The 121,725-nt window shown below is 43.3% G+C and overlaps 4 protein-coding genes and 1 pseudogene across 4 annotated transcripts in view; 4 read left to right on the top strand and 1 right to left on the bottom strand.

Annotated features, from left to right (window-relative positions):
- Window positions 1–9,039: 9,039 nt before the first annotated feature.
- pttg1ipb (PTTG1 interacting protein b) lies at window positions 9,040–11,414 on the top strand. Its single transcript, XM_060928905.1, has 7 exons — window positions 9,040–9,187; window positions 9,836–9,888; window positions 10,105–10,213; window positions 10,316–10,418; window positions 10,491–10,556; window positions 10,672–10,718; window positions 11,009–11,414. Exons 1-7 carry the CDS (start codon window positions 9,109–9,111, stop codon window positions 11,050–11,052), a joined length of 501 nt encoding a protein of 166 aa, XP_060784888.1. The 5' UTR covers window positions 9,040–9,108; the 3' UTR covers window positions 11,053–11,414.
- A 486-nt stretch (window positions 11,415–11,900) lies between these two features.
- On the top strand, window positions 11,901–13,496 carry sumo3b (small ubiquitin like modifier 3b). The gene is made up of 4 exons (XM_060928904.1): window positions 11,901–11,991; window positions 12,622–12,735; window positions 12,817–12,888; window positions 13,148–13,496. The coding sequence occupies exons 1-4, from the start codon at window positions 11,971–11,973 to the stop codon at window positions 13,208–13,210; spliced, it is 270 nt and encodes an 89-aa protein (XP_060784887.1). The 5' UTR covers window positions 11,901–11,970; the 3' UTR covers window positions 13,211–13,496.
- A 12,050-nt stretch (window positions 13,497–25,546) lies between these two features.
- On the bottom strand, window positions 25,547–43,307 carry LOC132892217 (uncharacterized; annotated as a pseudogene).
- Window positions 43,308–50,633: 7,326 nt separating this feature from the next.
- On the top strand, window positions 50,634–90,868 carry tspearb (thrombospondin-type laminin G domain and EAR repeats b). The gene is made up of 12 exons (XM_060928903.1): window positions 50,634–51,061; window positions 56,901–57,121; window positions 67,484–67,710; window positions 67,834–67,924; window positions 68,060–68,216; window positions 68,763–68,894; window positions 68,976–69,208; window positions 70,560–70,749; window positions 70,913–71,145; window positions 72,908–73,086; window positions 73,173–73,274; window positions 89,524–90,868. The coding sequence occupies exons 1-12, from the start codon at window positions 50,950–50,952 to the stop codon at window positions 89,684–89,686; spliced, it is 2,040 nt and encodes a 679-aa protein (XP_060784886.1). The 5' UTR covers window positions 50,634–50,949; the 3' UTR covers window positions 89,687–90,868.
- Window positions 90,869–121,460: 30,592 nt separating this feature from the next.
- Window positions 121,461–121,725, top strand: part of tra2b (transformer 2 beta homolog) — a 2,270-nt gene continuing 2,005 nt past the window's right edge. Inside the window, exons 1-2 of the mRNA XM_060930610.1 lie at window positions 121,461–121,541; window positions 121,690–121,725. The exon at window positions 121,690–121,725 is cut by the window's right edge and continues 153 nt beyond it. Of these exons, the coding sequence (XP_060786593.1) occupies window positions 121,509–121,541; window positions 121,690–121,725 (69 nt within the window). The 5' untranslated portion in view covers window positions 121,461–121,508. The remainder of the gene's footprint in view (window positions 121,542–121,689) is intronic.

Here is a 121,725-nt window from a genome sequence, read left to right as displayed (position 1 = left end):
ACTGGACTGGATCTGGCGCCCCCTTTTTAGTGAGGTCAGTCAGCGGGCTGGTGACGTCCGAATAGTTAGGTATAAACCTACGATAGTAGCCAGCCAGCCCCAGGAACTGTCTCACCCCCTTTTTGGTCTTGGGCCTCGGGCAGGCCGCAATCGCTGCTGTCTTATTAATTTGGGGACGCACCTGCCCGTTGCCCAAGTGGAAGCCCAGATACCGTACTTCCACCCGCCCAATCGCACACTTCTTCGGGTTGGCAGTGAGTCCCGCCCGCCTCAGCGACCTAAGGACGGCCCTCAGGTGTTGCAGGTGCCGCTGCCAGTCATTACTATAAATGATAATGTCATCTAAATACGCGGCCGCATAGGTGGTGTGGGGCCGGAGGATCCTGTCCATCAGCCACTGAAACGTAGCGGGCGCCCCAAACAGCCCAAACGGAAGTGTGACGAACTGGTGTAAGCCGAACGGTGTGGAAAAGGCCGTTTTCTCCCGGGATAATGGAGTCAAGGGGATCTGCCAATATCCCTTCGTCAAATCCAGTGTCGAGTAAAAGTGAGCCGTGCCTAGTCGATTGAGCAGCTCATCAATACGAGGCATTGGGTACACGTCGAATTTAGACACCGCGTTGACTTTTCTATCGTCCACACAGAACCGGACCGAGCCGTCGGCCTTGGGAACCAAGACCACCGGGCTGCTCCAGTCACTGTGGGACTCCTCGACGATGCCCATTTCGAGCATGGCCTGAAGTTCTTCCCGGACCACCTTTTTTTTGTGTTTGGGTAGCCTGTAAGGGCGGCTACGCACTACCACCCCCGGGGGCGTCTCTATGTGGTGTTCTATGAGGTTAGTGCGACCGGGCAGGGGCGAGAACACATCCGAAAACTTGGCCTGCAACTGGGCGACCTCCGTGAGTTGGGTCGGGGAGAGGTGGTCTCCACAGGGGACCGGAGAGGTACGTGCTGCCAATGTCCCTTTTTGAAGCTCCGGCCCCAGCTCTGCCTTCTCCGGAACTACTGACACCAACGCCACGGGGACCTCCTCGTTCCAGAGTTTCAGCAGATTGAGGTGGTAGATCTGTAGTGCTGTAGTGCCCCCTCCCTGTCCGTTCGCCTAACCTCATAGTCGACGTCCCCGACTCGCCGTGTGACCTCAAAGGGTCCTTGCCACTTGGCGATTAATTTGGAGCTCAACGTGGGCAACAGGACGAGTACCTTATCTCCCGGAGTGAACTCTCTAAGGTGCGTGCCCTTGTTGTACAGGCGGACCTGCTGTTCCAGGGCCTGCCACAAATTCTCCTGAGTTAGGTGGGTGAGCGTGTGGAGTTTTGCGTGCAGGTCCATAACGTACTGAATTTAATTTTTGCTCTGTGAAGGTCCCTCCTCCCAATTTTCCCGCAGTACATCTAAGATGCCGCGCGGCTTATGCCCGTATAATAATTCAAACGGGGAGAACCTTGTGGAGGCTTGGGGGACCTCTCGCACTGCAAATAACAAGGGTTCGAGCCACTTATCCCAGTTACGTGCATCCTCACTTACGAATTTTTTGATAATATTTTTGAGGGTGCGATTGAACCGTTCAACTAAACCGTCCGTCTGTGGGTGATAAACGCTGGTGTGGATCGGCTTAATACCCAGTAGCCCATACAGTTCGCTCAGTGTTCGTGACATAAACGAGGTGCCTTGGTCAGTTAGAATCTCTTTCGGGATTCCAACCCGGGAGATGACGTGGAAGAGGGCCTCTGCAATACTGCGTGCTGAGATATTGCGAAGAGGCACTGCTTCCGGGTATCGCGTTGCATAGTCCACCAGAACCAATATAAAGCGGTACCCTCGTGTTGACCGATCTAATGGCCCGACGAGATCCATCCCAATTCTTTCGAACGGGGTCTCGATTAATGGTAGGGGGCGCAAGAGCGCTTTTGGAATGGCCGCTGGGTTTACTAACTGGCATTCGCGGCACACCGTACACCACTTACGGACATCGCCACGAATCCCCGGCCAATAGAATCGGGCCATTATCCGGGCTAGTGTCTTATCCTGCCCGAGGTGTCCAACCATGGGATTAAAGTGAGCCGCCTGGAATACCAATTCCCGGCGGCTCTTTGGAATTAATAACTGGGTGACCCGCTCTTTCGTCTGAGTGTCCTGCGTCACTCGGTATAATCTATCCTTCAAAATGGAAAAATAGGGGAAGGACGGGGAGGCGTTTGGCTGGAGCGTTTGACCATCGATTACTCTCACTTGGTCAAACGCGTGTCGCAGAGTCTCGTCTCACGATTGTTCCAGTGGGAAATCCGCGAGGGATTCCCCAATAGAAAGAGGAGGAGCCGGCAGCTCCTCACTCTGTCGCGGATATGACGTAGACGGCTCTGCGACCACAGCTCCAGCCAAAGCGACACCGGGACCCTCCCCTGTCAACCGGCAGGACCCACTCTTTACTAGGCGTGCCATTAAACCCTGAAATCCCGGCCAATCAGTCCCCAAAATTAAAGAGTGGGTAAGGCCGCCTTCACTATGGATTTTGCCCCTCTGAAATATATGTGGACCGACACCAACGGGTATCTGTGAACATCCCCGTGCACACACAACACCTTCACCCCCTGTGCTCCCCCCAATGCCTCGTCTTGCACCAGGCTTTGGCAGATTGAGGTCTGATTGCAACCCGAATCCACCAACGCCTGATATGTAGCCCCTTGTACACTTACCGGTATGCGATACGCTCCGGCCCGATCGAGGGCAGCTTCTGGCGCGTCGGGGATCCGCACCACCGCCCCCACCTCCATAGCTGTGCACTGTTGCTGCAGGTGGCCCGGTTCCCCGCAGCGCCAGCAAACCGGCCTGGGCCTTCCCTCTGCAGCTGTGTTCTGGGGCTCACTCACCTGAGGGGGGGGAGAGACAGACACAGAAGGGAGAAATGGGAGGGCACCCCGGGTGCGGCGGGCCGGCTGGGGTGGAGCCGGCCCCCGCCTCCGTGGTGGGGGAATGGGGTGAGGACGGGACACAGAAGGGAGGGGAGAAAGAGAGAGAGAAGAGGGGAGAAGAGGCAGCGTCGTTGGCCGTCCTGCCGCCGGAACAGCCGCCAAATGATCCTCCGCCAGTCCTATGGCCTGATCCAGCGACTCCGGGCGGTGGCACTGGACCCACTTTGCGGTTCCGGCTGGTAAGCGGGCGATGAATTGCTCCAGCACCACCTGATCGATGATTCCCTCGGCGTCGCGATCGTCTGCCCTCAGCCACCGCCAGCAGGCGTCCCGGAGTTGCTGGCCGAATGCGAATGGCCGGCCGACTTCCTCCATCCGCAGCGCGCGGAAGCGCTGGCGCTGTTGTTCGGGCGTGCACCCCACGTGCTGGAGGACGGCCCGGCGAAGGTCGGCGTAGGCCAGCTGGCAGTCGGCGGGAAGCTGTAGTGCGGCCAGCTGCGCCTCTCCCGTGAGGAGGGGGAGGAGGCGCGCCGCGCGCTGCTCCATCGGCCACCCCGAGGCTTCGGCGACTTGCTCGAACAAGGTGATAAATGCCTCGGGGTCATCCTGCGGGCCCATCTTGGTCATGGTGAGGGGAGACGGGCCCGCGGCCGGGGCGCTGGTGGATCCCGCCGACGCGAGGAGATGCCGGAACGCCTCTCGATCTTCCTGCTGGGCCAGCACAAGGGCTTCAAAGCATCGCTCCTGCTCCTTTCGGAGCGTGACGAGTGCCTGGTGCTGGCTCTGCTGAGCCGTGGCAAGGGTGTGGACCAAATCCGTGAACGGGGAGGATTCCATGGGGCTGCAAAGCTGGTGCTCCACCTTGTCCCGGGTTTCGGCACCACTGTAGCGCGAATCAAGTGTGGGTGGAGCACAGAGGATGGCAGGACAACGTTTTAGATGCAGAGAAGGATATTTATTAATCCACTTTTCAGTCGGATTCAGCGTAAGCTCACATACACACACACACACACACACACACACACACACACACACACACACACACACACACACACTCTGCTTCCGGTCCCGGGTGGCGCTCCCTCTGCTCTCTCTCTGCCTCCTTAAACAGGGAGCGGTTACTGGGAAAACACACACAAACACAGGTTAACGACCGTCAGGTGTAGCGATTCTGCCACTCACCTTCCCTGGCTCCGCCCTCCTGTCACAGACCGGCGCTTGACCACGCCCCCGCTGCCACAGGAAGATACGACAAAAAAGACCTAAGACAGTTGAGCAACTCGAATCCTACATTAGACAAGAATGGGTTAACATTCCTATCCCTAAACTTGAGCAACTTGTCTCCTCAGTCCCCAGACGTTTACAGACTGTTGTAAAGAGAAAAGGGGATGTCTCACAGTGGGAAACATGGCCTTGTCCCAACTTTTTTGAGATGTGGTGTTGTCATGAAATTTAAAATCACCTAATTTTTCTCTTTAAATGATACATTTTCTCAGTTTAAACATTTGATATGTCAGCTATGTTCTATTCTGAATAAAATATGGAATTTTGAAACTTCCACATCATTGCATTCCGTTTTTATTTACAATTTGTACTTTGTCCCAACTTTTTTGGAATCGGGGTTGTACATTTATAAATTACATTAATGGCATTTAGCAGATGCTCTTATCCAGAGCGACGTACAGCATACCCAGAGCAGCCTGGGGAGCAGTTGGGGGTTCGGTGTCTCGCTCAAGGGCACTTTAGCCATTCCTGCTGGTCCAGGGAATTGAAACAATGACCTTCACAAATTCTATAGAGTTACACATAAAAAGGCATCACATCACCAAACTTATTCTAATGCAGCCTTTCTGGTATACACAAAGCAAAACGATGACCTTTTGGTCCCAAAGCTGCTTCTCTAACCATTAGGCCACGGCTTCCCCTAGTTCAGATATGTAACATTTAGATATTCATTAGATGTTACATTCAGATATGTAACATATCATTCTATATCCTGAATTTACATATTTTTTTCTGCAAAGCTGCTTTATTACAGTGTGAATTATACAAATTAAATTTAACTGAAGTGAATACATTTGTAAAACAATTCAGAATTGAATTTATTAAACAACAAAAACCTTGGGCATTGGGTGTAGTTTTGAAAACAAGCTGGGACCCAGTATGCCTATGCCATTCTCTATTCTTGTGTTGATAAGAAATAGAAAACATAGAGCATATTTAACCCAGGGGGTAAACCAGTCTAGTCTCCTTCCTGTTTCAAAACAACATCAGAGTGCCCAAGCGGATATTACTTCTCGACTTTCTGTAAAGCTAGCTCTTCTGAACGTTAGATCACTTTCAAACAAGTCATTTTTAATTAATGATCTTATTTGCAAACACAATCTTGATTTTTTGCTTCTAACTGAAACTTGGCTGAATCAAGCAAAGTTTCTACCACCCTTATTGAAGCAGCCCCCCCAAATTTTAATTTCATGAGTGCTACCCGACAGGGGAAAGGTGGAGGGATCGCAAATATATTCAAAGCCTCTTTTCAATGTAAACAATCCTCACTTGGTGATTTTACATCCTTTGAACACTTATGTGCACTTGTTACATGCTCTCCTAACATATTGTTATTAACTATTTACAGGCCTCTGAGACATTCAGCCAAAGTTTTTCTGGAAGAGTTTGGTGAACTGTTGTCAGTCATTTGCTTAGGGTTTGACTGTCTTATTATATCTGGGGATTTTAACTTGCATGTAGATAATCCTGAAAACACTTATGCCAGAGAACTACTTGCACTTATTGACAACTTCAACCTAGTACAACATGTACAGGGGCCGACCCACTCTCGGGGTCATACCCTTGACCTCGTTATAACAAAGGGTCTTACTGTTTCTACTACTGTTGTTGACCTGGCCTTATCCGATCATTTCTGTGTTTTCTCTGATGTTTCTATGTCTCCTCACATTCAGAACAGCTCAACGACTATGGGTAGGAGAGTCATAAAAGACAACACACGTGTTCTCTTTGAGCAAGCTCTCTCTCAGAACTCAACCAAAATGTCAGACTCTGTAGGCGACTTACTGGAAATTTTTTATTTAAATATGACCCAAATTATGGATGATATTGCTCCATTCAAAATCAAAAGAGTCAATGACAAGCAGAAAGCACCATGGAAGCAATACCCAGCTGTTAAACTGCTAAAGAGAGAATGTAGGAAGACTGAAAGAAAATGGCGCAAATCTAAACTTCACATCCATTATCAAATCCATAAAGAGATGCTTTGTAAATATAATTATGAAATTGGTAAAGCAAGACAGTCTTTCTTCTCCAACATCATCAGCAGGAATATGAACAATGCCCGTGTGCTATTTTCAACAGTAGAGAAGCTAACTAATCCCCCACCACAATTAGCACCTGAACTTCTCTCAGTTAATAAATGCAATGAGTTTGCATCCTTCTTCAAAGGTAAAATTGATAAAATACGGCAGAATATTGCTCATAATATATCTCAGTGGCAAATAACTGAAAAGCTGCAATCACCAATGACACAGACAGACAATTTCAACACAATGTCAGAATTTTGTTTGATTGATTACGAGACTCTTGAAAAAACTGTACAAAATCTCAGTTCCTCAACATCTGAATTGGACATTCTGCCCACCAACTTTTTAAGTCTGTTCTACATCTTATAATTAGCAGATGTGCTTCAGATCATAAATACATCCCTAGAGACTGGCGTTGTTCCTGTGTCCCTGAAAAAAGCCGTTGTAAAGCCCCTACTTAAAAAGAATAATCTGGATGCTTCAGTATTAAACAACTACAGGCCAATATCAAATCTACCATTCATCGGGAAAATCCTTGAAAAAATTGTCTTCAATCAATTAACTGCCTTCTTGATATCAAACAGCTGTTTTGATAACTTTCAGTCAGGATTTCGTGCCAATCACAGCATTGAAACAGCACTGATTAAAGTTATAAATAACATACGTCTTAATACTGATGCAGGTAAAACATCGGTCCTGGTGTTACTGGACCTCAGTGCAGCTTTTGATACTGTTGATCACAACATACTGCTATATCGACTTGAACACTGGGTTGGGTTGACTGGTAAAGTTATCAATTGGTTAAAATCATACTTAAAAGATAGAAGCTTCTTTGTTACCATGGGAAATTGTACCTCAACATCAATGTCCTTGACCTGTGGTGTCCCCCAGGGGTCGATCCTTGGACCATTACTATTCAACCTTTATATGCTCCCACTTGGACAAATTATCAAGAACAACTTAATTTTGTATCACTGCTATGCAGATGACACCCAAATTTATTTTGCTCTATCACCTAATGATTATGCCCCCCTTGAATGTCTCTACCAGTGTATCGACCAAATCAACAACTGGATGTCACAAAATTTTCTTCAGCTGAACACAGATAAAACAGAAGTAATTCTATTTGGGAAAAAAGATGAAAGACTCAGGATTACCACTATTCTTGACACAAAGGGGATTAAAACAAAAGATATGGTTAAAAATCTTGGTGTTTTCATTGACAGCGAGCTTAACTTTGACAGTCACATGAAAGCAATCACTAAATCGGCATTTTATCACCTAAAAAACATTTCCAAACTCAGAGGACTTATGCCAAAAAATGATCTGGAAAAACTTATACATGCCTTCATCTCTAGTAGGGTTGATTACTGCAATGGCCTTTTCACAGGCCTGCCAAAAAAGACCATCAAACGACTTCAGCTGGTTCAAAATGCAGCGGCGAGGGTTCTCACACGAACAAAAAGAACAGAGCACATTACTCCAATTCTAAGGTCCCTTCACTGGCTTCCAGTAAGCTAGAGAATTGACTTTAAAGCATTGCTGCTGGTGTACAAATCTCTAAATGGTACAGGGCCCAATTACCTCTCTGATATGTTGCGGCGGCCTAACCCAATCAGATCTACCAGATCGCAGCAGCAAAATTTACTGGTAAAACCTGTTGTTAAAACAAAGTGTGGTGAAGCAGCTTTTAGCTACTATGCAGTGCAGCTATGGAACCAACTGCCAGAGGACATCAAAAATGCTCCTGCTGTTGGCAGCTTCAAATCTAGACTAAAGACCAAGCTGTTCTCAGATGCTTTCTGCTAACTGATAAATATCATCATCTTTACATGTTTTAAACTTTACTTAACTTCTATTCTATTTTATTCTGCTGTTTTTTTTTACTGAACTTTTACTTCATTTTATTATTTTATTTCTACTATTGTTTAATTCTTATTTTTTTCTCTTCTTCCCCATTTATTTTATGTAATTTTATTTTCTATTGTTTACTGTTTTGCTTTTACCTCTGTAAAGCACATTGAACTGCCACTGTGTATGAAACGCGCTATAGAAATAAACTTGCCTTGCCTTGGGCGGCATGGTGGTGTAGTGATTAGCACTGTCGCCTCACAGCGACAGCGAGAAGGTTCTGGGATCGAGTGAGGTGGCCGGCGAGGGCCTTTCTGTGCGGAGTTTGCATGTTCTCCCCGTGTCCGCGTGGGTTTCCTCCGGGTGCTCCGGTTTCCCCCACAGTCCAAAGACATGCAGGTTAGGTTAACTGGTGACTCTAAATTGAGCGTAGGTGTGAATGTGAGTGTGAATGGTTGTCTGTGTCTATGTGTCAGCCCTGTGATGACCTGGCGACTTGTCCAGGGTGAACCCCGCCTTTCGCCCATAGTCAGCTGGGATAGGCTCCAGCTCGCCTGCGACCCTGTAGAACAGGATAAAGCGGCTACAGATAATGAGATCAGAAAAAAACCTTCAAATCATGGGTTTCACAAATTCTATAGAGTTACACATAAAAAGGCATAACATCACCAAACTTATTCTAATGCAGCCTTTCTGGTATACACAAAGCAAAGTAAATCATAACTGAAATCATATGATTTATATACCTTTGTTAATTTTTAATTTTATTTTATTTCTATATTTTATTTTACTTCTAATAATGTGCTGTTTCCATTGGCGTATGAAGTCCAAAATGGCGACAGCGCTCCAACAGCACCATCTAGCGGCGGTGTTCAGAAACGCACCAGTTTCGGCTCTTTGTGCTCCCGCTTCCTTGAATGATGTCATCGCATCAGAGCCAATCGCAGGCGGAGGGGGCGTGGTGTAAGCGCTGAAGCCGAGCTGTGAGGTTAGCACAGTTAGCATGGCGGCTCGCCTCACTTCGCCTCAGCATGGATCCGCTGCGGCTGCAGCTTCTGCTCCCTGCGCTGCTTTTAACTCTCACATGGGCGGATATTTCAGCACAGACCAGTAAGATTTTATTATCATTAATATTTAAAATAAAGTATTCGAAGCTCATCAACAGGTTGCGCTGTATTTATTTTCGGTAACTTTTAAACTCTCCCAGTCTGGCACTGCTTCTGATTCACTCCTCACTAAATACTTTTAAACCTTTCAGAACATCATCATCAGTGTGTAGTTTTAGGTGTGACCTTTAAAATAATTCCTTTTAATTTTTTTGTGTTTTAGTCGAAAAGCAGCTCCTGTTTTTTAAGCTTAGATGATACTGTTTAAATCCTGAAGCTGTTTTATATAAACACTCTTTTTTTATTTTTGTATAAAGTAAGCTTTAAAGATTCATATTTGGAGATTTGTGTTTTTTCTGTTTATTTGATTTATAAAAGTGAGATTTTCAGAACTGTGACAGTTTAGTCACGTGACCGGGTTCGGGGGGAGGAGCTGATTTTAAATAAACACTTGTGATTTTAATAACTTTTACATTCAGTTATTATTTATTTTCCTGTGTGTGTGAGAGAGAGTGTGTGTGTGTGTGTGTAGAACTGCACGGGTTTAATCATGCGACAGTCACGCATGTCACGTGACCGCTGTGTACGCGTATTAGCGGAGAAAATGATCCATGCTAATCAACGTTTGTTTGTTTTTGTTTGTTTGTTTCAGGTTGTGTTAAGAAGTCGAACACTAGCTGTGCGGAATGTGTGACCAATATCACAGTGAGACATACTTAACACACACACATTTAACACAATTACAGGAAAACAGGCGAGCTAGCCAGTGCCCTGTGTTAACATGTCCGCCATATTGGAAAGGTCCAGAGTTGTACCGCATGCCTATAGTGGTGACTCGTGTGTTTGGGCATCTTTCACAAAATGTGAATTAAAACCACAAGTGTTCTGAACATGAACAGTGTACTTATTGTGTGTGTGCAGTGTTTATGGTGCAGCAGGACTCATCAGTGTTTGGATTACCCGGTGAAGACTATCCTCCCTCCACACAGTCTGTGTCCCCTTAATGATGCACGCTGGGGCAACTGCTGGGGTAATACACACACACACACACACACACACACACACACACAATCTTATTCACCTTCAATATCAAGCAACTGATCTCTCACTCGTGTGTGTGTGTGTGTGTTAGTGAACTTCCAAGCTCTGATAATTACAATGAGTGTGATTGGGGGTGTGATCATCATCTCTGTGCTCATCTGCTGCTTCTGTTGCTGCAAGTGTGAGAATATCAGGTGAGTTTTTTTACACATACGTGGGGGGAGAGAGAGAGAGAATTAGCATTCATTGTGTGTGTGTGCGCACAGATCTAAGCGTACAGACGAGTGCATGGAGAGAGAAGCTGAGATAAGACGTGTCCGACATGAGGAGAGGTCAGACCCTTACACACCGTTTTCTTTTAGTCCGTGTGTGTATGATTAGTACAGACTATGTTAATACAGTAGAGCAGAGGTTATGTAGTGTGATTCTGTGCTTCTGTGACTGCAGGAAAGCGGAGATGAGATCAAGACACGATGAGATCAGGAGGAAATATGGTGAGATTCACAGCCCTTTACTTCTACTGTAAGACAGTAGGATGGAGAACAGCAGGTTGCTATGGTAATGATGTGGTTACACATGTGGTGGTTTGTGTGTTCACTGTTTGTACACTTCTGCTCTGTACATCAGTGTGATAGAGAACACACTTCACCCTGTGGAACTCCAGTCATGTGACCTATATCGTGTGTGCGCGTGCACGCCTCAATTGCAGTCTATATAACATTTTACACACATTCGCGCTCCTGTTTTCTCTTGTTGACATGGTGGTTTTTTTTTTTTTTAATAGGTCTGGTGAAGGAGAACCCGTATTCCAGGTTCGAGAACAACTAACACGCGCCTCTATACAACTTGTATGCTGATCTGCTGCCGAAGCGGTGTGAACACTCTCATGTGATTTTATTATTATTTATTATTGACACTACTGTGGTTTGTGTCTTGTCCTGTGAAGGTGCCACATTTCTGCCCTGTTTGCACTTCTATATGAGAAATTCTCACGTTTCAATATTTTAAAGATGTTCTATCACAAAGTGCCAACAAACCCATGAGCCATTTTGTAGACACTCTGATCACTCCGCTCACCTCTGAACGCTGTGTTTCACTTTAATATTTTAGTTTTGCTGAAACTCTTTTGATTTACTGTGTATATGAATGAATGTATGCATATTGATGATAAATAAACTAAATTGTGTTCAGTTTGTTACAATTTTAGCAATAAAATTTGTCATGGTATTCTACAGCAGCACAAATTTAAATTTTTTTTTTGGAAGTATTTCTATAATGGTTATATTAACCTAAAGACTGAATGTCATAAACTAGTAGTTTACTTTTCAGCATATTTATAGATCACTTTGAATAACGGGCATCTTTATTTGCTTTACTTTAGGTTTAGATGTGAATTAAAACTGTAAATTCTAATTGTTTTCCTCAAATACAAGATTTCATCAATAAAATGTACAATTTATTATAGAAACGGAAAACATTTTGTTTTAAACTCAAACGGCTTATAAAGTCTGTAAAAGTTAGTTAATAAAACACTATACTTTTAGACGTTTTATTAAAGTTAATATGATCAGCTAGAGATGAGATGATCAGCTGATCTTCAGTTCATGAACGCGCTCGGTTGCTTTTCTCCTGAAGACAGCGTTTACCACGTGATCTTACTGCGTCCAATCACGGAGCTGTGTGCGCGCATGCGCACGCCGTCCAGCGCGGAGAAAAGGACGGAAGTAGAGCGGCTTTATTTTAAAGATGTCTGAGGAAAAGTCCAAGGTAAAGTTTATTCTTAATAAATATGAGCGATAAATCCTGATGTTGCTGTGAGAGAGATTTAAATGAAAAGTTAAACAGCGTCTAAAACAGACTAACAGTGAGCTAACAGTATCGCATTAGGACCTGCGCGGAGCTGCTATTTTCACTAAACAAGAAAATGAAATTACCAATAACATATTCATGGTTCTTTAGTTATACTTAATATAAGTGTTCCAAACAGCGCAGTGTGCTTTTTATTATTAGACCGAGTTAGCTGTCTCTCTCACACACACACACACACACACACACAACGGATTTGCGACAGTCACGAACAGTTTGCGGTAAGATGACTCGAGTAACCATGGCAACATTCTAACGCATAATGGCCTGTGTGTATTCTCTACTAAAATCAGAGTGTGTTGTGGGTAATCTGTACCTTTCGCAGTGCATTGTGGGGTTTCATACTGTACACTACAGCCTGGTGCACTATGTAGGAAACTTTTCAGTGCCCAGATTGTCCTAAATCACACCTACTGTATACACTACTTAGTGCACTAGGTTGTAGTGTATATATATGCTACATACTACACCTTTATTGCTTTTATTTTCACCACAATTACCACACCTACCCCCACCCCCGTTGTGTTTCAGGAGAGCGAGCACATTAACCTGAAGGTTGCAGGTCAGGACGGTTCAGTAGTGCAGTTTAAAATAAAGAGACATACGCCGCTCGCAAAACTGATGAAGGCCTACTGCGAGAGACAGGTACACACCTCCAACGCACCCCGTCCCGCTGGCCTTGTCTCATTACCACTCTCACTAACCACTCTGTTTACTGTGTATCAGGGATTAGCCATGAAGGCCATACGCTTCCGCTTCGACGGTCAACCAATAAGCGATACAGACACACCTGCTCAGGTAAGTCTCCTCCCACTGTCTGGGCGTGTCCCAAACTACAATCACACTTTACTTGTGAGCAACATTCTAAATGACATGGACGCTAATTACACTGTTCACTATATAGGTCGCGTGATCAGTGTTACACACACCCTGGTGCATTATGGGTATTCTGTGTAATTAAACCCAGTGGTGCTGCAGTGTACTGGAGATTGGAAGAATGTTTTTCTGAGTGGTGGTGTGTGTAGTGAACAGAGGTGTGTTGTGTTTATATTTTCAGCTTGAAATGGAGGATGAAGACACGATTGATGTGTTCCAACAGCAGACAGGCGGAGTGTGTTAAACACAAACACACACACACACAGCGTTCAGGGATAAACTGATGTATTTAAGTGAATACAAATGTAGGACTTTTTCATGTTTATTTTTTAAAGTGTACACTTCATAGATTCATAAATTGTCTTCTTCTTAACTCAGTTGTATGTGATGGGTGTCGTTTATATTTTTGGTGTCTTGTAAATAATAAATGCTAGTCGTTCGTTCATTACAACCACACAGTGGAGTTTGGTGCTGCTTTGTGACGGTGTCTGTTTTTAAAAGCGCTATACAAATAAACTGACTTGATGTGAGTTTGCCATTTGTGTGTGTGTGTGTGTGTGAGTGAGATGTGTCTACTAGGTGGCACTGTTTTGAAGCAATAATCTAATTTCTCATGATTGTTAGTCAGCATCACAGTCCCAGTGTAATTTTTTAAATATTTCATGACATCTCATCTCATTATCTCTAGCCGCTTTATCCTGTTCTACAGGGTCGCAGGCGAGCTGGATCCTATCCCAGCTGACTACGGGCGAAAGGCGGGGTTCACCCTGGACAAGTCGCCAGGTCATCACAGGGCTGACACATAGACAACCATTCACACTCACATTCACACCTACGCTCAATTTAGAGTCACCAGTTAACCTAACCTGCATGTCTTTGGACTGTGGGGGAAACCGGAGCACCCGGAGGAAACCCACGCGGACACGGGGAGAACCTGCAAACTCCACACAGAAAGGCCCTCGCCGGCCCCGGGGCTCGAACCTGGACCTTCTCGCTGTGAGGCAACAGCGCTAACCACTACACCACCGTGCCGCCCCTTCATGATATGTATCAGGAAAAAATAAGACATTCTGATATATTTTCTTTTTTTGTTTTTTTAAATAATTATTTATTTGTTAATAATTTAAACACTGCACACTGTAACATGTCATCTGTTCCATACACCAATGACACAAGACAAGACGGTTTTAGTTTTTTAACTAAAATCTGCACTTGTGTTTCAGCGATACAAATCAGTTTTCATGGGAACTTATTCTCAGAAATGATCCTGGATAAAGTCGAGTATTAGTGGAGTTAAAGTTTAATCCGTCAGAAACGTAGTGCAGTTTTTCATTAAACATCTTACTGACTTAACTGCTGTAGAGATTTCTATCAAAATAGTTTTATATGGATCATCTAAACATAAGTCTGAAATGAAAAATGTCATATTTTACTCCTTTTTTAAACGTTGTAGTCCAGTTTTGTAGATTTCTATTTATAGAACTATTCAGCAGTTTAATAAAATATAATACTTTGATTTATAGCTGCAGGTGAAATTAGGGTAAAGTTAAGTCTATGGAAACATTTAACACCTGGACTGAAGTGTTTCAGTTAAACATAAGGGAAGGAATGCAGTTTGTATTGTTAGTGCAATACAATAGTTGTAGTAGTTGTATTATCAACTGCTTTCTGTTTTCTTTCCTCAAATCTCCACCAGCTGCACCTCAGTCCTGCATCACTGCACAGGACTTTGCAGTCGTTTTTGAGGAAAAGATCATAGCCATCCACAAAATCATAGCCTTCATCATTCCTGCCTCCCCATCCTCCCTCTCTTCCCCCTTGTGCTCTGCTTTTCTCCCTCTTTCCACCTCAGATGTCTCCCAGCTCCTGCTCTTTCACCTGTGACCACCTGTGCCCTTGACCCTATCCCCTCATCTCTCCTCCAGACCATCACTCCTGACATCCTTCCATTTATCATCTCCCTCATCAACTCCTCCTTGTCCTCCAGATACTTTCCCTCCAGCTACAAATGGGTCCACATCACTCCTCTGCTAAAAAAATCCCAACTCAAACCTCTCTGTCATCCAGAACTACCGCCCCGTTTCTCTTCTCCCTTTCCTGTCAAAGAGGCTTGAACATGCTGTTGCTAACCAACGCTCCTCTTTTCTCTCTCGGAACAACTTCCTTCTGACACACAGATCTTTGCTTGCATCTCTGCTTGCCTGCGTGACATCCCGAGCTGGATGGATGATCATCACCTGATGCTCAACCCAGGCAAGACAGAGGTGATCTACATTCCTGCTTCATTCTCTCCACCCCTGGACATTGTCATCTCCCTGGGGGACACCTTTAGGTCTCCTTCACCCAGTGCGAAGAACCTAGGGGTCGTGTTTGATGACAAACTCAGCTCCTCAGCAAACATCACTGCAATGACCTGGACGTGTAGATTCCTCCTCTACAACAGCCAAAAGATCTGCCCTTTTCTCACCACCTACTCTACCCAGCACCCGATCCAAGCACTGATCCTCTCCCGCTTGGACTACTGCAATTCTCTCCTTGCTGGCCTTCCAGCTTCTGCCATCAGACCCCTGCAGCTCATCCAGAATGTTGCAGCTCACCTGGTCTACAACCTCCCTCATTCTTCCCATGTCACCCCTCTGCTTGCTGACCTGCACTGGCTACCTATCACAGCTCGCATCCAATTTAAGACATTGGTGCTCACTTACCAGGCTCTCAAGGGGTTAGGTCCAGCATACCTCTGGAGCCTGATCTGCCCATACACACCAGCCAGACCCCTACACTCTGCTACCACTGGTCGCCTAGCTCCTCCTCTCCGTTCTTGCCCAGCCCACTCAAGACTGCTGTCTGTCCTGGTTCCCCGTTGGTGGAAAGACCTTCCCATTGATGTCAGAACTGCTGACTCCCTGACCACCTTCAAGCACAGACTGAAGACTCCCCTCTTCAGGCTGCACCTCGCCCCTTCTTCTCTGCCCACTGTGTAACTGCGTATCAGGCTAGACCAACCCAGACTGTGTGCTGTCTAGCCTGGGGTTAGCTGTTTTGATTTCTCTATTTAGTTGTACGTTATATGGTTGGTTTGTTTCCTTGGCTGTTTGAGTATTGGTACGTCAACAGAATATTACACTAGTAATTGCTGTCACTTGTTCAGTTGGCACTAGAACTTTCTTGTCTAGAAGTTCAGCACTTCATGTACCTGACTTTTGCACTTGTTGTGTGTCACTCTGGATAAGAGCATCTGCTAAATACCACGTAATGTAATATGACACATGACCAGGGTGGCACGGTGCTGCAGTGATTAACATTGTCGCCTCACAACAAGAAGGCTCTGGGTCCATGTCTGTGTGAGTTTCCTCCAGGGGCTCTGGTTTCCTCTCGCAGTCCAAAGACATGTGGATTCAGTCAACTGGTGATTCTAACTCACCCAGAGGTGTGAATGTGAGTGTGATGGTTGGTCATCTCTGTATTAGCTCTGTGACAGATTGGTGACCTGCCCAGGATAAACCCCACCACTAATCCAAAGTCAGTTGGAATTGGCTCCAGCTTCCCCTGTGACCCTGACAGGTAAGTGGGGTAGATAATGGAAGGATGGATACATGACCAATTATATGAAAATGTGATATGACCAAAATACAGAAACAAGACATGACAAGTCAAATACTGACATGTGACACATAACCAATCCAATATTCAATTCAATCTGATTTTATTTGTACAGCACTTTTAACAATGGACAGTGTCATAGTAGCTTTACCGAAATATACAGTACCAGTCAAAAATTTGTATACCCCTACTCTACTCATTCATCATTTTTTCTGTATTGTGACTATTCTCTACATTGTGGAACGATACTGAAGACATCAAAACTATGAAATAACATCTGGAACATATTTGGAATTATATGGTAAATAAAATAAGTGTTAAAAAACAAAATCTTTGATATTTTAGATTTTTCAAAGTATTGTGTTCACCTTGATGACGCTTTGTACACTATTGTCATTCTCTTAACCAGCTTCATGAGGGAGTCACCCTGAATGCTTTTCAATTAACAGGTGTGTCTCATCAGAAGGTAATTAGTGGACGAGTTTATTGCCTTCTTAATGCGTTTTGAGATCAAATAGTAAATAGAACAAATACAGTAAATAGCCCTATTCCACAACTGTAGTAATCCATATTATGTCAAGGACCAAACAACTAAGTGAAGAGAAATGACATCCATCATTACTATAAGACATGAAGTGACTTTTAATTAATAAAAATAAAGAAAAAAACATTGGATTATATGATGTGTCCAAAATTTTGATGGGTACTGTATAAATCCTGGATATAAATTTTTAATTTGCAAACTTAAATCTAATGAGCAAGCCAGAGGAAAAGTGATGAGGAAAAACTCCCTGAGACGATATGAAGGAGCGATCTTCAGAGGAACCAGAGTCAGAAGGGAACCCAACCTCATCTGGGTGACACCAAATTATAAATAATTATAATTAATTTACTTTCTATAACTGTATACTATAGAGTGAAAAAGTGCAGTTGTGCAACCAGGAAATTATGAGCAACTTATGAACATGAGCATCAGAGGTATTACTGAATTCAATATTATTTTAACATGAAGTCTATTTTGTTGAAGTTATCAACTGTTCAATGATGGAGACCTGAGTTTAAAGCTTTTCATATCAATTGCAGTCCTAAGCTACCTTTATGCTTTCTAAGGGATATCATCCACAACATAGTCCCCAACACTAATCGAAGGGCTGTTCCATAACTGTGGGGCTTTATAAGAGAAGCCCCCCCCCCCCCCCCCCCCCCCCCCCCCCCCGATGTAGCCTTCACTATTCAAGGTACCAACAAATAACCTGCACCGTTTGATTAAAGTAGGTGTGGCAGATGATATAAGACCATAAGTTCACTCAGGTACAGCATCATGAAACCATTCAGTACTTTAGGTCAGTACCTGAGATGAAGAAATCTATCCTAGTATAATATTATCTACATGAGCTTCAAATGAAAGACTGGAGTTAATGATCACCCTGAGGTCTTTTACTGCTGCACGTGAAGAAACAGAAAGGCCATCCAGAGTTACTGTGGAATCAGAAAACCTACTTCTAGCTCCAGGTGGTCCTAATACAAGTACTTCTGTCTTGTCAGAATTAAGTCGAAGGAAGTTAATAAGCATCCAGTGTCTAATGTCCTTCACACATTCCTCAATTTGAAGTTATATGTGACCAATAAAAATAGGAAACCAAAACACATTACCAAATACAGCCTGTGACCAATCTAATATGGAACTATGACACATGACCATTCAAATATGAATTATGACGTGACCAAATTATGGATGTACAGTGGGGCAAAAAAGTATTTAGTCAGTCACTAATTGTGCAAGTTCTCCCACTTAAAAAGATGAGAGAGGCCTGTAATTTTCATCATAGGTATACCTCAACTATGAGAGACAAAATGAGAAAAAAAATCCAGAAAATCACATTGTCTGATTTTTAAAGAATTTATTTGCAAATTATGGTGTAAAATAAGTATTTGGTCAATAACAAAAGTTCATCTCAATAGTTTGTTATATACCCTTTGTTGGCAATGACAGAGGTCAAATGTTTTCTGTAAGTCTTCACAAGGTTTTCACACACTGTTGCTGGTATTTTGGCCCATTCCTCCATGCAGATCTCCTCTAGAGCAGTGATGTTTTGGGGCTGTCGCTAGGCAACATGGACTTTCAACTCCCTCCAAAGGTTTTCTATGGGGTTGAGATCTGGAGACTGGCTAGGCCACTCCAGGACCTTGAAATGCTTCTTACAAAGTCACTCCTTCGTTGCCCGGGCGGTGTGTTTGGGATCATTGTCATGCTGAAAGACCCAGCCACGTTTCATCTTCAATGCCCTTGCTGATGGAAGGAGGTTTTCACTCAAAATCTCACGATACATGGCCCCATTCATTCTTTCCTTTACACGGATCAGTCGTCCTGGTCCCTTTGCAGAAAAACAGCCCCAAAGCATGATGTTTCCACCCCCATGCTTCACAGTAGGTATGGTGTTCTTTGGATGCAACTCAGCATTCTTTCTCCTCCAAACACGACAAGTTGAGTTTTTACCAAAAAGTTCTATTTTGGTTTCATCTGACCATATGACATTCTCCCAATCCTCTTCTGGATCATCCAAATGCTCTCTAGTAAACTTCAGACGGGCCTGGACATGTACTGGCTTAAGCAGGGGGACACGTCTGGCACTGCAGGATTTGAGTCCCTGGCGGCGTAGTGTGTTACTGATGGTAGCCTTTGTTACTTTGGTCCCAGCTCTCTGCAGGTCATTCACTAGGTCCCCCCGTGTGGTTCTGGGATTTTTGCTCACCGTTCTTGTGATCATTTTGACCCCACGGGGTGAGATCTTGCGTGGAGCCCCAGATCGAGGGAGATTATCAGCGGTCTTTTATGTCTTCCATTTTCTAATAATTGTTCCCACAGTTGATTTCTTCACACCAAGCTGCTTACCTATTGCAGATTCAGTCTTCCCAGCCTGGTGCAGGTCTACAATTTTGTTTCTGGTGTCCTTTGACAGCTCTTTGGTCTTGGCCATAGTGGAGTTTGGAGTGTGACTGTTTGTTTGAGGTTGTGGACAGGTGTCTTTTATACTGATAATGAGTTCAAACAGGTGCCATTAATACAGGTAACGAGTGGAGGACAGAGGAGTCTCTTAAAGAAGTTGTTACAGGTCTGTGAGAGCCAGAAATCTTTCTTGTTTGTAGGTGACCAAATACATATTTTACCGAGGAATTTACCAATTAATTCATTAAAAATCCTACAATGTGATTTCCTGGAGTCTTTCCCCCATTCTGTCTCTCATAGTTGAAGTGTACCTATGATGAAAATTACAGGCCTCTCTCATCTTTTTAAATGGGAGAACTTGCACAATTGGTGGCTGACTAAATACTTTTTTGCCCCACTGTATAACATTTTAATAAAATACATTGGAAAAAAGTGAAAAAAAAATTCCCTACAAAAGCACTGAGCACAAAACCATTTCTTTCATTTTCAGCATTTCTCTCAAGGGGTTAACCCCCCCCCCCCCCCCCCCCCCCCCACACACACACACACACACACACACAGAGTTCTAGTGCCCGATCAGTGGTGCCATCTTATTTCCTTAAAACATTTTCCTTGTTTTCCGTGTCTTATCAACATCTAAACACACTCCACAGTATTAAAGCTGTCATAAACTTGTTATGCACGATTATACAGATAACCCACTGGGACGATAATCAAATTTCTCATCCTGCATTTTATATATATATATATATATATATATATATATATATATATATATATCAGGTCTCCATCATTGAACATTGAACATTATTTATATATATATATATATATATATAATGTTCAGTGTTCAATGATGGAGACCTGAGTTTAAAGCTTTTCATATCAATTGCAGTCCTAAGCGCTCTCTCTCTCTCTCTCTCTCTCTCTATATATATATATATATATATATATATATATATAATCTCATCTCATTATCTCTAGCCGCTTTATCCTTCTACAGGGTCGCAGGCAAGCTGGAGCCTATACATAGCCTGTCACTATTTAGGGATGTTCTGTGCCCTACATAGCAAGGTCATGTCCTATTACCCAAAGCAGCCTCTTTATTAAAACACTATATTGAGATTTATTTTACTCTTCACTTCACCTCACTGCTAATCAGGATACAATAAAATTATGGCTTGAAGTCACTTGTGTGTGTTTGAACTTTCTCCTAAAGAGTACATTATTAATATTAAACTTCAGGTCAGTTCAGGTCCTCTTTCTGTTACTAACGGCTCGGGATTCATACCAAAGTGTGTAACAGAGATGTCCTTATCGGAATTTATTTATCAAAAATCTCTTGATAACTTGCATTACAATAAACATGCTAACCAATAAACTAATGCTAAACAGGTTAATCACAACAATATTGTAGTGTTGTTAACAGGTTAACTTATAACCAAAGTACAGCTTGTGTGATCCAGCCAACTACAGAGAAAAGCCAACACATGACCAATCAAAACAAGAAACAGTGTCACATGACCAATGAAATATGGTGAAGTGATGACGTGACAAATCAAATACAGAGAAGCAGTATCACATGACCAATCAAATATGGAAAATCAATGACACATGACCAATCTACTTCAAACAAGTGGTGTCACATGACCAATCAAATGTGGAGATACGATGCATTTATTCAGTGAAAATCAGCAAATCTCAAATTCCTGGTTTGTTTAGCTCAGGTCCTGACTCCGCCCATTTATTCTCATTTTGTGAATGTAATGTCACTATTATTTCATTTTGACCTGAATATACAATTCCTAAAACACACAAACTCTCTCTCTCTCTCTCTCTCTCTCTCTCTCTCTCACACACACACACAGATTCCTAAAACACAAATTGTAGACTTCAGCACTACAATTACAGTAACTGCAGTCAAAGACAGTCTATACAACACCATTACACACATGTATTAAAGAGCTTTCAACACAACAAAGTACACACTGAAGTCACCTTGAGATCCATGACGTCAGTGAGCACACCTGTAAGATGAACATTGTTTCGACACACATGGTTTCTTACTTGTACAGGTAAGTCTCCAACACCCACTTAAACTACTGAAGTGTTAACAGCTAGAGAATGTTTGAACAAAACAGCCAATTGGCCCAAAGTGGTGTGGTGATGTAGCTTACAGCAGGTTATGGTCACTGAACTGCTGGAGGTCTGGGTGGTGCTCGGAAAACAATGGCTTTATAGATAATTGGAGTAATTTTGAGGGCAAGGCTGGCCTGTTAAGACGGGATGGTATCCATCCCACTCAGGAAGGTGTTGCTCTCATTTCATGTAGCATAGCTCTTAGGCTACATCCACACGACAACGGCAACGAGATTTTTTTTAAGCGGGTAAAAAAAATATCGCGTCCACATGGGCAACGGATCAGTAAAATATCAGGTCCATATGGCAACGCAACGCTTGCTGAAAACGATGCAATACACATGCCACACCTCTAGGGGCGCTGTAAGACGGTCCCATCGGAGACACCAGAACAATAGAAAAAGAAGTAGGACGCATGCGCATGTAATGGGCTTATTTTTTTCCACTTGCCATTGTGTGTAGTGGTGGGGAAATTCTGCGCTGGCCCTTTAAGAGCGCAGGTAGCTATGGGAACGAGGCGCTGGCCTCTTTCAGTTCGTTTTGGAAATGTAAGCGCCAATGCCACTGGACGTTTGCAGCCCGTCCTCAGCAGTGTATTTGTGTCTCATTTCTTCAGAATAAAAAGACTGGTGAACAACACAACGCAACATCTGTTACACGCATAAACCCCTCCTTCTATCCGGCATGAAGCACTCACAGGAACAAACACACAACAACAACAAGAAGATGGCTGCGACTACGCGAGGAAATCGTGCCTTCTGTGTGCACAAATTAGTTTTATTAGTGTGCATAGTTTAATATAACTTAATTTTCGTATTGTGTGTGAACATTTTGAAAAGCATTTTTATATAATTTATATAACTTTTTATATTGTGTGTGAACATTTTGAAAAGCAGTCTTATCCAATAAAAAAAGAAATTCGAGAAATGGTTCAGTTACTTGTTCATTTAAAAGAAAAGCTGTATACAAAAGTGAATGCAATGCAGTGGTTCATACAAAACAGTCTGTTGAGGGTCTTCTGACCCTTTTCCCCTCTGCCTCCATTCTAGTCCGGTGACTGTTGCTTTGTGTGGAAGGCTGGACTTTCTGTTCATCAAAGCAGGTGTAAATTGTCTGTCTGGCAGGTCAGTCAGGTTAATGTGTAAACAATTTCAATTTCTGTTGTTACGAATGATGCGCGCGAGAGTGCTGCTTGTTCTAGTCATGTGGTTGTGACGTCATCGTAAACAAATCCGTTCTACTCATCCAGACGACTTCGCAACGGCTCCGTTGCCAGATTTTTTCACTCTGGAACCCGTTCTCAAAAGATTTCATTTTGGGGCACCCAAAACGCCGGTGCCATGTGGACGCCAGGCCGAAACGATAAAAAATTTTATCAGATTCACCTGAATCCGTTGCCGTGTGGACAGGGCCTTAGTCTCAGAACAGGCTTAGTTAATTTGTGACAATTTAGAAGGAAGGCAAGGGAGCAGACAAACAGGCTAAACTGGCCATCTGCTAGCTTCACAGATTCGTCACTCAGGTTCCACTATTTCTTGACTGTGTCTGTTCCCCGAGCTATACAAAAAAGTAGAATTACTCAGAGAGTTTGTTTTAGTAACCTGATTATCATAATCCTAATTAACACAGTGCGTTTACATGCACATCCAAATCGAGCTACTGTCGGGAATCGAGCTAAGGGTCCCAGCAGGGGTGCCAGAGAAATTCAATCCTACATGCACACAAGGAAATCGAGCTATTGTGTGAGGTACATTGTGCACCCGAGCCACAGGTGGCGCTACATGCCCCATAGTGTTGGTACACTTCCAGTTGTCGTCATGAAGAAGAGCTATTAAAGAGTATAAACAAAGTTATCAGCAGTGTTGCCAGATACTGCTGACGTTTTCCAGCCCAAAACATGTTCAAATCCGCCAAAATACACTTAAAACCGCCCAATCTGGCAACACTGGCAGTTCCGTGTTCACAAGTTCCGTGCTCAAGCTGTTAGGCTTGCTCTAACAGACTGTATGGCTACAAACTGTCCTGCACAGACCACTGTTTTGTAAGACAACTTATTTTGCACAATTGTATATTTTTCTAAAGTCCATTTTTTGCTTACAAAAAAATTTTTTTTGCTTACAATTTAACTTATCTCTTAATAAACACACAAAAAGTTCAATTGTTTTGTTTTTATTGACATTCTTCAGATGTTGGACATATATATATATATCTCATCTCATTATCTCTAGCCGCTTTATCCTTCTACAGGGTCGCAGGCAAGCTGGAGCCTATCCCAGTTGACTATGGGCGAAAGGCGGGGTACACCCTGGACAAGTCGCCAGGTCATCACAGGGCTGACACATAGACACAGACAACCATTCACACTCACACCTACGCTCAATTTAGAGTCACCAGTTAACCTAACCTGCATGTCTTTGGACTGTGGGGGAAACCGGAGCACCCGGAGGAAACCCACGCGGACACGGGGAGAACATGCAAACTCCGCACAGAAAGGCCCTCGCCGGCCACGGGGCTCAAACCCAGGACCTTCTTGCTGTGAGGCGACAGCGCTAACCACTACACCACCGTGCCACCCATACATACATACATATATATATATATATATATATATTTATACACACACACACAAATACAGTGACTTGTTTATGTACACAATTCACAGCTATGCAACAGCTGTACAGATGTATTTGGCGATACAGTAAGTGAGCTAAATTTTAACAGTGCAAACAATGCCACAAAAAGAAAAGATTCATGCTGTTGTCATGCCGACCGAGGCTGTTGTGTTTCCCGCTTGTGGTCTCGTCACTCGTCACTTCCGGAAGGGGCAGTGCTGAAGTAAGTAGCTCGACTCCGTAGCTCGATAGGGTTTACATGCACTAAGTAGTTCGGCTACAATCGCATAATCTAGGTCATGTAGCTCGATTATGAGAAATCAAGTTCGGTTCGATTTCAGCCGAGCTAAGGTGTTTCCATGGCATTTAGAACTTCGATTTCAGTCGAGCAATGGCGGAAATTCGATTTTCTCTATGTGCATGTAAACGCACTGACTGTTGAAAGCAAAGCTAAAATCCACAAACAAGATCATTACAAAGGTGTTAGGAGAGTCCAGGTCCTCTGCTTCCTTAACTGAGTGGTTTGCCCTATAGGCAAACTGTAGCAGGTTAAAGAGCAAGTATGTAATGGATGTCAGGTGGGACTTCATAAGGAATAATATTACAGCAACCGGTCTAAAATCTTTCAGTCCTGTTAGCTTGTCATTTTTGGAGATGGGCACAATATTGGATAATTTGAAGCAGACAGTGACTCTGCATAACTGTCAGGAGGTGTTGAAAATGTGGATGAATGCAGGTGCTAGTTCATTTTTAGAAACTAAAGATGGGATGTTTATGTTTGTTTATGTATTTACGTCAGAGCTGCTACACCTGATGACTTTAAAATGGGAGATAATCACAGAGTAAAAGCTGATTTCTGTTCTGGGAAAATAATAAAGGTGTGTCAAATCACTTAAATGGACAAACCATGAACATAGCATGTATAGATCATAAAAATACCCAATACTAGAAATGTGAGAGTAGAAACCTTACATTACATTACATGGCATTTAGCAGATGCTCTTATCCAGAGTGACATACAATGAGTGCAAAAGTCAGGTACACAAAGTGCTGAACTTCTATACAAGAAAGTTCTAGTGCCAACTGCACAAGTGACAGCAATACCTAGTGTAATGTGCTGTCAATGTACCAATACTCAAAGAGCCAAGAAAAGAAACCAATCATATAAAGTACAACTAAATTGAGAACTCAAACGGCTAACCCCAGGCTAGACAGTACACAACCTGGGTTGGTCTAGACCGAAATGCAGTTACACAGTGGGCAGGGAAGAAAGGGAGAGGTGCAGCCTGAAGAGGTGAGTCTTCAGTCTGTGCTTGAAGGTGGTCAGGGAGTCGGCAGTTCTGACCTCAATGGGAAGATCATTTCACCAACGGGGAACCAGGACAGACAGCAGTCTTGAGTGGGCTGTGGAGGAGTGAAGATGAGGAGGAGGGGCCAGGTGACCAGTAGGGGTGGAGCATAAGGATCTGGCTGGTATGTAGGGGCAGATCAGACTCCAGAGGTATGCTGGCCCTAACCCCTTGAGAGCCTGGTAAGCTAGCATCATCTCATCTCATCTCATCTCATCTCATCTCATCTCATCTCATCTCATCTCATCTCATCTCATCTCATCTCATCTCATCTCATCTCATCTCATCTCATCTCATTATCTCTAGCCACTTTATCTTGTTCTACAGGGTTGCAGGCAAGCTGGAGCCTATCCCAGCTGACTACGGGCAAAAGGCGGGGTACACCCTGGACAAGTCGCCAGGTCATCGCAGGGCTGATACACAGACAACCATTCACACTCACATTCACACCTATGGTCAATTTAGAGTCACCAGTTAACCTAACCTGCATGTCTTTGGACTGTGGGGGAACCGGAGCACCCGGAGGAAACCCACGTGGACACGGGGAGAACATGCAAACTCTGCACAGAAAGGCCCTTGTCGGCCACAGGGCTCAAACCCAGACCTTCTTGCTGTGAGGCGACAGCGACACCACCATGCCGCCCAAGCTAGCACCAATGTCTTAAATTTGATGCAAGCTGCAATAGGTAGCCAGTGCAGGTTGGCAAGCAGAGGGGTGACATGGGAAGAACGAGGGAGGTAGTAGACCAGGCATGCTGCAGTGTTCTGGATGAGCTGCAGGGGTCCGATGGCAGAAGCTGGAATGCCAGCAAGGAGAGAGTTGCGGTAGTCCAAGTGGGAGAGGATCAGTGCTTGGATCAGGAGCTGAGTAGAGTAGGTGGTGAGAAAAGGGCAGATCCTTCAGATGTTATAGAGGAGGAATTTACATGTCTGGGTCACTGCAGTGATATTTGCTGAGGAGGAGAGTTTGTCATCGAACACGACCCCTAGGTTCTTCACAGTGGTGGAAGGAGACCTAGAAATGTCCCCCAGGGAGATGACAATGTCCAGGGGTGGAGAGGATGGAGTCAATGTAGATCACCTCTGTCTTGCCTGGGTTGAGCTTCAGGTGATGGTTGTCCATCCAGCTCTGGATGTCACGCAGGCAAACAGAGATGCAAGCAAATATCTGTGTGTCAGAAGGAGGAAAAGAGAGAAACAGTTGAATGTCATCAGCATAGCAGTGGTAAGATAGATGATGAGCATAGATAATCGGGCCAAGAGCCTGGGTGTAGAGGGAGAAGAGAAGTGGACCAAGGATTGAACCTTGAGGGACACCAGTGGTTAGTGGGCATTGTGCTGATACAGTACCAGACCAGGCAACCTTGAAGGAGTGACCAGAGAGGTAGGACTTGAACCAGTCTAGGGCTATCCTGCAGATCCCCAGAGCTGATAAGGATGACAGGAAGATGGGGTGATCAACAGTGTCAAATGCAGCAGAAAGATCAAGGAGAATCAGGACCAAGGAGAGGGAGGCAGCATGTGCTGCATGAAGTGCCTCACTGACGGAGAGAAGCACAGTCTCAGTTGAGTGTCTGGCTCAGAAAAAGGACTGGTTAGGATCCACGAGGTTGTTCTGTGAGAGAAAAGAGAAGAGTTGGTTAGCAACAGCACATTTAAGCGTCTTTGACAGGAAAGGGAGAAGAGAAATGGAGTGGTAGTTCTGGATGACAGAGGGGTCTTGGATGGGCTTTTTTAGCAGAGGAGTGATGTGGGCCCATTTCAAGCTGGAGGGAAAGTATTTAGAGGACAACGAAGAGTTGCCAAGGTGATAATGGGAGGATGTCAGGAATGATGGTCAGGAGGAGAGATGAGGGGATAGGGTCAAGGGCACAGGTGGTCGAACAGTAAGAGAGCAGGAGCCGAGAGATATCTGAGGTTTAAAGAGGGGAAAAAGCAGAGAGCAAGGGGCACAGTAAAGGAGTTGTGGATGGCTATGATCTTTTCCTCAAAAAAGACTGCAAAGTCCTCTGCAGTGATGCAGGACTGAGGTGCAGTTGGTGGAGAGTTGAGGAGAGAAGAGAAAGCAGAAAACAGTTGACAAGGGTTAGAGATGGAGGTATGAATTTTGGAGTGATAAAACTTGATCTTGGCCAATTTGAGTGAGGCTGTGAACTCTGCAAGGAGGGACTGGTAGTGGGACAGGACAGCAGGGGCACTGGATTTTCTCCACTTTCTCTCAGCTGCACATAGGCTGATTCTGTAGGAGTGAAATGTTTCTTACATCCAGGGACTAGGAGGGGAATATCTTGCTGTATTTCTTTATTTGGTTGATGAAAATGTCAAATATTGCCCCTTCAGAATGGACAAAAGAAAAAAGAGAAGTAGTGGAAGAAAAGCAAAAACAAATTAAAGTTATGCAGGTGCATGCAGTGGTGTAGGAAAGAGTGTGACATTGGGGGGACAGAATTGAATCCATTCATTCATTATGGCTCTGGGAATTATTTAGCCTACCTATTATAGCCTAAATCATTCATGAATTAGATTGAAACTATGAGCTGCAATATGTGCCTTGGAACTAAACTTCAGAGGCTCATTTACCTCACCAAAGTCAAATCGTGACTGATGTCAAGTTCAAAGCTGGTGAAAGCTCACCTTGCTAGTGTTGCCAACTACTTTGAATGGAAAGTAGCTAATTGTCACTAGATGGTGTCATACGCTAATTAGCATATTTGGTGATGTCATCGTATCATATTTGCATTCTGCCTTGTGTCAGATGGTCTCAGCCCTTTGCACCTGTTTGCTTCTCTCCTACACTTTCTTCTCACATATACTGTATTTTAATACAGCTGAATTCCAAATACCTGTAAGGAGTTTGGCCTGACCATAAGTGTCAAGAAGACTAATATCTTGGCCCAGGATGCTGATCCTCCCTCTGCCATCACTATTGGTAACAGCCATATGGAAGTAGTTGACAACTTCACCTATCTGGAGTCAACTATTTCCAGCTCCCTTTCCCTAAATGATGAAGTAAGCATGAGAATCACCAAAGCCGCAGGGGTTATGGCAAGACTGAACAAGAGAGTTTGGTACAACACTCAGCTGACCGCAAATGCCAAACTGCATGTGTACCAAGCCTATGTACTCAATACTCTCCTATATGGTAGTGAGTCCTGGACAATGTATGCTAGGCAGGAAAAAAGGCTGAACAGTTTCCACCTCTGCTACCTTAGACGTATCCAGAACATTTTGTGGCAGGACAATCTCACTAACACAGAAGTCCTCCAATGTGCTGGCATTCCAAGCCTGTACACCCTACTTAGCCAGAGGCGCCTCAGGTGGCTAGGTCACGTGCACTGTATGGACTCAGGGCACATTCCAAAGGATGTTCTATATGGGGAATTGCGTGAAGGATCACATCTAGTTCGAAGACTGCACCTCTGCTTCAAAGATGTGTGAAAGAGAGACTTGAAGCTGGCAGGAATCGATACAAATAACTGGGAAAACACAGCAGACTTGCGTCAAGCCTGGAGGGCCGCAGTCAAAAACAGCATGCAAAAGGCTGAGCGTGACAAGAACATCCAACTCGCTGTGAAACGAGTGAAGAGGAAAGCTAGAGCGGCTGCTCCCAGAGAAGCATCAGGCTTCATATGCAGCCGCTGTGGGAAGGACTGTCACTCTAGAGTTGGCCTATTCAGCCGCTCTAGAATATGCTAGTGCTGCACCATTGTCTCTCGAGATGGACGGATGCTGACGACAAATTCCCAATAAAGCTGTTCTCATTGACATTTTTTCTGTTTCTGTTGTCAGATAATGGACGGATGATGAAATAGTGACTGAAACACAGCCCATTAAGACTACCGTACATTTTAACCAGCAGTTACTTCCAAGCCATTTTCAAACTAAAGTTTGCTAAAGTTCTGATTTTATAACCCTGACATTATAACAAAATCACCATGCACACAATTTAAAGGCAATGGCTGTACTGTGATTTCACCTGTATTTACAAGTAAAATAATTACTCAGAGAGAATATTCAAAGTGACAGGACATTTTCCTGTTCTTATACAGCGCACACCCTCTGCCTGTAACAAACCACAAGGAGAATGTTCTGTTTTCAGTCAGGGACGATTAGGCCTAATGTGTACCCAAGTGGATAAACCATGTCATCCTTCAGACCCCGTCCACACGTAGCCGGGTATCTGCTAAATCGAAGATATTTTTCTACGTTTTGGCCTGTCATCCACATGAAAACACATCAAAAACGAATATTTAAAAAAACTCCGGGCAAAGTGAAGATTTTTGAAAACTCCGTGTATGCCTTTTCGTGTAGACAGAGATAACCGGAGTTTTGCATTTTAGAACGTCACAATCTGCGCCAAAAAAATGACAACAAATCTGCCCTGACGTCAAACGTGCGACCTTTGTTTACTGCAGAAGCCAGATTAAGCATGGACTTAAGCTAGCCGCACACCACGGCGATCCACACGGTACCGAACCGACCCATTTCAGAGCCGACTCCCGAAAGGGCACGCACATATCCCCCGACTGTTGACAAGTGCAGTCGCGATTGAAGCGACACGTGACAACTTAATAGCTTTGTGATTGGCTATTGGATATAGTTACTGTTAAATCCAACACTTGAAGATGCTACAGGCTGAATTACAAATGACACAACATGGAATATGTAGCGCACTATCTAGGCTGCATGAGCTATTATTTCCAACCTTAAATAGTGCACTTATATAGGGGAGTTAAAGCGATTTGGAATTCAGCCACACAACTTGAGCAGAGTGGCTTTCCAGCCCACTGTGTCTATGGATAAAGCTTCAGTCTATGGAATTACAGTATATACCTGCATTAGGTGCTACCAACACGTATTTCTCGCACTAGAAATTGTGTTTAATGATGTCACGTGTTATATGCGAAAGATATGATTGGCTATTGCTAGCGACTCTTGCTGATCAGTCTGGCTCCCGATTAGTTTTTCAAATTGGCTGTGAGATGAGTCTGTACCATCGAAAACTAGTCTTTACGCCTGACTTGCGACTTCAGTTGGCTCGGTACGCTGAAAATCGGCGTAGTGTGCGGCTAGCTAAAGAGTAATGGATCGGAGTAGTGCCTTGAAAACGTTAATTATTGTGCAGGTGCTATTTACATGTTTAATTTTAGAAGCCCAACTACTGCTCCAAGAGCACAGGCGATGTGATTAGGGGGTAGGATTTGGGGAAATAACGCCATCTACAGGTTTGGAATGCTTATAAATGTGATTGAAAACGCAGATGTTTGGTTATGTGTGGAAGGGATTTTTTTCGAAGACGAGGTGGTGTGGATAAAACATTTTTATAAACGGGGGGTGGGGGGGGGGGGGGGGGGGGAATGTTCGGTTTTAAAAATACCCGGCTACGTGTGTACATGGCATCAGATACAAAAACAAACAAATGAATAAATACATATGGTGAGTACTGGTGACTCTCTTGTATGGAAAATAGCAAAGGTTTTTCCAAAAAAGTCACTAAATTTATTGTTAGTTGGGGTGGGGTGTGTGTGCAGAAAAGTCAGTAAGGTGGCAACAATGAATTTTGCACTACCAAGGTGAAGCCAAAGAAGCTGGTGATTGGTGAAACATAGCATGAAATCCACTTTATTCCTGATCAGTGATTTTTTTCCCATGATTCAGAGTGCATCAATTACTTTTACCAGTTTTTGGTTTCCAGTTGGTGTTTACATCACACTATCTTTGGTTAGACTAGAGTATTGAGGTATTTCACCTGACGTCACAGGGTCACGTGACGCCCCGGTGTCCGCCATTTTGGACGGCAAGCTAGCTAATGTCAACAACAGTAGCTAGTATGTTACTGTAGCAATGTTTACGTTCAGTCATTTGGATGACTGTTAAAACCTTTCAGTCTCAAGTTTTTCCTTTACTGGATTTACTAGTTTACTGAGCCAGCGAGCCCCGGAGCGCTAGCTAGCCGGCCAGCCAGCCCCGGAGCGCTAGCTAGCCGGCCAGCCAGCCCCGGAGCGCGCTCAGTAAACTAGTAAATACAGTAAAGGAAAAACTTATAACGGGCCATGTCTCAACAGACTAAGAAGTTATTTCAATGACATTTAATAACATTTTGTTTATCCTGAGGACCGAAAGTAAATGAAAATGTGAACAAATCTTAGCTGTCAGTGAACAATCCTGGTGGAAGCAGGTAAATGTCATTCTCTAAGCCTGCTAACCTCAATTTTTGCAAATGCCTCTCCCTCTGCTCGCCCTGTAAATGCCCTACGTCGCTGGATAGTGAAGGTGTTTTCTGCATCTCGCTCCTTTTTCTTTTATGTTTTTCGTTTGTCGCCTTCCTCGCATTCAAACTGATTCGAGCCGTGCCATCCAAAATGGCAGCATCACATGACTTGGTCACGTGAGTGAAATACCTCAATACACCCACCAGTCACTTTAATAGGAACGTGTTGTTGGTTCTAAGATCCCTGTTCTTGGCTGCAGGAGTGGAACCCAATGTGTTCTTCTGCTGTTGCATGCTGAGATGCTTTTCTGCTCACCACGGTTGTAAAGAGTGATTATATGAGTTACTATATCCTTCCTGGCAAACAAGCTCAAACCAATCTGTCCATTCCCCTCTGACCCTCTCTTATCAACAAGGCGTTTGTTTCCACCCACAGAACTGTCGCTCACTCACTCAGTGTTTTTTGTTTTCTGCACCATTCTGTGTAAACTCTAGAGACTGTTGTGTGTGAAAACCCCAGGAGATCAGCAGCTTCTGAAATACTCAAACCAGTCCATCTGGATCAAACCAACACCCAGACCACAGTGAGAGAAAGTCACACTGTGAGATCACAATGTTTCCCGTTCTGATGTTTGAACATTGTGAACATTAACTGAAGCTCCTGATTTGTATCTGCATGATTTTATGCATCGTGCTGCTGTCGAGGGATCGGCTGATTACAGAACTGCAGAGAACAGCAGGGGGATGTAGGGGTGTTCCTAATAAAGTGGCCAGTAAGTGTACAATGGTATAGAAAAAGATAGTGACACATGTTTTTGGTGAAAATAATTATTTCTTGATGAGGGATTTGTTTTTCGCTGGATAAATTTATGTCAATTAAAGGATGGATTTTTCTCATTTTTTTTCAGTGTGAAATGAAGCGACTTCACCAAATGGTGGATTTTTTTCTAAACTTTTTTACTAATGTTTATGGGGGGGGGGGGGGGGGGTTGTGGAGGGCACTGTACATACAGTGGTATGTTGATTTTATGGTCTGTTTTAATATAAATAGTTTAGTATAAGTAAGTTTGAATTCATTAACTAGCCAGTATGGCAAGTAGTTGGTGTATTGATTGATTGATTGATTGATTGATTGATTGATTGATTGATTGATTGATTGGTTGATTTTATTTCATAAATTCAGTGTAAATACATATAAACAATTGTTAATACATTAAAAATACATGGATGACACAAGAAAGTGAAAACACTTATTTCCATTGTGGTCCATAACATCAAGTGACAAAATGAAGGGAAAATATAGAATGTAAAATTAATATAAAGAAAAATATGGTATATATACTGTACATTGATAACAAATAACATGAGTAGTATAAATAAATATAAATAAATATGATAATATTATGAATATAAAAAGATAATACTGTACAAAAGTACTTAGTGCAAAATACGAGTAAACAAATACCTGTATCAAAATTAACAGGACAAAGACAATATAATAACAGGACTAGTTAGATTATGATATAATAAAAGGGTTGAGTTCTTCCTCTATATTATTACTGTATTATAAACTTTTTTATTAAATGTGTGCATTTAATGATTAATGTGTGTTGATTAGTGTAATTTCCTGTGTTTGTTTTATTCCTAGAATGCTTGTGTGTGTGTTCTCTTTGGCTCTTTACAATCCCCTCAGAGTTTCTGCTCAACATGTCTGTACGTGCACCCTGTGTGTGTTTGTGTATGTGCTCTCAAAAGCATGTTTGATGCTCAGATAGCAGAGACAAAACACACACACACACAAAAGCCACATGATCTGGTGCATTGAGGTCTCTGTAAAAGGCTTCAGGTTTTCACTGAAACTGATTCACTTATTAAAAACCCAGGGCTCAGACCAAGAGTAGACATTCAAAGTTATCAATTTTTTAATCAATAAATCTAACAGGGCACATCTGGGCAACAAGAAACACCTGTCAGTCGTGTGTTCCAATAATTTTGATCACTTGAAAAATAGATGTTTTAAAAAAAAAAAAGGTGCCATTCAACAGTTTGCTGATGTCAGTGGATTCCCAGCCTGATGCAGTTATTGCAAGAAAGGGATAAGCAGTAATATTAAAGTAATATTAAGTGTTAATTACTTCAATTTACTTTAAGACCATCTGAGCCTATTTTGTTCACGAAAAAATTGGGTGGTCGACCACCAAAGGTACCAAGTTGTTGAACACATCTAGATGTAAATATCAGGAAATGAAAGCTGAAATTCTGATCTATTTTGATTTTGATCTCAAACACAAAAGTCTTCAGTGTATAGCAAACAACAACAACAACAACAGAATTGGCCTTGCTTTTCCAATACTTTTGGAGGGGACTGTGTATCAGTCTACAGTGTCTTGCAAAAGTATCCCCCCCCCCCCCCCCCCCCCCGGTATTTGTCCTGTTTTGTTGCATTACAAGCTGGAATTAAAATTTTTTTTATTGTGTCACAAACAATAATTGAGATGAAAAAACAGAAATCTGGAGTGTGCATAAGTATTCACCACCTTTCATATGAAACCCCTAAATAAGAGCTGGTCCAACCAATTCACTTCATAAGTCACATAATTAGTTGAGTAAGATCCACCTGTGTGCAATCAAAGTGTCACATGATCTGTCACATGATGTCTGTATAAATCAATCTGTTCTGGAAGGACCCTGACTCTGCAACACGACTAAGCAAGCAACATGAAAACCAAGGAGCCTCCAAACAGGTCAGAGACAAAGTTGTGGAGAAGTATAGATCAGGGTTGGGTTATAAAAAATATCCCAAACTTTGAATATCCCACAGAGCTCCATTAAATCCATTATAGCAAAATGGAAAGAATATGGCACCACTACAAACCTGACAAGAGAAGGCCCCGCCCACCAAAACTCACAGACTGGGCAAGGAGGGCATTAATCAGAGATGCAACAAAGACACCAAAGAGAACACTGAAGGTGCTGCAAAGATCCACAGCGGAGATGAGAGTATCTGTCCACAGGACCTCTTTAAGCCATACACTCCACAGAGTGGGACTTTATGCAAGAGTGGCCAGAAAAAAAAAGCCATTGCTGAAGAAAACACATTTGGAATTTGCCCAACAGCATGTGGCAGACTCCCCAAACACATGGAAGAAGATTCTCTGGTCAAATGAGACTAAAATTAATCTTTTTGGCCATCATGGGAAACGCCATGTGTGGTGCAAACCCAACACTCTGAGAACACCATCCCTACAGTGAAGCATGGTGGTGGCAGCATCATGCTGTGGGGATGTTTTTCATCTGCAGGGACAGGAAAGCTGGTCAGGACTGAAGGAAAGATGGATGGCACTAAATACAGGGCAATTCTGGAGGAAAACCTGTTTGAGTTGGCCAGAGGTTTGAGACTGGGACGAAGGTTCACGTTCCAGCAGGACAATGACCCTAAACATACTGCTCATTTAAATGTCTTGGAATGGCCTAATCAAAGCCCAGACCTCAATCCAATTGAGAATCTGTGGCAGAACTTTAAGATTGCTGTACACCAACGCAACCCATCTAAGTTGAAGGAGTTGGAGCAGTTTTGCCTTGAGGAATGGGCAAAAATCCCAGTGGCTAGATTTCAAGAGACTTGCAGCTGTAATTGCAGCAAAAGGTGGCTCTACAAAGTATTGAGTTTGGGGGGGGGTTGAATACCTAGGCACACTCCAGATTTCTGTTTTTTTTTTTTATCTTAACCCCTTGGCTGCCACCCATAATTAATTGCAATGTGTCAGGCATATAGGACAAAAATAGGTCAAAATTGGGATATTTTGATAATCTTTCTCTAACTTGTTCAAACTTTATATTTTTAATATTTGTATATAAAAATCACAAAAAACACTGTTGTAGAGTAAAAATAACTTTAGTAATCAAAAACAACTCCAAAAACATTTAAAAAAAAACCCTCAAGACAACGGGTCTTGTCAATGAGAACCTGTTCATAAACATGAATTACCGTACTCACGGCACATAACTCGCAGTATGTGCCACTGTGAAGTAAAAGTAATGTGCCATGTAAGGTACATAAAAGGAGGTGTTTATGATCATAAGCACAGAGGTAAAAGATTTCATGATGTACATGATTCGTCCAAGGGCATTGAAGGGGCTAATTATTGTTTATATCAAAATAAAAAAAAAATCACCTTTAAAGTGGTAGGCATGTTGTGTAATTCAATAAACCCCCATCAATTTTAATTCCAGCTTGTAATGCAACAAAACAGGACAAACACCAAGGGGGATGAATACTTTTGCAAGATACTGTATATATTAGGTTTTAATTTTGTCATCTACATCACATTATTTGGGGTTAACAAACATTTTAAAGAGTATTTTGTTGTACTTTTTTGTTTTAAACCTGAGTGCAACAGCACCACTGGCCATCGTAATAAAAACACACAGAATGTTATGAAGTGAGGCTGTGGGCTAACTGTAATGAGCCCAGAACTGTCAATTCATGCAGCCAATCAATGACAGCTGTATCACATGATTTCTTGATGAAGAAAAAAAACCTCCACAACATTTAGCCAAGTCAAGAACACTCTTGAGGTGGTAGGCCTATCATTGTCAAAGTCTACCCCAACGGATATGTGGTATACATGATGTATGTATGCAGAAAGAGTCATAAACAGTCAGCAATTAAAGACATCTGCAATAAAAGCCTGGCAAAGCATCTCAAGGGAGGAAGCTCAGCATTTGGTGATGTCCATGGGTTCCAGACTTCAGGTGGTTATTGAGTACAAAATGGCTGTGTGTAAAAAATGGCTATAATTTATAAATGGTTAATACAATATTTTTGCTAAATGCCTCAAATTAAAGCTGAGAGTCTACACTTCTGTTGTGGGTGTACAGAGGCAAAATTATGAAAACTGTGTCACTGTGCAAATACTTCTGGCCCCAGTGACTGTGTGTGTATGTTCTTCATTTACTTTGCTTGGTGAAGTTGAATAATAAGAAATTAATAGCATAATTCACAGCTATTTTAATAGTGAAAGTAAGATCATTTCCGGGCGGCACGGTGGTGTAGTGGTTAGCGCTGTCGCCTCACAGCAAGAAGGTCCTGGGTTCGAGCCCCGGGGCCGGCGAGGGCCTTTCTGTGTGGAGTTTGCATGTTCTCCCCGTGTCCGCGTGGGTTTCCTCCGGGTGCTCCGGTTTCCCCCACAGTCCAAAGACATGCAGGTTAGGTTAACTGGTGACTCTAAATTGACCGTAGGTGTGAATGTGAGTGTGAATGGTTGTCTGTGTCTATGTGTCAGCCCTGTGATGACCTGGCGACTTGTCCAGGGTGTACCCCGCCTTTCGCCCATAGTCAGCTGGGATAGGCTCCAGCTTGCCTGCGACCCTGTAGAAGGATAAAGCGGCTACAGATAATGAGATGAGATGAGATGAGATCATTTCCACATGCACATAATAAGAACTCACAGAATTGGGACTAAACAGCTGTGTGGCCATAAGAAAACCACTTGTTAGTGAAACTAATTGGAAGAAAAAGTTTCAGTTTGGTAGGGAACAGATTGGACTCTGGTGCAACAGAAAAACATCATGTGGTTTGATAAGTCCAGATTGACCCCATTCCTGAGTGATGGGTGTGTCAGGGTGAGAAGGGAAGCTCATGAAACGATGCAACCATCATGCATAGTGTCCACTGTACGAGCCTCTGGAGGCAGTGTGATGATCTGGGGTTGATTCAGTTGGTCAGGCCAAGACTCAGCAAAGTTATGGGGTAATAAAATGATGTCAGCTGATGACCTGAATGTACTGAATGACCAGGTTATTACATCTTTTCACACATGAATTGGACACCACAGAGTCCTAACATTAACCCCACTGAAAGTATTTGGGATGCCGGAGAAGACTTTATAAAGTGGTTTGACTCTCCTGTCATCAAGACAAGATCTTGATGAAAAATTAATGTAAATCTGGATAGAAATAAATGTTTTGACTTTGTATAAGGTTGTTGAAACAATGCATTGGCAAATGTACTCTGTGATGGAAGCTAAAAGGGGTCCAAATAAATATTTTTTTGGCCAGGCAGTGTATATAACAAGTTGAATTTATATAGTACTTTTCACTAACCCAAGGATGCTTTACAGAGTAATGGAAAAAAAAAACCTCACTCACACAAAACCCCAAAACAAATCAGGATCACGACCATTCAACCAAATTAAGTAATTACAGATAGGAGACAGAGAGAAAATCAACACAACAAAATCACAAATAACATGGGCATAAAGACAGCAGATGAGCTCAAAGCGTGGAAAAAGAATGTACAATCAGTGATCAGCAAAGCAGGGATAAGATTTAAGCTGTGTCTTGAATTTGGGAAGAGATATACAATCCCAAATACACTGAGGGAAAGAATTCCACAGCTTGGGGGCTGCGACCTTAAATGCTCTGGAACCCATGGTGGATAATTTAAATTTGAGGACAAACAACAGACCAGAGGATGAATATCTGAGACTGTGAATGGGAGAGTAGGGTTGAAATAATTCCATTAGATATTGAGGAGCATAGCCATGAAGTGCTTTAAATATGAACAGAATAATTTTATACTGAATGCGATGTAGAACAGGGAGCCAGTGGAGGTTCTGGAGGATAGGGCTGATGTGTGCTGAGCATTTAGTGTGGGTGAGGACTCTGGCTGCAGAGACATGCAATGTTGTGGAGGTTTAAAAAAAAAAGGCAGTCTTAGACAGGGAGCTTATGTGATTTTCAAAAGTGAGGGCAAAGTCAAAGACCACACCGAGGTTATGCACAGTGGGTGAAGGTTTAATTACAGTGCCATCAAAGACCAGATTAAAACTACTGTTGGCGGAGGTTATTGATTTGGAACCAATTAGTAAAAGATCCTTTTTAATAACAATAAGCTTTAGAAAGTTTGCATTCATCTACAGCTTTAGCTCTTGGATGCATTGATAGAGGGACAAGACTCTATGTACACATGATATACAACCCCAAATCAGTAAAAGTTGGGATGATATGTTGAAATTGAAATTAAAGCTGAAAACAATGATTGATAAATAATCTTTGACCTGTACTGCACTCAAAACAATACAACAGCATATAATTTGATGTTTTATCTCATGATTTTTTCTGTTTTTTCAAAATAAATATTTACTTCAAATTTCATTCTTGCAACACATTAAAATGGCATTTATCAACAGGTACAAAATCAGTATCCAGGAAAGGCTGAGTCTTTGAGGAGTAAAGCTGGGCCAAAGATCTCCAATTTGTCAACAAATGGATGAGAAAATTATTGAAATGTTTAAAAACAATGTTCATGAAAGAAAGATAGGAAGGAATTTAGATATTTCACCCTCTATGGTGCATATTATCATTAAACAATTCAAGGAATCTGGAGGAGTTTCAGTGTGTAAAGGGCAAGGGCACAAGCCTAATCTGAACACCCGTGATCTCCAATCCTTCAGACGGCACTGCATCAAGAACCATCATTCATCTATAGCTGATAGAACCACATGGGCTCGGGATTACTTTGGCAAACCTTTATCAAGCTACAATATGGAGTTACATCCATAAACCCCAGTTAAAACTTTATTGTGCAAAAAGGAAGCCTTATGTTAACTGTGTCCAGAAGCACCATTGACTTCTCTGGGCTCGGAGGCATCTGAGATGGACCATCACACAGTGGGAATGGGTATTGTGGTCAGATGAATCAGTAGTCCAGGTCTTTTTTGGAAGAAATGGACGCCGTGTGCTCTGGAACAAAGAGGAAAAGGACCATCCAGACTATTACCAGGAACAAGTCCAAAAGCCAGAGTGTGTCATGGTATGGTGTTGGGTTAGTGCCCTTGGCAAATGTAACTTACACTTCTGTGATGGAGCATTAATGCAGAAAAGTACACTGAGATTTTGGAGCAACATCTGCTGCCTTCAAGACGACGTCTTTTCCAGGGAGATTTCAACAAGACAACACAAAACCACATTCTGCTCACATTACAGAGGCGTGGCTGTGGAAGAAGAGGGCGTGTCCCCTCTGTCCCCAATAGAGAATGTGTGGAGAATTTACAAATGATAAATATGACAGTGACGACCCCGAACTGTTCCACACCTTAAGACCTGTTTACAGGAAGAACGGGACAAAAATAACACCTGAAACACTTCATCACTTGGAGTCTTCAGTCCATAAACAGCTTTTAAGCGCTGGGAGAAGGAAAGGGAACATTATAAAGTGGCAAATTCTTTACTGTCACAACTTCTTTTTTTAAATGTGTTTCAAGAATCAAAATTGAAATATGTTTATTTTGAAAACAACAACAACAACAATGAAATTCCGGAGTAAAACATTGAATAATGTGCTGTTGTGTTGTTTTGAGTGCGATACAGGTCAAAGATTATTTACAAATCATTGTTTTCAGTTTTAATTTCAATTTCAACATACTGTCCCAACTTTTACTGGTTTGGGGTTGTAAATTCACCTCTTAATTTGAGAAATGTTAGTACAGTTTGAGTTCTTGAAGTGCCTCATTAAAGAGCTGGTGTTTGTGGTGAACCACTGAGGTTCTGTCAGGCTAGAGATCAGAGCATGTTGAGGTGCTTTAGAGTTCACACCCTGTCTCTATCAGGAGATTTAAAGAGCGGAAGTGTTGGTCTTTACTGTGGCAGGTGTAAATGCATGAGAACCCACATCAATCCCAACACACACTCACACTAGGGAGGAGCTAAAATTCCCCTGAGCCCTTATTTTTTACTAACTTAGTGGTAAACACAGCCAAGTTAGGTATAAAATGTTCCAACTTACCAACCTGAGCGCACACGAAAAAACAGAGTGAAATCTCTATTACAGTAAAAAAAAAAAGCTTACTTTTTTCAACACAGTTCCAGAGACTGAAAGAGTTTATCCTAAGAAAGGGCTGAAGTAAGAGTTTCATACTGATGACAGTATGATTCATTTGATCAACTCAAAAATGTACAATTTAAGTCGGAAACATGGTTCAGTTACATTGTGTTCACTATAATTTCCAAGGGTGCCAGTAATAGTGGCACATGTGTTTTTGTTGAAAATAATTATTTCTTGATGAGGGATTTTTTTCTCTGAATAAATTTATTTCAATTAAAGGTTGGATTTTTCTCAGATAAAGCGACTTCAAAAAGGTGGATTTTTTAAAAACCCTTTTGACTAATCTTTACAAGGGGTGCCAATAATTGTGGAGGGAACTGTACATTACCAATAATAATAATAATAATAATAATAATAATAATAATAATAATAATAATCAGGGTTTGGATGTAAAATATACCAAAAAAACATACTGAAGAATAACATTAAATCCATTATTTAAAAAAATGTAAAGAATATGGCACAACTGTGACTCTGCCTTGAGGAGACCACCAACTCAGTGAACGAGTAAAGTCAGAAACAACCAAGGGGTCAAGGGGAACTCTCAATCTGGCACTACCATGACTATGCTTCACTCTAAGGATGGTGTTCTCAGGGTGATAAGAAGTGTACAAAGAACAGAGGGTGTGTCCACTTAGTAAGAAGTTCCTCAATGTGCTCCTTCTGTCACTCAACAGTACCCTCAGTCAAGGTCAGCACTCCCCACAGTTCCTCAACTGAGTTTGTGTATGGTCTTGTTTCCCCTTCTGAGGTGCTGAATGGTTTGCCAGAACATCTTTGAGGCCATCCCAAAGTCTTTTCCATGTCCTCTCCAAACAGCAGCCCTTATGATACAACTGACACAATCACAAAATCACCAATTAACCTTTGACCCAATGTGCTCTGGTACCAAATACACTTATGAACAAGGTATACTGTACTTATTTCATTATAACAAACTTTACTTACATATACTTGTATTTGTATAGTAGCTTATCAGAATTACCACCAGTAGTGAACAGTAAAAAAATCAATAAAACTGTAAAGGCATTAATATTTAGATTAACAAAGTGGTGATTACAATGAAGAATTTACAGTTATAACTTGCTGTTTAATTTCCATCTCACATACTTAGTTCCTTCAGTTAGGTTGTGCTAACGACTCTGGAAACATGGCTGATAAACACAATGCGTGAGAGAGAGACTTATCAGAGTGAGCTAAAGCTGGAGTGGCCATCAGATACACATGTCTATCTCTCTCAGATAACATCTCATGGCTGAATGTTGAAGTTGATTAAAAGTGTGTGAAGGCTTTGATGTGTTCAGCTGAGGCTGTATTGCATCCTCTGATTAAAAAAAAGACACACGCATACACACAGAGACAATAGTGAAGATCCTATTAAATATTCTCATCTCATCTCATTATCTCTAGCTGCTTTATCCTGTTCTACAGGGTCGCAGGCAAGCTGGAGCCTATCCCCCTATAAAATATTATTTTCCATAATTTTTCTCTAAAAGATATCAGTTTTGACTCATACTAATGACTGCAGATTTGCTATGATCGTGAGTGTTGCTGACTGATGAGGTAAGCCCAGAGAATTGTGGGTAATGAAGCCTCAGTCAGACAATGGAGTTGGGAGTCTGGATGTGTGAACGTACAGATAAAATTTCCATCAGCTTTTTCCCTGAGACTTCCTCTAGGCATAGGTGTGTGTGTGTGTCCTTCAACATTAATACAGTCAACATCACACTTACAGTCAAGGCAAGTCAGTTTATTTGTATAGTCACCAACTACATCCCATACCACATACAGTAAGTGTAGGGGAAGTGAATGGGGAGTGTAGAGTGAGAGTGGTGCAGTCCATGCAGGGGGCAGGCAGCCTAAGCCAACCTAGAGTGAAGTCGCTGGCCACCGCTGACTGCACCAGAGGTTGTCGGCTTCCCAGAGGCAGGGAGATCGGGGCAGCCACTAGTGAAGCATGCAACAGGCTCGAGCTCTTCATCTTCCTCCTCATTGTCAGCAAGGTTTTCTGCCACATAATAGAAAGGGAGAAAGCACATGAGCCACAGTACGGATCTGTGAATCAAACAACCACTAAGAGCTCCAGCACCTTTTTATACTCCCCTGGCTCCTTGAGGAGGGTGAATTAAGGTGGTGATTATGTTGTTCCAGGCATATGTGATTAGTGGGTCCCGCCCCCTGGCCACACTGCTTCTGGCTGTCCAAAACAATAGTGCTGAAGCGCTGCTGTTTCTTCAGCACTGTAGGAGCAGTTGGGCAAAGAGTGGAGTGCTGCTTTGATGGTGGTTTCCTGGAGTGGCCATCACATCCCCCCCTTAGCTCTGGGCCTACTGTCCTCCAAGGCTCAGCCCAAAGGCTGTAGCTTCTGGAGAGGCTTTTGGCATTCCCATGCTGGGTCCCTATTCTGTATTAAATCTGGAAAGAGAAGTCCTATAATGACAAGAACCAGTAAGTAACATGAGAATTTATGTTCTTGGCAGCTGCCATCTACTGGAGTGGGGGCATGGTGGGTGACCAACGTGAAGTGATGACTGGCCGAATAATACCTCAGCTTGGCTATTGCCTTCTTGACGGTGAGAGCTTCTCTCTCCACAGCCATGTAGTTCCTTTCTGCTGGGAGTAGCTTGTGGCTGATAAACAGCATGGGATGCTCTTCACCCTATATGACCTATGACAGCACAGCATCCCGGCCCATCTCGAAATCATCCATCTGGGCAATCAAAGGCTGGGTTTCGGAGGTCGGGGGTGGTTGTGAGGGCCTTCTTCAGGGCCTGGAATGCCTGCTCTGTCTGGCTGGTCCACTTGACCTTGTCTGGCTCCACCTTCTTGGTTAGATCTGAGAGGGGAGAGACTAGAGAAGAGAAGTTAGGCACAAATCTATGGTAATAACTGCTAACCCCAAAAGGGCATGTACCTGTCACTTGGTGGTGGGCTGGGGGTAATACTGTATGGCCTCTATCTTCTTGGCCTGGGGCTTCAGCAGGCCTTGACCAATATGGTAGCCCTAGTACTGTGCCTCAGTCAGTCCCAGATGGTTCTTCTGGGGGTTGGCGGTTCACTCAGCCTTCCTCAGCTCCCCCAGGATGGATTTGAGGTGGGGCAGGTGATCAGCTGAGGTGGACAAATGGATGATCACTTAATTGAGATAGGCTGTGGCAAAGTTCCGGTGGGGGCAGAGGACAATGTCCATGAGGTGTTGGAAGGAGTCTGGCACCCCATGGAGGGTGAAGACAAGAACCTGGTACTGCCATTGGCCTGATGTGGTGAAGAAGGCAGTTTTGGAGTGGACCTGGGGCATTAGGGCCACTTACCAGTAGCCCTTAGTCATATCCCTCCTCAGCCTGTCAACCAGGTCATGTGCTGCAACAACCAGCACACATCAGCCATGAGTTTGGAGACAAAAGGTGTACCTTGGTCATTGAGGAGGTCTTTAGGGAGCCCCACATGGGAGAAGAGCAGAACAAGCTCCTGGGCAATGTTCTTTGAGGTGGCCTTGCAGAGGGGCACTGCCTTGGGATAGCAGGTTGCATAGTCCATGATGACAAGGATATACTCATGACCCTGGGTGGACTTCAGGAGGGGGCCCACCAGATCCATGCTCACTCTTTCAAAGGGAACAATAATGATAAGTAGCGACACTAGTGGGGCAAGAGCAGAGTGGTGTGGGATGGTCCATTGGCACTGGGGGCAATACTGGTAGAAGTTCTTGATCTTGGTGTTCATCCCTGGCCAGGTGAAGCAGTCTTTGATTTTCTCTAGGGAATTGTAGCTCATTATGTGACCCCCCTAGAGGATTGGAGTGGGTCAGGTGCATTATGACATCCACCTTGGAGAGGGGAACTACCAGCAAGTCCACTTCTTGGCCCTGGCACTGTGTATGCTGGTAGAGCAGGCCCTGGTGGACCAGGAAGTAGGTATGGAGGAGGGGCTGCCCTGGTTGTTGGTCCTCCCCTTCTACCATGCAGACCTGCCCCAACAGTTCTTTAGCTGTTCATCCTGCTTCTGTTCCCACCCAAAGTTCCCTTCGCATATCACCTGCTTACACACACAGAAGTGGGTTAGAGGCAGTGGGTGATTCATCTTCTACAGTGTGGGCCTCAGTGTCCTTGTGCCCCCCAGCCAGGCACATATCTTGGAGCAGTGGGGTGCGGTCCACTGGTCTCCATGGGGTACACCATCGCCTTGTCCTCCAGGAGCTGAGCAGCTCCTATGATAACCCAGGCCAGTCTCGATCGAGAAGGAGGAGGACAGGGAAGTCAGGTACCACACCAATGGTTAATTTTCACCCACCTCTCTCATTCCTGTTCTTGACATGGGTGGTGGCCACCTGTTGTGCATCCCCATGCACACAGGTAACCTTGTCAGTACCACTGCACCCCACAGCCACAAGCAGGATTGAGGGCCAAGCCAGGGTAATGGTGCTGCTGGAGTCAAGGAGGGCCTCCACTGGCCATTCCTCCACTTGCCCAGGAGCACTCGGAAGATGAGGGCTGGAGGGTGAGCGGATGGTGCAGTCAGCTAGCCATGGTTTCTGAGAGGTTGCTTGGGTGCAGTGGGCATGGGCTCATCAAGAGGCCTCGGAGAGGGACTGGGATGGGGCAGGCACCTTCTGGGCCCTGAGTTGGTCCAGGATGTGGGGGCAGGTGTTCCATCATCATTTTCTCAATCTTCTGTTTACTCAGGTCCAAGGTCGCCAGGGTGCACACTAGTACATCCACCAGCTCAGTGAGGGTTTTGGGGTCCCTCATCCCAAAAGCCATGCACTCCTCAGTGGGAAGGGTCCAGAGGAACCAGTTCATAGTGACCTGCTCTACAACCTGCATTGCTGAGCGCTGCTCAGGCTGCAGCCAGCTCTTGGCAGTCCTCAACAGTGCATCCCTTTGGTAGTAGGGGTTGATGACAGCCCAATAGGCCAGATGTGGAACTCCATCGCAGCATGGCAGGAGAAGAACCTACAATACCCCAAGATCTGCTCCTTCAGGATGGGGTAATCCTCTGCCGAGACTGGTGGGAGGCCGAAGTAGGCCAGCTGGGCTTCACCCATGAGGAGGGGAGCCAAAGCCTGAGCCCATTTTCTTCTGGCCAGCCCTTCCTTTATGCTGTCTGCTCAAATGTATACAAGAAAGCCTCCACATTGTCCGCTGGGTGAGCTTAGGGAGCAGACAAAGAACCTCCTGGCAGGGGTCTGGGAGGTGCCCTGGGAGGAAAGAGGCTCTGACTTGTTGACTGCAGCACCTCCTGAGTGGCGAATTTGAGATCTTTATCTAGTTCTTTGGTCACCTATTGTTGTTGCCAGCTGGTCTCCAGGAGGTGCTACAGGAATGGTTCCATGTGGAGGATGGGTGGGGGTGTCATGTTCATGCCCACATTCTCCACCATTGTAAGCCTCACACTGCAAAGTGGGGAGAACACAGACACAAAACCCAAGTCTTCGTGCAAAAACCTGGTGAATTTTTAATGGTAAATAAGTGCAGGCAAAGTGACCTGGGATCTGGGAATGTAGAGTGAGAGCAATGCAGGGGTGGGCAGCCCAAGCTGGCCTAGAGTGGAGTTGCTGGCTGCCGCTGGTTGTCGGCTTCCCAGAGGTGGGGAAAGCAGGAGCGTTCACTGGTGAAGCACACAACAGGCTCAAGCTCGTTGTCTCCCTTCTCATTGTCAGCAAGGTTTCCTGCCACAAAACAGAGAGGGAGAGTGCACATGAGCCACAGTACACATCCACAAATCAACTAATCTCTGAGAGCCACAGTGCCTTTTTATACTCCCCTGGCTGTTTGAGGAGAGTGAATTAAAGCGCTGATTATGCCACTCCAGGCATAGTGATCAGTAGATCCGCCCCTTGGTTGCGCTGCTTCTGGCTGTCCAAAACAATAGTGCTGAAGTGCTGCTGTTTCTTCAACACTCTAGGAGTGGTTGGGTGAGGAGCAGAGCACTGCTTTGATGGTAATTTTCTGGGGCTGCTGTCACAAGGGAGATCACAAGAACCTAATGTGGGAATGAATCACCTGGGATGAACAGCACTTCAGTTTTGCTGGGATTATATTTCAGCTGATGAGCTACTGTCTGTGATATGATGTCTGCGAGACATGCTAAGATGACAGCAGAAACATGAATGCCTGAGGGAAGAAAAGAGAGGATGAGTTGAGTGTGATTTGCATAGGAGTGGTATGAGAACCCATATGAGAATATGACCTCACCAAGAAATTGAGTATAAAGGGAGAACAGAAGAAGACCAAGTGAGCCTTGTGGGACACCAGTGGAAACTGCATGGAGCTGATGTGGAGCCCCTCCATGTCACCTGATATGGCTGATGTTCCATGTAGGAAGCAAACCAGTGCCATGCTGTGTCGCAATTTCCAAGACTGATGAGGATGGAAAAGAGAGTCTTGTGGTTGACTGTGTCAGATGCTGCTGAAAGGTCAAGGAGGATGAGGACTGATGATAGTTGACTGACCTAGCAGCATGTACCTTTTTAGTGACTGCCAAAATGGCAGTCTCTGTGGAATGTGCTGCTTTGAGGCCAGACTGGTTAGAATCTTGGAGGTTGCTCTGTGAGAGGTAGAGAGACGGTTGATTGTAGACAGTGCCTTCAAGGATTTTAGAAAGAAAAGAGAGAAGTGATACCAGTCAGTAGTTGCTGATGTCAGAGTGATCCAGAGTGGGTTTCTTCAGGATTGGAATAACCCTTTCTCTTTAATACATTGTGTGATAACAGCAAGAAAGGACTCTGGCAAGAATAGCAATGACAACATAACTAAAAGGTAGCCAGAAAGTAACACAGACATGAGGATGCTCTGGAACATAAAGTGGGCAGACACTCCATCATTAACAAACTGTCTGTCACAACCTTCATACTTCGATATCCCAACTTCCTTGTGGCTCTGTCCTAACCTCCCTGCCACCTCCCTATGATCCTGTCCCAACCTCCCTACCTCCATTGTGGCTATGTCCCAACCTCACTTTGGCTCTGTCCCTATGCCAACCTCCCTTCATCCCTGCCATTGTGCCACAACCTCCCTATCTCCCTGTGGCTCCATCCCAACCACCTTACTTCTTTAGGGTAATGTCACAAACTTCCTACAGGTCTGTTCCAACCTCTCAATCCCCCTATGGCTATATCCCAACCTCCCTAACTTCTTTTCATTCTGTCACAACCTCCCTACCTACCTGTGGCTATGTCCAAATTTTCCTAAAGTGATGTTACAATTTCCTTATGCTTATGTCACACTGTCTTGTATCTTGCCATGTAAGTGGCATGTGGGTCAAATGCCAAGAAATGAGGTGTATTTTGTCCAAAATTAAAGTCCTGTGATGTATGTGTGGCATTACTGTGGCATATCTAGGGTTTGTATGGGGTTCAAGGGACGTAAAGTTATGGTGTACTGAGGTGTATGTATGATGTATGATGTGTTGCCGTGGCGTAACCATTTCGTTGGCGTGGCATTTCATTCTTATGTGTGACGTTGCTGCTGCGTACTTGTGGTGTATCTGCGGCGTTCACAGGTGGGTATAAAAGGGGGCCCCATGCTGCATTCGTTGTTATTTGTCACAGTCAAGAAAGCATCATGCCAGCGAAGAAGTCAGGACCCAAGAAGGGCAAGGGAAGAGGGAAGACATCAGCTGCATCCACCCAGCCAGCCCTAGAGCCACCTTCATCAGACACATGTCAACTAAAGCATTCGCACGGTGTAATAAGTGTTCGAGCAACGTTCCTGTTGCATCACTGCTGTGTAGCTTTCATTTTTATGGCATACACATGATGTACAGTATGTGTGACATATCAAAGCTGCTATATATGTGCTAAGGATTTTTAAATGCAGACTTAAAAATACGCTGCACCCTGGCTTACAAGGAGATTGTGTTATGCAGCCTAGAGTAATAGCTACGTAAGCTGGCAATGCTGTGATGTTCCTTTCTTACTGCCACATATCCTGATATGCTGTACATATGCAAGGCTGAAACGGCAATGTGTGACACAAGCATTAACCTCCATATGGCTATGTGCCAATCTCCCTGTGCTCCAGTGGCTCTGTTTGTCATCTGGCTTTGCTGAAACATACAGCAGTGTTTTATCAGCATAGCAGTGGAAAGTAATACCAGGTTTACAAAAAATTGTACCCAGAGGTAGCCTATATAGAGAAAAGAGTAGTGGGCCTAGAACAGAACCTTGTGGAACACCAAATTTTACCTGTTACCCTATGGGGATAATCTGTTCATACACTTCTAATTTCAAAGGCACTGGTGTGCAGGTAAGTGTGTGTTTGCATGTGTTAGTGTGTTTCGGTATGGAGGTCAGATCAGTGCCGTGTGTGTGTGCGTGTGTGTGTTAATGACTGGGTGTGATGGTCAGTAATAACTGGGGCTATGTAATTACAGGCTTGCAATGAGAAATAACACAGATGCCTTGCTGTTAGAAACAAACTCTGGCTCATTACACACATTCACAATGCAGGGAAATTTACATTCCTATTGTGTCCCCAACATTGGTTATTGAGCTTTGTGATCACAACACTGTCCTAAATGTTCAGCTATCAATGTGCAATGTGATTTTTATTACTTTGGAAACCTAGTACCTAATGGGATGCTAGGGAGCAGAATAAATACAAAATTAATTTGTTTTGGGGGGAATTTAGTCAGTTTTGATTACTGAGGAGTCTTTCCCCCTGAATAGAGCTCTGAAAAATTCCTCTGTTTTGAAGACTTTTCCTTAACAGAAAAGGCAGCTTTACCTCTAACTGATACAAAGTTGACACTGAAGACTCCTTCCAAATTAAGGAAATGCCTCCTTATAGAAAACTTCACCATATATGAGCTATTACAAACCTTTTTTCATTTGTTTATGTGAAGTATCCACCGGACAAGTGCATGTGAATGAGCTGTTCCTATTGTGTAATTGTTACTATTGTAGCTGCATTGCTGTCAGAGCTGCTGTTATAGAAAACTAATCAACACTTTCTGATCAATCACTCAGTTGAGGTTGCCTTTCATCTTCAGATCAGTGCAGTGGAACTATTTGTACAGAATCAGTGTTTAACAGCAAATACACTGACATCATCTTAGTTTACGTTCTGCCTTTTCCATGTCACACGTTCCTGTTTATTGCCCTTCCAGCTTTTTTGAAAAACAGATGAGATCTTCCCACTGTCATGAAATACTGAACTGTCAGGACTTACTGAAGATTCAGACGGTTTTCTGAAGTACTTCTGAGGTTCTGTGGTGTTTCCATATTTTTGTTGATGAGGAAGAGAAGCTGGAGGCTCAAAACAGGGTCTCACACACACACAGTATAGATACACAAACTCAACACTGGGGAATTCCTGCCCACTTCTAAGACAAGACCATTATAGCTGAGAAAGATTGAAGTCCTCTGTCTCTCCCTCTCTTTCTGTATCTCTCTCTCTCTAACCCCTCCTATGTACAGCTGACTTATCTTCAGTGTTACTACCTCTCACAGGTGAGTTCCTTTCTCTCTCTCTCTCACACACACACAGAGAGGTGAGGAAACACCTCCTCCTGCTCTTAGATGTCTAAGTGTCTCTCAGACTCACTCGAGCTCAGTGTTGAAATTCTGTTCTGCCACAGAATCCGACTGACGGGACATTTTTTATGCTACACATTGAGAATTTTAACCTCTGACATGGAGTTCTTCACTAAGGAATGTTCATTTTCTCCTCTACATAGACATTTTATGGTTGTATTGTTCTTCTGGATGTTCCTGAAATCTGAGGTTGCCTCTGATTTTTTCTGAAGATTTAATAACTTGGCTCTTGTAGAGTTTCTCCTGGATGTTCCAAATTTCTGAAGATTTCAAGATCCTGGATTATTCTGAAATTTATAGGTTCTCATTGTTAATGAATGAATGAATTAATTAATTAATGTGAAGTTTCTCTTGGATTAAGACATAAAAATCACAATTCTCATAAATCTTGAGGAAATCTGAACATGATCCTGGATGTTCCTCAAATCGGAAGGTGTAGATGTTTCAGAAATAATAATAATTGTCTGTATAATTTAAAATAGAAAGCCTCAGCTGGATGTATCTAGCACTCTGGTAATTATTCCAGAATATTGATTAAATCTCAAGAGACCTGGATGTAAATGAAATCTGAAGACTCAACCGTAAAAAGTCCTCCAGATGTTTCTGAAGTGTGGAATATCTTTCTTGGAGAAGCTCCACTGTAGTGCAGTGGGCTGTTATGAGGAGACTCAGAGAGGAGTTTAAGACTTGATCTGACTGACTGCATATGAACGCAGCTCTGATGCTGCTGAAGTTTGTCATCCTTTTCTGCTGTTTCATCAGCAGCTGGTCAGCACCATGGAGACCATGCACAGGTACACTTCCACACCTAGAACAGCGTAAGTACTGCTCCTCATCTAGCACTCATAAAACATATCAGCTAGCACAGATACACTTCTAGGCTTGCTTCAGGTAAACCATCTTACCTACCACAAATGAAACCCCTCAACTACAGCAGGTACACCTTGCCATTTCTCTCAGTTACACTTTCTCAACCAAAACTGGTACACCTCTTCACGTAGCACAGGTGAAACCCCTCACCTTGAACACATACACCTCCTCACTTAGCACAGATTCACCTATACTTCTACACTTAGCTCAGTTCCTTAATTGCCTCAGGTGAAAACCCTTAACTAGACCAGGTACAACTTCTCACCTAGGTCAGGTACGCTTCCTCACCTAGAACAGGTACACCTCCTCAACTAGCTTAGGTGGAACCCCTCATTTATAGCAGGTACATTTCTTTATACACAGTAGCTGAGGTATGCTTGCTCACCTAGAAAAGCTAGACCTCCTCAGCTAGAACAGGTATGCATCCACATCTAGCTCAGGTGTATTTCCTCATCCAGAAAAAGTACATCCTCACCCAGCTCAGATATGTTTTCTCACCTAGAACAGGTACAGTAGATCTCTTGCATTAGCTCCAGAACAGATACACCTCTACACCTAGAACCACCTAGCTTATATACACCTAGATTCTATACATTATATACCCACAATAGATTAAACCTTTCACCTAGAGCAGGTATATATCCTTACCCAGCACAGGAGAGATCCACCAACTAGGGCAAGAACACATTTTTCTAACACAGGTACTCAATACTCTGCACATATTCAGCCATTCACCTAGTATATATACACCAAATTAACTAACATAAGTGAAAATCCTAGGGGTGGCACGGTGGTGTAGTGGTTAGCACTGTTGCCTCACAGCAAGAAGATTCTGGGTTCAAGCGCAGTGGCTAATGAGGGCCTTTCTGTGTGGAGTCTGCATGGGTTTCCTCTGGGTGCTCTGGTTTCCCCCACAGTCCAAAGACATGCAGGGTAGGTTAATTGGTGGCTCTAAATTGACCACAGGTGTGAATGGTTGTGTGTCTCTATGTGTCAGCCCTGCGATGACCTGGTGACTTGTCCAGGGTGTACCCTGCCTCTCACCCATAGTCAGCTGGGATAGGCGCCAGCTTGCTCACGACCCTGTACAGGATAAGTGGTTACAGATAATGGAAGTGAAAATCCTCATTCAGAACAGACACCTTTCTTAACACAGAAACACCTGCTCACTTAGCACAGGTGCACCTTTATGTAGAACTTATTAATTTAGCACAGGTGAATCTCCATAGTTATAACAGGTACACAGGTACATTCTCCTGGTCCAACACCAATTCACCTAGCACATGTACAGCTTCCTACCTGTCCAGATCATGTCCTCACTTTCTAATGCAGTAATTCTGTTTTATTATTACCTGGAACAGGTAGGAGTGCAGGTGATGGTGTTCCTCTGAAGAGCGTGTTTCATGACAGCTTCAGTAATAGCGAGCTGTAACTTGTCCTTTTCATGTTACCTATCAGAGGTGGTTTCTGTCTGTGTTGTGTCAGTCAAACTCTGTAATTACTGTGGATTTTCTAGCAGATTGCCAGGAGATTATGAGCTTCAGGTTCTCTAAACCATTTAAGCTGACTAATTATGATATCATTCAAAGGACTGAAAGGTAGGGGAGGAGGACAGGGGTGCTTCTGTTCTCCTGTATGATCTTTATACTGACTTGCTTTCAGAGCAGCATGTACAGCAGCTCCTGAGTTGGGTTTAGTGAGGACTCACTTCAAAACCACGTCAAGGGGCCAGACGGAAGCACACACTCCTGTGGTTGTCTCTGTAGATGAGATACATGATTAAATGTGGTCTCCAGCTCTCCAGGTGCTCTGATCAAACATTCAGGACTTGAGTTTAGCAAACTAAAAGCAATTATGTTCAACAAGAACACATTGGAAGACATTTATCTTCATCAGTAAACATATATTGTAGGGATTGTACAATCAGTTAAAGTAGAAACTGTTTCAGGTCATCAGTAATTTTAGGCTGTTTTATTTGTGGAGCAAAGACCACATCAAACCACACTTTGGTTAACATTATTTAATAACTAAGCAAATAAATACAAAAAACTGTATCTGTAATAACAATCTGTATGTTTTTAACCAAATAATAATATGTGTATCATGTTACACTACTTAAGCATGTACAAGTTCTTAAAAGGTATTAAAGTAGCCAAACTATCAGCTCAGCTGAAAGAGCTGATTCAGGAACAGTGATCCACATTGTGGAAACTCACAGCATTTGGTACGGTACATGTCCTTGTCCAGAAGGACTTGCATTTATCTGTTTTATAGACATGAGCATTAAGAGCATTGCTCAAAGGCCAGGTGGTAGCAGCACTGAGATTTGAACTCACAACTATCCAATCAGAAATCCAATTTCTTAATTTCCTGCTACCACTGCATCACCAGACAACCCTCCTTAGTAGGATCTGGCACGCTTTCCATCATGTTCAACCCTGGTCCAGTAGCATCTGACAAAACTAGTCTGGATCAACCTCTCTTAGCCAGGAAGTGCTGCTTCTCTGATCTAAATTAGCTGAGTGGGATTGGATAATAATATGTGGTGACATGATTTTTCAAGATCCTGAATGGCTTTAGTAATTGTGCATATGCAAATAATATATGCTGTGTATTGGTGTTTGTAGGTATTTAGCTATTTGTGGATCTCTGTTGATAATATGGGTGTCTATAGATATTTATGGATTTCTTTGGGTATATGGAATTGTTGGAGGTGTCTGTCTGGACTCTGTGGGCATTCACTGGTCCCTATAGAGCTTCTGTTCATTTTAGAGCTGCATTATTTTCGTGAAATCACTATGTGGTTCCTGCAACTCAGGGTTTTATAGACCTTTTTAGGCTTTCTGAGAAACTGTGGTGTTTTTGGGGTCTCTTGGTCTCACTGGGGTTCTTGTAGGGGGTTTTACGGTACGTATATACAGATTCTTATGGCTCTCACTGCCCTTCTTGTCTGCAGGTACATATGGGTTCTTGTGTATCTCAGTGGGGTTCTTGTGGGTGTCTGTGGGTGTATACAGGTTCTTATGGGTCCCAGTGGCATTGTTGTGGGTGTCTGTAGGACTGTATAGGTTATTTTGGGTGTCACTGGGGCTCTTGTGGGTCCCTGCAGGTCCCTCTAGAGATTTTTCTTTGGTCTCTGTGTGGCTCAGAGGGTTTCTTCTGTCTGTTGATTTCTTTTGCTTATTTTTAATCTTGTGGCGCATTAGGTTCAGTCAGATTTGGACATTATTTAATGAATATTTGTTGTACTTGGGTCAGGTTTAGATTTCTTATTTGAGTTTCTCATAGCATAGTGTTATTAGCTAGTTAAGATGGGCGTAAACTGCAGGGCATATCTGTTTTCACTTTGCGACAATGTTCATAATGGGAGGTGAGCATCCAGGTGGGAGCTGGATGGGAGGAAAGTGTGACCACAGATGATCCGGTGGTGTGAGTAATAATAATAGTCTGTTCCCTTGAGCTGTGTGTGCCTGTAGGTTAAACCTCCTTCCAGGTCTTTTTATGCTCATATAACCTGCATTATATCTCTAATAATGCATTTGTTTTATAACAATAGGAGGCCCCAGAGTGCCTCTGTTTGTGTCGTGTGAACCGGCAGCATTTTGAAAAGTGCTGTTTGCCCTCTGAAAGGCTTTTTAGTCTTTGAAATGTGATCTAGTCCATTCTATTCCACAAGTCTTCTCCATTGCACTTGTTTCTCTCTTTGATTTTGCCAGGTGACTCCAAACACAATTAGAAGTTCTTCCCTTTAAAAATGAAGCTTTTATTTTAAGCAAACACTGTTTTTTCATAGACATCACTTCACAGGACACAAATGCAGCATAAACACATACATACACCTTACATACTTGGTACACCAGAGACCACCTGTTGTTTAATAAATGTCAACAATATCTGGTAGAGGCTCAGTGATGGGGCGGCACGGTGGTGTAGTGGTTAGTGCTGTTGCCTCACAGCAAGAAGGTCTGGGTTTGAGCCCTGTGGCCGGCGAGGGCCCTTCTGTGCAGAGTTTGCATGTTGTCTGTGTGGGTTTCCTCTGGGTGCTCTGGTTTCCCCCCAAAGTCATGCAGGTTAGGTTAACTGGCAACTCTCAATTGAGTGTGAATGGTTGTCTATGTGTCAGCCCTGTGATGACCTGGCAACTTGTCCAGGGTGTACCCCACCTTTTGCCTGTAGTCAGCTGGGATAGGCTCCAGCTTGCCTGCAACCCTGTAGTAGGATAAAGCGGCTAGAGATAATGAGATGAGATGAGGCTCAGTGATGCATTTCAGTACAGATAACCTGTTTCTTTCTTGACTTTGACCACCTGAACTCCCTTCAGGTCGTAAATCAGAAACATTTCCTAATTTAACTAAGTATATTCAATTCAATTCAATATGATTTGCATAGCGCTTTTAACAAAGGACATTTTCATAAAGTGGCTTTACAGAAGTCCAGATATAAATTTCAAATGTGTAAATTTATCCCTAATAAGCAAGCCATACGCAATGGTGGCAAGGAAAAACTCCCTTAGATGACATGAGGAAGAAAACTTGAGAGTAACCAGACTCGAAAGGGAACCCATCCTCATCTGGATGACACTGGATAGTGCGATTATAAAAAAAAAACACACAAAAAAAACAAAAAAACCCTTATATATCTGTAAACTACATAGCCAAAAGGTGCTAATTATATTAACATTAACTTTAACATGATCATCAGAGTAATTTCTGAATTAATTATAGTTTTAACATAAAGTCTATTGTATTGTATTGTACCAGACTGACATCAGTGATGGAGACTTGACTGCAAACTGTTCTTAGCAATTGCAGTCCGAAAACTATTGAAGGAAGAACATCCAGAATTATCCTTATGGTTTCTATGTGGTACGATCCACAGTAATCTCAGTGATCTTCAGGCTGTCCATATAGGGCCATCCTCAGCAGCAGCGAGTGATTTTCAGATGACAAAAACTCCAAACAGAAATATGGCATCCCAATGGATCAGGCAGGTTCAGAGAGCAGAAGGAGTCAGGATCACTGGTATCTCAGGATTAGCATGTGTACCTTAACAGAGAGAAAGAGACTGACTTGCTCTTCCTGCTCTCAGATATGACTGCGCCTTCTAGATGATCACTGATCCTCTCACGTCTGCTGCTTTGCATCAGATTTAATTTGCCTCTGTGGGTGGATAAAGCTTTTTTTTTCCAGTGAGCAGAGAAATGAGAGCTGACAGTTACTTAGCGTGGCCCTGACCTGTTTGGTTCCAAGAGCAAAATTTTACTTTTTGCCTGATTTACATCTAATTGTTCAGCCATGTTTAATGTACAGCTGTTGCCTTTTCAGTTTGACACCACAGGTCTAAGCCACAAATATTGATAACTGTGTCTATTGTGATGGTTTCAGAGTGAAATTTGTACCATTCAGTGACTGCAACCATTCTTTTGATCTCCAGCACATATACATAGACTCATTAGTCTTTTGAAAATGTGTGTGATGTTTTAAAGAATGGTTCAGATTTATATGGTCAACTGGTGCCTAATAATGCATCATTGATCATACAAACCTTATCAAATGATGGCAAGAAAAACATTTTCCCAAACCTTTCCTAATTAAGAGAATACTGTTTGCATCTCAAGTTAAAGGAAGTATTCCTGGGATAGGCTCCAGATCTACCTACATCCTGACCAGGATAAAGTACCATAGATCATTTCCAAATACTGTGTTAGCTTTGCACTAGAACTATGAGACTAACTGCTCATTAAATATCATGCTTGGATTCTCATATTGGAGTGTATTTTGTCCACAGATCTGTTACCTCTGGACCTGCTGCATAGTGTCCTTCCTGTTGTAGGCAGTCACCAGACTCAGGTCCGGATGGTTCAATCCCAGGGTTCAAGAGGACTGAAGCTCTCCGGACCTCCAAAGGCTCTGAGTTTCCCATCATCAGAGATCTTCACCAACTGCAACTTCTTTCCTGCTGAGTTCTCCATTGTGGTCACACTGAAGATCCCCAACATAAATCCTGATGTAAGAAAAACATAAAGAGAAGGTTCTTGTGTTCTGAACACTCTCCCCAGTTCATCATTCAGTGTAAACACTGTTTCATATTTCATTATAACTTTTGCACCTCAGACAAACACAAACTGCATACTGTTTTACTTAATAGTATTCTGTATCCAAACTGTACACTACCTAGGGTACCTTCTCTTAAGCAACTGGTATTAGTTTGCTGAGTGTTTAACAGCCACAACAAAACCTTCTTGATTCTAAGTTTTAACATCCTTATCTCCCTGTGACTGCTTCCCAACTTCCATAGCTCCCTATGATTCTGCCATAACCTCCCTGTGGCCTTTTCCTAACCACCTTATCTCCTGTTGCTTTGTCCTTACCTCCCTAAGGCCTGTTTCCCCATCTCTCTCTGGTTCTGTCCCAACCCCTGTAATTCATTATGGCTATTGCCTTACCTCCCGTTGTCTCTGTCCTATCCTTCCTACTTCCCTCTGGTTCTGCTCCAACCTCCCTGGCTCTATTCCAATCTTCCTAACTCATTATGGCTTTGGCCTAGCCTTCTTACTACTCTCTGGCTCAAACCAAACCTCCCTACTTCTTTATGGCACTATCCCAAGCTCCCTAAATCCTTGTAGCTCTGTTCCCACCTCCCTACCTCATTATAGCTATGGCCTAACCTCTCTACTTCTTTCTGGCTGTGTCCCAACATCTTCACCTCATTATGGCTTTGTCCCAACCTCCCTACCTTTTTATGGTTATGACCTCCCTACCATCATCTGTTTCTATCTCTACCTCCCTGTGAAACTGTTCCAGACTACTGACCTCATTATGTACTCTATCTTCCAATCAGCCATAACATTATGACCACTGACAGGTGAAGTAAATGACACTGATTATCTCATTCAAAGGCATGCAGTTAGGTTAACATAGGACGGCCTTGGGCTGAAGTGCCCAAGAGTGGCGGCGCATACGTATGCAGCGGCTTTGCTCTCCTGTGATGAACTAAATTTCGTTGTACATTTGTGCAGTGACAATAAAGGCATTCTATTCTATTCTATTACAATGACACCTGTCAAGGGGTGGGATATATTAGGCAGCAAGAGAACAGTTAATTCTTGAAGTTGATGTGTTGGAAGCAGGAAGAATTGGCAAGCATAAGGATCTGAGTGACTTTAACAAAGGCCAAATTGTGATGACTAGATGACTGGGTCTGAGCATCTCCAAAATGGCACATCTTATGGGATGTTCCCAGTATGCAGTAGTTAGTACCGACCAAAAGTGGTCAAAGGAAGGACAACCAGTGCACTGGCAACAGGGTCATGAGTGTTGAAGGCCCATTGATTTGCATGAGGCACAAAGGCTAGCCCATATGGTCCAATCCCACAGAAGAACTACTGTAACACAAACTGCTGAAGAAGTTAATGCTGACTCCTTTAGCCAACATTAACTTTTTCAGTAGTTTATGCTACAGTAGCTCTTCTGTGGGATTGGACCATATGGGCTAGCTTTTGTGCCCCCTGTGAATCAGTGAACCTTCAACACCCATGACCCTCTTGCTGGTGCACTGGTTGTCCTTCCTTGGACCTCTTTTGGTATGTATTAACCACTGCATACTGGGGACACCCCAAAAGTTGTATCATTTTGGAGATACTCAGACCCAGTCATCCATCCATCCATCCATCCATCCATTATCTGTAGCCACTTTATCCTGTTCTGCAGGGTCGCTGGCAAGCTGAAACCTATCCCAGCTGACTATGGGCCAGAGGCGGGATACACTCTGGACAAGTTGCCAGGTTATCACAGGGCTACCCAGTCATCTAGCCATCACAATTTGGCCCTTGTCAAAGTTGCTCAGATCCTTACACTTGCCCATTTTTCCTGCTTCCAAAATATCAACTTCAAGAACTGACTGTTCTCTTGCTGCCTAATATAGCACACCCATGGACAGGTGCCACTGTAATGAGATAATCAACATTATTCACTTCACCTGTCAGTGGTCATAATGTTATGGCTGATCGATGTATGTCCCAATATCCCTACTTCCCTACGGTTCGGTTGCAACCTCCCTACTTTACACTGTCTCTGTCACAACCTTCTTACCTCCCTATAGCTCTCTTCCAACCTTGCTACTTCCCAATGGCACTGTCCCACCCTTTCTAAATTACTGTGGCACTGTCCCAACCTCCCCATTGCTCTGTCCCAACCTCTCTACCTCCCCATGGCACTGTCCCAAATTCTGGACCTCATTACAGCACTGTCCCAACCTCACTATGGCTCAAACCCAATCTTCTTATCTCCCAGAGTTTTGTCCTAATCTCATTTCCTCTGTCCTGATCTTAATACTTCCCTGTGCGTATATCTTAACCTTCCTTTGGCTATGTTTCAAACTCATTACCTTCCTGTGGCTATGTCTCAATTCAATGCAATTCAATTTAATTTTATTTGTATAAATCTTTTATCAATTGACATTGCTATAAAGCAGATTATTAGAAATCTGGTTAGAAATTTTTTATTTCAATTTATCTCTAATGAGCAAGCCAGAGTCAGTAGAGGCAAGGAACAAATCCCTGATGCAAAATGAACAAGAACACCTGAGAGGACTCAGACTCAAATGGAACCCATCTTATCTGGATAGTGCAAGTATAAGGGATTCCACTTCCATGTATACTATAAAGTCAAGCAGTGTGCCAAAAGGAGTATTTTTTTTACTTTTTAAGTTTCTTGTATCAAACTGAAGTTAACAATTTTTTAATGAAGTGTAAACTCTTCTTAGCAATTGATGTAAGAACATTCATACCTATCTTAAGAGTATCTGTGTTATTATCCATAGTCAAGTCAAGTCAAGTTTATTTGTATAGCGCTTTTAACAATAAACATTGTCGCAAAGCAGCTTTACAGAATTTGAACGACTTAAACTAAGAAACCTTTATTCAACACACACACACTTCAAGCACAGTGAAATTCATCCTCTGCATTTAACCCATCTGAAGCAGTGAACACACACACACACACACACACACACCCAGAGCAGTGGGCAGTCACACCAGAGCACCCAGGGAGCAGTCAGGGGTTAGGTACCTCGCACAAGGGCACCTCAGCCCAAGGCCGCCCCACATCAACCTAACTGCATGTCTTTGAATTGTGGGGGAAACCGGAGCACCCGGAGAAAACCCACTCAGACATAGGGAGGACATGCAAACTCCACACAGAAAGGCCCTCGCCGGCCGCTGGGTTCGAACCCAGAACCTTCTTGCTGTGAGGTGACCGTGCTAACCACTACACCACCGTGCCGCCCGGTGGTGTAAATATGAGCTAATTTTAAAATTAGCAAATAAAATATGAGACAATTTTATCCCTAATCTATCCCCAATGAGCACGCCTGTGGCGACGGTGGCAAGGAAAAACTCCCTCAGACGACATGAGGAAGAAACCTTGAGAGGAACCAGACTCAAAAGGGAACCCATCCCCATCTAGGCAACAACAGACAACATGACTATAACATTAACAGTCCTAACATAAAGTCAGCTTCGTTGATGCTATAAACCCCCCACCGACGGAAACCCGAGCGCAAAACCGTTCACAACAACCATAGTCCCAGAGTCAGCAAGTCAACTGCAGTCCTAAAGTCAACAAGTCAACTGCAGTCCTAAAGTCACAAAAGCACCACTGCAAGAGTCCAGAGTGTCCTCCAGGCATGACCCCCCAACTGTCCACATGGGGCTGCCCTCCACAGGAGCGATGCTCCAACCAGATACAGGGCACCAGGATGGATCAGGCAGGTCCGAGGAGCAGAAGAGGTCAGCATCTCCATCCCAGGACCGACATGTAACTCAGAGGGACAGATTTGGGGGGGGGGGAAGAGAAAACACAGGTTGTTAGGTATGCCCAATGTCACTTGAATAAGTAGGAACAGTATACTTATTGCACTGAGTACAAGCAGGGACTTCGGCAACTAACTATGACAGCATAACTAAAAGGGGAGAGCCAGAAGCCACAGGCATGAGGGAGCCCCGGGACATAAAGCAGCAGCCCCTACACCGTCAACAAACTCGAGTGAGCAAGCGAGTGGGGACTGACAGCATCCATACATCCCAGTTTACCAAAACACTCTATGTCTGAGGACCCTCCAGATCTACACTTTACCTCATAAACACGATTAACACAAGGCTTGACTAAACAGATATGTTTTCAGCTGAGACTTAAACACTGAGACTGTGTCTGATTCCCGAACATTACTTGGAAGGCTGTTCCATAACTGTGGGGCTTTGTAAGAAAAGGCTCCGCCCCCTGATGTAGCCTTCACTATACGAGGTACCAGCAGATAGCCTGCACCTTTTGCATCTAAGTAGGCGTGGCGGGTCATAGAGGAGCAGAAGTTCACTCAGGTACTGTGGTGCGAGACCATTCAGTGCTTTAAAGGTCAATAGTAGTATTTTATAATCAATACAAAATTTGATTGGGAGCCAATGCAGTGTGGATAAGACAGGGGTGATGGGGTCATATTTTCTAGTTCTAGTAAGGACTCTTGCTGCTGTATTTTGAACTAACTGGAGCTTGTTTATGCACTTATTGGAACATCCAGACAGTAAGGCTTTACAATAATCCAACCTGGAGGTAACGAAAGCATGAACTAGTTTTTCCGCATCATGTAGTGACATTAAATTTCTTATCTTAGCAATATTTCTGAGATGAAAGAAAGCTATCCGGGTCATGTTATCAATGTGAGTTTTGAATGAAAGACTGGGGTCAATAATCACTCCGAGGTCTTTTACTGCTGCACGTGAAGAAACAGAAAGGCCATCCAGAGTTACTGTGTAATCAGAAAACTTACTTCTAGCTGCATGTGGTCCGAGTACAAGTACTTCAGTCTTGTCAGAGTTAAGCAGAAGGAAGTTAATAAGCATCCAGTGTCTAATGTTCTTTACACATTCCTCAATTCTATTAAGCTGGTGTCTCTCATCTGGTTTTGCACAAACATACAACTGTGTGTCATCAGCATAACAGTGGAAACTAATACCATGTTTACGAATAATATCACCCAGAGGTAACATATATAAAGAAAAAAGCAGTGGACCCAAGACAGAATCTTGTGGAACACCAAAATTTACCTCAGTACGTCTAGAAATATCACCATTTACATCAACATACTGATAGTGATCAGTTAAATAAGAGCTGAGCCAGGAGAGGGCCGTTCCCTTAACTCCCACAACATTTTCTAGTCTATCCAGAAGAATGGAATGATCAATGGTATCAAATGCTGCACTAAGGTCAAGCAACACAAGCAGCGAGACACAGCCCTGATCAGACGCCAACAGTAGGTCGTTTACTACTTTAACCAGTGCTGTCTCTGTGCTATGATGAGGTCTAAATCCTGACTGATACATTTCATGGATGTTATTCCTATGTAAATATGAGCATAACTGCTGTGCCACAGCTTTTTCAAGGATCTTGGAGATAAAGGGGAGGTTTGATATTGGCTGATAATTGGACAGCTGACAGGGATCAAGGTCAGGTTTTTTAATCAGGGGTTTGATAACTGCTAGTTTAAAGGATTTGGGTACATAGCCAATCCTAAAAGAAGAATTTATTATTTTTAGAAGCAGTTCAATTACTTCAGGCATTATCTGTTTGAATAGACGTGTCGGTAAGGGATCTAGTACACAAGTTGAGGCTTTTGATGCCGAGATTAATGAAAGTAATTCAGTTTCTCTAAGGGGAGTAAAACATTCTAATTGCTGATCTGATACAGTTATATTGTTAACTACAGGGTCACTTACATTGTCTGACCTTAAATTAGTAGTTGGAATTTTTTCAAACTAAAAAAAGAGGTTTAAAGAGCTAAAAACTACAGAGCTACTGGAGAGGCAGCCATATCCCACAGCACCACACTACTGACCTTAAATTAGTAGTTTGAATTTTTTGTCGGATATTCTAAATTTTGTCATTAAAAAAATTCATGAAGTCGTTGCTACTACATACTGCAGGTGTGCATGTGTCTATAGTGGACTTATTCCTGGTTAATTTTGCTACAGTATTAAATAGGAATCTAGGATTATTTTTGTTATCTTCTATTAGGAAGGAGAGATATGTTGATCTAGCAGCACTAAGAGCTTTTCTATACTTCAGGAAGCTCTCCTTCCACACTAATTTGAACACTACCAACTTTGTTTGACGCCATTTACTACGTCCCAATTTTCGAGTGGTCTGTTTTAAAGTGTGAGTGTCATCATTATACCAGGATACTAATTTTTTGTCTCTGACCATTTTCCTTTTAAGAGGAGCTACATTATCTAAGGTATGGTGGAATGTTGAATGAGCATTCAGTTGCCTGATCAAGTTCTGCAGGGGCTGACAGTGACCCAATCAAAGTTGAGAACTCTGGGAGATCATTTATAAAACTCTGTGCAGTAGTTGATGTGAATGTACGTTTAATACAGTAGCGTGGTGAGGTGCATATATTATTACTCAGACATATTTTGAATGAGATGAGATAATGATCTGAGATAACTTCAGACTGTGGAAGTGTGACTATATTTTCTATGTTTAACCCGAATGTTAGTATTAGATCGAGGGTGTGACCACCATTATGGGTCAGTCCTATAACATTCTGATTAATCCCTACTGAGTCTTAAATGGACACAAACACTGTTTTCAAAGGGTCTTCTGGGTTATCGAAGTGAATATTAAAATCTCCAATAACTAAAGCTTTGTCTAAGGAAATAACCAGATTATTATCTGTAGCTGCTTTATCCTTCTACAGGGTCGCAAGCAAGCTGGAGCCTATCCCAGCTGACTACGGGCGAAAGGCGGGGTACACCCTGGACAAGTCGCCAGGTCATCACAGGGCTGACACATAGACACAGACAACCATTCACACTCACATTCACACCTACGCTCAATTTAGAGTCACCAGTTAGCCTAACCTGCATGTCTTTGGGGGAAACTGGAGCACCCGGAGGAAACCCACGCGGACAACATGCAAACTCCACACAGAAAGGCCCTCGCCAGCCAAGGGGCTCGAACCCAGACCTTTTTGCTGTGAGGCGACAGCACTAACCACTACACCACTGTGCCACCCCAAAATAACCAGATCTGAGATAAAATCTGCAAATTCAGAAAGAAACTCAGAATATGGCCCTGGGAGCCTGTAAATAATAAGCAACGGAATTAACTGGGTAGACCTATTTTTCGAGGCTACATGCATTATATGAGTATGAAGAACTTCAAATGTATTAAATTTATAACCAGGTTTGTGTGTTACACCTAGATAATCATTATAAATAACTGCGACGCCTCCTCCTCTGCCAGTTAGACGAGGCTGGTGTATATAACTGTATCCAGGAGGACTCACTTCATTTAATGCTATATATTCATTTGGCTTAATCCATGTTTCAGTTAAACAAAGTACATTAAACTCCTGATCAGTAATGAGTTCATTAACCATTAGCGCTTTAGATGTCAGAGATGTAATATTTAATAGCCCCACCTTTAGATCAAAAGTGCTGGCAGCGGCTGTACAGTCAGTATGATCTAATTTTATATTGATTAGGTTACTGGAACAAACTCATTATTCTCATCTCATTATCTCTAGCTGCTTTATCCTGTTCTACAGGGTCGCAGGCAAGCTGGAGCCTATCCCAGCTGACTACGGGCAAAAGGCGGGGTACACCCTGGACAAGTCACCAGGTCATCACATAGACAACCATTCACACTCACTTTAGAGTCACCAGTTAACCTAACCTGCATGTCTTTGGATTGTGGGGGAAACCGGAGCACCCGGAGGAAACCCACACGGACAACATGCAAACTCCGCATAGAAAGGCCCTCGCCAGCCACGGGGCTCAAACCCAGACCGTCTTGCTGTGAGGCAACAGCGCTAACCACTACACCACCGTGTCACCCTGGAACAAACTCTCTGAATATTTTTACCTTTTTGTTGAGCTCGGGGAACAGACACAGTCTCGATGTAGTGGACCCTGTGTGACGACTCTGTGCAGCTAGCAGACAGTCGGTTTAGCCTGTTTGTCTGCTCCCTGGCCTTGGCTCTGGATTGTCAGAAATTAACTAGGCCTTCACTGTATTAACACTTTAGAGAGGTCAGGACAAATATCTTTCAGTTTGTCAGTCATTGAGGATCTTATAGTCAACTCCTTAACCCTGAAAGGGAAGATCTCTGTGATCTACTGTGCACTATTAGATAATCAAAGTTCCACTTTGATGCATCTCAAAACTGTATGGCAGAAAGACTTGGAAGAAGACCTTGAAGATGAACTTTGGAGTGCTATATGTCAGAATGTTTTTGTGTCATTATCCTGTAACAAAATTATTGAACAGAACTATAAATTCATGCACAGAATGTACCTTACACCAGTCCGTCTGAACAAGATGTATCCTAATATGTCTACCAAATGTCATCGCTGTAAGACATGTACGGGATCACTTATTCATGTATTTCAGAAACGTAAAGAACTAAAACTTTTTTGGAATGCAGTACATGGTTTAACAATTCAAATTATGCAGATTCCATTAAAATGTACACCTATATTATACCTTTTTGGCACTGATCCAGATGGAACACTTGACCCCATCTCTAATAAGAGGATTGGCATAATATCATACATAGCCAAAAAGTGCATATTGCTCAACTGGAACCAAGATACACCTCCTACAATTAATCTGTTTAAAACAGTTTTAAATGACACAATGCATTTGGAACATCATACTTATTACCTAAAAGACAAAGGGGACCTCTTTGTACAAACATTGGGACCTCTTATTGCCATCTGACCTCCCAGTTATCTTAGGTTGTGTACCATGACTTTTGCACCTGACTTGTAACTGTAATTAATGTTTTTTATGTTTTTTTCTGTGTTGTTTTTTTTCGTTTTTATTTCTGTATACAGATGCACATATCTTACTAATATTCCGCCACAAACAATATTTTATTTATTTAAATATTCATTTTTCTTTCTTCTCTCTCAGCTTTACGCTCTGTTCTGAGTGTATTGTATGCTTGTGTGATGTATAGAAAAGTCAATAAATAAACAATTGAAAAAAAAAAAGAAATTAACTAGGCCTGTTCTGAGACTATGACCTATGCTGCAGGAAATGAGAGCAGTACCTTCTTGAGTGGGACGGATACCGTCCTGCCCCAACAGGCCAGCAGTGCCCTCAAAATTAGCCCAATTATCTATAAAGCCCACACTGTTTTCAGAGCACCACCTGGACAACCAACAGTTCAGCGACCATAACCTGCTGTAAGCTACATTGCCACACCGCATTGGGATGGGGTCAGAGTATACTACAGCATCGGACATCGCCTTCGCTAATTTAAACACCTCTACAAAGTTAGTCTTAGCAACCTCAGACTGACGAAGGCATATATCATTAGCTCCTGCATGGATAACTATCTTTGAGAACCTGTGCTTGCCCAGGACCCTAAGATTACCTGCTATGTCCGGCACCCTGGCTTCCGGTATACACCTGACTAAAGCTGCTGGTGCCCCTAAAGGCTGAGCTAATTTCACATGCTGTATGATAGAGTCCCCTATAACCAGAGCTCTTTCAGGTTTCTCAGTGGGTGCATCACTAAGGAGAGCAAACCTGTTCGACACGTGACGCGGAGAGGATATCCATATCCATAGTAATTCCATGGTGTTCTCTAGACTATCCATGTGGGGCCATCTTCAGCAACAGCAAGTAATTTTCAAGTGAGTGTGGCTCCAAGCAGAAGTAGGGCATCAGTATGGATCAGGCAGGTCCAGAGGGCAGAAGGAGTTGGAAGGCAGGAAGAGTCAAATGCACTGCAAAAAATTATATCTTAGCAAGTGAAAATATCTTGAAAATAGTTGAAACGATCTAGTATTTCCTATGAGAAGAATACAAAACACCAATTATGAGATTATTAAACCTAGTTCTAGATTGCAACCAACTTTATTCTAAGATGTCTTATCAAGTAAAAATATCTGTCCATGCAGCAAGATCATTTCACTAGTATTAAGTCATTTTCTCCTCAAATTCAGTTTTAAATTTTTTGCACTGTGGGCAGGAGGAGTCAAATGGGGAGGAGGATTTGGAGGGCAGGAGGAGTCAGGATCATTGGTATCTCAGGAGTAACATGTGTACCTTGACAGAGCGAGAGAGAGAATCATCTCATTATCCTGCTTGCTTGTGGAACATCCTGACCAGTTTATCTCTCTATGCTTCTGTCCCAACCTCCCTAACCCTTGGTAGCAACATTCTAACGTCACCATCTCACAATGGCTACATTCCACCCACCCATGTTCTCATAGTGATGTCGCTAAATTTTGGATACAGCCACGGCACAAATGAAGCAAACTGCTAATGTGTGCTAATGCTAGTTTTGATTATTTCATGCAGAAAGATGAATACATATTCACTCTTTTGGATGGAGATTCGGATGAGCTGCTTGTCGGTCTTCGTCTTGCCCATGATAAAGTGCACTTCCTACAGCGGATAGATGACAGGATGGAGCGTGTGACCTTCAGGCAGGTGAACATGGCAGACGGACACTGGCATACAATGGTGCTTGCACTCAGTGGCCACTACGCCGTACTCACTCTGGACTGTGGCATTCCAGTTGAGCTGTAGGTGAAGGGTTACTAGTTAACAATTTTCTTCCCCATTGATCCTCTTGATCTGTCTGTCTTACTCTGTGTCTGTCTGTATGTCTATCTGTCTTTAACTCTGAGTTTTATGTTGAACTATAGGCAGCTGGAGAAGCCATTTCCTGAGCAGCTGTACATAGCTGGCTCCAAATTCTTCATTGGCAGCAGGAGGAGATGGAGTGGCCTGTTCTCTGTAAGGCTCCACTGATCTCATTCCCCCTCTCACACTCACTTGTCTCTCACCAGCACTTACCTGTCTCACACCACTATATTTTGTATGTTTTGTTCTCTCTCTCTCACACACTTTTTCTGTCTTACTCTCACTCAGGGTTTGATTAGACAGCTTGTCCTCATGCCAGGATCAGATGCGTCCTCTCGTCTGTGTCCCTCGTCTGATCCCACACTGTCTGTTCTATCAGTTCCTCAGATTCTCTTACACTTGCCAGTCAAACCTCCAACCAATCAGCTTCCACTTTACCCCTATGGTGAGAATGAGAACCAGCTTCTCTTCAATACACATAATACACACAGAAAAGCTAAAGTTAACTAAGTAACTAATTTAGTAGAGTCAGATCATAGGGTATTTATTTCATGATTTATTTTAAAAATATTGTTTACATTGTCAAATATAAATTTTTCTTACTATGTAAACATTCTGAGTCAATAATTAAATCATTATATTTGAGTATTTTATAAATTAAATACACATTAAATGTTATACAATAGGACATTAAACAACTTCATTACTAATTACTAAAATACAACTATTTACTCCCACACACGGAATGAGGCTCACAAACAAACAAACAAACAAACAAACAAACAAACAAACAAATGAGTAAATACAAAGACTTTACATTAACTTACAACAAATACATTGTACATTGCAGTGATAATGTTGTACCAGTGATATTCTTAAATTAAAATTACAATCACACATTTTAATTTAGTGTGTGTGTGTGTGAGATGATTCTTATTACTACATTCACCTCTCTCTCTCTCTCTCTCTCTCTCTCTCTCTCTTTCTGTAGAGGCAGAGTTGCGTGTTAGTCAGCGTGTTCCTCCGGTGTGTGTTAGTGCTGTAGTGGGCCAGTTGTGGTTCAGCACTGAGAAGAGATCACTGTTCCTATGTAATGGTACTACGTGGATCACCATGCTGCATGGTATATATACCGTACACACACACACACACACACAATGCTCAATCTCTGCTGTTAATCCCTCATTCTAACTGCTCTATGCAGAAAAAGAGAAGCTGGATTATGTTGAAGATCATCAGGACCTCTTCACAAACTCGGAGACATTTGATATTGAGGTTTTTCAGCTCCCATCTTTTGGTTTGTTCATCGCTACAGCAAATCGTGACTCTAGCTATGGTTCAGCCATTTACAGGTGGACCAATGGCAGATTCGAGCGATTTCAGAACATCAACACTTACGATGCTCAAGCATGGAAATTCTTCACTGTGGGAAAAAAGGTTTGAGTCTTCTATACAGCCTTCTATTTCCTGTATAGATTAATTCATAGGGAGGTTGGAACAGATCCATAAGGAGGTAGGGAGTTTGGGACAAAGCTACAGGGAGGCAGGAACAGAGCCATACGGAAGCACAGAGATTGTGACAGATCTGTAGGGAGTTTGTTACAGAGCCATAGGAAGGTTGGGAAGCTGGGACAGAGCCACAAGGAGGTAGGGAACTTGGGACAGAACAATGAGGAGGTAGGGAAGTTAGGACAGATCCATAGGGAGGTAGGGAAGTTAGGACAGAGCTACAGGGAGGTAGAAAGGTTAGGACAGAGCTACAGAGAGGTAGAAAGGTTAGGACAGAGCTACAGGGAGGTAGAGAAGTTGGGGCAGAGACTCAAGGAGGTAGGAAAGCTGGGACAGAGCAACAGGGAGGTAAGAAGGTTGGGACAGATCCATAGGGAGATAGGGACAGAGCCATGGGTAGGTCGGGAGAATGTAACAGATAGAGGTGATGACATAACTACCATCATACACTATATGGCCAAAAGCATGTGGACACCTGGCCATCATACTCATATGTGCTTGTTGAGCATCACATTCCAAAATTGGTCCCATCCCACATCCCCTCCCTTTTGCTGCTATAACAACCTCCAATCTACTTTGGGAAGGCTCATTCATGCTGGTCATTCAGCAAGAGCATTAGTGAGGTCAGGCACTGAAGTTGGGCAAGAAGCCTTAGTGTACAGTTGGCATTCCAGTCCATCGCAAAGGTGTTCAGTGGGGCTGACGTCAGGGCTCTGTGCAGGACACTCAAGTTCTTTTACACCAACCTTGCCAAACCTTGTCTTTATGGAGCTCCCTTTGCGTACAGGGGCATTGTCGTGCTGGAACAGGTTTGGGCCTCTTAGTTCCAGTGAAGTAATGCTACAGTATAGAAAGAAATTGTAGACAATTATGTCCTTTCAATTTTGTTGCAATAGTTTGGAGAAGAACCACATGTGGGTGTGATGGTAAGGGGTGTGCATACTTTAAGTCATATAGTGTATGTTTAATATCTCAGACCTACTCATGCAGGAAAACAATGATTCCCATTACTCTAGCTGCTAAAAGTTGATCTCACCACGCACCTACTCGTTGTGATGGCATGTGTGGTTTATTCATCACAGGAATTGCTTATTATCATAAACTGCACATGTAAAAATGAAATTTGTCTGATGTTATGTGGTAGACAGCACCTGTTTCCCTTCTTACTGAAGCAGCAGTAAATTACAGACAGCTGGATGACAGATGTTCCTTCATAAACCTTGAACTGGTTCGTATTACAGCTGCATATTGTGTGTGCGCGCGTGCATGTGTGTTTTAGAGGTTCTTGGTCGTGGCAAACTCCAGAAGAAGTAACAGTAACAAGTGTGAGCTCTCTGTGATTTATAAATGGAGAATGAAGAAACAGTGCTTTGTTGAGTATCAGAAGATTGAAACACACAGTGCTCGCGACTGGGAAGCTTTCCGTATCCAAGACGACAACTTCCTCGCTGTGGCTAATCACAGAGAAGGTTGATTTATATTCTTTGAACCCCCTAAACATACATGCTAAATATATACCAAACACAAATTAAGACCTAAAGTTACATAGGCCATGCCTCCTTCACTGGGACTGACAGGTACAGAGGTCCTGATCATGATCTTGTCCTCACACTCCATCACACTTGTGTACAGGCGAGATGAACCACAACATTGACAGTGTGATCTACAGGTGGAACCGACAAACCAGGAAGTTTGAGGTGAATCAGACCATCTCAACATCTGGAGCCTATGACTGGGAGTTCTTCACCATCGGATTGTACCACTTCCTGGTGGTAGCCAACACCTTTAATGGCAAATCCACGGACATCAGCTCCACCATCTACATCTGGATGGGAGGAAAATTCCAGCCATTTCAGTACATAACGGTACACCAGGATACATGGAATAGATATAGAAAGCACTTTTTTTTCAAATATATCATCTGAAATTGCCTGGTGAATCATGACTGATGAGCTATGAACTGTAACTGTACCCTTTAATTAGTGAAAGGTGTAATTAGTAATAAGATATAGGTTACTGTGTGTGTATGTATGTGTGTGTGTGTGTGTGTGTGTGTGCGAGAGAGAGAGTGAGTTAGTTTTAGGGACTTTCCAAGGTTTCTGTCTCAGCTACATCAAGACAGCTTCACATATGAGTCCTAAAAATAGAAAAAAAGATATAAAGGTGGGTGGCATGGTGGTGTAGTGGTTAGCACCATTGCCTCATAGCAAGAAGGTCCTGGGTTTGAGCTCAGTGGCTGACAAGGGCCTTTCTGTGTGGAGTTTGCATGTTCTGTCTGTGTGGGTTTTCCCCAAAGACATGCAGGTTAGGCTAATTGGTGGCTCTAAATTGACTGTAGATGTGAATGGTTGTTTGTCTCTGTGTGTCAGCCCTGCGATGTCCTGGTGACTTGTCCCGGGCGTACCCCACCTCTTGCCCATAATCAGCTGGGATAGGCTCCAGCTTGCCTGTGACCCTGCCCAGGATAAGCAGCTACAGATAATGGATGGATGTAAAGGTAGGCAGACATATAGTAAGTAGACAGATATTTAAAAAAGATTGTTCACCATCTTGAGAGAAAGTTCAACAGAACCTCAAAACACAAAGAAAGTAACTGACATCAATAGAAAAGACATGATGTAAAAAAATAGTACTATTATTAACAACTGGGAAAACTGGTAAAATTCCACAAGTTCACCTGTGTGAGGTGAGTATAGGGTACAGGTCAGGATAATGGTGAGGTGACGATGAATTGAAATGCTGAAGCAATTTTACAGCATGTTAATACTAGCACATGGAGTTAATTGCTCAATAAAATTAAGTGGAAACACAAAATAAAACCAATCTAGAAGTTATCTGGTTGCTCCTCCAGAGAACTTTAAATGGATCAACAAACTAAGGGCTGGAGAACAAGTCATTGTGATATTAAATGTGGAACACTCTTGATTATATAGTATACACTTACACAAAGTAAATGTTTTATAATCGCACTATCTGGCATCATCCAAGATGAGGATGGGTTCTCTTTTGAGTCTGGTTCTTCTCAAGGTTTCTTCCTCATATCATCTCAGGGAGGTTTTCCTCACCATCTTTGCCTCTGACTTGCTCATTAGGGATACATTTTTACTTTAATTTTATATCAGAATTTCTGTAAAGCTGCTTTGTGACAATGTCTATTATTAAAAATGCTATGTAGATCAAATTGAATTAAATTGAATTGAATTGAATTGAATAGTCCATTGGACTGTCTCTTGTTCAGATGTTTAAATCTGCAGATAAATTCCAAACCTCAGTGGTCATCAGCACAGGAATTTGACCTTGGCTGGAGACAATGTTATAGAAAAAGTGAGAAGAAGTCATCTGCTTGCTTGAAAATCTGACTGGTCTGGTTTGGGGGTCTCAGGAACTTCTGAGGACTTATGTTAAGGAATTCAATGAGATCCTGACAATGTTGTGAAAATAGCGGGCCAAACTCAATGAAAGTTGCACTCCCTTAATGTTACTGGTTCTTCTTAGTAGGTCCCTGCATCCACCTTGTGTTTATCTATTTCTAACCCCTCCCTAATAATGACATACCTAAGGAAGGAGACACTGGTCTGACACAATGGACAGATGTGTTTGAATGTGACTGAACATTTCTCATTTCAGACATTTGGAGCAATTGACTGGGAGATGTTTCAAATCGATAACAGGTTCTTTCTGGCTGTAGCAAACTCTCAGAAGTTCAGTGAATCCAGCACAGTTATCTACAACATCAACTCCACCATCTATGAACTTAACACCACCTCACAGAGCTTCATTAAGTTCCAGGATATAGCAACAAGCAGGTGAGTAAACAATGAAGCTCATCAGGTTCTTCATCAATGGCCCATCATATACATGAACATGAGCATTGTGTTCATTGTGTTTGCAGTGCTTTGGATTGGGAGTTCTTCACTGTGGGTGATGATAAATTCCTGGTGGTGGCAAACTCATATGATGGAGCTTCATACTCCTTAAACAGTGTTGTATATAGGTGAGTGGATCATACCATAGTGGTATAACATTACTAGTCCACTGCATTAGCTTCTCTAATGTTCCTTGAGTTTGGATGCACAAAAACCTGAACATCAGTGGATCAATCTTTTAGGTTACAGGATATATTTATATACATTCAGGTTTACATTTTTTAAACATAAAGATATACCATTTGTAATTCTCCTAAACTGTACACCCACTGTAACAATGTGGAATTCTTTGGTTGCTATTCCATCCATTATCATATACTGTTCATGGTTACCTTGCAAGTTAACCAGTATATAGTGGTGCTTGAAAGTTTGTGAACCCTTGAGAATTTTCTATATTTCTGCATAAATATGACCTAAAACATCATCAGATTTTCACACACGTCAAGTCAAGTTTATCTGTATAGCGCTTTTAACAATAAACATTGTCGCAAAGCAGCTTTACAGAATTTGAACGACTTAAAACATGAGCTAATTTTATCCCTAATCTATCCCCAATGATGAAGCCTGTGGAGACAGTGGCAAGGAAAAACTCCCTCAGAAGACATGAGGAAGAAACCTTGAGAGGAACCAGACTCAAAAGGGAACCGATCCTCATTTGGGCAACAACAGATAGCATGACTATAACATTAACAGTTTTAACATGAAGTCGGTTTCGTTGATGTTATAAACTCTTCATTGATGGAAACTTGAGTGCAAAACTGTTCATGACAACTGCAGTCCTAAAGTTAGCAAGTCAACTGTAGTCCTCAGCCACAAAAGCATTACTGTAAGTGTCCAGAGCATCCTCCAAGTGTGACTTTCAACTGTCCACATGGGGCCGTCCTCCACAGGAGTGATGCGATGAGACTCCAACCAGACACAGGGCACCAGGATGGATCAGGCAGGTCCGAGGAGCAGAAGAGGTCAGCATCTCGATCCCAGGACCGACATGTAACTCAGAGGGACAGATGGGGGGGAAGAGGAAACACAGGTTGTTAGGTATGCCCAATGTCACCTGAATAAGTAGAAACAGTATACATATTGCACTGAGTACAAGCAGGGACTCCGGCAACTAACTATGACAGCATAACTAAAAGGGGAGAGCCAGAAGGTAACACAGGTATGAGGGAGCCCCGGGACATAAAGCAGCAGCCACTACACCGTCAACAAACTCGAGCGAGCAAGTGAGTGGGGACTGACAGCATCCATACATCCCAGTTTACCAAAACACTCTGTCTGAGGATCCTCCAGATCTACACCTTTACCTCATAAACACCATTAACACAAGGCTTGACTAAACAGATATGTTTTCAGCTGAGACTTAAACGCTGAGACTGTGTCTGATTCCCAAACATTACTTGGAAGGCTGTTCCATAACTGTGGGGCTTTGTAAGAAAAGGCTCTGCCCCCTGATGTACAGTGGTGTTTGAAAGTTTGTGAACCCTTTAGAATTTTCTATATTTCTGCATAAATATGACCTAAAACATCATCAGATTTTCACACAAGTCCTAAAAGTAGATAAAGAGAACCCAGTTAAACAAATGAGACAAAAATATTATACTTGGTCATCTATTTATTGAGGAAAATGATCCAATATTACATATCTGTGAGTGGCAAAAGTATGTGAACCACTAGGATTAGCAGTTAATTTGAAGGTGAAATTAGAGTCAGGTGTTTTCAATCAATGGGATGACAATCAGGTGTGAGTGGGCACCCTGTTTTATTTAAAGAACAGGGATCTATCAAAGTCTGATCTTCTCAACACATGTTTGTGGAAGTGTATCATGGCACGAACAAAGATGTCTGAGGACCTCAGAAAAAGCATTGTTGATGCTCATCAGGCTGGAAAAGGTTACAAAACCATCTCTGAAGAGTTTGGACTCCACCAATCCACAGTCAGACAGACTGTGTACAAATGGAGGAAATTCAAGACCATTGTTACCCTCCCCAGGAGTGGTCAACCAAGAAAGATCACTCCAAGAGCAAGGCGTGTAATAGTCAGCGAGGTCACAAAGGACCCCAGGGTAACTTCTAAGCAACTGAAGGCCTCTCTCACATTGGATAATATTAATGTTCATGAGTCCACCATCAGGAGAACACTGAACAACAATGGTGTGCATGGCAGGGTTGCAAGGAGAAAGCCATTGCTCTCCAAAAAAACATTGCTGCTCATCTGCAGTTTGCTAAAGATCATGTGCACAAGCCAGAAGGCTATTGGAAAAAAATGTTTTGTGGATGGATGAGACCAAAATAGAATTTTTGGTTTAAATGAGAAGCGTTATGTTGGGAGAAAGGAAAACACTGCATTCCAGCATAAAAACCCTATCCCATCTGTGAAACATGGTGGTGGTAGTATCATGGTTTGGGCCTGTTTTGCTGCATGTGGGCCAGGACGGCTTGCCATCATTGATGGAACAATGAATTCTGAATTAAACCAGCAAATTCTAAAGGAAAATGTCAGGACATCTGTCCATGAACTGAATCTCAAGAGAAGGTGGGTCATGCAGCAAGACAACGACCCTAAGCACACAAGTCGTTCTACCAAAGAATGGTTAAAGAAGAATAAAGTTAATGTTTTGGAATGGCCAAATCAAAGTCCTGACCTAAATCCAGTCAAAATGCTGTGGAAGGACCTGAAGCGAGCAGTTCATGTGAGGAAACCCACCAACATCCCAGAGTTGAAGCTGTTCTGTATGGAGGAACGGGCTAAAATTCCTCCAAGCCGGTGTGCAGGACTGATCAACAGTTACCGCAAACGTTTAGTGGCAGTTATTGCTGCACAAGGGGTCACACCAGATACTGAAAGCAAAGGTTCACATACTTTTGCCACTCACAGATATGTAATATTGGATCATTTTCCTCAATAAATAAATGACCAAGTATAATATTTTTGTCTCATTTGTTTAACTGGGTTCTCTTTATCTACTTTTAGGACTTATGTGAAAATCTGATGATGTTTTAGGTCATATTTATGCAGAAATATAGAAAATTCTAAAGGGTTCACAAACTTTCAAGCACCACTGTAGCCTTCACGATACGAGGTACCAGCAGATAGCCTGCACCTTTTGCATCTAAGTAGGCATGGTGGGTCATAGAGGAGCAGAAGTTCACTCAGGTACTGTGGAGCGAGACCATTCAGTGCTTTAAAGGTCAATAGTAGTATTTTATAATCAATACGAAATTTGATTAGGAGCCAATGCAGTGTGGATAAGACAGGGGTGATGTGGTCATATTTTCTAGTTCTAGTAAGGACTCTTGCTGCTGCATTTTGAACTAACTGGAGCTTGTTTATGCACTTATTGGAACATCCAGACAGTAAGGCATTACAGTAATCCAACCTGGAGGGAATAAAAGTATGAACTAGTTTTTCTGCGTCATGTAGTGACATTAAATTTCTTATCTTAGCAATATTTCTGAGATGAAAGAAAGCTATCCGGGTGATGTTATCAATGTGAGTTTCGAATGAAAGACTGGGGTCAATAATCACTCCGAGGTCTTTTACTGCTGCACGTGAAGAAACAGAAAGGCCATCCAGAGTTACTGTGTAATCAGAAAACTTACTTCTAGCTGCATGTGGTCCGAGTACAAGTACTTCAGTCTCATCAGAGTTAAGCAGAAGGAAATTAATAAGCATCCAGTGTCTAATGTCCTTAACACATTCCTCAATTCTATTAAGCTGGTGTCTCTCATCAGATTTTGCAGAAACATACAACTGTGTGTCATCAGCATAACAGTGGAAACTAATACATTGCTTATGAATAATATCACCCAGAGGGAACATATATAAAGAAAAAAGCAGTGGACCCAAGACAGAACCTTGTGGAACACCAAAATTTACCTCAGTACGTCTAGAAATATCACCATTTACATCAACATACTGATAGCGATCAGTTAAATAAGAGCTGAGCCAGGAGAGGGCCATTCCCTTAACTCCCACAACATTTTCTAGTCTATCCAGAAGAATGGAATGATCAATGGTATCAAATGCTGCACTAAGGTCAAGCAACACAAGCAGCGAGACACAGCCCTGATCAGACACCAACAGTAGGTCGTTTACTACTTTAACCAGTGCTGTCTCTGTGCTATGATGAGGTCTAAATCCTGACTGATACATTTCATGGATGTTATTCCTATGTAAATATGAGCATAACTGCTGTGCCACAGCTTTTTCAAGGATCTTGGAGATAAAGGGGAGATTTGATATTGGCCGATAATTGGACAGCTGACAGGGATCACGGTCAGGTTTTTTAATCAGGGGTTTGATAACTGCTAGTTTAAAGGATTTGGGTACATAGCCGATCGTAAGAGAAGAATTTATTATTTTAGAAGTGGTTCAATTTAGAAGTGGTATTATCTGTTTGAATAGACGTGTAGGTAAGGGATCTAGTACACAAGTTGAGGCTTTTGATGTGGAGATTAATGAAAGTAATTCAGTTTCTTTTATGGGAGTAAAACATTCTAATTGCTGATCTGATACAGTTATATTGTTAACTACAGGGTCACTTACATTAGATTAGATAGATTAGATAGAACTTTATTGATCACTTTGGGAGGGTTCCTTCAGGGAAATTAAAATTCCAGCATCATCATTACAGGATAAACAGAGAATAGAAAATAGAGAAAACTTCTAGATACATTAAATTAAATTAAGTATTTACATATACAAATATAAAAAAGAATAAGATATGGGAAAATAAGAAAGAAAAAGGAAAAAAATGTCCAGCAGGAGAGGTATTGCACATTATCTTGCACATTTATATTGCACATTGTCCAGTATTGCTTTTTGTCAGGCTAGGCTACTGCTCCTTCCCATCCTCTTTCCTCCTGTTACCCTTCCTCCCCCCCAGAGAGGAGTTGTACAGTCCGATGGCATGAGGGACAAAGGAGTTTTTAAGTCTATTAGTCCTACACTTGGGAAGGAGCATTCTGTCACTGAACAGGCTCCTCTGGTTGCTGATGACGGTGTGCAGAGGGTGACTGGCATCGTCCTTGATGTTCAGTAGTTTGTCCATAGTCCTATTCTCTGCCACCATCACCAGAGAGTCCAGCTTCATGCTGACCACAGAGCCGGCCCACCTGATCAGTTTGTCCAGCCTGGATGTGTCCTTCTTGGATGTGCTGCCCCCCCCAGCATGCCATGGTGTAAAACAGGACACTGGCAACCACGGACTGATAGAACATCCACAGGAGTTTCCTGCAGATGTTAAAGGACCCCAGCCTCCTCAGGAAGTATAGCCTGCTCTGTCCCTTCCTGTACAAGTGGTTGGTGTTGCAAGTCCAGTCCAGCTTGCTGTCCAGCCACAGCCCAAAGTACTTGTAGCACATCCTCCACCTCGACTCCCTCAATCAGAACTGGTCGTGACCTTGGTCTGGACCTCCCGAAGTCAATGACCAGCTCCTTGGTCTTCACGGTGTTGAGCTGCAGATGGTTCCTGTTGCACCAGATGGCAAAGTCCCTCACCAGGCTCCTATACTCCTCCTCTCTGTTGTCCCTGATACACCCCACAATGGCTGTGTCATTGGCGAACTTCTGAATGTGACACAACTCCGAGTTGTAGCAGAAGTCCGTAGTGTACAGGGTGAAGAGAAGAGGGGCCAGCACCATGCCCTGGGGTGCTCCAGTGCTGCTAATCACAGTGTCAGACATGATGTCCTTCAGCCTGACGTACTGCAGCCTGTTGGTGAGGTAGCTGGAGATCCAGGTGCCCAGGCAGGGGTCCACTCGCATCCTATTCAGTTTGTCCTGAAGCATAAGGGGCTGGATGGTGTTGAAGGCACTCGAGAAGTCCAAGAAGAGGATCCTCACTGTATCATTTCCCTTATCCAGATGTGAGTGGGCTCGGTGTAGCAGGTAGAGGATGGCGTCTTTCACACTAAACACCTGCCCGGTACGCAAACTGCAGACAGTCCTGGGCGTGTTGCACCTGGGGTCTGAGGAGGCTGAGGAAGAGCCGCTCCAATGTCTTCATCAGATGTGAAGTGAGTGCCACCAGTCAGAAGTGGTTCAGCTCGCTGGGCCGGTTCTTCTTGGGAACTGGAACGATGCATGATGTCTTCCAGAGGGTGGGCACTCTACCCAGCTTCATGCTGAGGTTGAAGATGTGTTGGAGTGGTTCACCCAGTTCAGCAGCGCAGGTCTTCAGTAGTCTGGGACACACCTTGTCTGGGCCTGCTGCTTTCCTGGGGTGAAGCTTCCTCAGTTGACCTCTGACCTGGTCTGCAGTAATGCATGGAGGAGTCTGTGTTGAGGTGGGGGAGGAGGGGGATGACTGAAGGGAGGTGTGTTGAGGGAAGAAGGATAAATGGCTGCAGTGAGGGGGAGGGGAGGGGGGACGTGGGCTGGTTGAATCGGTTGAAGAAGTTATTTAGCTCGCTTGCCCTCTCCACTGTCCCCCCATGACTCTGGTCTTTGTGTTGTGGCCTGTGATAGTTTTCACACCTTCCCAGACCTCCCTCATGCTGTTCTCCTTCAGCTTCTGCTCCACCTTTCTCCTGTAGCTGTCCTTTGCTTCCCTCATGCAGTGTTTCACCTCCTGCTATGCTGTTTTCATCGCCTCCCTATCCCTGCTCCTGAAGGCAGCCTTCTTCCTGTTGAGGACAGCTTTGACTTCCTGTGTTACCCATGGCTTGTTATTAGGGTAACACTGTACAGTCTTAGTGGGGGAGACCACGTCTGCACAGAAGTTGAGGTAATCTGTCAGACAGTGTGTCAGCCCCTCTATGTCCTCACAGTGTGGGCTAAGCAACACATCCCAGTCCGTGATGTCATAACAGTCTCTGAGGGCATCTTCCATTTCAGGGGACCACCTTCTGATGGAGCTAGTTGTTGCAGGCTGCCTTTGGACCGGGGGGTGTACTTTGGCTGTAGACGAACCAGGTTGTGGTCAGACTTCCCTCGTGGGGGGAGGGGTGTGACTCTGTATGCATCCCTCACATTAGCATACAGCAAGTCAATCGTCGTGTTGTTCCTTGTTGGACAGTCCACAACCTGGTATAAAGCAGCCAGAGTCCAAATTAGCGTGGTTAAAGTCCCCAGAAATGATCATAAATGCCTCAGAGTGCTGTGTCTGCAGCCTTGCTGTGACAGCGTGAATCCTCTCATATGCAGCAGCTGCATCTGCCCTCGGAGGGATGTAAACACAGATGGTGATCACGTGACTGAACTCCCTCGGCAGATAATATGGCCGCAGGCTAACGGCTAGCAGCTCCAAGTCCGGGCAACATAAGACTATCTGTATGGAGATATGTCCTGGGTTACACCAGTGGTTGTTCACGTAGATGATAAGTCCCCCACCTTTGCCTTTCCCACATGCTTTAGTGTCTGTTGGCTCTCACAGCAGTGAATCCCCGCAGGTCCACGTTAGCATCCGGTACGAGGTGTGTTAGCCATGTCTCTGTAAAGATAAACAAGCTGCTCTCCCAGTAAATCTGCTGGTTGTTCAGTGCAGATAGCTCGTTGACCTTGTTCGGCAGCGAGTTCACATTCCCCATACTAATGGAGGGAATGGATGGTTTGCAGCACAGCCAGTTGTCCGTTAGCCTAGACTTTAGCTTAGCCCCAGCTTTGCAGCCCCTGGGTCTCCTCCTCAGCTCTGCCGGGATGGGGTGTCGTATCCCGGCTCGTCCCATTGTTTTCAGGGCCAGCAGCTCCTCTCTCGAATAAGCGAGAAAACTGTCTCCTGGTTGCATGTTAAAGTTAAAAATATCCATTGCTGCTGGTGTACAAATCTCTAAATAGTAGAGGGCCCAATTACCTCTCTGATATGTTGGAGCGGCCTAACCCAATCAGATCTACCAGATCGCAGCAGCAAAATTTACTGGTAAAACCTGTTGTTAAAACAAAGTGTGGTGAAGCAGCTTTTAGCTACTATGCAGTGCAGCTATGGAACCAACTCCCAGAGGACATCAAAAATGCTCCTGCTGTTGGCAGCTTCAAATCTAGACTAAAGACCAAGCTGTTCTCAGATGCTTTCTGCTAACTGATAAATATCGTCATCTTTACGTTTTAAACTTTACTTAACTTTTACAATCTTTGCATGTTTTAAACATTACTTAACTTTTATTCCATTTTATTCTGCTGTTTTTTACTGAACTTTTACTTCATTTTATTACTTTATTTCTACTCTTGTTTAATTCTCATATTTTTCTTTTTCTTTCTTCTTTCCCCTTTATTTTATGTAATTTTATTTTCTATTGTTTACTGTTTTGCTTTTACCTCTGTAAAGCACATTGAACTGCCACTTTGTATGAAATGCGCTATAGAAATAAACTTGCCTTGCCATTTGATATGAAGAAAAACACACTATATCTTCGTAAGAAGAGCAGAAAAGTAAAAAGGTGGGGAAAAAAGAGGTTTAAAGAGCTAAAAACTACAGAGCTACTGGAGAGGCAGCCATATCCCACAGCACCACACTACTGACCTTAAATTAGTAGTTTGAATTTTTTGTCGGATATTCTCAATTTTGTCATTAAAAAAATTCATGAAGTCGTTGCTACTCCATACTGCAGGTGTGCATGTGTCTATAGTGGACTTATTCCTGGTTAATTTTGCTACAGTATTAAATAGGAATCTAGGATTATTTTTGTTATCTTCTATTAGGGAGGAGAGATATGTTGATCTCGCAGCACTAAGAGCTTTTCTATACTTCAGGAAGCTCTCCTTCCACGCTAATTTGAACACTACCAACTTTGTTTGACGCCATTTACGTTCCAATTTTCGAGTGGTCTGTTTTAATGTGCGAGTGTCATCATTATACCAGGGTGCTAATTTTTTTTGTCTCTGACCATTTTCCTTTAAAGAGGAGCTACATTATCTAAAGTATGGCGGAATGTTGACTCTAAGCATTCAGTTGCCTGATCAAGTTCTGCAGGGGCTGACAGTGACCCAATCAAAGTTGATAACTCTGGGAGATCATTTATAAAGCTCTGTGCAGTAGTTGACGTGAATGTACGTTTAATACAGTAGCGTGGTGAGGTGCATATATTATTACTCAGACATATTTTGAATGAGATGATGATCTGAGATAACTTCGGACTGTGGAAGTGTGACTATATTTTATGTTTAACCCGAATGTTAGTATTAGATCGAGGGTGTGACCACCATTATGGGTCGGTCCTATGACATTCTGATTAATCCCTATTGAATCTAAAATGGACACAAACGCTGTTTTCAAAGGGTCTTCTGGGTTATCGAAGTGAATATTAAAATCTCCAACAACTAAAGCTTTGTCTCAGGAAATAACCAGATCTGAGATAAAATCTGCAAATTCAGAAAGAAACTCAGAATATGGCCCCGGGGGCCTGTAAATAATAAGCAATGGAATTAACTGGGTAGACCTATTTTTCGAGGCTACATACATTATATGAGTATGAAGAACTTCAAATGTATTACATTTATAACCAGGTTTGTGTGTTACACCTAGATAATCATTATAAATAACCGCGACGCCTCCTCCTCTGCCAGTTAGACGAGGCTGGTGTATATAACTGTATCCAGGAGGACTCGCTTCATTTAATGCTATATATTCATTTGGCTTAATCCATGTTTCTGTTAAACACAGTACATTAAACTCCTGATCAGTAATGAGTTCATTAACCATTAGTGCTTTAGATGTAAGAGATGTAATATTTAATAGCCCCACCTTTAGATCAAAGGTGCTGGCAGCGGCTGTACAGTCAGTATGATCTAATTTTATATTGATTAGGTTACTGGAACAAACTCTCTGAATATTTCTACCTTTTTGTTGAGCTCGGGGAACAGACACAGTCTCGATGTAGTGGACCCTGAGTGACGACTCTGTGCAGCTAGCAGACAGTCGGTTTAGCCTGTTCGTCTGCTCCCTGGCCTTGGCTCTGGATTGTCAGAAATTACCTAGGCCTGTTCTGAGACTATGACCTATGCTGCAGGAAATGAGAGCAGCACCTTCCCGAGTGGGATGGATACTGTCCCACCCTAACAAGCCAGCAGTGCCCTCAAAATTAGCCCAATTATCTATAAAGCCCACACTGTTTTCAGAGCACCATCTGGACAACCAGCAGTTCAGCGACCATAACCTGCTGTAAGCTACATCGCCACGCCGCATTGGGATGGGTCCTAAAAGTAGATAAAGGGAACCCAGTTAAACAAATGAGACAAAAATATTATACTTGGTAATTTATTTATTGAGGAAAATGATCCAGTATTACATATCTGTGAGTGGCAAAAGTATGTGAACCTCTAGGATTAGCAGTTAATTTGAAGGTGAAATTCGACTCAGGTGTTTTCAATCAATGGGATGACAATCAGGTGTGAGTGGGCACCCTGTTTTATTTAAAGAACAGGGATCTATCAAAGTCTGATCTTCACAAAACATGTTTGTGGAAGTGTATCATGGCAAGAACAAAGGAGATTTCTGAGGACCTCAGAAAAAGCGTTGTTGATGCTCATCAGGCTGGAAAAGGTTACAAAACCATCTCTAAAGAGTTTGGACTCCACCAATCCACAGTCAGACAGACTGTGTACAAATGAAGGAAATTCAAGCCCATTGTTACCCTCCCCAGGAGTGGTCAACCAACAAAGATCACTCCAAGAGCAAGGCGTGTAATAGTCGGCGAGGTCACAAAGGACCCCAGGGTAACTTCTAAGCAACTGAAGGCCTCTCTCACATTGACTAATGTTAATGTTCATGAGTCCACTATTAGGAGAACACTGAACAACAATGGTGTGCATGGCAGGGTTGCAAGGAGAAAGCCACTGCTCTCCAAAAAGAACATTGCTGCTCGTCTGCAGTTTGCTAAAGATCATATGGATAAGCCAGAAGGCTATTGGAAAAATGTTTTGTGGACGGATGAGACCAAAATAGAACATTTTGGTTTAAATGAGAAGCGTTATGTTTGGAGAAAGGAAAACACTGCATTCCAGCATAAGAACCTTATCCCATCTGTGAAACATGGTGGTGGTAGTATCGTGGTTTGGGCCTGTTTTGCTGCATCTGGGCCAGGACGGCTTACCATCATTGATGGAACAATGAATTCTGAATTATACCAGTGAATTCTAAAGGAAAATGTCAGGACATCTGTCCATGAACTGAATCTCAAGAGAAGGTGGGTCATGCAGCAAGACAACGACCCTAAGCACACAAGTCGTTCTACCAAAGAATGGTTAAAGAAGAATAAAGTTAATGTTTTGGAATGGCCAATAATCCAATGGAAATGTTGTGGAAGGACCTGAAGCGAGCAGTTCATGTGAGGAAACCCAGCAACATCCCAGAGTTGAAGCTGTTCTGTATGGAGGAACGGGCTAAAATTCCTCCAAGCCGGTGTGCAGGACTGATCAACAGTTACCGCAAACGTTTAGTTGCAGTTATTGCTGCACAAGGGGGTCACACCAGATACTGAAAGCAAAGGTTCACATACTTTTGCCACTCACAGATATGTAATATTGGCTCATTTTCCTCAATAAATAAATGACCAAGTATAATATTTTTGTCTCATTTGTTTAACTGGGTTCTCTTTATCTACTTTTAGGACTTGTGTGAAAATCTGATGATGTTTTAGGTCATATTTATGCAGAAATATAGAACATTCTAAAGGGTTCACAAACTTTCAAACACCTCGTTAAACTGACAGGATCCTCTGTCCATCAAAAATGTCCTATCCAGAAATCACTCACGATATAAATTATTTTTTAAGAAAATATTTGTACTTTTGAAGCAGAATACTTTGTTGTTGCGCAATAAAAAAACAGACCTTGAAACAGATGTGAGACACTTTTGCAGCGGAGCTTCACATGTAGTTGAAATGCAAGTTCGTCAGAAAGTATGCTCTCCGGAAAGCCACAGGGATCGTCACCACTTCAGTTGTTCTTACAGTCACCACCGTGTACAAACATCGCTGCACAGGATGTGAAAATTTGTCCTTCATATATGTCACATCCATTTCAACGGTTTTTCACTTTGTATCCCTCACTCTTGTGGACTGTAAGAAAGATGGTCAGTTTTAGAAATACACACCTCTTCTCACTACAGTACCACACCCAGTACATGACCTGTAGCTCTGAAATTCTGCACAATTCATTTCCATCTCAAAAGGGAGTTTTTGACAGCAGAGAAACACAAAAATCTGAGGTTTTATTTTGGGACTATTGGACCTGAAAAGTTTCCCCTGATTGTGAAACAGTCCTATTATCAAGACAACAAAAGTTAACCAAAGTGCTGTACAAATCATATTGTAATCAAATAAAACATCAGGATTCTCACATACTCCTAAGATATTAAATAGAACATTAGAGTTTCAGACGCTGTAGTGAGCAGAGATCTTTGGGTTTTAAAGACACATATAGGTAAGTGTCATTGGTGTAGCAATGAAGAGATATTATGTTTTGGAAATACAATGAAAAGTCCAGTGTGCAGTGTCGATCCTTGAGGGACAGCACAGTCAACGGCAGCAAACAGATCAATAGAGGCATTAACTGAGAATGTCCTGAGACGAAGGCTATGTCTACACTAATATAGTTTTGTTTGAAAATGGCGTCCAGACAAGCACTCTAGCTCCATATCAGAAATAATCTCCGCCCACACTAACACGCCTGAAAATGCATATCACCTGATCATTCATGTGTACTGGGCATGTGTGTGCTGGTATAAACAGGCTGACACTGTTTGTTTTCTTCCGAAAAAGGGTCATGTGATAGGACCATGACTAACAGGGAAGGATACATCATGACTGATGAGACCTAAGGAGAAAATGAACATGGGAGTCTGCGTCATCATTTCCAAACGTCTCTTGTTTTTTCCCGTCTACATTAAATCACTACCCTGGAGTTTTCAAACTAAAATGGGTCCCACAGCAAGATTGAAAACTCCGGAGTAGTGTGGATGGCAAGCGTAAATATAGCAAAAGTCATGAGCTTTAAGGCTAAAACAAATTAGTGTGCATATAGCCTTAGGTAGGATGTACGCTAGCTCAGCTCAGTGCACACCCCCACAGGCCAACTGTCTCCTTTCTCAAAGTCAAGAATGTTTCCTTGGTAGTACAGGTCCTTCAGAGGCTAGGCAAGACTCCTTTCTTACATTTGGAGAACGCATAATGGAACAGTCAAGCGAGTGTGCAGGTGCCTTAGCCTGGGCCCGCCCATCCTAAGTGTGACGCAACACGAGGGCCTGTTGCGAGCTTAGTCTGGCCAGGCAAGCTATCTCCAGCTCTTCCAAGCTCCGGAAAAATTGGGAGCCAATCAACTTTGAGCATTTCCAACGGCCCTGGGTAGAGGCATGTTCAAGGCAGTGACGTAGTAGAACTACGACCGGAAGCCATAGATTGTTTACAGAATCATGCTGTATTGAAAGCATTCAACGGGAAGGTCTCATTGAAAACGGAGCAAAGAGCAGCCCTGGAGGTATTTATTGAAAGGAAGGACGTTTTCGCCTTGCTCCTGACCGGCTTCGGTAAGAGTTTAATCTACCAGTTAGCCCCGCTAGTAGCCAAATCAATGGGGCTCAGCGAGAATCCTATCGTCGCGTCACATACGTCAGAGGAAAGAGTGATGTGATTGGTTTAAGCTTCGTCACAGCCTTTTCTGGCTTCGACCAGTAGCAAACTGAGGCATTTCAGGGAGGTGGGTCAACCACGGGCTCTGGGAAACGGTTGGGCTGAATATCTTGGCCAGACCAATAGCTCGGAGAGCTCTGAAGTCGCATTAGCCAGACTACAGGTGTCTGTCTTCTTCTTCTACTTCTTCTTCTGTTGAGATTATTTCCAGCATGCAATCTTAGTACAATCACGCCATCTGCAGGACTGAAGTGTGAATACTTTTGGGAATATTCATACTTCCAATTAAAAGAAAGAAAGTTAAATTCTCTTTGCAAGACCAATTGTTCTTAGAAATGTCAAAACAGCTTTAGTCATGGATTGTGTCCCAGGCACTACACTCTGCAGGCTATTTAATATCAACCCACATTTTGCCACTTTAGCTAGAGCCACCATTTTTTCTGCATATTCTTTGCATTCCAAAAGTACGCGTCCCCAAAAGTAAAAACATGCCCCAGACTGATGTTGTCCTATTAATCTTAGACCATTTGTGTGCCTTATATGCAGTCATGTTAACAAGGTTTCCTCTTACCGACTCCCAGGTGTGCATCATTTTTTGCACTAAAACAGAAAACCAGTTAAATTCGGCGAGGTTTATTGAGTCCCTGGACAGAGGCAACTATTCTCTAAACTGCACAGTAGCAGATATATTCGCAAACAAAAGGCGAGTAAATTCAGCCTTTTTAGAACCGTCCACCAAGCAACCGGAAGTAGCAGATGAGAGTCGCGAGATGTCAAGAGTGTATGTCAGCTATGAACAACAACATGAGCGACCAACGTGAGCAGGAATTTAGTGAGGGAGAAAATTCAAGTTTTAGTAGTTTTTCATCAGTTCAAGTTGATGACGACGTACTGACGGAAGAAGAAGTGGCCAGCAATAGGGAAGAAGAGAGAGGTATCGAACCGTACAGATTCAAGCCAGAATTGTCTGATGAGAGCAGGGTCAGTGACAGTGACAAACCTTAAGTTTCGATTTGATCCACGGTTTCAGCCAGCCTTTAAATGCTCATAGCTCGGCCACTGGAGGTCCCAGCGAAGCCAAATTTTGCAGGCACCTCTCTCTACACGATCCCCTACGAACCAGCATGGGCACTGCCTGGTAGGACTGTGCCTTGGGATGTTATTCGCCCCAGCACAAGCTCTACTCTGTGCCTTAAGTTTCTATAGAAGAACTAAGAACCCTTTATTCGTCACATGCACACTTCAAGCACAGTGAAATTCATCCTCTGCATTTAACCTATCTGAAGCAGTGAACACACACACACACACACTCAGAGCAGTGGGCAGCCACACCAGAGCGCCCGGGGAGCAGTCAGGGGTTCGGTACCTTGCTCAAGGGCACCTCAGCCCAAGGCTGCCCCACGTCAATCTAACTGCACGTCTCTGGACTGTGGGGGAAACTGGAGCACCCGGAGGAAACCCACGCAGACACGGGGAGAACATGCAAACTCCACACAGAAAGGCCCTCGCTGGCCGCTGGGTTCGAACCCGGAATCTTCTTGCTGTGAAACGACCGTGCTAACCACTACACCACCGTGCTGCCATATCTATATGATTCACAGCTACAGCCGGACATTAAAAATTCATAACTCGGCGAGGGAACCTTACAGAGAGGCGAAATTTTGCAGGCATGTACCTCTCCCCATGCCCTCATGAAACAGCATGGGCATGGCCCACTACAACCATGCCTCAGGACATTATTTTCCCCGGCGTGAGCTCCACTCTTCGCTGTGCACTTTAATGTAAGCCACGGCTCCGGGTGGACTTTAAAAATTCATAACTCAGCCAGGGAAGCTCGCAGCAAAGCAAAACAAAATTTTGCAGGCATGTCCCTCTCCCCATGCCCTCGCAAACCAGCATGGGCACGGCCTGCTAGGACCGTGCCTTGGGACATTATTCGCCCCGGCGCGAGCTCACCTTCACGCCTTAAGGGGTTCGGATGACCAGAAGTTGAAGGTGCATTCCTCAAGTTAGTGGTATTACAGTATGTTGGAAACAAAATGCTTTGCAGTTGATTGTAGCAAAGTCTTGACTAATTAGCGACTACCTTTATCTTTCAGGAAAAAGAACAGGGCCATTCCCTCCACGGCATTTCTTTTGCTGCACCTGGCAGCGATACATCGCTTTCTGGGTGCTTTCCCTTTTTTTCTCTCCCCCTTCTGCACCATAACAGTTGTAGATTGTAGATTAATAATTTGTCTTTCTACTTCGTGTTCTGTCGCAAGTTTCCATCAAAATGAATGTAATCTAGCAGAGAGTTGGACAGAAGCTACACTGTGTGGACATAAGTGGAAAAACCGCCGGTAAAACCATTCACACTCGTGACATCACATGAAAGCCAGCTAATAATGGTGACATTGGTACCGGGATTCCCTTGGTGGGAAATTTAAATTCGACAAATTCTGAATGTTCCCAACATTTTTGACATGGGTTTCAATGATAAGTTTTCATTGTTGGGACTTGTACTATTATTATCCAAGGGGGAAAGGGGTACATTTCTCTTGGCCTTTAAGAACACTGCAGATACACTCAAGCATTCTTGAAAATTCTCTGAATGAAGGATTCAGTCCTTGGTAGAATTTGAAGGATCTTAGACATCATACTGGGTGGGATTCAATGACATGGCATCCTTGAAATGCAGCCTTTAAAGGATCCTTTTTTAATATTGAGTAATATTGAGAAACCACCAACATGTGTGTGTGTGTGTCCCCTCAGGTGGCAGGGTTATGAGGGATTTGTGCCTGTGCACAGACTAAACACGCATGGATGCAGAGACTGGGAATTCTTCACTTCCTCTGATGGATCTTACCTCATTTCCTCCAGCGCCAGAGCTGCATACTCCAAAGTGCTCAAGCTGAAAACCTACTTCCAGCGCTGAGTCCTAAAATCTACAATATCAGGATAAACACCTCATTCACATTACAGGATATATACAGCATTACATTATGACCTGAGTCATTTACTCATATACTCGGAACCTCGAGCATGACTTACAGGACTTCTAGTAACTTAAGGTGCAGTAAACCCCGCCTCCTCTGTGTTTTTTATTGGTAGCTGTGTTTAACGAATCACAATTACTTTCTGCTCTCAGGATACCTCTGACTGGCTGCTGGAAGCCAGAAGAAAGAGAGAATTTTTTTTTTTTTTTAATATAGATCAGTTTAGTAAAATAAATTTCAGCATAAGATATATAGAGGAGCTTACATAGTGGCATGAAGATATGAAGTTTATCTTCGAGTGGTGAATCTACTGAGTGAAGCGAATGAGATAAACTTCATATCTTCACACCACTGTGTAATGTTCTTTATATTATATGGACACATCCACAAAAAAACCCCAAAGAAAACAAAAACACAAGTTAATCAAAAGAATTTTAATTTTAAACTGGTTCGCCATTTTGACAATGCATGTCTAGTCAGCAGGAAAACACTGGGAGTAATGTCGTCTGAGGGAAATATCGGGAATTATTATCCATCCAGGACACTTTTTCAATGGAATAAAAATGTGTGTTCTGTTCCCTTCTAGCAGGTTTCATTCATTTGGTTTGATAGCATGCAATATTGTTAGCATATCGCTTATCCTACGTGTATTACGTCACTCTACCCAGTGGAGAATGAGCATTGAATATGGTTTACGATATTGCATGGTTGTCAAGACAACATGATGTCACATGTCAGAGACATAAAACTTCCATGCTAGCGAGCGACTGTGACAATTTGTAAACAAACATGGCTGTCAGGTTTGCTTCATTAAATACGGAAGATTTTGAGAGAATTTTGAAAGAGAAAGACGCATTGAACGCCCGAAAGGGATGTGTATGTATAATAATAATAATAATAATAATAATAATAATAATAGTTGGCTTTTTTTGTAGTTTATCAGATATATTCCATCTTCGAACTCATTCAGTATCGTGCTAGCTGAATGGAATATATCTGATAGACCACTCAATGTGGCGGCACGGTGGTGTAGTGGTTAGCGCTGTCGCCTCACAGCAAGAAGGTCCGGGTTCGAGCCCCGTGGCCGGCGAGGGCCTTTCTGTGTGGAGTTTGCATGTTCTCCCCGTGTCCGCGTGGGTTTCCTCCGGGTGCTCCGGTTTCCCCCACAGTCCAAAGACATGCAGGTTAGGTTAACTGGTGACTCTAAATTGAGCGTAGGTGTGAATGTGAGTGTGAATGGTTGTCTGTGTCTATGTGTCAGCCCTGTGATGACCTGGCGACTTGTCCAGGGTGTACCCCGCCTTTCGCCCGTAGTCAGCTGGGATAGGCTCCAGCTTGCCTGCGACCCTGTAAAGGATAAAGCGGCTACAGATAATGAGATGAGATGAGACCACTCAATGCCAGACAATATTATTTAAATATGTCACTCAGATCTGCCATGTATTTCATATAAAAAATGCAAGTTTTTCAACACGAGAAAACAAACGTCATATCTTCAAACCAAGTGATTTTCTTTTTATTATATCGACACATTCACAAACAAAAAATACCCAAATTTATGAAAACAATTCATCAGTTTCCTCACGAGTGACAGATAGAGATTTATGTCATGGTTTTGGTTCTCCATGTCCTGAATGGAACTTGTATGAAAAATACCAGTGGTGTATTTCCCACTAAAACACTCGTGTCTATGTAATATAATTCAGTATAATAAAGTTCCCTAAAATTAAGTTCTGTGAAAAGTTCCATAAAATATGTAAAATAAAGTTTGGTAAAATAACATTGAATAAAAGCTCAGTATAAAAGCATTTGCGAAAATAAAGTTAGGTAAAGTTTGATAAGTTAAAGTTTAAAAAATAGGAAGTAAAATATTTTAAAAACTTTAGGAAAAATAAATAATCATCTGTACTGGAACATTGATGCAGCTGATGTTAAACTGTCATCAACATTTAATTATCAGAAATAATGTTCATAAAACAAATATTAAAACAAGCTACAAACATGTTCAAACAAGCTACTAAAACCTTAAAAAAGATTTTATTTGTTTATTATGAGATTTTTCCTGCGGTACCTGCAGCGCCCTCTATTGGACACACAGGATACAGCATTAAAACTTCGGGTGTTTTCACATACAGTCCTTTTTAAATGAGCCAAGCTCAGTCCTCTTCATGTGGACCAACAGAAAAGGGACTCAGTTCTTTTTGTGGTCGCATTGTGAATTCATTAAAAAAAAAAACACGGACTCTGTTCCCTTTCTGGTCCATGTAAGCTCTGATGGGGCTTCAGTCCTCTTTCAATTCAACTTTATTGTCATATGTACTTGAGACAGTGTCACAGTACAGTGAATTTTTTTCTGTTCACACTATAGTTCCTCTGGAGCTCTTAGGCCTTTACCTTCATTTTTTTGAGCATCCAAGTGCAATAGTGTCTGATCTGCCTACGGCAAGCCTCGAGGGCTAAAATACAATGGCAAAAAGCAAAGCAAACCTGGAGCACTTTGCGTTCACAATGCACAGGTTAAAGAGGCTGGCTCACCCTTCCCAGAATCCTCTGGCCTAAGTGGTATGTTGCCATTTTCGATGCTAGCAATGTTCCAAAAACAATCCGCAACAATTTGGAAACATCCAAAAGATCATAACATCCACAGATCATAAATTGTAACATGAAATTGAAGATATTTTGTCAAAGTATTTACATTTTAAATTCTTTCGACCGTTCCGTTTTTGTATGTTTTTTTCCTTTGTAATGGACCCAAACAGGCCTCAGCGTCTTGCAGGTGGCTGTGAAGGAAAGAAAAGATAATGCATATTGTGTTTCACATGACACATAGATGAAGAGAAAAATTCAAGATGGGTTTTGAAGGGGTCACGAACAGTGAATTTGCAGAGGTTTTGCTGCACAGAGAGCTAACAGGGAATGGTCGCGTGCTTTCAAAACAAAAACAATGAATTGGATTCTGGATAGGGTGAGATGGTACCTTTTACACAAACTGCAACGTGGACTTTAAGCAAACTGCAGTGAGTCAGTTTGCTCAGTTCGGGTCACTTCAGAGGGGTCTGAGTTCGTTTGGAGCATTCCTTTATATGCAGAAAATGCTGACTAATTGCTAAATAACCTATCCAGAGTTTGTTTTGAGGGCTGAGAGGGACCAAGTGTGAAAATACTGTTAATCTACTACATACAAGAACTCTTAAAAAACAAAACAAAAAAAATCCCCAACAACCATGTATTTATGTTTAATTTACTCACAGTTTCATTAAAAACACTTGTTCATCTCATTAATGATTTCATGCCTGTTTACAAACACAATTTATCTGTAATACATTTGCACACAGTGGAGCAGGCAGTCATATTATTATTATATTATTATTATATTATTATTATTGTAGCAGTAGTAGTTGTTGTTGTTTGATTTTTAGATAATGCAGATGAAACTGGCAGCTATCAGAGCAAAGCGTTATGTAGGCCTGTATCTATAGAATCAATGCCTTTAGTTCATTTTATGCAATTGTAATGATATTTTCTAGGATTGTTTCAATTACGTAGAATACTATTGTAAATGTTAACTGTGTTTCTGACATTTATACTACATAAATAAAATTTTATTATTATTTTACTGTGCTGCTGATATTTCAGGTTTGGTTAAAATCAAATCTGCAGTTGAACAATGGATGTGGTGTTTGTTTGTTTGTTTGTTTTTGTTTAATGTTTTATGAACTGTTTTATTGATGTGTGTAATAAAAGTGTGAGAGTTCCCTCAGTAAGATTGATCATGGGTGGGCTGGTGTTTGGCAGATTGAACTTCTTCCACTGCTGCAGGAAGAACATCCTCTGCTGTGCTTTCTCGGTGAGAGAGCAGGTATTCGTCTCCCACTTAAGGTCCTGGGTGGTTATGGCACCCAGGAAGTGGCAATACTCCACAGAGGTTACTGGGGAGTCAAACAGGGTGATGGGGAGGGTGTGGCAGAGCTCCTCCTGAAATCTACAATCATCTCCACTGTCTTTAGAGCATTAAGCTCTAAGTTGTTCTGCCTGCACCAGGACAGGTCAATCTTCCACCTGTAGGCAGACTCACCCTCATCAGAGATGAGTCCAGTGAGGGTGGTGTCATCTGCAAACTTTAGGAGCTTGACAGACTGATGACTGGAGGTGCAGCTGTTGGTGTACAGGGAGAAGAGTAGAGGAGAAAGGACACGGCCTTGGGGGGGGGGGGATCCGGTGCTGATGATTTGGGAGTCAGAGACATGTTTCCCCAGCTTCACATGCTGCTTCCTGTCAGACAGGAAGTCTGTGATCCACCTTCAGGTGGAGTCAGGCATACTCAACTGGGAGAGCTCATCCTGCAGAAGAGTCAGGATGATGGTGTTGAAGGCAGAACTGAAATCCACAAACAAAATCCTAGCATAGGTTGCTGGGGAGTCCAGGTGCTGGGGAATGAAATGAAGAGCCATGTTGACAGTATCTTCTACAGATCTGTTGGGTCTGTAGGTGAACTGCATGGGGTCCAGGAGCGGGTTAGTGATAGCTTTAAGGTGGTAAAGCACAAGGCGCTCAAAGGCTTTCATAACCACAGAAGTCAGGGCAATGGGTCTGTAGTCATTTAATCCTGTGATCCTTGGCTTTTTGGGGACAGGGATAATGGTGGAGGCCTTGAAGCAGGTTGGCACATGGCATGTCTCCAGTGAGGTGTTGAAGATGTCTGTGAACACTGAAGACAGCTGATCAGTACAGTGCTTCAGAGTAAATAGTGAGACAGAGTCAGGGCCTGCTGTTTTGCAAGGGTTCAGCTTCTTAAAGAGCTTGCTTACATCCCTCCCCAGAATCCTTGACTTGCAAGTGATGTCAAAGCAAAATAGAAATCCAGATGTCAGCCACGTTAGTGGAGATACAAATGCGGGGTCAAGTAACATTCCATACAAAACATAGTCACATGTGCACAACTCTCTTTCTTTTTCCACTGCTTTAAGTGTTCTTTTAACTATGCCATATCTTTGTGCTGTATATGGTTGTGGTCACAGCAGTACTCGTGACCGTGGCATGTTCTGATTTTTTCAAATTCCGTCCATGATTCGTAAAGAGGGCGAGGAAACTCTGAAGCTTAGTATGGAGAGGAGACGAGGGGATCAGGACACTTCATCCAATGGCCATTTTGTTCAATATTTAAGGCATTTCATCCAAAGCCTTTTTCATATGCACTATCTTTCATATTTTAGGTATTCCAGTGTCCACAAATGGCGGTACGGTGGTGTAGTGGTTAGCGCTGTCGCCTCACAGCAAGAAGGTCCGGGTTCGAGCCCTGTGGCCGGCGAGGGCCTTTCTGTGCGGAGTTTGCATGTTCTCCCTGTGTCCGCGTGGGTTTCCTCCGGGTGCTCCGGTTTCCCCCACAGTCCAAAGACATGCAGGTTAGGTTAACTGGTGACTCTAAATTGAGCGTAGGTGTGAATGTGAGTGTGAATGGTTGTCTGTGTCTATGTGTCAGCCCTGTGATGACCTGGCGACTTGTCCAGGGTGAACCCCGCCTTTCGCCCGTAGTCAGCTGGGAGAGGCTCCAGCTTGCCTGCGACCCTGTAGAACAGGATAAAGCAGCTACAGATAATGAGATGAGATGAGTGTTCACAAATGAAAGCCCCCGCGAGAGCACTGCTCCACGCCTAAAGATTTAATATGATCCAGCCGGCTTTAAAAATTAATAACTTGGCCAACGGCGCTCGCAGCAAAGCCAAATTTTACAGGCATCTCCCTCTAAGCCTCCCCCTTCGAAAGAGCACAGTCTCAGGTTGGTAGGACCGTGCCTCGGCCCGGTATTCGCGAACGAATCCCCTGCTCCATGCCAAAAAATGTAATATGATCCAGCTGGAAACATAGACATACAAGCGAGTGGCCTGCAGTGACAAGGGAGTGAACTCATCCCAGGGTCAGCAAGTGGCACGGGCCGACATGGTTACCCCCCTTAGTATGCTGTTTAGTGTTGAAGCGCACGTACTATGGCACTCATTTGCTTTACAAAAATGTGTTTTGCTTTGGTCAAATTCCATTGAGAATTCCTCCTTTTTTCAAACAAACAAATACCTGAAATATAAAATAATTGATAGTGCATATGAGAAAGGCTTTGGATGAAATGTCTTAACTACTGGAAAAAAAAGGCATTGGACGAAATGTTGACGCTGTGGTGGTGGGTGGATGGGCCTTCAGGGTGAGAGGTTGTAGAGAGGCCCTGGCAGCAGTAGAAGTGGGGGACGTGGGCAGGAGCTGGAGTGTGGAGTCACAGGGGATGTTATCAGGACAGTCCCATTGTCTTTCTGTGACAGTAGAACTCATTCAGTTGTTTGGCCAGGTACAAGTCATTAACAGAGTGGAGGGCTGAAGGTTTGTAGTTAGTGATCTGTCTGAGCCCTTTCCAGACAGACATATACCCTGTCCACACTAGGGATTTTGTACCGATACGAAACTACTTTCGTACTGCAACACCTGTCCACACTAGCAACTATACCGGTACTGTAGCGGTATAAGGTGGTGTTTACATTAGACCGTATCCATCTTGTTTTCGTCGCGGATGCACTGTCCGTTCACATTAAAATGCCGGGAAACGACTCCACAGGCGGAACAACTTGAATCCGCCAGGGCCCACATATTCAACCCAGTTCGTAAATGATCCGGTGCTGTGTAAACATTGAGATACGAGGATACGCTGTGCTGAGCTCTAGCTGACGTTGTCATTGGACAACGTCACTGTGACATCCACCTTCCTGATTCGCTGGAGTAAAGAGTATAAAAGTATGAATTAAAAAAGTATAAAAAAAGTATATTAAAGAGTATAAAAGTATGAATATAATGCTTTGCCATTCTTAATGTTGTTCATGGTAAGATGCAAATACTGCCCATTGTGTAGTTATGATTTTCTTTAGGCTTGCCATCCTTCCACTTGCAAGTGGTGAGTGACTTGCGCATGTCCGATACGCACTGGGATCACACACACAGTGGCTCAAGGCCAATTTATGCTGACAACCCAGTCCTCACAGATAGCGTCGCAGACAGTGTCTGCATAGCCCCCCCACCTTTGCAGACGCTCTTCGCGCACCTCCCAAAAATTGTGACCACCGCAGAAGCCTCGCAGACAGCGTCGCAGACAAGAGGGCTCTGATTGGTCCACTCTACATCCGCTGTACACGCACTTCCGCTTCCCTACTTTCCCGGTTTGGTTTGTTTTCACAACCGCCATTTTTAAAAACACGAGCGAAGATGGAGCAGCACGAAGAGCGGTTGATCGAGGAAGTACGTACATCTATACGACTCCAGTTCTAGTCATTATAAGTAACCGGAAGATAAACACTCCACTAACCACACCCACCAACTACTCCTAGCGATTTCGCAACTTCGCGCCCCCTTGCATTGTGGCAGTGAATAACATCGCGCACGCCTATTACTCCCCGCTCAACGATAAATTACAACTGTCTGCAAAAAGCTATCTGTGAAAGCCTTGTCGCAAGAGCATGCAGAGGCCTTCAGTCCCAAATCACTGCTCGTGCGCTTCACTCGCGCGCTCTGTGAGCTGCGCAGGGCCGGAGTGCACACCCTCCAGAGGGCACTCGCTGTTCAGGGCGGAGTGATTTGGAGCGCAGCCGCTGAGGAGGAAGCGCTGTGCCGCACTGACACATTTCAACTTACGTGCCGTCTAATTAGTCATGTGATTAGCGTATCCGTGTATTGGCGTTGCTGTGTGCATGCGAATCGTTTTAAAAACGTTAATCTGATGATCCGCTGATACGGTCTAATGTAAACACCACCTAACTGTATCGGTACGAAACCCACAAATGTATGGGTTTCGTATCGGTACTGTAGCGCTTCGCTGTAGTGTGGACAGATGAAGCGGCTCTGTATCGATACAAATATAATGCGCATGCGCAAAGTCACACACCTCAATCGATGTCTTCGCTGAATAAAATAGTGAAGAACGGAGATTCGTTTGTTTCTTTCTCAACTGCCTCGCGCGTTTTATACGATTCAACTGAATAAATGACCACCAGAAATACAGACTGTACATTGACAACAAAAAGCACACACACGTTGTTTCATCCATACGGAAGCCGAGAGAGGCCCTTCATATAATCCTTTTTTTATTCACCTTGTTATCCCAAGATAACGACATAATTAATTCAGGATCTCGAGAAAACAACACAACTAATTCAGGATCTCGAGAAAACAAAACCGTTATTTCGTGATCTCGAGAAAACAAAACAATTATTTCATGATCTCGAGTAAACAGCTGAGAAATGGTTTATTCAGGTGCGCCAAGAGACTTGTGATATGCTGACTTTGGGGCTATTTCTCATTCTGTATAGACGCAACTTTGGTCATTAGAATGTCTGGAATAATCGATCACCTAATAAGGCAATATTTTGATCAGGGGTTGACACAGGGAGAGATTGCATTAAGTCTTTTAATAAGGGATAATTTCAAAATTAGTCCGCGGCACCTCCGCAGAAGACTGGCCCGGCTTCGTCTCTACCGACGGAGATACAGTGATCCAGCGGAGATCATGAAATAATTGTTTTGTTTTCTCGAGATCTCGAAATAATGGATGCCATATATTCTTGGAAGGAAGTTACTCGGTAACCACGGAAACATTTCGCGCACGCGCATTTCAACTACCGTGAATAAGTACCGGTATAAGTGTGAACACAGCAATAGAGTCATTGGCTGAGAACTGTTGTTGGAGTTTCTCAGAGTACAGTCGTTTAGCTTCTCTCACCGCCTGCTAAACCTGTTTCTAGACTCTTTAAACCTGTTCCTGTCCCCACTTCTGAACACTTCTTCATTTTGCAACCTTAGCTGTCTGAGCTTATCTGTGAACCAGGGTTGGTCATTACTGTAACTCAGCCTGGTTCGTGATGGAACGCAGCAGTCCTCACAGAAGCTGATGTAGGAAGTCACAGCCTCTGTGTACTCATCCAGACGGTTGGTAGCAGTCCTGAATACATCCCAGTTTGTACAGTCCAAGCACGCCTGAAGGTTCTCCGCAGCCTCATTGCTCCACATCTTTGATGTCCTCACTACAGGTTTCTTCAGCTTTAATTTCTGCCCGTATGCAGGAATCAGGTGGACCATGACATGGTCAGAGTGGCCCAGTGCAGCGCGGAGGACAGTGTGATAAGTATTGTTGACTGCAGTGAAGCAGTGATCCAAAATATTCTCTTTTCTGGTCGGGCATTTAATAAACTGTTTATATTTGGGCAGTTTGTGGCTGAGGTTACCTTTGTTAAAGTCACCGAGGACAATAACTAGGGAGTCCGGGTTAGTCTGCTCCACACCCAGTATCTGGTCAGGCAGCATGCACTGTGCGTTCTGCACATTGGCCTGCGGTGGAATGTAAACACCTACCAGAATGAATGAAACAAACTCACAGGGGGAGTAGAAGGGCTTACAATGAATGAAAAAATGATTCTAAGTCAGGAAAACAGTGTTGCAGGATCACTGACACACAGAGGTGGAAAGTAACGAATTACATTTACTCACATTACTGTAATTAAGTAGATTTTTTGTGTAATTTGTAATTTTTTAAGTAGTTTTTGAAATGGGTAATTTTACTTTTACTCAAGTACATTTTGAACCAAGTATTTTACTTCACTACATTCAAAAACTGCCTGTTACTGAGTAAAAAAATTAAATGCGGGGGAGAAAAAACAATTGGCCTGAACTGAAAGGAAACTGGCGCAGGCACGGAATATCCATATTAGCCTACATGTATCGTTGGATGATGGCTGATGCCGAGGTAGCCGAGCAAGAGATAGAGGAGCTCACGGAGGAGGTTGAGGATTGCCAAGAAGAGAATTCCTGTGGAACAGATGCGCCGGACAGCGAGGGAAATCCTTGGCCGTATCTCAGCCAGTACTTTGCATTCAAACGCAAACGAAGCAATAACATAATAATGCAATGCAAAACGTGCCTGCCCCGCCGTACAGAGCTATCAGTCTACAAAACTTCCACATCAAATCTGCAGAAGCATGTGGTGGTAAGTAGATATGTGCATTTACCTGTGTATCCCAAACATTATATTTATTGTTTGGTTAAAACCTTCCACTGTTGAGTAAAATGTGCCTTCATTATCAATTCTTTTGGCCGCCTAGCATCCATACTGATCACTAACGTTTCAAGTGAAGTAGCCTAAATGAAATGAATCACTTCACATTTACAAATTTGTTTTATCAGAACGACAGTCAGAAATAATACGAGTGCATGGTTTTAGTTGCAATTGGTCTCTTATGAAAAAATCCTAATTCATGTATAGACTAGCTCCTGGGTTGTTAGCTGTAGACTAGAGCTTTGGGAGATCACTGATAGGCCATCAAAATAACAGCTAGATTGGGAATGCAGGCTTTGCAGGTCTTTGAGAATGTTCACTAAATGATAAAAGGGTGCTCTGGATTTCTTTGCCTCCATGAAGACCAAAAGGGGAGAGGGAGTTAGAGGGCTACCTTGCCTGTGTTTCAGAGAGTATGGACCTTCTTAACTCCTTTCCAAAAATAAAAAAAACTTTCCCTGAAACTCAACACAGGCCTTCCGGCCTCAGCTGCCTGTGAGCGCCTTTACAGCTCGGCTGGTTTATTGTTTACCGCAAAGAGAGCACAGGTTAGTGCAACAAGCTTTGAGAATCAGCTCCTGCTGAAACTCAACAAGAGCTTTTCAGTTTAATGTTTTAGTATTCAGTGGGCAGGGCACTTTATTTCATTTCTTTTATCAGCAGTCAGTGTGTTCATTTTTCAATTAAGACAATTGATATAATTTATGGGCGGCACGGTGGTGTAGTGGTTAGCGCTGTCGCCTCACAGCAAGAAGGTCCTGAGTTCGAGCCCCGGGGCCGGCGAGGGCCTTTCTGTGTGGAGTTTGCATGTTCTCCCCGTGTCCGCGTGGGTTTCCTCCGGGTGCTCCGGTTTCCCCCACAGTCCAAAGACATGCAGGTTAGGTTAACTGGTGACTCTAAATTGAGCGTAGGTGTGAATGTGAGTGTGAATGGTTGTCTATGTCTATGTGTCAGCCCTGTGATGACCTGGTGACTTGTCCAGGGTGTACCCCGCCTTTCGCCCGTAGTCAGCTGGGATAGGCTCCAGCTCGCCTGCGACCCTGTAGAAGGATAAAGCGGCTACAGATAATGAGATGAGACTTGTCCTTTCTTTTTTTATATCAAATAATTGAAAGTAACTAAGTAACTTTTACTCAAAGTACATTTTAAATTGAGTACTTTTTTACTTTTACTCAAGTAGATTTTTAGATGGGTACTTTTACTTGAGTAGAATTTAAGCAAAGTGAAGATACTTTTACTTAATTACAATTTTTCAGTACTTTTTCCACCTCTGCTGACACATCACTGCACCAGCCGCTGTTCACATTAAAACAGATTCCACCACCCTTTGTTTTACCAGAGAGATCCGTGTTACGGTCCACTGTGAAAAGGTGGAAGCCGGCCAGCTGCAGCACACAGTCCAGTATGAGTCCGCATAGCCATGTCTCCGTGAAGCATAAAATGGAAGATGTGTGAAAGTCCCTGTTTCTCCCCACCAGCAGCTGGAGTTCATCCAGTTTGTTGCACAATGACTCCACACTGGCGAGAAATATCACAGGTAGCAGAGTGCAAAGTCCACGCCAACAGAGGCACATGAGTGCACCAGCACATTTCCCTCTCCTCCAGTGTTTCACTGAGTGAGCAAAGGTGAGAGCACCTTTGACCAGAATGTCAATATTTCCATGGATGACACCAGAAAAGTTGGTAATAAGTCCACTGAAGTTGTTCCTCTGATTTTCACTAAAGGAGAGCTCATGAACGAAATTCAAGTATCGCAGCAGTGAATTGAGTTTACAAACAAAATAAGACAAGCCAATGCGCACCAACACACCAAGGCAGCCATCTGCGGTGCCATCTGAAGCCACACCACAATCATCAAGTCCATCCTCACCTCCTCCATCACCGTCTGGTATGCTGATACCACTGCCAGGGACGAGGGCAGACTGCAGTGCATCATTCGCTCTGCTGAGAGGACGATTGGCTGCAACCTTCCATCTCTTCAGGACCTGTACGAGTCCAGGACCCTAAGGAGAGCAGAAAGGATTGTGGCCGACCCCTCTCTCCCTGGACACAAACTTTTTGAATCACTCCCCTCTGGTAGGAGGTTGTGGTCCATTAGAATGAAAACCTCATGCAATAAGGCCAGGTTTTTCCCCACTACAGCTGCCTCATCAATAGGGTCAGAGACTCCACTGACTCTAACCTCACACTTTCAATCTATGACATTAATGCACTTCGTCTCTGAACTGCGGCTTTGCACATTTCAAGGTCATGCCATACATCTTCATTCTGTGAACTTTATTGCACATTCCGGCTCACACTGTACAGCTTGGCTATTTATTTAACCTAGGGGTCACCAAACTTTTTTCTCTGGGGCCACATTGTCGTTCCTGACTGTGATGGGGGGCCGGGGTCGGGTCAGCTATATAACACAGAATTGTATGACCCAGACAAAATATGACCACCAGCAGGCCTCATTGTGTAGTAGAGATTACTAGCCTGGCACAGCCATCCACACTACTATATCCCCACTACTATATCCACACTACTATATCCCCACTACTATATCCACACTACTATATCCCCACTACTATATCCCCACTACTATATCCACACTACTATATCCCCACTACTATATCCCCACTACTATATCCCCACTACTATATCCACACTACTATATCCCCACTACTATATCCACACTACTATATCCCCACTACTATATCCCCACTACTATATCCCCACTACTATATCCCCACTACTATATCCACACTACTATATCCCCACTACTATATCAACACTACTATATCAATACTTGATTCCTGGCACATACAGTGGTGCTTGAAAGTTTGTGAACCCTTTAGAATTTTCTATATTTCTGCATAAATATGACCTAAAACATCATCAGATTTTCACACAAGTCCTAAAAGTAGATAAAGAGAACCCAGTTAAACAAATGAGACAAAAATATTATACTTGGTCATTTATTTATTGAGGAAAATTATCCAATATTACATATCTGTGAGTGGCAAAAGTATGTGAACCTCTAGGATTAGCAGTTAATTTGAAGGTGAAATTAGAGTCAGGTGTTTTCAATCAATGGGATGACAATCAGTTGTGAGTGGGCACCCTGTTTTATTTAAAGAACAGGGATCTATCAAAGTCTGATCTTCACAAGGCATGTTTGTGGAAGTGTATCATGGCATGAACAAAGGAGATTTCTGAGGACCTCAGAAAAAGCGTTGTTGATGCTCATCAGGCTGGAAAAGGTTACAAGACTGTCTCTAAAGAGTTTGGACTCCACCAATCCACAGTCAGACAGACTGTGTACAAATGGAGGAAATTCAAGACCATTGTTACCCTCCCCAGGAGTGCTCGACCAACAAAGATCACTCCAAGAGCAAGGCGTGTAATAGTCGGCAAGGTCACAAAGGACCCCAGGGTAACTTCTAAGCAACTGAATGCGTCTCTCACATTGGCTAATGTTAATGTTCATGAGTCCACCATCAGGAGAACACTGAACAACAGTGGTGTGCATGGCAGGGTTGCAAGGAGAAAGCCACTGCTCTCCAAAAAGAGCACTGCTGCTCGTCTGCAACTTGCAGACAAACTGTGGACAAGCCAGAAGGCTATTGGAAAAATGTTTTGTGGACGGATGAGACCAAAATAGAAATTTTTGGTTTAAATGAGAAGCGTTATGTTTGGAGAAAGGAAAACACTGCATTCCAGCATAATAACCTTATCCCATCTGTGAAACATGGTGGTGATAGTATCATGGTTTGGGCCTGTTTTGCTGCATCTAGGCCAGGGCGGCTTGCCATCATTGATGGAACAATGAATTCTGAATTATACCAGCGAATTCTAAAGGAAAATATCAGGACATCTGTCCATGAACTGAATCTCAAGAGAAGGTGGGTCATGCAGCAAGACAACGACCCTAAGCACACAAGTCATTCTACCAAAGAATGGTTAAAGAAGAATAAAGTTAATGTTTTGGAATGGCCAAGTCAAAGTCCTGACCTTAATCCAATGGAAATGTTGTGGAAGGACCTGAAGCGAGCAGTTCACGTGAATAAACCCACCAACATCCCAGAGTTGAAGCTGTTCTGTATGGAGGAATGGGCTAAAATTCCTCCAAGCCGGTGTGCAGGACTGATAAACAGTTACTGGAAATGTTTAGCTGCAGTTATTGCTGCACAAGGGGGTCACACCAGATACTGAAAGCAAAGGTTCACATACTTTTGCCACTCACAGATATGTAATATTGGATCATTTTCCTCAATAAATAAATGACCAAGTATAATATTTTTGCCTCATTTGTTTAACTGGGTTCTCTTTATCCACTTTTAGGACTTGTGTGAAAATTTGATGATGTTTTGGGTCATATTTATGCAGGAATATAGAAAATTCTAAAGGGTTCACAAACTTTCAGGCACCACTGTATTTGTTTATCTTTAAGATAAACAATCCTAATCCTAATCCGGCATGCACATCCAATTGAATTCCACACATTTATGCGTCACCGTATAGACGCAGATTTCCTCCTTGAAAACGGTCGTGTAGACGCGGAAAAAAGTGAGAATGAAAACGGACTTTTGCGTTTTTGTTTCAGACCATCCCCGTGTAAAGTGGGCCTAAAACAAAATAAAACTGTCAAAACTCACCTTTTCAGTGATAACGTCCGAACAGATCACCCGCGTAACAGAAAGACCGCAAATGGAAGCGCGATCAACTTCTAACTGTTGGAGTGGACAATTCCATTCTACACATGCAAATTGTTAGTGTGTGTCCTTCCCCGCACACAAATAACACGCTACGGTAAAAAATAGACCACAACTCATTTTATAGCTCAGAAATTCATACAAGACCAGCTACCATCGTAACATATTCTGTAAGAAACATATTCTATACCTAACTTTCAGCTTTCGTTTTAAAAAACAAAATCGCAGATTTATAACTAAATGTTTATATGGCGTAGTGATTTTAAGTTACTACTTTTGGTGAGGTCGTGACCTCGACCCTGAGGCTTTCCGTTTAGATCAAAACATGATTGTATTGGTTTTGGGTTTGCGGAAAATGGAGTTACAATGGTGATGAAATATTTTGCATGATGTTTTATTACGGTTATGATTATTCTGTGAGCGCACCAATCCTTAGGTGTAAAGTTACAATTTAAAATACAATTAGTGATAACTGTAGACTTTTCAGTGGACTACAACCTTTTTAAGGGAATGCAATGTAGTCAACCATTTATCATGTCCCAGATCAAGCTGCCATTTTTCCACAAATTTGCAGAATTTTTGCCAAATTCTGAATAGAGTATTCACATCAAAGATTTAGTTTTATCTGTAAATTAAAACCAACATCACCATTCAAAACTGTATAGTTTATTGACTGTGAGTATATTTAGTTGGGTACCCCCACAGTACCCAGTTTCTGAGACAGACCTATATATATATATATATATATATATATATATATATATATATATATATATATGTATGTGTGTGTGTGTGTGTGTGTGTGTGTGTATACACACGCATGCAACCCCGATTCCAAAAAAGTTGGGACAAAGTACAAATTGTAAATAAAAATGGAATGCAATAATTTACAAATCTCAAAAACTGATATTGTATTCACAATAGAACATAGACAACATATCAAATGTCGAAAGTGAGACATTTTGAAATTTCATGCCAAATATTGGCTCATTTGAAATTTCATGACAGCAACACATCTCAAAAAAGTTGGGACAGGGGCAATAAGAGGCTGGAAAAGTTAAAGGTACAAAAAAGGAGCAGCTGGAGGACCAAATTGCAACTCATTAGGTCAATTGGCAATAGGTCATTAACATGACTGGGTATAAAAAGAGCATCTTGGAGTGGCAGCGGCTCTCAGAAGTAAAGATGGGAAGAGGATCACCAATCCCCCTAATTCTGTGCTGACAAATAGTGGAGCAATATCAGAAAGGAGTTCGACAGTGTAAAATTGCAAAGAGTTTGAACATATCATCATCTACAGTGCATAATATCATCAAAAGATTCAGAGAATCTGGAAGAATCTCTGTGCGTAAGGGTCAAGGCCGGAAAACCATACTGGGTGCCCGTGATCTTCGGGCCCTTAGACGGCACTGCATCACATACAGGCATGCTTCTGTATTGGAAATCACAAAATGGGCTCAGGAATATTTCCAGAGAACATTATCTGTGAACACAATTCACCGTGCCATCCGCCGTTGCCAGCTAAAACTCTATAGTTCAAAGAAGAAGCCGTATCTAAACACGATCCAGAAGCGCAGACGTCTTCTCTGGGCCAAGGCTCATTTAAAATGGACTGTGGCAAAGTGGAAAACTGTTCTGTGGTCAGACGAATCAAAATTTGAAGTTCTTTATGGAAATCAGGGACGCCGTGTCATTCGGACTAAAGAGGAGGAGGACGACCCGAGTTGTTCTCAGCGCTCAGTTCAGAAGCCTGCATCTCTGATGGTATGGGGTTGCATTAGTGCGTGTGGCATGGGCAGCTTACACATCTGGAAAGACACCATCAATGCTGAAAGGTATATCCAGGTTCTAGAGCAACATATGCTCCCATCCAGACGACGTCTCTTTCAGGGAAGACCTTGCATTTTCCAACATGACAATGCCAAACCACACACTGCATCAATTACAGCATCATGGCTGCTTAGAAGAAGGGTCCGGGTACTGAACTGGCCAGCCTGCAGTCCAGATCTTTCACCCATAGAAAACATTTGGCGCATCATAAAACGGAAGATACGACAAAAAAGACCTAAGACAGTTGAGCAACTAGAATCCTACATTAGACAAGAATGGGTTAACATTCCTATCCCTAAACTTGAGCAACTTGTCTCCTCAGTCCCCAGACGTTTACAGACTGTTGTAAAGAGAAAAGGGGATGTCTCACAGTGGTAAACATGGCCTTGTCCCAACTTTTTTGAGATGTGGTGTTGTCATGAAATTTAAAATCACCTAATTTTTCTCTTTAAATGATACATTTTCTCAGTTTAAACATTTGATATGTCATCTATGTTCTATTCTGAATAAAATATGGACTTTTGAAACTTCCACATCATTGCATTCCGTTTTTATTTACAATTTGTACTTTGTCCCAACTTTTTTGGAATCGGGGTTGTGTGTGTATATATATGTATAAACATTACACACACACATTGATCAACACCAGGCATGTGTAGTGATCATCTGTACACTACTTCACCACCACCATGTTCCCTTCAGATAGAAAGGTAGAAGTTAGCTTCATGTACTCACTGGGCTTGGGTATGTTGATCTAAACGATTTAATCGTACAGAATAGGTGGAAATGCCAGGGGGTGGCACAATTGATTATCATTAGGTTTAGATGTGCTGCTTTTACTCGGGCAGCAGGAACAAGTTACACCCACTTTCCTTTGTGTTTACACACTTGCTATCTACCAGTGGCAGACCAGAAGTTAGACAGGAGAACACAATTGTGCATGCTCAAATCAGTGATCAGAAGTAAAATGGTGGGTATACTTATCTATCTTTTTTTTGTAGTTTAAGTTTTTTTTAGATTTTTAGTTTGTTTTTTTGTCCTCTCGCTACTCATTGCTGTCTGATTCCCCCCCCCCACAAAATAAATAAATCATATTGTAGCTTTCCCTAGGTGTGGGTGGAGCACAGAGGACGGCAGGACAGAGATCAGGTTCAACAAATCGTTTTATTGTTTCCACTTTTCAGGGAACACAATCTGCTTAACACAGACACACGCGCGCACACACACACATCAGGTGTCTGGTTCGGGAGAGCTCTCCTCTGCTCTCGCTCTCCCTCCCTAAATAGGGCGCGGTCCCTGGGAAGACACACAAACACGTTAATTGCTCTCAGGTGAAGTGAATCTGCCACTTACCTTCCCTGACTCCGCCCTCCTGTCACAGACCGGTGCTTGACCACGCCCCCGCTGCCACATACCCCCACCGCCCGACTCAGGCCGGGCAGCCGTCCGGCCCGCAGCCGACTCCCCCCCCCCTTGACGGGAGAGGAAGTCCGCCACGACCATCTGCGCCCCCGGCCTATGGACCACCTTGAAATTAAAGGGTTGGAGCGCCAGATACCAACGGGTGATCCGCGCGTTGGCATCTTTCATGCGGTGGAGCCACTGGAGGGGCGCGTGGTCCGAACAGAGGGTGAAAGAGCGCCCCAGCAGGTAGTACCGGAGGGCGAGGACCGCCCATTTGATCGCCAGGCACTCCTTTTCAATCGTGCTGTAGCGCCCCTCACGCACTGACAGCTTCCGGCTGATGTATAGGACCGGGCGATCCTCCCCCTCCACCTGCTGGGACAAAACGGCCCCCAGCCCTCTGTCCGACGCATCCGTCTGTAACATAAAAGGGAGAGAGAAGTCAGGGGAGTGTAAAAGTGGCCCCCCACACAGTGCAGCCTTTACCTCCGAGAAAGCCCGCTGGCACTGCTCCGTCCACTGGACCGGATCTGGCGCCCCCTTTTTAGTGAGGTCAGTCAGCGGGCTGGTGACGTCCGAATAATTAGGTATAAACCTACGATAGTAGCCAGCCAGCCCCAGGAACTGTCTCACCCCCTTTTTGGTCTTGGGCCTCGGGCAGGCCGCAATCGCTGCTGTCTTATTAATTTGGGGACGCACCTGCCCGTTGCCCAAGTGGAAGCCCAGATACCGTACTTCCACCCGCCCAATCGCACACTTCTTTGGGTTGGCCGTGAGTCCCGCCCGTCTCAGCGACCTAAGGACGGCCCTCAGGTGTTGCAGGTGCCGCTGCCAGTCGTTACTATAAACGATAATGTCGTCCAGGTAGGCGGCCGCATAGGTGGCGTGGGGCCGGAGGACCCGGTCCATCAGCCGCTGAAACGTAGCGGGCGCCCCAAACAGCCCAAACGGAAGTGTGACGAACTGGTGTAAGCCGAACGGTGTGGAAAAGGCCGTTTTCTCCCGGGATAATGGAGTCAAGGGGATCTGCCAATATCCCTTCGTTAAATCCAGTGTCGAGTAAAAGCGAGCCGTGCCTAGTCGATCGAGCAGCTCATCAATACGAGGCATTGGGTACGCGTCGAATTTAGACACCGCGTTGACTTTTCTATAGTCCACACAGAACCGGACCGAGCCGTCGGCCTTGGGAACCAAGACCACCGGGCTGCTCCAGTCGCTGTGGGACTCCTCGACGATGCCCATTTCGAGCATGGCCTGAAGTTCTTCCCGAACCACCTTTTTTTTGTGTTCGGGTAGTCTATAAGGGCGGCTACGCACTACCACCCCCGGGGGTGTCTCTATGTGGTGTTCTATGAGGTTCGTGCGACCGGGCAGGGGCGAGAACACATCCGAAAACTCGGCCTGCAACTGGGCGACCTCCGTGAGTTGGGTCGGGGAGAGGTGGTCTCCACAGGGGACCGGAGAGGTACGTGATGCCAAATTCCCTTTTTGAACCTCCGGCCCCAGCTCCGCCTTCTCCGGAACTACCGACACCAACGCCACGGGGACCTCCTCGTTCCAGAGTTTGAGCAGATTGAGGTGGTAAATCTGTAGCGCCCCACCCCTGTCTGTTCGCCTCACCTCATAGTCGACGTCCCCGACTCGCCGTGTGACCTCAAAGGGTCCTTGCCACTTGGCGATTAATTTGGAGCTCGACGTGGGCAAGAGTACGAGTACTTTATCTCCCGGTGTGAACTCTCTAAGGCGCGTACCCTTGTTGTACAGGCGGGCTTGCCGTTCCTGGGCCTGCCGCAAATTCTCCTGAGTTAGGTGGGTGAGCGTGTGGAGTTTTGCGCGCAGGTCCATAACGTACTGAATTTCATTCTTACTTTGTGAAGGTCCCTCCTCCCAATTTTCCCGCAGCACGTCCAGGATGCCGCGCGGCTTACGCCCATATAATAATTCGAACGGGGAGAACCCCGTGGAGGCTTGAGGGACCTCTCGCACTGAGAACAGCAAGGGTTCGAGCCACTTATCCCAATTACGTGCGTCCTCACTTACGAATTTCTTAATGATATTTTTGAGGGTGCGGTTGAACCGTTCTACTAAACCGTCCGTTTGTGGGTGATACACACTGGTGCGGATCGGCTTAATCCCCAATAACCCATACAGTTCGCGTAGTGTTCGTGACATAAACGTAGTGCCTTGATCAGTCAGAATCTCTTTCGGGATTCCAACTCGGGAGATGACGCGGAAGAGTGCCTCTGCAATACTGCGTGCTGAGATATTGCGCAGAGGCACTGCTTCCGGGTACCGCGTTGCATAGTCCACTAGAACTAATATAAAGCGGTACCCTCGTGCTGACCGATCTAATGGCCCGACGAGATCCATCCCAATTCTTTCAAACGGGGTCTCGATTAACGGTAGAGGGCGCAATGGCGCTTTTGGAATGGCCGCTGGATTTACTAACTGGCATTCGCGGCATGCCGTACACCACCTACGGACATCGCCGCGAATCCCCGGCCAATAGAATCGGGCCATTATTCGGGCTAGTGTTTTATCCTGCCCCAAGTGTCCAGCCATGGGATTAAAGTGAGCCGCCTGGAATACCAATTCCCGGCGGCTCTTTGGAATCAAAAGCTGCATGACTCGCTCTTTAGTTTGAGTGTCCTGCGTCACTCGGTATAACCTATCCTTCATAATCGCGAAGTAGGGGAAGGACGGGGTGGCGTTCGGCGGGAGCGTTTGACCATCGATTACTCTCACTTGGTCAAACGCATGCCGCAGAGTCTCGTCTCGCGACTGCTCTAATGGGAAATCCGCGAGGGATTCCCCAATAGAGAGAGGAGGAGCCGGCGGCTCCTCACTCTGACGCGGAGATGACGTAGACGGCTCTGCGACAGCTGCTCCCGCCAAAACGACACCGGGACCTCCCCCTGTCAACTGGCAGGACCCACTCTCTACTAGGCGCGTCATTAAACCCCGAAATCCCGGCCAATCAGTCCCCAAAATTAACGAGTGGGTAAGGCGAGGATTAACCGCCGCCTTCACTATAAATTTTTCCCCTCTGAAAATAATATGGACCGACACCAAAGGGTAGCTGTGAACATCCCCGTGCACACACAAAACCTTCACCCCTTGTGCTCCCCCCAATGCCTCGTTTTGAACCAGGCTTTGGCGAATTGAGGTCTGATTACAACCAGAATCCACCAATGCCTGATATGTAGCCCCTTGGATACTCACCGGTATGCGATACGCTCCGGCCCGATCGAGGGCGGCCTCTGGCGCGTCGGGGATCCGAACCACCGTGCCCACTTCCATTGCTGTGCACTGCTGTTGAAGGTGGTCCGGTTCCCCGCAGCGCCAGCAAACCGGCCCGGGCTTCCCCTCTGCACCGGTGCTCTGGGGCTCACTCACCTGAGGTGGGGGAGAGACAGACACAGAAGGGAGAAACGGGAGGGCACCGCGGGTGCGGCGGGCCGGCAGGGGTGGTGCCGGCCCCCGCCTCCGCGGTGGGGGAATGGGGCGAGGACGGGACACAGAAGGAGGGGAGAGAGAGAGAGAAAGGGAAGAGGAGAGAAGAGATGTCGACATCTGCTGTCCTGCCGCCGAGACAGCCGCCAGATGATCCTCCGCCAGCTCGACTGCCTGATCCAGCGACGCCGGGCGGTGGCACTGGACCCACTCTGCGGCTCCTGCTGGTAAGCGGGCGATGAACTGTTCCAGTACCACCTGATCGACGATTCCCTCGGCGTCGCGATCTTCGGCCCTCAGCCACCGCCAGCAGGCGTCCCGGAGCTGCTGGCCGAACGCGAACGGGCTGCCGACTTCCTCCATCCGCAGCGCGCGGAAGCGCTGGCGCTGCTGCTCCGGCGTGCGCCCCACGCGCTGAAGGACAGCCCGGCGAAGGTCGGCGTAGGCCAGCCGGCGATCGGCGGGGAGCTGTAGTGCAGCCAGCTGCGCCTCTCCCGTCAGGAGGGGGAGGAGGCGCGCCGCGCGCTGCTCCATCGGCCACCCCGAGGCTTCAGCGACCTGCTCGAATAACGTGAAGAAAGCCTCGGGGTCATCCTGCGGGCCCATCTTAGTTAGGGTGAGGGGAGACGGGCCCGCGGCCGGAGCACTGGTGGGCCCCGCCGACGCGAGGAGACGCCGGAACGCCTTGCGATCTTCTTGCTGGGCCAGCACCAGGGCATCGAAGCGCCGCTCTTGTTCCTTTCGGAGTGTGACGAGCGCCTGGTGCTGGCTTTGCTGAGCCGTGGCGAGGGCGTGGACCAGGTCGGTGAACGGGGAGGATTCCATGGGGCTGCTGGGTTGGTGCTCCATTTCCCGGGTTTCGGCACCACTGTAGCTTTCCCTAGGTGTGGGTGGAGCACAGAGGACGGCAGGACAGAGATCAGGTTCAACAAATCGTTTTATTGTTTCCACTTTTCAGGGAACACAATCTGCTTAACACAGACACACGCGCGCACACACACACATCAGGTGTCTGGTTCGGGAGAGCTCTCCTCTGCTCTCGCTCTCCCTCCCTAAATAGGGCGCGGTCCCTGGGAAGACACACAAACACGTTAATTGCTCTCAGGTGAAGTGAATCTGCCACTTACCTTCCCTGACTCCGCCCTCCTGTCACAGACCGGTGCTTGACCACGCCCCCGCTGCCACACATATATATATATATATATATATATATATATATATATATATATATATATATATATATATATATAATTTATTTATTTTGTTGGGGGGGGGAATCAGACAGCTGGATGAGGGTAAGAACCTCCTCTTTACTCTGGTTATCACTGCGATTGGTTTTGGGAATCGCTCAATTCAATCATTGAAAAGCAAAATTTGATGAGCAAAAGCACTCGTGAAGAAATGATCGTTGAATTTACTGCAAAATGATGTCCGGATAATAAGTGACCCTAATGCATGTGTGTAAGCCCTCCCGCTTGGCATCAATTGTGTTTAGACGGTAAGCGGGAACAAGTTGCGCCTGGATCAAGATGTTCCTGGGTAAGTTGCGCCCAACAAATTGTTTAGGCGTGCAGTTGCACAGAGACAACTTGTTCCAGCGCAAGTGCCCGTGTAAAAGCAGCTATAAATGACTGACCTCACTACAACAGCAGCAACACCATAAGGGTTTTTTTTGTTTGTTTGTTTTAAGGGCAGGTGAACTTTGGTAAGTGAATGTTTATACATTTTAACTTGTAGTCAAGGGTCAGGAGCTCAACAGTTTAGCCAGTGTAGGATTTTTACTCTGAACCCTCTGATCAGTTAAAGCCGTAAGCAGTGAGCCACCCCTTCCCAGTCAGTGTTGGAAGTGGGATTTGAACCAAAACCTTCAGGGGAGACTGTAGCTGAATTTTGGATGATGTTTTATGATGATCATCAGTGTGCCATTAATAATGAGCACAGAATTGTCCATTTTATATAAGATGAGAAGGGTATCTAGGTTTGATGGTCTGAAGTTCCTCATTTTGGGTATCTTGCCCCATGATTCCACTCCCTGGCTACTCGAATCCTACATTAGACAAGAATGGGTTAACATTCCTATCCCTAAACTTGAGCAACTTGTCTCCTCAGTCCCCAGACGTTTACAGACTGTTGTAAAGAGAAAAGGGGATGTCTCACAGTGGGAAACATGGCCTTGTCCCAACTTTTTTGAGATGTATTGTTGTCATGAAATTTAAAATCACCTAATTTTTCTCTTTAAATGATACATTTTCTCAGTTTAAACATTTGATATGTCATCTATGTTCTATTCTGAATAAAATATGGAATTTTGAAACTTCCACATCATTGCATTCCATTTTTATTTACAATTTGTACTTTGTCCCAACTTTTTTGGGATCAGGGTTGTACCTGTGCAATACTTACATGTGCAGTACCACCTTTGTAATACACTTATGTTAACTATATATCTGCAAACCATTTAATTTATGCAAATTTGTTAAATTTTTTTTTATCTCTAAATTTGTAGTTTTATATATCTCCTTTTTTTGTATATTTGGTACTTTTGCACTGCTCCTCACGGTCTTATCTTTTTCTCTATGTATTTTGCTGCTGTAACAATGTAACAATGTAAATTTTCCCTTGTGGGATAATAAAAGGCTATCTTATTCATTTTTCAAGTGATCAGAAATATTGGAAAATGTAGCTGACGTGTTTCTTGCGAGATTGAATAGTTCTGAATGTCTTTTCCTGGTTTCAGCTGTGAAGCCTGCATTTAATTGTTAAAAAGGATCAACAAACATGAGGACCAGAGAGCTGTCTATGGGAGAAAAGTAATCCAAAAGAGGGAAAATCAGCCATTGCACAAGCATTGGGCATAGCCAATACAATAATTTGGAATGTCCTGGCGGGGGAGTGTACACCAGTGGTTTCTAACAACCAGACATCAAACAGGTCGGCCAAGGAAGACAACAGGAGTTGATGACCAACATTGTGAGAGCTGTAAAGGGAAAAACTCAAAACCAACAGTCAGTGACCTCACCAACAACCTCCACAGAGCAGGGTTGAAGGTACCACAAGCCACTGTCCGAGGACTTTGAGAGCAGAAATGTAGAGGCCATAGAAAGAAATGCAGAGATGAGATGGCCATTTTTAAATCTAGTTGTGATAAAGGAGTGCGGCATATCAAAAGAGAGGGTATGCAGTTCTGAATTCAAAACTGGTCATCCCCTCCCAAGGTTAAATAGAGATCTTGCAGTCACGTGACCAGAAAGTACACAGCCGCCATCTTGTCGGTAAAAAACACAGCTGAATACTGCTGCACTCGTGTACAGAATGGATCAATTTCAACCGACGGACTACACGGCTCATTTTTCTAATGAACAGATAACTAGATATATGTCTAAAATAAATGATCTACAGATTAGTGACCCTTATGGCTTACCGGACGTAGTTTTCACGACCGTGTCAGTGGATGTTGAACTGCCAGAGGTGGAATACCCAGACGTGTATAATTACCTCATTAACTTTCCCTCGCTGTTCAGTGGTGAAGCACTGCGTGCTTATAAATCTCTGGACAGTTATCTTTACAGAAATTCAGGATTTGTCAGCGACTCAGATGTGACATCTTGTAAACAAGAAAATAATCCTCACTGGATGGGTAAGTCACTTAAGTATTGAGTATAGCACTGACCAGCCGATTATAGAATAGAATAAGGTAATTCCAGCTGTAATTCCAAATCGTCCGTCTTGTTTACATGGATCTGGCGTTGGAGAGATAGAGGCTTGGCAGTGGAGGTTTGAGTGGCTGTTTTCTGAGCTTAGTCAACAGGCCGGCTCTGTGTTTTCCTGAGAAAATGGAGAGACTATTGTCTTTAAGCCGAGTGTCTTTGGCAAACCCAAGAGGACACTCAAATCAAGTACCGTACACAGAACTGTCTCATGGTCAGGCCTTGTGTACCCCAAAATCTCTAATGATATATCCAACTGCCACAGCACCCAAGAAACAGAGGGCACCACCTCCCCCTGTGATTACAGATAAGACTCAAGGACCATGTGCACAGCTACAGTTCACCAGCAGCAGTGAAGACCTTCATGTTGGAACGAACTGATATAATCTGGGTCCAGATGGTAGTTTTGAAAATAAGCTGGGACCCATGACGTACTTTTCTATTCCTGTGCTAACAAGAAGGAGAGGTGTTCTTATTCATCCTATCAATGGGGTAAACTCGTCAAATCTCCTTCCAGTTCCAAAACAACCACAGAACGCTTCTGTGGAAATTATCCCCACATTCACTGTAAAACTAGCTCTTCAGAATGTAAGATCACTTAATAAGCCTTTTTTAATTAATGACTTCATCGGTACACACAAACTGGAGTTTATGCTTCTTACTGAAACTTGGTTTGAACAATCAAGCAGCTCTATTACTCTTATTGAAGCAACTCCCCCACTCTTTGATTTCATGAGTGTTGGAAGAGCCAATAAACGGGGAGGAGGAATAGCAAATATATACAAGGCATGTTTTCAGTACAAACAGACAACTCTTGGTGATTTTACATCTTTTGAATACCTAAGTGCAATCCTAAAATGTTCTTCTAACATATTAGTGTTGACTATTTACAGACCACCAAGACTTTCTGCACCACTGTTCCTAGAGGAGTTTGGGGAACTGTTGTCAAATATTTGTTTAGAGTTTGACAATCTTATTATTTCTGGGGATTTTAATTTCCATGTTGATAATCCAGATAACACGTATGCAAATGAATTTCTTACACTGATTGATGCCTTCAACCTAACACAACATGTACAAGGGCCAACACACTCCCATGGCCACACCCTCGACCTTGTCATCACTAAGGGTCTTAATGTATCTACTAGTGTCATGGACCTGGGTATATCTGATCATTTCTGTGTTTTCTTTGATGTTTCCATTTCCCCTCACTTTCAAAACAAGTCTGTGACTGTAAAAAAGAGGGTAATTACCAATGGCACAGCAGCTCTTTTTGAGCAGGCACTCTCAGAACTCCCATGTCAATCTTCAGATTGTGCAGATGATCTAATGGAAATTTTTAATTCAAGAATGAATCATATTATGGATGCTATTGCTCCTTTAAAAACCAAAAGAGTCATAAACAAAGGAAAAGCACCCTGGAAACTAAATCCAGCAGTTAAAATGTTAAAGAGGGAATGTAGAAAGTCTGAAAGAAAATGGAGTAAATCTAAACTCCAGATTCATTATCAACTCTACAAAGGGATGTTATGTAAATACAACTTAGAAATTTCTAAAGCAAGACAGTCTTTTTTTGCTGACATTATTAATAGGAATATCAACAATGCCATGTGCTATTTTCTGCAGTTGAAAAGCTAACAAACCCATCAAAACAAATGCCTTCTGAATTTCTCTCAGTTAACACATGCAACGACTTTGCATCTTTTTTCAAAGGAAAGATTGATAAAATACGTATGAATACAGCCACACAGGTGCAAACACTTCAAAATCTGGAACCATTGGATAAAGAGAGAGGGGGTCGTAATACAATGTCAACATTTAGTTTAATTGATGTTGAGACTCTGAGAAAAACAGTACAAAGTCTCAGCTCCTCCACATCTGAACTGGACATTTTACCTACAGTCTTTTTCAAATCTGTTCTTCACCTAATATCAGACGAGGTACTTCAGATTATCAACACCTCCTTACAAACTGGCATGTTTCCCTCATCTCTGAAAAAAGCGGTTGTAAAACCCCTACTGAAAAAGAATAACCTGGATGTCTCAGTACTCAACAACTACAGGCCCATATCCAATTTGCCATTCGTTGGTAAAATAATTGAAAAAATTGTTTTTAATCAATTAACTGCCTTCCTGACATTAAACGGATGTTTTGATAAGTTTCAGTCAGGTTTTCGTGCCAATCATAGCACTGAAACAGCTCTTACTAAAGTCATGAATGACCTACGTCTTAATTCTGATGCTGGTAAAACATCAGTCTTGGTGCTTTTAGACTTAAGTGCTGCATTTGACACGGTAGATCATTCCATACTGTTACATCGACTGGAGCATTGGGTTGGATTTACTGGTATAGTAATCAACTGGTTAAAATCTTACCTACAACAAAGATTTTTTTATGTGGCCATCGGAGGCCACAGTTCATTACCCGTGTCCTTGAACTGTGGGGTTCCCCAGGGCTCAATCCTGGGACCATTACTATGCAACCTTTATATGCTCCCACTTGGACAAATTATTAAGAATAACTTAATAAACTTCCATAGCTATGCAGATGACAATCAGCTTTACTTAGCTATGTCACCTAATGACTATGCCCCTTTTGAGTCTCTTCATAGATGCATTGACCAAATTAACAAATGGATGTCTCACAATTTTCTTCAGCTGAACGCAGATAAAACTGAAGCAATTATATTTGGTAAAAAGGAGGAAAGGCTTAGGATTGCCACTGTTCTTGAAACTAAGGGGCTTAAAGCAAAGGATACTGAGCAATTCCAGCGTTATGGACGTGACACTTGAACTCAAAATGGCAACAAATGACCCAGTGCATGTTTTATTGTCTCCCAGTATTTAAACAGGTGTTGCATATTTTAAGGCTGTACCATACTGGAGAAGTGATAGAACAAGAACAATTCCCACAGTACATCTAGGGCATGCCAGAACACGCCAATAAAAGATGCGTTATGGATGTGACAGAAAAAGTATCACTTTTCTTGGGTGACTGTACATTTTTATCAAACTCTGTGAAATCGTAAACCTAATGTCGAAATGGAGATATCCATTTGATAGAGGGGTCCAAGGTGAATATTAAAAAATCTTTGTTTAAAATATTTTGTATTTCATGCAGAGTTTCGGAAGGAAAAGTCAGCGTTATGGATGTGACGAAATTCCGTTATGGATGTGACGCGTCTGAAATAGACATGGCATATGTTTAGAAAATCAGCAATTTAACCACCATAACCCTTTGAAAAACTCTCTAAATATCAGCTAAAACTATCAAAGTTCTTAAATAATATTTAGGATGGCTATTGTTTTGCTCTTTTGTGGATTTTAGCATACATTTCTGTGGCTTGTGGCAGTAATATAGAATTGTACATGATCAAAGTTGATTTTAGCTTGGGGTTTACATTATAAGAAAGAAAGACTGACAGTGACATATTAGGTTGGTTACAAATTGGTTCAACTTATTCACATCTGTAAAATACAGGCCTAGGTGATATCTCTGGGAGTGGTTTTGATGTATTACATGTTGCTTTATTTTTGCATGGTGAGGTTGACATTTACATGGAATTGCCCACTGTCAAAAACCTTGGTGTCCTTATTGACAGCGAACTTAACTTCAACAGTCATATGAAAGTGGTAAAAAAGTCTGCATTCTATCACCTAAAAAACATTTCTAAACTCAGGGGTCTCATGTCAAAACATGATCTAGAAAAACTTATTCATGCTTTCATCTCCAGTAGGGTTGATTACTGCAATAGCCTTTTCACAGGTCTTCCAAAAAAGACCATCAAAGACCATCAACTAATCCAAAATGCAGCAGCAAGGGTTCTTACAAGAACAAAAAGGGTCGTCCATATCACTCCAATCCTAAGGTCTCTGCACTGGCTCCCAGTGAGCTATAGAATTGACTTTAAAGCATTACTTCTTCTATTTAAAACATTAAATGGGATGGGACCCAGCTACCTACTGGATATGTTTCAATTATATGCACCAACTAGGTCTCTAAGATCACAGGAGAAAAACTTGCTAGTAATACCAGCTGTCAAAACGAAGTGTGGTGAAGCAGCCTTTAGTTGCTATGCTGCTAAGCTTTGGAACCAACTTCCAGATGAGATCAAAAATGCTCCTACTGTTGTTAGTTTTAAATCCAGGCTCAAGACAAAGCTGTTTTCAGATGCTTTCACTTGATTAATTTTTACCTAAGTAATTAATTTCCTTTAACATAATTTCTTTTAATTTTGATTTTAATGATTTTACTTTCTTTATTTTAATTTCTTTTTAATCTTGGATTTTAATGATTTTACTTTTACTTTAATTCTTTGTTACTGTGATCCTCGTAGATTGTGTCTGCGGGACGATTTTTGGTGACCCTCGTGGAAGAGCCACGGGAAGAGCGCGCTTTATGAGTTAAACCCATAATAATAATTAATCTCGAGGCTGATTCCTTTTTTGAACTTTTATTTCATTTTATTATTTTATTTCTACTATTGTTTAATTTTCTTCCCCAATTATTTTATGTAATTTTATTTTCTATTGTTTACTGTTCTGCTTTTACTTCTGTAAAGCACATTGAACTGCCACTGTGTATGAAATGTGCTATATAAATAAACTTGCCTTGCCTTGCCTTTATCCCCAGAATCCACAGGTTTTTTTGTTTTGTTTTTTTCCTTAAAAGGATACATATCTGTTGACCCATGACTCAAACTTCTGCTGGCTGGCTTCTGGTTTGACTGAAATGACCGCGAAAAGGCCCACCAGGGGTCATGATTGTTCCTGACCTCTGGTATGGATTTTGGCCAGTGTCGACCAATAGAAAGCAAGCTAGATTCACAGGGGTGGCACGTCATTGGTTTTTGACCAAAATCCAACATGGCTGCGCCCAGCGGTTTCACCATGAGCATTCAGAAAAAAAATCGCTGTGTCAAAATCAGTGTTGTGCAAATCTGAGTGCATATTCTGAAAATTCAGAGGGTTTTTTCTTCTATAAAATGCATTCTGCTTCAAAAGAGTTGGGTATTTTTTATGTTGGCACACAGCAATTGAAAATTTTCAATTTACTATGTAAACGGATAGGTGCTTCCCACACGGCAAGTGCTGCTGGTATTACTAACATCAAGCATGGCGGAGGTAGTGTCATGGCTCGGGCTTGCATGGCTGCTTTTGGAACAGACTCGTGTTTGAATTCAAATGTCTACAGAAACAAGAAACTGCAAGTTGATTGTCTGATCTGATTTTGATCTCAACCCCAGATGTCTTCAGTGTATAGCAAAAACAAAATAATTAGTCTTGTTCCAATGTTTTCACTATAGCTGATCAGGACAGTAGGGGCTTCCCTTGACTGCAATTATGAGAACAAGCAGCTTCTACTGCACTCCTTGTTCTTTTGGATTTTACCCTGTGAGCTGTTACCCGTACTCCCTCATGTTCGCTCTCCTTCTGGGTTTACACCCCCCACCACCACCATCATGTGCTCTCTCTCTCTCTCTCTCTCTCTCTCTCTCTCGCTCTGGGTTTTACCCGTACTCTTTCTCCATTTGTGTATAAGTGGAAGAATGTGTTTGAAAAATCTGCATTATAGTACAGGATCATTACAGGGCTCAACATTAGCTATTTGTCCGACTGTACTAAAAAGTTAGATTTTTCACTCGTCCTGACCATAACATTTTTATTACTATTATATATTTACTAGTTCAATGAAACGAAAGTGATTAGTAAAGTTTATCAAAAAGCAGGTCTAGTTATGATGATCATTTATGCTTTAATGATTTATGATTTTTCAATAAAACTCAAACTTTAACAATAAACAAAAATTATCCAAAGCCCCATTAGTGTGTGTGTGTGTGTGTGTGTGTGTTCTAACCCCTTACCTGAGCTGCAGTTTTAAGTTACACACAAATTCAGAGCTTGCGGAGGAAAGTTACATCCTGATTAATCCAGTAAAATCTGAAGTATAAATTAATTTAAAGAAAATGAGTTGGACATCATGAGGGGGACAGAATCACACTGTGAATGAAAACAGACCACGAGTGAGTTCAGCACTGTCGTAAAATTCAAAGAAAAAATACAATGAATGTCCGAATGAAATGAAGATTCACCACAGATATTTATTTTGAGATATTTGATCACCATTTCTCCAATTTCGATGAATTTAGTCTAATCTATAATTAGATATTACGCCATGGTTATTTTTGCACACACACCTGCTGTACTCGGCTTCCCCGGAATTTTGTAAACAACACGGCTGGGTCACTGAGGGGGTTGAACTGGTTTTATGGATGTAACTCTTGAATAATTACTATAAAGATGGTGATTTTCAACAAATATTCAACTTGTCCTGTCGGACAGGCGGATGCAGATTTGACCAGACATTTGGTCGTCCCAGACAGTCGGACTACCGTTAATGTTGAGCCCTGCATTATCAGAGTAGCAGTATTTACCTGATGTCTGAGCTCTTGTTCTTGATCTCTTTTTCTAGCTCTCGTTCTTATCACAGTTCTCGGAGGTGCTATAGTCGCTCTCGCTCTCAACACCGCCACTCATGCAGTCGCTCCTACAGCGGGGATTCATGACTACGACGGAGCCCCTCACACTCCCCAATGAGCAACCGCAGGCGACATGTAGGCAATAGGGTGAGTCTTAAACACATGATGAACCTTAATTTGTATTCTGATTGGACTCTTATTAGTGCCTGGTCAGTTACCCGTATCCCGATCACTTCTCAACGAGGATGTGTTGGATAAATGCTTTTAGCTGTGGTTTTCACTCCATGTTTTGTAGGCGAACCCTGATCCAAACACGTGTTTGGGAGTGTTC

This window comes from Neoarius graeffei, chromosome 9 (genome assembly GCF_027579695.1).
Source record: "Neoarius graeffei isolate fNeoGra1 chromosome 9, fNeoGra1.pri, whole genome shotgun sequence".
Classification (NCBI taxonomy): Eukaryota; Metazoa; Chordata; class Actinopteri; order Siluriformes; family Ariidae; genus Neoarius; species Neoarius graeffei.
This window is presented reverse-complemented; position numbering and strand designations above follow the sequence as displayed.

Bases quoted from the DNA above. Each gene is read 5' to 3' on its own strand.
- sumo3b (XM_060928904.1), top strand. From the start codon at position 11,971: ATGTCTGAGGAAAAGTCCAAG. The intron at 11,992-12,621 runs GTAAAGTTTATT...GTTGTGTTTCAG, and splicing joins TGTCTGAGGAAAAGTCCAAG to GAGAGCGAGCACATTAACCT. The intron at 12,889-13,147 runs GTAAGTCTCCTC...TTATATTTTCAG, and splicing joins ATACAGACACACCTGCTCAG to CTTGAAATGGAGGATGAAGA.
- pttg1ipb (XM_060928905.1), top strand. From the start codon at position 9,109: ATGGATCCGCTGCGGCTGCAGCTTCTGCTCCCTGCGCTGCTTTTAACT. The intron at 9,188-9,835 runs GTAAGATTTTAT...TGTTTGTTTCAG, and splicing joins GGATATTTCAGCACAGACCA to GTTGTGTTAAGAAGTCGAAC. The intron at 10,557-10,671 runs GTCAGACCCTTA...CTGTGACTGCAG, and splicing joins CGTGTCCGACATGAGGAGAG to GAAAGCGGAGATGAGATCAA.
- tspearb (XM_060928903.1), top strand. From the start codon at position 50,950: ATGAACGCAGCTCTGATGCTGCTGAAGTTTGTCATCCTTTTCTGCTGT. The intron at 57,122-67,483 runs GTAAGAAAAACA...TATTTCATGCAG, and splicing joins TCCCCAACATAAATCCTGAT to AAAGATGAATACATATTCAC. The intron at 68,895-68,975 runs GTATATATACCG...TGCTCTATGCAG, and splicing joins GTGGATCACCATGCTGCATG to AAAAAGAGAAGCTGGATTAT.